General features: G+C 45.2%; 1 protein-coding gene and 1 pseudogene across 4 annotated transcripts; both read right to left on the bottom strand.

Moving 5' to 3' along the window:
- Positions 1-45,487: 45,487 nt before the first annotated feature.
- CRTC3 (CREB regulated transcription coactivator 3) lies at positions 45,488-143,723 on the bottom strand. Of its 4 annotated transcripts, none has more exons than XM_043489503.1 (15): positions 143,411-143,723; positions 133,968-134,066; positions 90,063-90,182; positions 81,027-81,088; positions 78,900-78,962; positions 76,733-76,833; positions 69,370-69,405; positions 67,463-67,548; positions 65,257-65,306; positions 59,927-60,144; positions 56,598-56,896; positions 51,266-51,466; positions 51,097-51,177; positions 49,422-49,524; positions 45,488-48,965 (listed from the first exon to the last, which is right to left on the bottom strand). In XM_043489503.1, the coding sequence occupies exons 1-15, from the start codon at positions 143,540-143,542 to the stop codon at positions 48,760-48,762; spliced, it is 1,857 nt and encodes a 618-aa protein (XP_043345438.1). In that variant the 5' UTR covers positions 143,543-143,723; the 3' UTR covers positions 45,488-48,759. The 4 variants fall into 4 exon arrangements, with proteins under 4 accessions (XP_043345438.1, XP_043345439.1, XP_043345437.1 ...); XM_043489504.1 differs by having other exon boundaries at positions 45,488-48,968; positions 69,394-69,405; XM_043489502.1 differs by having other exon boundaries at positions 45,488-48,968; positions 143,411-143,722.
- LOC122454850 lies at positions 80,312-104,332 on the bottom strand (annotated as a pseudogene).
- Positions 143,724-144,179: the final 456 nt, after the last annotated feature.

The following is a 144,179-nucleotide window of genomic DNA, read 5'->3' as shown; positions in this document are numbered from 1 at the left end:
AAGCCTTTCCCAGGGTTTCTCCAGGAAAGGGCAGGTATATCAGGGAAAGTATTGGGTTAGCCAAGAAGTTCTAAGAAACTTCCAACCCAATAGTTTAGGATCAGCTAGTTTAAAGAATTCTTTTGAACTTTAGGATTTTGGAGCTGTCCCTAAATGTCTGATATCTGGCCTTGATTTAGATCCCAGAGGAGAGCTAGACAAATTTGGCTGTTAGTTTGGCCTCGTGATTAGTAGACATTCAATAGACAAATGCAGAATCTAAGAAAACAGACCAACCCCTCTCCACCTAGGGGCGTTTTCCAAGCAGCCAGTGCTAGGGGCCATGTGTGGCCTCAGCTACACATGTTAGGCATAAAATAGCAGCTTCCATAGCTTCACTTTCTATCCTTTCATATCTTTTTATGCTTGTACATTTGGGATTGCTACCTTTTAATAGTATTAATTTCATAATTTAAAATAAAAAGTTAGAGGTTGCAGTGGTATTGTATAAGCCTTAATAAGAACAAATCCTATTATACCAAATACATTAAATTTTCAAAGTATGTAAGATAAGTATATTTACACTTCTAGCCACTTGGGAGCAAACTAAACATAACACAGTCAAGAGACCAAGTAGATGGGGAAAGATCTTAATTAAATTTAAAGTTATGCATAGTCTGTCTTTTGTTCTGTTTGCTAAGAAGATGCAAGAAGCTTTCTGAGATATCCAGTGGTAACTGCAAAGTTCTTCCCAGAATATCCAATGTTATCCATAAAGAACTTCTGCTTCTGTGTAGGATGTAGTCAGTATCAGTAGGTCTTCATTTGTGCGGCAACTTGCAAAAAAAAAGGATAAATTACAAAACTCACAATTTAAAAGACATCAGAGGGTTTCTCTGGTGACTCAGCGGTAAAGAATCCACCTGCTAGTGCAGGAGACACAGGTTTGATCCCTGGGCCGGGACGATCCCATGCCTCAGAGTAACTAAGCCTGTGAACCACAACTATCGACCCTGTGCTCTAGAGCCCAAGAGCAGAAACTATTGAGCCCACGTGTAGCAACTACTGAAGCCCACATGCCCTAGAGCCCATGCTCCACACCAAGAGAAACCACTGCAATAAGAAGTCCGTGCACTGCAACTAGCAAGTGGCCACAGCTCCTCGCAACTAGAGAAAAGCCCAAGCAGCAATGAAGCCCAGCACAGCCAAAATACATAAAATAAAATTTAAAAAAGACTTCAGAGAGCAGTAGGAGCACAGAAGGAAGATCTCATTCTAGATGAGCTGAGATTGTTGGTCATTTTTTCCCCTCAGTCACTGCCATGCTGAAGATTGGGTTTGGTTTACACTGAACTGTTGAGGCCACTCAGGCTCCTATCATAGACCAGAATCTAGATGCAAGGCTCTTTTTCCTATGGGATATTTGCTGAGCAATAGGGTAGACTAGGGGGTGATGATGGTGGGGCTGGGTTAGGACCTGGCTGGGGCCTGGGCTGGAAAGTAGCATAAGGTCTACAGTCGTTTGGTAATTGGAGGGTGGAGTCTGGGGAGAAAAGCCTGCAAAAACGCAAGATAGATCTCACAGTCAAGATAACTAAAATCAGAGGTGGACTGAATCCAACTAAAGCTGCAGCTCACCCCAACTCAGCTCAGTTCCTGATTTCATTCAGACATCCATCCCTTTAAGATATATTGTCTAACAGAGGATAAGTCAACCCTCGAGGGGGAAATGGGCTCCCCAGTTGGCCCAGTTGGTAAAGAATCTGCCTGCCAATGCAGGAGATGCAAGAGACATGGGTTTGACCCCTGGGTTGAAAAGATCTCCTGGAGTAGGAAATGGCAACCCACTCCAGTGTTCTTGCCTGGAAAACCCCATGGACAGAGGAGCCTGGTGGGCTACAGTCCATGGGGTTGCAAAGGGTCGGACACAACTGAGCACACACATACACACTAGTGGAGAATATGGTTAACTTCAGTGTCTGTGATTCTTTCATATACAACATTTGGCATATGATTAAAAAAAATTGCAAGTCATAGAAAAAGTTAGTATGGTAGACTGAGCAATGTCCTCCTAAAGATGTGTCTGTCCTAATTCTTAGAACCTGTAGGGACTCTGCTGATGGGATTCAGGATTTTGAGATGGAGAGAGTATCATGGCTTATCCAGGTGGGCCCAATAAAATCACAAGGTCAGAGTCAGTAGTAGGTGGAAGGATGGAAATGAGAGTTTGGAGTTATGTGAACAAGGGGTCACAAGCCTAAGGATGCAGGTGGCTATCAGAGTTGAGAAAGACAAGGAAAAGGATTCTTCCCTACAGTTTCCAGAAGGGACCCACTCTGCTGACACCTCGACTCTAGCCCAGTGAGACTGATTTTAGATTTCTGACCCCCAGAACTATAAGATAATAAATCACTGTTGTCTTAGACTTCTAAATTTGTAGTAATTTATTAACTAGTAGTGGGAAACTAATATAACTGGACAATGTGACTGATAATCAAGAGGGAAAATGATGCAATAGAAGTAGACCCATATCTGATCTGGATATCAAGGACTTTAAAATAACCATTTAAGGGAACATAAACTGGTGCAGCCATATTTTTACTACAGAAAATATGGAGGCTTCTCCAAAAACTAAAATACAGTTGTCATATGATCCTGCAATCACAGTCTTAGGCACATATTCAGAAAAAAACTATTAATATAATTCAAAAACATATATGTACCCCAATGTTCATTGCAGCACTATGTACAATAGCTAAGACATGGAAGCAACCAAACACACATTGACAGATGAACAGATAAAGATGTGGCATATATACACACATTGGAATACTACTCAGCCATAAAGAAGAATGAAGTGACGCGATTTGCCACAACATGGATAGACTAGGAAGTTATCATACTGAGTGAAGTAAGTTAGAAAGAAAGGAAAATACCATATGATATCACCTATGTTTAGAACCTCAAATATGACACAAGTAAACTTTTATGAAATAGAAACAGACTCACAGATATAGAGAATAGATGTGTGGTTGTCAAGGGGTAGAGGAGGGTAGGAGAGAGATGAATTGGGAGTTTGGGATTAGTAGATGCAAATTATTATTTATACAATGAATAAACAGCAAGGTCCTACTGCATAGCACAGGGAACTATATTCAATGTCCTGTGATAAACCATGATGGAAGAGAATGTGAAAAAGAATGTATATACATAAAACTGAATCACTGTGCCATATGGCAGAAATTAACACATTGTAAAGCAACTATACTTCAATAAAATAAATTTTAACAATGAAATAACCATTGAAATATGTTAAAGAAAATAGTAGGATCAATGAACAAGTGGTGACAAGCTATGAAATTTCAACAGAGAATATGTAAATATATAAAAACCAAATGAACATTCTAGGATTAATAATATCTGAAAGGAAGCATTCAGATGCGCTGGGCAACAGACCAGATGCAGCAGAGGTAAGAGATTAGTAAACTTGAAGACAGGCCAATAGAAAATATCCAAACTAAAGTACAGAAAGATAAAGGAATAGAAAGAACAATGCTAACTACAAAGTTTTTGTTTGATGTCTTCCCAGCATACAATATTTAGCCAAGAAGATTCTTCATTTCATCTTCAAATGCTTGTTGTAGCAGATACAAGGGAATTTGTTTACTTAAATTGTAAGTAAACTCACTTTGTGAATCGTATCACAGACACTCCTATTAGACTCTTGGACCTAGTTTTCTTCCACAGATTGCAAGTAATATAAAGTAAAGCTTCTAGTGGATTTTAATCTAAAAATCACGTTCATTGTCTAGCTCTGAAATCCAGTTTTCACATTTGCAAAATGAAGGTAATAGTATATATCTCACAGCTTTAGCATGAAGATTAAGTGACATAAAGCCCTTAGCATAATAATGCCTGGCATGGAGTAAATGTATACTTTTAATAGCATTTTTTCCTCAAGCAGGTACATCTGTATGTCAGAAGAAGCATCAGAGGGAGTATGAAGTAAAGGACTTTCATTAAATGAAATGAGCTTAAATGAAATCAGGGATGTGAAGCTCTCCATAAAGAGATATAATGGTGCTCTTTACTATTTTTACAAACTTTTTGTTAATTTTTCTTTTTGGCCGCGCTGGGTGTTCATTGCTGCGCTTGGGCTTTCTCTTGGTGAAGCGAGAGGGGGCTACTCTCTGTTGCAGTGCTCAGGCGTCTCTTGTTGCAGAGCTCGGGCTCTGGGGCACAGGCTCAATCGTTGTGGCATGTGGGGTTAGTTGCTCTATGGCATGTGGGATCTTCCCGGACCAGGAATTGAACCTGTGTCTCCTGCATTGGCAGGCAGATTCTTTACCACTGAGCTGTCAGGGAAGCCCAGGACTTTGTTTTCTTGAACCCACTTCACCATTGCCATTAGAAATCGATCTCTCATTTCTCTTTCTCCCTGCTTAAGGCTTAAGGGGCTTATATCTGATCTCCTTAGAGAACCCTACCTTCTCAATAGGCTTAGTTTTTTTGAACCATATTTTTGGACTATTGTTTTCTACTTTCATTACCACTTCATCTTTCCTCTGAGCCAATAAACACAGAACTGGCTTAAACTGATGAAGAGGAGGGGAAGGGACAATAACAGAAAGAAATGAAAGTGTATCAGGTAAGGGACGTTTCTGGGTACAGTGACTAAGAACCCATGTTCCCAATGCAGGGGGCTTGGGTTTGCTCCCTGGTTGAGGAACTAGATCCCACATGCCACAACTAAGTGTTCACATGTCACTGGTAAAGTTGCTTGCCACAACTAAGACCCAGTGCAGCCAAATAAATATATTTTTAAAAGTAAATCAGGTCAGGAAGGGTTCCAGTTATGATATAATCTTTGGTACCAGATTAGCCTCCCTCCCATAAACAACCATAAACTGGACAAAAAAATATGGGCAACCATTCTCATTTGCCTTGGACAACAGACAGTACCTGACACTGACCCTTAAGAGAAGGGAAACTCATTAGATGTGCCCCCAAATCATTTTTGTTCTCTGCTGGGGAACAGTTTTCAACCATAGCACAGCAAGCTGAAGTCCTAGCGGAGTAGGAATGCTTTTCCGAGTTGAAGGGACAGAGATCAGAGCTCAGGGTTGTTGAAACAGCTACAATCTACAGGTCATGGCACTCACAAAGATGTTGCTATGAGGTGTGAGAGGCAAAAATCTATGTGTGTGTTGGGGGGGGGGGGCTCCCCTGTGAATACTTGGCTCAGGTCTGGGATGCACATGTATAGGAGAAGACTACCTGAGCCTTTCCAGAGAGAGACTGCTACTAAGTTGAGGGTAAAACAGATGCTAGAAGTCAAGCAGATAACAGAATCTAGAGCCTCTAAAATGTACCAGCCATGGTGTCCATGAAATTATCTAAAATTTCTACATATGTCAAAAACAAAAACAAGGAAATGTGAACCATGGTAAAACAACAAAAAAGCGTTGATAGAAACTGACTGCAAGATGGCCCAGATGCTGAATTTAGCAAAGACTTTAAGGAAATCATTATAAATATGTTCAAAATCCTAAAACAAAATGTGTTCAAGGAATTAAAAGAAAATATGGTCATAAGGAGTGAAGTAATAGGGAATCCAGGCCAAATGTATGCAGTGTGGTAGGGGGGTCTAGGGATCTTTCAAACTGCTTTTGCCCAATCCTCATTAATTTATACACTTCTTTACTCCCAATTCCAGAGATACCTGGTTCTGTCAGTGGCTGTCTTTTCAGAATTCCATATTAACTGGGTTGGTTTTCACTTTTGCCCACTACTAGTCCAGGACCTGTCTCTTCCTGGATCTGCTAAAAGTCATCATTCCTCTTCTGCTGTCTAACTTCCAAAATTTTGTTACTGCTGTCTTCTCTGTTCTCTCATCTTTGTAGATATATTGTAGTTTAAAAAAATTACTATGATTTTAGCAGGAGTTTTAGAGGGAATGAATCTAGATGTGAATGTTTAATCTGCAGTTTCAGCCTGCAACTCCTGTATTAGTTCTTAAAAGTGTTTTAAATAATGTAGCGTTTCCTGGAAACTGTTCTCATCCAATATGTTAACAGCCTTCTGTTGGCCTCCTCCTCACTAAAAGGCCCAAATGAGATTTCTTATTCTCTTTCTTCTTGTGCTGTCAAGGGCCACAAATACTCTAAAATAAATTACAGTTATGCCTGTCCCAAGCCCATTAGTTGGACATGACAAATCAGTAAAAAAAATAAAAAAAGAGACGTTCATTTTCTTCTAGGGAAGTAGCCATCCTTAAGTGACCTGGGCTCACCACAGTCTCACAAATGCATACCTTCTTGGACATGTCTGGCTTTTGCCGACAGTAAGTATTAAATTATACTTCAAATATAAAACCTCTACTGCATCTAACTCAAGATAACCACATTAAATGATTACCTAGGTCTTAAAATCTAAATGGATTTTCTTCCCTTAAACAAGTGCTGTCAGCCCATGCATTAGGTACCCCTGATTCTATAGTAAACAATTCAGTCTTTTCTGCCATTAAAAAGCAATATTTATGTTTGTTGTACAAAGACTAATGGAGACAATTTCCCATTGCTGTTATAATCCTCTGTTTACAATTGGTAGCACCAGATGTGCCTCTCAACTGTGTTTTGTCTAGAACTACAGACAGTGATTAGGACATCTATCTCATTGGAGTCTCCTTCTGTTTTTGTCTTTGGTGTTGTTCATTGTTCAGTCATTAAGTCATGTCAGACTCTGTGACCCCAGGGACAGTACCCCACCAGCTTCCTCCGTCCTCCGCTATCTCCTGGAGTTTGCTCAAATTCATGTCCACTGAGTTGGGGTTGCTATCTAACCATCTCATTCTTTACCGCCCTCTTCTTTTGCCTTCAAACTTTCTCAGCATCAGGATCTTTTCCAATGAGTCAACTCCTCCCATCAGGCGGCCAAAGTACTGGAGCTTCAGCTTCAGCATCAGTCCTTCCAATGAATATTCTGTGTTGATATCCTTCAGTATTGACTGGTTTGATCTCCTTGCAGTCCAAGGGACTCTGAAGAGTCTTCTCCAACACTGCAGTTTGAAAGCATCAATTCTTCAGCATTCCACCTTCTTTATGAGCCAACTCTCATATCTGTCCATGACTACCTCTAAATGGGGAGAGGTCTGCTCCTCTTCAGGTACAGCACTCCTTCTGAAAACCAAAATACGATTCCTATCTACTGTCCAGGTATATTAGTATTAAATTTCACTCATCTTGGCTGGTCATATTACCCTTACACATTGTCCCAAACTAAATCCAGCAATTTCACTTTCAACTCCAACATATTCAAAACCTCGTATTTGTCTTATTGTTTTTGAAAACACACCTGTTTGTCTTTACACAACCCTTCTCCCCTCTTTTTTGTAACAGAATCTTGATTTCTTGCAGACGTCTCTATACAAAACCCTCTTCCCTTAGAAATTGCCACTATTCCCAGTTCCAGGGCAAATCTTGATTAATTGGGTACCATTCCCCTGAATGGGGATTGGTTCAATATGGATACAGTTCTGCCAGTGAGATATGGGGAGGAATCTCCTGGGGAAACTTCTGAGAAAAGTTTCTTCATTCCCCCTCACAGACCCCCACGGAGTCACTTTCTTTTGGAACTGCAGCCACCTTCTTGTGATGGTGATCTAGGCTGACGAGGGCAGAGGAGAAAGATGGAAGGACGTCTGACTGTCGACGTTTACACAGATGGATCTGTTCATCGGTTTCAGTGCTTGTTCCCCTTCAATGTTCTCCTTAAATGTGTGACATCTGCATAGGTGATGAACTGACTGCTTTCCTCAAAACACACACCCTTCATATAAATCTGCCAATATTTTTATTTGTTCCAGCTGACTTTGGGGTTGCTCATATTTGTGGCCAACTGGAAAGCAACAAAGTGAAAAAAAGTCTCCAAATATCTTTGGATTAATGACTTTCCCTGCCTTCTAACTGTCTTCTAAAGAAGTCTTAGGAGGTGCTCCAAGTCAAAATGCCATGGCTACTGCAACCATTTCCTCTCTTCTCAGGCCATGACTTTATTTTCTTCACCTTTCAACTAGGCTCCTCTGAAGCTTTAACTTTCTTGAATGTTGCTCTGCTCTGAAACCAGGCTCCAAGTTTACAGGGAAATCTGTTGAGGCCAAATGGTCTTCAACCAGCTCACCTTCATTCCCCAGATGGCCACTTGATGGCGCCCAAGAATCTTCACTTTACTGGCAAGATCGGTGGGGATGGCTCACGTGAATTAAGTGGTGGGTATGATAAAGGAAGTCTGATAAAAGTTATCAGTGTGTTCCAACATGTTTCGTGAGTGGTAGTACTGTCATGTCAGCCACTTTTAAGGATATAATGGGAGGGGACAATCCACAACGGAATCATTCTGTTTGGTTTCATCCAGATGGATAAATACTGATCACATATTCATGGGATATACAAAAATATCACCATGTGCAAAATATAATATACTCCCATCATCAAAGAGCTGTGAAAAGTTACCACACTCAGATTTGAAATACTACTATTATTTACTATAATGGAACACACACTTCAGGTCAAACTGGAAGTCTTTCAGAAACAGCAAGAATTTAACTGTCAACTCTCCCTGTAGATTCATCAAGGGGGTAAAATGACAAAATAGTATCTTAAAAACTATGTTGGCCAATATATACGCAGAAACCTGAGTCAGATGGCCTAGATCTTGCCCTTAGTTCTTGGGAGTATAAGATGAGTGGTTATCAAAGAGGCAAGATTTTCTCATCTTGATATATTAATGGGTTGGCCCATGAAACTTCCCACTGTGCTCCCAGAGGCACACACTGAAAAGAAATCATGTATTAACTGACTTTCTGCTGAAGTTGTGCAAAGCATTTTTTTGGGAAATTTTGTCAGGGCTTTTCGTTCATAACTGTCCTATCACAGCAAATGCTATTGATGCTTCACCTACATCCCCTGGGGTCCCTCTGATTCTAATTCTGATGTGTGTTTTCTCCCCTCATATATCAAGCAATTCTTCCACATCAGCTATGTGTCCTACAATTCAACTCAGTTCTGATACTACCTGCCTAAAGATAGATAGCCATACTTTAAGGCTAAATCTTACAAGACTTTCCCCCACCTCAGATGCCAATCATAATTCCAGGTTTTCACCTGGGTTTCCGACCAACCACTCAAGATCGGAGTTTTCACTGACCCCTTCTTGGATTTCATTAATTTGCTAGAGCAGCTTAGAACACAGAGAAATATTTTACTTGGTAGATTACCAGTGTTTTATAAAAGGATATAACTCAGAAACAGTCAAATAGAAGAGATGCACATGGCAAAGTGTGTGGGCAGGGTGCAGAGCTTCCATCTGAGCACCTCTCCCTGAGTTTCCACATGTTCACCAGCCCAGAAACTCTCCAAATCCTGTCCTTTGGGGGTTTTTATGGAACCTTCATTACCTAGACATGATTGATTAGATCATTGACCATTGGTGATTGAACTCAATCTCCACCCCTTTCTCCCCTCTCTGAAGGTCAGGAGGTGGAACTCAAAGTTCCAAACCTCTAATCACATGGTTTGTTCCCCTGGCAACCAGCTCATCCTTAGGTGACCCAACAGCTTCCCAAGTCACTCCATTAACACAACTTGAAAAGACACCTTTATGGTGTCTTTATCACATAGGAAGTCCCAAGGATTTTAGGAGCCCTACGCCAGGAACAGGGTCAAAGCCCAAATATATATTTATTATTATAAATCATAATATCAATTCCTTTGACCCTTTCTATTTTGTCATCCTCCAGCTTCCATGCCTTGGGTTTCTAATGGCTTACAACTGCGACTTCATTCAGAGGATCTCCCTTGGGCTGTGGGGACTACTTTGAACACTATCACACAAATGGAACAGGAATTCCCTGGGAGTTTGTGTTCTCCTCCCTACTGGGTCCATGCTACTGTTTGGTTCAGGAGTATGAAAGTACAGATCTCTTGTTTAAGAAGGATGAACTACATGAGGTATAATTTACCCTTCAGAACTGCCCCCTGGATCAGTCTGAAGTTGGAGCTTGGCCAACATCATCCTTTTCCTGGCTTCTTCCCTTTCTATACCTCTTTTCCCCATTCTTTTCCTTGTTTTCCCTGGAGCACTTCTGTTGCAGTGAAAAGGAAAAAAGAGGAATGAGTTTTTCTCTTTCCCTTTCCTGAGAACAAAGAATATAAGAGAACAGTGAGCATGCCTGAACATTCCTAGTTTTTTTTTTTTACTTTAACTGCTTCTAACTCTGCATGTCTGTAACTAAGTTTGCTTTTCTGCCCCCTAACTCTGCAGGAGCTACACTTCATACCTCTTTTCCCTTGACTCTTTGCTAAATACACCCCCTTTCTGGTGTTTATCCTTACAACACCCTTCCCTGTGTAGTTACATATCAGAAAGAAGGCGGCAGAGCCACTGAGCCACTGAGCCACTACCAGACTCAATTACTGCGTTGCTGTAATTGAGTAAGCTGATAGCCAGTTTATGATTGTTTTTGAAACAATGCAAGAGGAAGAAATCAAGATCCTGTCACCTTTGTTTCTCATCACCAATTCCTGACTGCAGCCCTTGCCTTATATAAGCCCCTAAACCCCCCATGGCTCGGGGCACATGGCTCGGGGCACATGGCTCGGGCCTACCGCGTTCCCCTCTCCGCCGGCTGAGAATAAAAGCCACCTTTCTATTTCCTCTAAACTCTTTCTCTGTATTTTTCATTCAGTTTCGGTGGGCAGAGAAAGCCGATTTTGGACGGCAGCACTTCCTTAATACATCATTTGTACCTCCCTCCTGTTTCAACATGTGCTTTTAGGAACCCAACTTAAGAAAGCAACCACCCCTGATAAACCATGTTGCCACAGAAGCTTGAGATACACATCAAAGTTTACCAGCAAAAAACTTCACTGAAACATTGCTGAAAAGAAGTCTTTGGCTTTGCAGAATGTAGTGAATTAAGAGCATATATTGTAATCCCCTAGAGCTAAACTGATAATATTATACAAAAAGGTAGAGCTAAAAAAGCAAATAGAGGAAATAAAATAAACTACTAAAAATATTTAACTAATTGAAGACAGAAGAACAAAAATCAGGTAGGACAAATATAAAACAAATGGCAAGATGGTAGATTTAAACCAAACTGTGTCAATAATTACATTAGTTGTAAAATGAATTGAATGCTTCCATTAAAAGGCAGAGATTATTAAATTGGATCCAAAGGACCCAAATCTCTGCTGTCCGAAGAGATACACTTTAAATATACAGACCCTGATAAAGCAAAAGTAAAAGGATGGAAAAATACACTATGCATATGTAATACACATAATAAGATGAAATAGAAACAAAAATAAGAACACACAAGAAGATGGGGGACATATGTATACCTATGGCTGATTCATGTTGATATATGGCAGAAACCAACATGCTATTATAAAGCAATTATCCTCCAGTTAAAAAATAAATTAACTTAAAAAAAAAAAAGCTAGTAGAGTCATGTTAATATTAGACATTTAGACTTCAAGATGAGACATACTACTGGATATAAAGAGAAATTTCACATTGATTAAAGATTCAATCCATCAAGAAGATTTAATAATCCTAAATATGTGCACTCAGTAGCTATATAACTTTGCTAACAGGGCCGTAACAAAGTACCTCAGACTGTGTGGCTTACACAACAAGTTTCTTTTCTCATTGTTCTGGAGGCTGGAAGCGTGATATCCAGGTGTTGGCTGTGTTAGTTCCCTCTGGAGCCTGTCTTCCCTGTGTCTTAACATCATCTTCCTTCTGTCCATGTCTGTGTCTAGAACACTATACCCGATAACTGCAGAGTACAGATGTTTCTTTTCAAGGACACATAGAATGTTCCTTGAGATAGACCATACGCTGGATGATAACATAAATAAATATTAAAGCACTGATATTTTATGGAATATGTTCTAAAAGAAATCTAGAAAGTCCCCAAGTATTTGGAAATTAAATAACACACTACTAATCAAAAAATCATAAGAGAAATTTTAAGATATCTTAAACTGGAAGCTAGTACAACATATCAAAATATGTGGGATATAGCTAAAGCTATGCCTAGAGGGAAATTTATAGCTTTAAATGCTTATACTACAGAAGAAGAAAAGTTTTGAGCAATAACTTTCCACTTTAAGTAGCTAGAAAAAGAACAAACTAAATCCAAAGTAACAGGAATAAACTGACATATACACACTGCTGCTACTGCTGCTAAGTCGCTTCAGTCGTGTCCGACTCTGTGTGACCCCATAGACGGCAGCCCACCAGGCTCCCCTGTCCCTGGGATTCTCCAGGCAAGAACACTGGAGTGGGTTGCCATTTCTTTCTCCAATGCATGAAAGTGAAAAGTGAAAGTGAAGTCGCTCAGTCATGTCCGACTCTTCGAGACCCCATGGACTGCAGCCTACCAGGCTCTCCGCCCATGGGATTTTCTGGGCAAGAGTACTGGAGTGGGGTGCCATTGCCTTCTAAATTAATAACTAATGAGGACCTACTATATAGCATAGGGAACTCTACTCAATTCTCTGTAATGGCCTACATGAGTAAAGAATCTAAAAATGAGTGGATATATATGTATGTATAACTGATTCGCTTCGCTGTACATCTGAAACTAACACAACATTGTAAACCAACTATACTCCAATAAAAAATTTTTTTAAGAAAAAAAGTAGCAGGAAGAAAGGAAATTTAATAAAAATGAGCAGAAGTCAGTGAAAGAGAAAGCCAATGGAAAAAAAAAGAAAAACAAAAATTGTTTCCTTGTAAAGATTAATGAAATCGATAAAATCAGCAAGACTTAGCAATAAAGAAAAATAGAGGGAAAGTAAAAGTAAGACCAGGGTAAAGGCTATATCATGGTTCCTTAACACTGTTCTCACAGGTTTTCTGTACGTTTCAAATTGTGCCAAAATAAAAATTTAAACAAAGTGGGTGAAATGTGCAAACTGATAATATTAAAAAATTCAGATTTTGGTCAAGAGAGATTGTCTTTTTCTGTGAAAATGAAGCTAGGTGGGGGGAAGGTGTGGGAAAGAATAAAAGTTATGGTTGAAGAAACGGGAGGGCTGAGTTCTTAGATGCAGCACAATGATGCCCGTAACTGTTAGGCGGTAGAGCTCTGCCATTCCAGCCCTGATGCCCGCAGAGGCTGTGCAGTGTCTTCATCACATGCAGTTTTCTCCGCATCAGGTTTATGCCAGTTTGCATTCTCTCCTTGATGTTTCTTGCACTCAACACTTAAACTCCTCTTGTATCTTTAACCTAAACATCATGGTGAAGCCAATTTTTTTTCTGCAGTGTTATGGGGAAGAGGATTAAGTTTTAGAGGGGGAGAAGACAGGCATCTAAATTTAGATGTGGATGAAAGCAAATTTCATATTGCATGTGAATCAGAAAGGAGGCAGTCACTTCTTTATTCTGAAAGCCAACAGCTGCTCAGAGACAAGCAGATTGAACCACTTCCTCCTGCTCAGAAATTCTCAGAGCGCACACACACACACACACGTTTATATACACATATGGGTAGAAGAACAAAGAAAAGGAGCACAAGGAAAAATAATTCATTGATGATGTCATTTGCAGCTTCAGTGCACAGTCCTATGTCTCCTGCAAAAAGCGTACTCATGAAAGTCCAGGCAATTCTCTCAAACCAGGAGGTGAAGGATTATGTTCAGATAAGTGCTAACCAGCCAGTTAAGACCAGTTTTTGTTTTTGTTTTTTTAAGAGAGAGAGATTATTTCTCTTTCAGATTTTTATTATGAAAAATTTCAAACATACACAGAAAAGCACAATGGTCCCCCTCACATAACCAGCACACAGAATGAGCGATCCAATTACACTGAGTTGGAAGAAATCATAAAGGAAGAAGTCTGCAGTTTGGGATACAGTTAAATTTAGCTTTACTAGGAGCTTGCTCCAACTTGATTAATCAGCTAATCAAAGCTCTTTGTTTCATTTCAGCTTCTTTATCGTGGTAAAGAAAGACTATTCATGACTCACAACTGCACCAAGTTTCTGTAGGTCTGGGTCAAATTCTCAAGCTCTATTCAAGATTGTCTTACTTGATCTCTTATTAATCACGGTTGGGAAAAAAAGGTGACATTACATTATTGTCTATTTGTCTTTCAACAAAAGTGAAGGTTACATTTTAAAACCACAATCTACTGCTTGAAATGGTGGCAGGGTGTCTGCATGGAGTTGACCATTGGGCAAATGAGACTATAAACCTGGATCTTGGGACTTCCCTGGCAGTCTAGTGTTTATAGCTTCTGAGCCTCCACTGCAGAGGGCACAGATTAGATCCCTGGTCAGGGAGCCAAATCATGCTGCCGAGTGATGCAGCCACAAACAAAACAAAAACACCCCCTGAAAACCTGGGAGAGATTTCTGAGATTGGAGATGTGGTGGGAGTGGTAGTCTATAAAACTGGGAGACTGTGTCAAGGAAAAAGTGGGTAGGGATGAGAGTAAGGCCTGTGTGGAACTCTGTGGAACATCCTCTTTCAGGTTATAGGAGAACCAGCAGGAGCCAGGCCATGAACACACAGCCTCGGGAGCTAAAAGGGAGTAAAAGGGGTTAACCATATAGGGTGCCCAGGGGGCCAAAGTCCCTCAGAATGAGGCAGGAGAAGGTCATGGCAGAGACAAAAATCTAATTTCTATCCAGCGTGTCTCACCCCTCTTCCCCCACCCGCTTCCAGTTTCTGGGTTGGGGGAGGGGATTCCCTGGTCTCTGGGGGGAATATTGTTCTTACTCCTTTCCTCCAACACTTTTTTTTTTTCTTTTAACGCTGTTTTGGATGAACCTCACGGCATGTGGGGTCTAGTTCCCTGACACAGGGACCAAACCCGCACCCCTTGCCTCGAAAGTGCAGAGTCTTAGCTGCTAAGTCCCTTTCTCCCAATCCTTTTTAAAAATTAATTGATTAATTATTTTTAAATGGGAAGATAAGTGCTTTACATGTTGTATTGGTCTCTCCCAATGCTTTTAATGTCTTCCTCCTCCTTCTGCCTGGACTAGCTAATTCCTACCCATCAGTCTGATCTCAGCCTCGAAATCTCTTTTCAGGTCTTCCTTCCAGTGAGATCAGAGCCTATCATTCAACACTGTGCACTTTTCCTCTATAAAATGCCCAGTTTGTCATGGTGTATTCTCATGACTCTGACTAATTCCCACTCCTCTAAATAGATGGGTATCTCAGTGAAGGTAGAGACCACACCTGGATCCTTCAAAGTGTAACATAAGTGCCTGCCTCAGGGCCTGACTCAAGCTGGACTCAGTCAAGACCAAATGAATGAAAGAGGGCAAGGAGGTGGGGGCACTTTCCCAGGACTCAAGGCCCAGTGTTCTTTCTGGAACATCTCAGAAGTTCCGTTCTATCATCTGTGGTTCCCCCCGGGTAATGCCAACCATCAACCATCCCCAGCCACTGTTCCTGTGGCCAGTGTCCTGAGTGGGGTTGGGTCGGCCTCCTGCACTCTGGCCTCAGCTCAGCTCTGCAGAAATCGCTGACCACACTGCTGAGAGCTGTTTCAGGGGACTGATGAGGGTGGAAGCCAGACTGGAAAGAGTGGGAGGTGAGGAAAGGGAGACAGTGGGTGTAGACAGCTTTTCCACTAGTTTGGCTTTGAAGGGGAGGAGAATTAGAGTGGTAGCTGCAAGGAGCTTTGTGGTCAAAGCATTTTTTTTTTTTTAATGGCAGTGACTTAAACCTGTTTAAATGTCAGTGGGAAGGTTCCAATCAGGAAGGAGAGGTTGAATAAATCGAAGTGAGAAAGGATCCTGAGAGGAAGAGAGAGGGCACTTCTAAGGAACACATGGATGTTAAATAATAATATTAAACCTATTACAAGCTCTTTCTGCCTCTCTGTTGGCTGAGGTCCCTGCAAGGAAGGCAGCCACTCCACTCACTGTTCCAATGTGGGATGCTAGACCACCTCAGCAGGACTGGAAGGGGAAATGTCTGAGAACTAGCTCTGAGTCACTATATTGACCGCCCACTTCCAGCTTATAAAGAGGATGGATGGAAAGCCCCAGGGAGGACCAGACCCTCCAAAGGAGATTTCTAGAGGAGAGGCTTTTACTGTGGCGAGAAGAGGGGGTGGGTGCACTTCTTGCTTTCTGAAATCAACTAAGGGGCCAACTGGAGAACTTGAAGTGTGGTCCCTAGAACCAGGGGAGGAGGTCTACATCGGGGGCTTGGCTGTCTGTCAGTGGCCTGGCTTCTATAAAGTGCTCTATATGAGAGGTAGGTGAAGGTTGGTTCTATGTGTGCACTTCCTGTGGGGCCGATGGGGGCTACAAATTCGAGACAGAGCAGCCAGAGGTTGTTCTGGGTCGAGTTCTCACCTAGAGATTTCCCTGGGGGTCCATCAATTAAGATTTTGAGCTCCAGATGCAGAGAACCCGTGTTCGATCCCTGGTCAGGGAACTAGATTCCACATGCCACAACAAAGAGTTCACATGCTACAACTAAGACCCAACACGGCCAAATAAAATATATATATATATATTTAAAAGCAAACTAACAAACAAAAAGCATTCTCACCTGGGTGACTTAATACCCCTGGGACTTTGGCAATGTCTGGAGACGTGCCTGATCAACACCTCTAGGGGGCGCTACAAGCAGGGCTCATCTAGTAGAAGGCCAGGTATGCTGCTACATATCCAAAAAAGCACAGGTCAGGGCAAGTTCAAGGGCAGAACCGTGCAGGTTTGGTGTTGGGAAGTTGAAAGAGTCCCCATATGATGGTCTAAACTTTTTCTGTGGAATTAGAAATTCATCTTCTGCTGGGAGTGAGAGGCATGGGAGGGCCATGGAGATATGAAAGAATGAAGAATGGAAATAGTCCTTGTAGGAGTGGGGAGCTAGGCGACACTTGGTCCTAGAGAATGCCTGGGTCCAGAGGCACAATCCAGACAGACCTCTGGGGGGCACATGGGCTCGGGGGTCCTGGGACAGAGCCTGTGTGCCCAGCCCCTCCATGGGACACCTGGAGGGCCCCCAGGGGCTCTCTGCTCTTCTTCTGGTGCCACAGGTCTCAGGTGTCCACTGGTCCACCTCCGAGTCCCTCACCCACCCGCATCAATGATTCAGTTCCTTTTCTTTTTTTAAGTAGAAAAATCTTGATAAATATAATTTTACTAATTTACTTATTTATTCTAATTGAAGTATAGCTGATTTACAATGTTTGTGCCAATCTCTGCTGTATAGCAAAGTGACTCAGTTACACACAAATATACATTCTTTTTCTACATCCTTTTCTGTTATGGTTTATCACATGTTACTGAATACAGTTCCCTGTGAGGACCTTGCTGTTTATCCATACTAAATGTAATGGTTCACATCTGCTAATCCCGAACCTCCTGTCTGTCCCTTTCCTCCTCCCTTCTCCCTCGGCAACCACAGGTCTGTTCTCTACATCTGTGAGTCTGTTTCTGTTTTACACGTAGGCTCATTTATGCCATATTTATACTTCCCCGGTGGCTCAGACAGTAAAGCATCTGCCTACAATGCGGGAGACCCGGGTTCAATCCCTGGGTCGGGAAGATCTCCTGGAGAAGGAAATGGCAACCCACTCTAGTACCCTTGCCTGGAAAATCCCATGGACAGAGGAGTCTGGCAGGCTACAGTTCATGGGGTCGCAAAGAGTCGGACACGACTGAACGACTTCGCTTTCACTTTTCTTTTAGATTCCACATATATGTGATATCATGTGATGATTCACTTCCTTGATCAGTGTTGATACAGTAACTGCAGGGAGCTCTCGGCCTCCATCGCTCTCATTTTGCCTCCACTGAGGGGAGACCTTCTGACTGTAGCTTGGGAACATCGCTGAGCACAGCTCTGCAGCCTGTGTGCTCAGGTTGCCGCGGGAGTCTTCAGGATATGGCGTGGGACACAAGGCCCTCGGTGCCTCTGACAGCAGGGACGTGGTGCTGTGCTGGTTAAGCAACAGACACTGACCTTGTCACAAAGGAAATCCATTGGAAGGGTAGGAGTCCCTCCCATAATACAGGGCTTCCCAGGTGGCTCAGTGGTAAAAAAAAAAAATCCCCTGCCAGTGTACAAGACACGGGTTCAATCCCTGGGTCAGGAGGATCCCCTGGAGAAGGAAATGGCAACCCACTCCAATGTTCTTGCCTGGGAAATCTCAAGGACAGAGGAGCCTGGCAGGCTACTGTCCATGGGGTCACACAAAGTCAGACATGACTTAGCTACTGAACAATGACAACCCATAATAAAGAGGAAACTTGAAGAACCTAGTCTGCAAAGGACAGGAACCAGGGACGTCTTGGGGACAGAAGCAGAACCCAGTTGAGAGTCTCATCCAGCCACTACGGGGGTGTGTCAGCCCCCAACTCTTCTCTGCGTTCAAAGGTCAGAGTCCAGGAGAGAGTGCCTCGGTGGGCTCAGCCCCTCCCATCCCAGGGAGGACAGACACAATCTCTGACTCCTGTAGGTAATCCAACTGCTGTTCCCAGAATCTGGAGAACAGGCAGGACTGAGTAAACAAGTGTTAGGGATCTTGTCGGCTCTGCCAGGAGAAGATTCTAGATGCTCATTTCCTGAAAGACCCTCCACAGTTCCCAAGAGCCCCCTCCATGATAGAGATTCCTAAACTCTGAGTCTCAGACACCCTTGCCACTTGGATGGAGACAGGATTACGTAACAGTTTCTGGGCATCGCCGGACCCCCGTCTAGAGCCCCCGATGTCCAAGTCTCACCCCCTCTCCCCAGCCTCTGTCTGGCTCAGCTGGAGGCCCCATACGCTGCCTTGCTGGAGACACACAGTTTAACCATTTCACACCCACGGACACATGTGTTACACAAGCAGGGCCCAAAGCTTCGTCTTAACCTTGTTCCTTTTTCTTTTTTTTTCCTAAAAGGGCAAAACACTATTTTAGTCACTGTTTTGCAGGGAGAAAAAGTCCTGTTTGTCCTTATGATTCATTTTGGTGGGTTTTGGATGATGTTGTATTGATTCATGACGACTCACTCAGCATCTGGTATGAATTAAATGGGACGTTCTCTCGGTGACAGTAAAATGAAAGGTCTTAAACAAGGCTGACATTAAAAAGAGGCCCGGTGGGAACACAAGAGTTTGAGCAATCTTCGGGACTCGAGGCAGTTCAATCAGAAAGCTGTATGGTCTCAGCAAGGTTTGGCAAAAACCCGACATGCGGCTTCGGGGTGGTGCTGTCTATGACGTAATGTCTGCTCCTCACTTTTACGCCAATGAGTCTTTGCATGTCAAATTGCTTCCCACAATGTATTGCTTTATTCCTGTAGCCTATGTCCCAAAAGACAGATGGGGAAATAGAGGCAGGAAGCTATCAAGTGTATTACATTGGGGGTCAGATTCTCTGGTTTGTTTTGGGATGTTTTCTGTAGAAGCCATAGGCCACAGCCACCATCCAGTGGTTCTCTTTTTTTTGACAGAATATTTCTTACAATTGATCTGAGGTGGGGTGAGTTACATGTTAGACATAGACTGATGTTCTCCATACACATTAAAGTAGAATATATTCACTGTAACTAGAATTTTTTTATAGCTGTTGTTCCATTGCTAAGTCATGTCCGACTCTTTGAGACCCCGTGGACTGTGGCACTCCAGGCTGCCTGTCCTTCACTCTCTCCTGGAGTTTGCTCAAATTCATGTCCGTTGAGTTGGTGATAACATCTAACCATCTCATCCTCTGCCGCCCCCTTCTCCTCCCGCCTTCAATCTTTCCCAGCATCAGGGTCCTTTCCAATGAGCTGGCTCTTCACATCAGGTGGCCAAAGTACTGGAGCCTCAGCTTCAGCCTCAGTCTTTCCAGTGAATACTCAGGACTTATTTTCTTTAGATTTGCATCTATTGTGTTTCATGGAGGATGATTTCGTCACCCTCAGGGGCATTTGGCAAAGTCTGGGGACATGTCTGGTAGTCACGACTGGGAGGGTGCTCCCGGCATCTGGTGTGTAGAGGCCAAGGATGCTGCTAAACACCCCACAAGGCTCAGGACCGTATGCACAGGAAAGCACTTCCCAGCTTTGTGGTTGAGAAACTGCTTTAATCCACACCCACGCTAGATCCCAAGTGACCTGATGATTTCGGGTCATTAACTGACAATGAAAAGACCACTGGTTATGGTAAAAACAGATCTTTTGAAATTCATGTAATTTCTGTGTTTAAAAAGTGTATCTATCTTGCCTAGATCTTAGTCTCTAAATAGCATTCTCCACTGAAAGGAACCAGGGCTCCCAAGAAACAGCAATTCCAGAACTGGGACAGATGAGCAGGGGAGGTGTCAGAGACCATGAGACTGGATTAAAAGGATGCAGGAGGCAACCTGAAGAGGTTCCCTGTGGTCACCTAAGGGATAATTCAACATCAAAAGGAACAATGCAAATGTGCCAAAATTCATATCTGCAATTATGCAGCTTTTAGAGATTTTCTTTATTTTAAAAATGATATTTCCATTGCGTATTAAACCTAGGTGTTCTCATTTTTTCTTTAGTATTATCAACAGTGGAGGAAAGATTTGATTAATCTTTAAAAAAAAAAAAAAACAGTGGAGGAAAGGAAGTTTATATGGTCTTGGTTAAGGTCCTATAAGCTTCCCTCATAGCTCAGTCAGTAAAGAATCTGCCTGCAGTGCAGGAGACCCGGGTTTGATTCCTGGGTTGGGAAGATCCCCCAGAGAAGGAAATGGCTACCCACTCCAGTATTCTTGCCTGGAAAATCCCATGGACAGAAGAGCCTGGTGGGCTGTAGGCCATGGGGTCACAAAGAGTCAGGCACGACTAGTGACTAACACTTCACTTCACTTCAAGGTCCTGTAGGAAAGCCGCTCCAGAAAGGTGAGGGTACAGAGTTAACACAGTCATCATCAAAGAAACCACAGCCACTGTCTGGGATGGTTTCATCTTTTGTGTGGGAAAGAGAGTTAGAAAGAGAGAATACTGTGTGAGCAAGTGATGGCAGAATGGATGGGTGCTTCAGTTGGAATCCTCCTCTTATAGCTGAAAACCCAACTCAAGTAAGTTTAAACAATACAGAGCAATTACTGACTCATAACCAAGAGATCTAGACAGTGCCCCTAAAAGCATAGACTCAAATGGGCCACAATAATAGAACTACTTTTTTTTTTGTTTGGTTTGGTTTTTTGGCCACACTGCAATGGCATATGGGATCTCAGTTTCCCGACCCAGGATTGAACCCTTGCCTCCTGCAACGGAAGTTCAGAGTCAACCGCTGGACTGCCTGTGAAGTCCTGAGATAGAACTACACTGCTGAAGCAACTACATGCACGATCATCTATTCGGCTGCACCCGGCAGGCCGGCAAGCCTTGTAATTGCCCAGCTGCGAGACCGAAGAAAGAGCCCAGGGACAGTGACAGAGACTTCAGCGATGGGTTGAACAGGGTATCTTACGCATCCGGAGCAAAGTCCTGGAGCAACACCCCACCTTGTATAGTAGAGGCGAGCGGGACAGCGGCAGTCTTCGAAACCCAGCAGGGAGAGGGGAGGTTACCAGTTATAGCGGGAACTGACATCAGGTTGGCTCATCAGTTACCAAGGAAACCAGCAGCTGGGGCTGGGGGGGCAAGCATGAGGGCAGTTACTGATTAAGCCCTATGATTAAGAGGATTGGACAGTCATGTGAATAGGGTGTAGATGAAGCAGGGACTGGTCAAGCAGAAAACAGCAAGAGAACAGCCATCTTGAGCAGTCTGTAGTTCATACATCATCTTTTTTTTTTTTTTTTTTTAAATTTACTTATTTGGCTACGTTGTATCTTAGTTGTGGTACTCAGGATCTTCGATGAGTCATGTGGGGTCTTTCGTTGTGGCGAGGGTTCAGTAGTTGCATCGTACTAGCTTAGTTGCTCTGTGGCATGTGGGATCTTAGTCCCCTGACCAGGGACTGAACCTGCATTGGAAGGCGGACTTTCAACTACTGGATCACTGGGGAAGTCCCCTTACCTCGTCTTTCTACAAACTTCTTTTCCTCCATTGTTGATAATGATAAAGAATAGTGAGAACACCTGAGTGTACGAGGCAAAGGAAACAACTTTTCATGAGAGAAACATCTAGAAACCATATGGTTCATTTTTGCTTCATGTTATGAAAGTGTCAGTCAATGGGATAATAGAAATATAAAACTGTAAATGGAAACCAAAACTGCCTTTATCACAGACAGTTTGAGAAGCACTGGTCTAGTGTGGTGATTCAAAATCCTGGCTATACCTTAGATTCACCTGGGGAGTTTTGACAACTAGTCATACGGAAGCTCATTCCTAGAGATTTTGACTTAATTGGCCCAGGGTGGGGTCTAGAAACAGGTGGTTCTAACACTGAAAGAATTGAGAACTATTGGTCTGAATTTAATGAGTATGTGTATGTTAAGTCACTTTGGTCACGTCTGACTCTTTGCAACTGTACGGACTGAAGCCTGCCAGACTCCTCTGTCCATGGGGATTCTCCAGGCAAGAATACTGGAGTGGGTTGCCATACCCTCATCCAGGAGATCTTCCTGATTTAGGGATCCAACCCAGGTTGCTTGTGTCTCCTACACTGGCAAGCAGGTTCTTTACCACTAGCACTGCCTGAGAAGCCCAGTCTGGATTTAGGCTGGCCTCAAATGAAGCTTGATCCTGTGGTCAGGAATGTCATCAAGGACCTGTGTTCTCATAGCACTAAATGCTTCTGTTAGAAAAGAAGAAAGATCCCATGTCACTGATCTCAATGTCTACTCTAAAAAACTGGAAAAAGATGAGTAAGTTAAGTCTACAGTAAAGAAACAGAAAGCAATAACAAAGATTAAAGAGGAAATCAGGAGCTTGTCTGGTGGTCCAGTGTTAAGAATTCACCTTCCAATGCAGGGAACTCGAGTTCAATCTCTGGTGGGGGAACTAAAATCCCACATTCCAGGGGGCAGCTAAGCCCAAGCGCAGCAACGAGAGAAGCTCGAATGTTACACGTAAGACCTGACACAGCCACATAAATAAGTAAATCCAAAAAAGAAGAAATCAACGGATAGAAAACAGAACAATAAAAGAAATCAATGAAAGTACACAAACATTAAGTACACACATCAAAGAATTTACACACACACACAGCCTTATATAACTATCACCCAGACACAGACCATTTCCAGCACCTACAGAAAATTTACTCTTTCTACTCTCTGTGGCATTGAAAATCAGATTGTGAGCTGTTGGTTGGGTGTTTACATGTGGTGAACCGAACTGTGTTCTCCCATAACTCATATGCTTAAGTCCTGACCTGTGATGTGTATATTTGGAAATGGAGGCCCAGGTGGCGCTAGTGGTAAAGAACCCGCCTGCCAATGCAGGAGACATAAGAGATATAGGTTTGATCCCTGGTCGGGAAGATCCCCTGGAGGAGGGCATGGCAACCCACTCCAGTATTCTTGCCTGGAGAATCCCCATGGACAGAGGAGCCTGGCGGGCTACAGTCCACAGGGTCGCAAACAGTCAGACACGACTAAAGCAACTTAGCATGCAAGCAAAATGTAATTAAGGTTAAATGAAATTGTAAGGATGGAGCCCTAATCTGATAAAACTAGTATCCTTATCAGAAGAAGCAGCAGCAGAGCTCTCTCTCTAGCCCCCTCCCGCTCACACACACAAATAAGAAGTCAGGTGAGGGACTTCCCTGGCGGTACAGTGGATGGGAGTCTGCCTGCCAGTGCAGAGGACATGGGGTTCGATCCTTGGTCTGGGAAGATTCTGCATGTCTTGGAGCCGCTAAGCCAGTGCACCGAGTAAAGACACCACAACTAGAGAAAGCCCGGGCACAGCAACTAAGACCCAGCGCAGCCAAGAAGGAAATAAATATTTTTTAAAAAGGAATCAGGTGAGTACCTGGGAGGTGGTGGCCGTCCTCTACAAGCCAAGAAAAGAGGCTTCAGGATGAAACCTACCTGTTGGCACCTGGATCTTGGACTTCTAGCTTCCAGAACTGTGAGAAAAGAAATGTCTGTTGTTTGAGGCACCCCATCTATGGTATTTTGTTATGGCAGCTCAAGCTGTGATACCGTGTGACCCATACCAAGAACTCTGAGAGGAGAAAGATGTGTTGAACAGAGAACTACCCTTGGTAGGAGCTTGGGCACTTGACCCCATAATACAAGCAGGTGACCTGTGCCCAGCCTGGGATGACGGAGAGTGCTGATTGCACTGCCGGGAGGACAGGCAGCCCCTGGGGCCTCCAAGTCCAGTCTAGTTCCAGGTTGATGTGGACCTATTGCAAGGAGACGTTGACAAATTTGGAGCTACAGTTAAATGTCAACCAACAGCCTCTTGCTCATCTGTCCCTGAGGAAATGCTCCAAGACGGCCCAACTATCCATTTTATTTTCCTGATCCAAACGTTAGCCTGGTGGGGAGAACCATCTGAGTCTTGACTGGTTAGGAAAAACTATTAATAACCCCTTAGCATGGGATGGACTTAGTGTAATTTAACAGCCTCTCAGCCAAGTTGGGCTGCCACTTCACCCTGCTATTAAGTGGTCACTCCTCTCACCTGGGTACTGGGGAACCCTTGGCCAGGAGTAGCTGGGAGGGGTCAGATCTCTAACTGTGTCATCGTCCTGTGGGCTGTCTCCTTGCAGGCTTCTGTGTCCTAAGATGGCCACTCACTAAACCTGTCACTTCTTGTGTCAGAGCTGATGTATCCGTGACAGACAGCTTCCAGTCTCTGCTCCTGCAACTCCTCTATTTTTATCTCTAAAGGAGATTTTTGTTGCTCCCACAATTTCTCTTTCTAATTGTCAGGGCAGTGCTGTGATGCACACTCCCTTCATCCACCTGCAACGTGACCCACCACACATGGCCAGCCCCTCTGGGCTGCCATGGTGGAGAGCGAGGGATACACCCCAAATTCAAGGTGCTGGGGGCCTCGAGGCTAGGGGCTGGGGAGATGGAGTCAGAGAGGGACACTCTAGGGGCCCCATCTCTCCTTATCATCTCCTTCATCATCTCCTTGTATTTTCCTTACACTGGGCGATAGGGACATGGGTTCTTGTTGTTGTTTAGTTGCTCAATCGTGTCCGACTCTTTGCAACGCCATGGACTGTAGCCCACAGATTCCTCTGTCCATGGAATTTCCCAGGCAAGGATACAGGAGTGGGTTGCCATTCCCTTTTCCAGGGGATCTTCCTGACCCAGGGATTTGACCCACGTCTCCTGCACTGGCAGGCGGACTCCCAGGCCCTTGGCTGACCATAAACCTTCTACCACCATGGAAGAAGGGAAAATGGATGCTGCGGGCCCCCCACTCCCTATCAGAACACCCCATCGTGTCTCCCTGGTCAACTCTTTACTCTCTTTGCCCACGTCAGCTTTTCCAAACTCTACCTCCAACACCACCACCTCCATCTCCCTGGTGCCACTCTGAACACACAGCCTCCCTTCCTGCTTTGAGGAGCAAAGAGAACTCAGCTAGGACTTCTTTCAACCTCCTACTCCCCCTCAACCCCAACCCAACCCTTCAACAACCTCTCTCTACCTACACCCACCTTTTTCCTTCTAAGACCAGACCCTACTCCTGAGCTCTCAACCCATTTCCTCCCCCTGGTTCTGCAACCTCAAAACCAGTAAGTACCTTTCATTGTCTTTAGCCTCTTTACTCCCTGTGTGCTTCTCATTAGCCTTTAAACAAGCTCAGATCTTTCCCATCGGTCTCCCCTTGGTCTCCTCCCACTCCTCTCGCTCCTTCCAGTCACTCGGCTCTCATATCAATACATAAGCAAGAAGGATCCCCCTTTTCTATGCTCAGCCTAATTTTTAGTTCTGTTAAAATAAGAAATGACTTGAAAACTTCTAGATACTAAGACACCTAGAGAGCCGTCCAAAGGGTTTATTCTACATTCCCTTTTCTCCCTAAACAACATCATGCAGATTTGGTTGTGACCAGTCTTCTCTTTGGTGTACTTAAAAATAATCCAGGGAGATACAGAGCGAAGTAAGTCAGAAAGAGAAAAACAAACATTGTATAATAAAGCATATAAGTGGAATCTAGAAAAATGATACAGATGAACATATTTGCAGGGCAAGAACAGAGATGCAGATGTAGAGAATGGACATGTGGACATAGGAGGGGACAGGGAGGGTGGGATGAATTGGGGGATTGGGACTGACATATATACACTACCATATATAAGATATATAGCTAGTGGGAAGTCGCTGTATATTACAGGGAGCTCAGCTCAGAGCTCTGTGATGACCTAGAGGGTTGGGGGCCATGGTCAAGAGATCCAAAAGGGAGGGGATATGCGAATACATATAGCTGATTCCCTTTGTTATATAGCAGAAACGAACACAACCTTGTAAAGCAATTACCCTCTAATGATAACAATGAAGTCTAAAAGAACAAAATAAAGGAGAGCAAAAGAAAAAAATAATCCAGGGAAAATTGGATCCCCAAGTTTTGGGGGGAGCTGCCCCAGACTGTCCAGAGCCAATCAACGTGTTTCAGAGAGAAGGGGTCACATTCCGAACAAAGCCCCGTTTCCTCATCAAGGCAGGCCCCTTTCTGTCCTGTAATTGGCACAATTTGGGAACAAGAATTTCTCTAGGAACTTTTGAAAACACTCCATATTCATTTTGGACCATTGATGTCCAGCTATGTCTTTGTGTGAAAGAGGAACACAGGTTTCGGTGAGACTTTGAATCTTAAAAAACAGTCACAATTTTCTTCTCTCTCTCTCTCTTTTTTCTAGAAAGAAAAGAAAACAATATAGCTTAATGGCGGTATGAAAGGGTTTTCAGGCCTTTGGAGGAGAATTTAACCATGGAGCTCCTGGATCATCTTCAAAGCCACGAGTCTGGAAGTGTCGAGCATTGTCTACACTCTGTGCTGTCCACACTCTGGGTTTTACTTCTTTGTCTCTTAGTCCCTCCTCCTCTGCTCTGCAGGGTCTCGGCACCCGCTGAGGGAGCTCCCCCGGGACCTCACCCCCTTCCTTGTCACTCCAGCCAGTGGAATCTATTCAGTCCTGCACTCTTCCTCGGTTCCCTCACAACATTTAATTGCACCACACTGTGGGGTTACTGGACTTTGCCAAACGTTTAGGTGGGGGGGCGGGGGGGCTATGTTAGCCTTGCACAGCCTCCCGCCATCTTGCTTTCTCACCATCCCCTTTACCTTTCATTTCACCATGGCAACCACAAAACTTACCTCCCCGTTATCTGAAGCATCTCCCCGCTCCTATAAATCTTGAGACCTATTGACACCCAGGCCTTCCCGGGAGTGGGTATGTCACCTTCTAAAACAAGCCCTTAACATGATTTATAACAGAAATTACAGAGCCAACTATTAATTTTAAAAGGTGTTTATACACCTTGCTCCAGCCCTGGCTTTTTCTCTCCTAGCTCCAGACCCATGAAGCCCATAAGCATCTTGAACTCAACATGCCCAAACGAGGGGGAAAGCGTCACCCTCCCTTCTAAGCCAGTCTCTCCTTTGTTCGGCTCTCATGACTGTCATCCCCATCCAACCAGGTGTCTGTGCTTTTCCAGACAACTTCCTCCAGCCCAGGGCTGTCTCTTGGCCAGATAAACTGCTTCTGGGCACACCCCTTCCATTCGTCCTCCCAGGGCAGCCACAGGCATTTTCCTAAAATGTGAATCTGATCCTGACACAACTCCGCATCAAATTCCCCAGCGGCTTCCACCCTCTGCTGGCATCCCAACTCACCCATCACCGCTCCCCACCCATTAGGCCTTGCTCCAGCCCACTGGGCTCTGTCGGCTTCCCTGGAGGACCGCACTCTCCCTCCATCTCTGGGCCTGAGCACTTCCTACCCAGGCTCCCTTCTCCCCTTGCTATTTTAGGCTTAGTCTTGAAGTCTCAATTTTTTTTTTTAAATTTTGTGGGATCTCAGTTCCCCGACCAGGGATCGAACCCACACCAACTGCTATGGAAGCATGGGGTCTCAACCACTTGACCTCCAGGGAAGTCCCTTGAAGTCTCTTCGATCTGTTACTCCTTCCAGAAATCTTTTCCTGATCCCTCACATGGAGTCAGGTGCCCTACCCTTGATGGACAGGGCATTAGTAGCCTCTTCTGCAGTCATGATAACGTAAACACTCTTGATTTAGTTAAAATTGGGATGAACGGTCTTAGGAAGATAAAGAAGGAAAAAGGCAAGTGTGGGGTGTGTGGGTGCAGGAGTGTACAGGCGGAAAGGTGAGTGATAAGCCAGCTTCACCTTCGTCTTCTAGAATAGGGGCGTGGAAATCAGTAGATGATGGTTCACATCGAAAAAAAATCAGTCAATAATCATAGATGCATATTAACTGAGAATTAGGGAGGTGAATACCAAAAGAACTGGCTTGAGAGTTTGAACTTTGCAGGGCTGGATGGGGGAACTGTTGCTATTCAACTAATGTTTATTGTACAACTGACCAAATAAAAATTAAATTAGGAAAACAAATAACAGATCAAACCAGAGTCTCTCTGCATGGGCTAGGAGGGCAGACCCTGGCCCCAGCCCATCCTTGGCCTGCTCACAGCATAATTTGAAATGAGACAAACCATGGTTTCAAGAAATTCCTGGGAAACAAGACAGAACTGCCAAATGCCTTGGATGAGAAACAGCCGCTTAAACAACAATTAGGCTTTCTGTGATTCAGGGTGAGAGAATTTTGCTGTATTTAGTTTCTATAGAGAAGCTAACGCAGACATCTCCTTTGGTAGTTTAATCAGCACTCAGAATCTCAAAGAAGCTAGAATCCCTCCCTCCCTCCCCTCGCCAGCCAGGCTGTATTGCCAGCAACCTAAGAACTGTCATTGCCCCCTCCACGCCCGACCTCCTGCCATTTAAGCAAAAGCATCTTTTCAAATGTTCAACATTGCTAGTTATTTGAGAAATGCAAATGAAAACTACAATGAGATAATTACTTCACACCAGTCAAAATGGCCATCTTCAAAAAAATCCACAAACAGCAAATGCTGGAGAGGGTATGGAAAGAAGGGAACCCTCCTGCACTGTTGCTGGGAACGTAAATCAGTACAGCCACTGTGGAGAGCTGTATGGAGGTTCCTTAAAAAACTAAAAATAAAGCTACTATATGACCCTGCAATCCCGCTCCTGGCCATATATTCAGTGAAAAGCATGGTCCGAAAAGACACATGCACCCTAATGATCTTGCAGCACTGTTTACAATAGCCAAGACATGGAAGCAATCTAAATGTCCATCGACAGAGGAATGGATAGAGAAGATGTGGTACATATATACAATGGAATATTACTCAGCCATAAAAAAGAATGAAATAATGTCATTTGTAGCAACATGGTTGGACCTAGAGAGTGTCATACTGAATGAAGTAAGACAGAGAAGGAGAAATGTCATATGACATCCCTTATATCTGGAATCTAAAAAGAAATGATACAAGCAGATTTATAAAACAGAGACTTACAGACTTAGAAAACAAACTTATGATTGGTGGGGGGAAGGGATAGTTAGGGACTACGGGAAGGTCATGTATACACTGCTATATTTAAAATGGATAATCAACAAAGACCTAATGTATAGAACATGGAACTCTGCTCAATGTTATATGGCAGCCTGGATGGGAGGGGGTCTGGGGGAGAATGGATACATGTATATTTATGGCTAAGTCTCTTCTCTGTTTACCTGAAATTACCACAATGTTTTTCATCAATTATATGCCAATACAAAATGTTTTTGGTGTTAAAATTTTTTTTTAAGGGGCTGTGTCTTTTCGAGATATTTTCTCCTGAAAATATGCCTTCCTGGTCCTTCATAGAGCTGTGAGGAGATCTTGATAAAGCAGGTAGGGAAAAGCCCTGTTCACAGAAGTGTCTCTGACAATGTGTGGAATTTTTCAGACACAATCTCGGCCGGTCTAAATCAAGGAAATTGTATATCTTGGTTAGGTCCTTCCTGGGCCAAGTTTTTACACAGATTTCTAGCAATGTCAATGCATGGTATATAATTAGAGTATCTTCAAATTAGAAAGAGGCTGCATGAAGATGCTAACGCAACCTACTGCATTTAGAAAACCTTTCAGCCTGAATCCTGTAGAACAGAGATCTATTGTCACTATCTTATCTCAGTCATATGTGATATTTGACTTTTTCAAGCATTAGGAATTTATATATGTATAAAATCTGCAAAAGGGAACATTACATATGGGGTCTGTCCCAGGAGTTTCCAGGAACACCTCTGTCTGCAACATAGAATTTTTTGAGCTGTGTCCCCAGGGTTTGTTTTTTTATCTGAGAACTTTCACATCCATGGCCATTCTCAAGAGTGGACCATGCCCTCCACCCACCCACCCACACACACACACACCCACACACACATACAGAACAATGGAACAGAGAGGTGGTCCACCCAGAGGAAGCATATCAGAGGCTGAGCCAATCCCCTCCCTGGCCTGGGTATCAAGAATTGGGTCACTTAGAGATGGGATCAGTTAGTACAGGCACCAAAGTCTAGGGTCATGAAAAGACTGCCATGTTTCAGCAGAGATGAGAAAGCCAGTCCACAGGCAAACAGAGAGAGAGAGAGAGAAGGGAAAACGCAGATGTACTGGGAAGCAGAGGTGAGAGATCTCGTGTTCTGAGAGAGACAGGTCAGCAGGCAGAGATCAACAGAGGCTAGGACACCGACAGCCAGCAAGAGTGATGGAAGGATAGACACGGGACACAGGAAGAGAAAAAGAGAGACAGAGGGATAGGCTGAAAGACAAAGGGACAGGGAGAGGGCACCCTGGCCCCCCACACGTCCTTGCACTTCCATCTGCCTCTTCCCTGTCCAGTAGGTAAATCACCACCTTTGCTGTCCATTGGGCATAATCTGAAGTCTGGGTGATTCAGCCACCAGACAGTGCTTGGTATTGAAGGCAGTCAGCTGCTGTTTTGTGTCTGTTCTGGAAATGTATTTTTATCCTATTTGGGGGAGGGGGCATTCAGTGTGTTTGGGGTTTTTTCCCCCCAAAGGGATGGGAATTAAAACACACTACATATGTCTCTGTTCAGACAATGGTTTTTTTTTTACCTCTGTCTTCAGTTATGAAATCAATGTTGCTATAAGAATGACATTTAAGTGACTTGGTTTTTATTTTTGTCCCCAATGTACAAAAACTCCTAACTCCTTTCTTACTGTGCATTGATGGGGTGAGGTGTCCAAGGTGATTGCTCCGGAGCTTCAAAGACCTGGGAACAGGTGATCCATGTAGGGCTCTGCCTTGTCATCTCTGTGGAGTAAAAACTCCATGACGACAGGGTTATTTTGTTTGTTTGCTTAATGTTTAACTACTTATCTATCAATCTAGTTATTTGGCTGTGCCAGGGTCTTGGTTGCATCATGTGAATTCTTAGTTTCGGCATGTAGGATCTTAGTTCCTCAACTAGGGATTGAACCTGGGTCCCTGGAATTGGAAGCACAGTCTTAGCCACTGGACCCTCAGAGAAGTCCCAACAGGTTTTGAGGCTGTTCTCTCCACCAGCTTGTAGGGTGTAGTAGGTACTCAATCAATCCTGGAAAGGACAGAGACACACAAACAAGTGCCATGGATATAACTGGGCCCCAGGAGTGGGAGGAGGAGAGAAAGCAGGGGGCCGAGGCCTGGCCTTCAGGGGTCTCCTGCATTTGCAAGTGGGCCCTGGTTTCACCTTTCCTGCCGTGTGGCTGTCTGTGACGCCACCTGGATGGGTTTGGGGAGGGTCCTGGGTTGTGCCTCCCCTCGGATGGCTGAGGCTCAGGAGGAGGTGGGCACGAGCTCGCTCCCCTCTGGTCTGGCTTGTGGCAAAAGACTAAAGGCAGCTCCGGAGTGGAGATCACAAAGCTGGGAGCCCCGGAGATTTGAGAGAGGGACCTGGGCTGCCCTTTTCTCATCACAACAAACATGCTGGTCTGGGCTCCGATGACTCCTTGGCCTTCTCCCCGCTCCATGGCCTGCTGTGTCCCTGCCTCAGCTCTGCAGTTCTATTGTGGGGACAGTGTCCGGCCGAGCCCTTCCCGTCCGTGCAGAGGGATGGTGGGGTCTGGGAAGACTATCCCTCTGGGCGCCACCCAGGGTCAAAGCACCTGCAGCGTCACACAGCTGTGTTGCCAGTGGTGGGCTGGGCTGCGACCTCCCAGCTGTCCCCCGGGTGGGCCTGACGCTGCCCCCACCAGCTGGGCCAGGTTAAGGCAGCAGGCCCAACCCTGCTCTCCCGGCGCTGATTCCATCGTTCTTTCCTTTGTTCATTGACTGTCTCCTCTTGCAAGAACCCAAGGCCAGGGAGAAGGAGCAGGTGGCCTGCAGTTTAGGGTCCTGAGAAGACCACTGTGTTGATGGTACTCTGTAAGCATCAGCGGAGTGAGAAAGGGCTCTCTATTTCCAGGTGTCCTTTAATCTCCATGTTTTGCCGACGGCCCGTGAGGCCATTTCCTTGAGTTTCTAGGTCCGAGATTTCCTTTGATTGTCTTCCTGGCTTCAGGAGTCCTGGGGAGCCCGCGTCCCCTGATGACTCTGTGGTTTTCACTCTATTGTCTCTGGCAGTGAGTGCTGCCAGGTGAAGTTCAAAACTATCTTGATTATCAACACTTTTGAAAGTCACCTGACTTTGATTCCTCTGCTTGAAATTTAGGAGAAGTCCGTATCTTCCCATCAAGTTTAGGAATTTCACCAGGATGTATCTTAGGGTCAAGTTGGCTTCTCATTTGGATAGGTACAAGATGACCCATCTTAGTTCACTATAACCATTTATTTAGCAAATATTAAGGGCCTACTATGTGTTAGGCACTGTTTTAAGTTTTGGGGAGACAGCAGTGAAGGAAATACAAAAAATTCTCTGCTCTTGTGTGTGTGTGTGTGTGAGAGAGAGACAGAGAGAGAGGCGGGGAGGGAGAGACAGGGAAAGAGGAAGAGAGAAAACAGACATGTTTTGAATGCTGATTCTGTTCCACTAATTTATTTAGACATTTCAGGGACCTTTTTTTTTTTTTTTTTTCCAACCGTGCAGGGTGGCTTGCGGGATCTTAGTTTCCTGACCAGGAATCAAACTTGCGTCCCCTACTGTGGAAATATGGAGTCCTAACCACTGGACTGCCAGGGAATTCCCTTCAGGGACTCTTCCCCCCCCACATTAAATCTTCACACTTTATCCTAAATGGCCAGCCTTTTCCTCTAGCTTTCCTTCCATCTTTCTATGCATTTCTCCTGCTTGCCACATAGGTTTCTCTCACCTACCTCATTTAATAATCCAGTCTCCTCTAATCCTATTAATCACAGGTTCCAGTGACAAGCTAATGTGACCAGGCACCCACTTGCCCTGCACTGTCCTTGTCTGCTCTGAGAATAGGTAATAGCTGTTTTCTAAAACCTTCTTTCAATTCAGTGAGCAATCCCTTTCAGAGAACAGGATTATCAGTACAATTTCACTGCTTTCTTCTTTTACTTCCGTGCTTGGGGCTTTTCTCCCTGGTATCAGATTAGTTTTATGTCTTTTATATCCAGACTTCCTTGCAATTCATGTGTAAATCCAATAAGAGCAAGTGGATTTTTTTTTTTTTTTTTGGTAATCACTAAACCTTGTAGTATATATTCATTCATATGTATTTCCTTGTAGTAATCGGAAAAGAGAGGAAGGGAGGATGATTTTAATACTGCTGGAGATTCCGCCTCTTTTTCTACTCAGACAGCACAACCCCATAATAAGCAGAGGTCGATGTGACCGGGAACTGTGGTTCTTTGCAAGAATCTAGGGTCCCGTGTCCTCTTATATGTGAGCATCTCATCATGACCCTAAAAGTCTAAAGATGTGCTTTTCATACAATAAGACCCATAAGGTAAACCAGGTACTTCACGTGCACAACCAAAGAAACAGTTATCTTCCCAATTAAAGGGGAAAACTGGCTGAACTCGATTTTTGATTGGTGGTACTAGACAGTGGAGAATTTTAAGGGTAACATAAGAGATGCTCATGAGTAACTCTAAGGCTTCCAGGTAAAAAAAAAAAAAATCCACCTGCCAACACTGGAGACGTAAGAGACTCAGGTTCCATTCCTGGGTCGTGAAGATCACTTGGAGTAGGATATCACAACCCACTCCAGTATTCTTGCCTGGAGAATTCCATGGACAGAGGAGCCTGGTGGGCTAGAGTCCATGGGGTCACAAAGAGTCGGACACGACTGAGCGACTGAGCACATTACACAGGCACGCGTGAATAACAAAGACTACATGGGATAAAGCCTTACCTGGAGATTTTAAAATCCAGCCCTCAGGCAAGATGATCCCATTGTACTAGACGTGTTAACTATAGGGTCTGGGAGGCCATAGCCCTTTCTGGATCCAAGTGGGCAAACACCTCTCCCCAAAGCCCCCAGTTTATAGGGCCTCCTGACAATCTATGGCTAGTACAAATAGGCGACATAAGCCAATTGGATTCCTCCTCTCTGAAACCTGAAATTGGAATAAGCAAAGGAGGAGGCTGTTAGCCATGGCCACTGAGGCTTGAAAGTCATACACTGCCACTTCCACAGTTCCCTACTGGTCACATAGGTCAGCCCTGTTATCTTCCCAAATATCTTCTCACTGTAGGAAGGGACTTCATGGACACAATTCACTAACTTAGTATTTGTGGGTACCTATGATGTGCTGGACACTGCTCTATGAGGATACAGAGATGAACAAGGCTCCAGCTCTTGTAACTCTTACTAGAGGGCTGCTGTAAGTAAACAAGAAATAGGTACATGAGTAAGATGGTCAGAAAATGGCAGAAAGTCCCACATTTTAGAGTGAAGTCATGAAGTCTCTTTGCAAGTAACTGTTTTCTTTTTGTGAACCAGCTCTCTCTTGGGTTCTGTTGTTGTTTGTAACATTACCTACGGAAGGAGGGTTGATGAGGAGGTTAAGTAACTAAGGGGTAGATGGTGCAAGATACACACCATCCTCACTTTGACATCCTTACACCATGGAACACACTTCCTACATTTTGAGAATTCCCCACCCAGTGAACACATACCTCCCCATAGTAGAAGCCAGGTGGCTTCCCAGCCTCACTTGAAGAAGGAGCAGAGCACGTGACTTAAGACACCACCAATCAGATGCACTCGCATGAGGCTACGTGTCATTGGTAAGCAGGCGCCAAGACAGGATGACAGAAGATCCATCTGGCTCCCAGAGGCAGCAGCAACAGGCACCCCAGTGGCAACATCCATCATCAAGTGCACCCCCAGAGCAAACAACAGTTTCAGTGCAATGGGGGCTATCCACACAGATGGCCTCCATGCCTGGTCCTCTGCTTTCCTGGAGATTCTAGGAGGTACCCAATATCCTTAAACAAATTCCTTTCCCACTGAAACCAGCTAGAGAAGGATCTACTGCCTGTAAACAAGAACTCTCGACGGTACATGAAGGGAGAAGAGTGGTGATCCCATAAACAAGATAATTTCAGGTAGAGATCAGTGCTAGCAAGACGTTAACACCCGGGGATGTGAATGAGCATCCCTTAAGGAAATGTAGCACGACGTAGCAATGACTGCAGGTGTACATACATCATACCACCAGACTGTAAAAATGCAAATTATGTATCGTCATTGAGGTAGTACCCACACATCTGTAACAGTGAACAACCACCCAAAGCAAGGTGATGTGAAAGAGAGTGACAGGCTAGGGCAGGGGCTATTTTTGATAAGGTGGTCAGGGAAACCTGTCTGAGGGGGTGACATTTGAGCTGAGAAACCTGAAAGATGAGAAGGAACCAGTCACCCAAAGATCTGGGTAAGGAGACTTCTAGGCAGAGGGAGCAGGAAACAGAAAGGATGAACTTGGGAAGTTGGGATAGATGGAAGCTTGGTGTGTTTAGCAGGTAAAGAAGGACGTGATGAGATTGGACAGTAAGTAGAGGCCAGTCCACACCAGGCTTTGTAAGGTCATGGCCAAGAATTTGCTTTTGATTCTAAGAGTGGTGGAAAGCCCTTAGAGGGTTTTATTTTATTGTGTCGAACCCATATCCCCTGCATTGGCAGGCAGATTCTCAACCACTGGACCACGAGGGAAGTCCTAAATAACTTCTTGAAAATCAGACATTTGGCATTACTTTAAAAAATACTAAATAGAAGTTCAAACAGTACAAAAATACAGAACGTGAACTCCCCTTACTCTCCCCACATTCTGATTATTTAGATTATTTTTAGATTATCTTCGGTTTTTCTCTAAAACAAAGAATTCTATCATGTGCATACTTCTTCACATACCCACATACCATTGAGCAAGTATTTCTAAAGGATCGGTCCCTAGAAGTAGATATTTTTCATGCTGATGCTTTCTTTCCATGGTCCTTCAAAAGACTGTACCAGCACATAAAGCCCACTGTGTCCAGGAGCAAGCCTTTTTCTTGCCAATGCTAGATATTATAACTTTTAAAATCTGCATTTCTCTGATCCTTAGTGAGCATAAATGTCATTTCTCAACAAGTGGCCACTTGCGTTTCTTCTGTGAATTGCCTGTTCTTGTCCTTTGACCATTTATATGTTGGAAAATAAAACTTTATCCTGTGATATGAAGAGACTCTGCATATTTTAGGTTATTATGTATGTTGCCCCTAATGGCTGTCACCTGTCCTTTATCTTTGGTATATTCATCTTGCTTAGGAAAGTTTTCCCCACTCTAGGAATATAAAAAAATTTTATCATATTTTCTTCCAGTGCCTTGATTATTATGTCTAGTGGTTGCTATCAAATTGTCCTCCAGAAAGGTGGTACCAATTTACATCCCATCGGCTGTATGTGAGAGCCCTATTTTCCCACACCCTCCCCAGCCCAGTCTTTTCAAGTCTTTGTCAAGAGTGAACAATTTATATCTGGTTGTTTTAACAGGTTTCTCTCGTTATGCGTGAGACCAAGAGTCTTTCATATGCGTCTGAGTGATTTGTATTTCCTTCTCCGTGAACTGCCTGGTGGTGTCTTCACCCTGGGTTTTCTGTTGGCTGTCAGTCTTTATCTTACTGATAAAGGGCTCATTGTTTCTGAAGGAAATGAGCCCTGCCTTAGGCCCTTGTGGTAAATAAGTCTCCCCGGTTTGTCCTTATCTCTCTGCTGTCTGCTAGCATCATGGGGGCCAGTTGCTGGGTGCACTAGGGAGCAGCGAGGCCTAACCACACCCACTGATCACCTTCTCAGCTGCCTGGATCTCCTGCTCCTTGGGCCCACCTACCCTGCACTTGACTCACCCCAAAGGCCAGCCCTTCCTTTCACAGCATCCTCTCCTGAACATTTGTGGCTAGATTTTCACCTTCAACTCAATCCCATCTCTTTGCCTTTCACTCTTCGGCATCCTTTACTCCTCATAGTTTTTTTCTTTTTGTTATTTTATTTATTTTTATTTTTTTGGCTGTGCCAAGCAACATGTGGGATCTTAGCCCCCCCCCCCCCCCAACCGGGGATCAAACCCATGCCCCTTGCATTGGAAGCACAGAGTCTTAACCACTGGACTACCAGGGAAGTCCTTCCTCACAATTTCTGATAATGAGGATATCCCTTTGTAGTTTCTAGCCCTATGATAGAGTTTTAAAATATTGCATATTTTTTTCCCACTTGGGTTGGAACATGTGTTCAAGCTGCCATATTGATTCAATCTCTTCACTATTAATTCTCACCTAATCACATAACTTTCTTCTGGCTTTCAATTTTATTTTCTCCAAGATTTCAAGTTGAGATTCATTTGGTAAAATGACTATTTTACTACAGATATTTTAACAAACCTGCATTGGTGAGCCACACTCATTCACACAAACTAGATGACCATGGAGACATTTTTGAATTGGGAAAAAAAAAAAAAAGACTTCTAGCCATCAGTAGGTGTATTAATAATATTCACAGATAGTTCAGAGGCATCTCATTGGATTCCCTGAGCCTGGACTCACCAGGCCTTCTGTGAAATCTCCAGGAGGGACTTCCCTGCTGATCCAGTGATTGAAACTCTGCACTTCCACTGCAGGGGACACAGGTTCAATCCCTAGTCAGGGAACCAAGACCCCTCATGCCTCACGGCAAGGCCAAAACAAACAAACCCCTCAAAACCCTCTGGATGCCCTCTCCTTTCCATGTGTTCTTTTCCATTTTGCTCCATCCTTTCCCTTCTCCTTCTTTACTCCTTTCAAAGTCCAATTCTCTCCTACCTCCTGCTCTCTTCCATCCCTATCTATCTCCACGCCTTTTCCAGTGTGTTCCAAAGAACATCAGCCACACAAGATGGTCCCAAAGGAAAGGACTCAGGGGTCAAAGAAGTTTGAACAATGTCAACTACCAGGTCAACCTCTTGGAAGTGCGTTGGCCCTTGAGAGCACCTGAGAATGCCCTTGGTGAAGACGTCTTTCCACCGTGTTTAGGTAGCCAATACCCCAAGCCAGTAGGAGCATTGCTCTGTGCATCTCCCCCCTACCTTTTTACAAAATGTTAATTTATTTATTTGACTGCACTGGGTCTTGGTTGAGGCATGCAGGATCTTTAGTTGCAGCATGTGGGATCTAGTTCCCTGACCAGGGATGGAACCCATGCCCCCAGCATTGAGAGTTCAGTCTTAGCCACTGGACCACCAGGGAAGCCCCACCTACCTGTGCACCCCTTTGTCAGCATTCTGCAGAACTAGGGCTTGCCAGGCTTTGCTGTGGGCAGCACTAGTTCTCAGGCCCCCTGGGTGAGGGCTGTCTGCAGCAGCTAGAGCTGTGCGCTGGTGTAACCGTGGACGCTCCCCAGAGCTGGCCCACAGAATTCTTTCTTCCGAAAGAACCTGGAGCCAGGAATGACACGTTTCACCAGCTCCCACTGCTACCCATGAATCTGAAAGAGAAGGCAGAGTCAGCAACAGGAGTCCAGATGGCAGACCAGCCCCCAGGTCTGGGGAAGACACAGTGCTATAAGATCCCCAGGCTTCTCTTTGGGGAGTTCAGCCGCACAAACTGTGAAATGAAGCAGTTCTCTGCTCCAGAGGACAGATGAGAAAGTCAGTGGGGCAGCACCCAGCCTGGGAGAACTGCTGAATGGCCAGGCTTCCCAGTGGCAGAACAACGGCCATGCGGGAGCCTGGGGAAACTTCTTTCCAAGGCGCTGCCATTAACGTGGCTCAGGGTCAGTAACTCCTTGCTTACTCACTCCTGCTTCACTCACTCTCCCTCTCAGGCTTCAAAGTCCTGGGAGGGAGCATCCGATTGGCCGAGTGATGGAGCCAACATGCCAGGGGACCCTATGTGCACAGGCCTGGCTTCTGGGAGGGGAGGGCCCAGCGGCCTCCAGTCTGCATGCCTCATCTTGCAACCAATAAAGCGGGTCCCTGGCAGTGTGCCAGGCTTGTTGGAGTGAAACCAAAGCCCTGCAGAAAGCAGTTAAGGAAGATCCGATACTTATAAGGCCAAGTTATGAGCAGGTGAAGAAGAAGCATCATCTGAGGTTAGTCCAGGCGGCAGAGTGGTAAAGAATCTGCCTGCCTGCTATACTACTCAGGGAACTCAAACCAGTGCTCTGTGACAACCTAGGGGGCTAGGATGGGGTGGGAGGTGGGAGGGAGGTTCAAGAGGGAGGGGACACATGTATACCTATGGTTCAGTCATGTTGATGTATGGCATAAACCAACACAATATTGTAAAGCAATTATCCTTCCATTAAAAATAAATTAAAAAAGAAAAAAAAAAGAATCTGCCTGTCCATGCAGGAGACACAAGAGAAGTGAGTTTGATCCCTGGGTCGGGAAAATTCCCTGGAGGAGGGCATGGCAACCCACTCCAGTATTCTTGCCTGGGAAATCTCATGGTCAGCGGAGCCTGGAGGGCTACAGTCCATGGGGTCGCAAGGAGTCAGATACACTGAAAAAGCACCAGCACAAGAGGTTAGTCCTGAAGGTCCTTTGGAATAAAGAAAAGGCCAGTGTGACCCGGAGATGTGAGTGTGGCTGCTGCTGCCCTGGTCAGACTGGTCAGGGTCACTCACACCAGCTCCTTAGAGAGGAGGGTGGAGGCTCCTCAGGAGCCCTCTGTGCATGGAGAAAACTAGTCAGTGCTCCTTTCTGAGCGCTTCATCTTCTCAACGAACCCTTTTGTTGTGTTTCTGAGGTCTAGCAATAAAAGACCCATTTAGTGAAAACAGTTAACAGTGAAAACAATATCTAACATTTAGGAAGTGTGTACCAGGGGCTGGCACAACCTTTCCATCCCTGTTTTATAAATAAGGAAACTGAACCACACAGAGGCCACTTGCTTGCCCTGACTTCAGAGCCAGGAAGAGTGGAGGCAGATTTGAACCCAGGTCTCTACAACTCCAGAGCCTGTACCCTTGGCCCCCAAGCAGTACTGTGTCTAGATAGTCTTTTTTTTTTTTTTTGGTGCCATGCCACAGAGCATTGAGAATTTTAGTTCCTGAACCAGGAATCGAACCCTGGCTCCCTGCAGTGGAACCATGGAGCCCTAACCACTGGACTGCCAGGGAAGTCCCTAGATCTTGTTGCTATGCACAAGCTAACCATACACCCCTGTTTGCCAAGCCATAATACAGATTTCACAAAGGCTTCACAGAGGCGGTGTCATTTGACCTAGGTCTTAAAGGAGAAGTTGGATTTTTCCAAGTGAATATGGGACAGGGCACTGCTGTCAAAGGGATGAAATGTGTATGTATTGTGTGTATGTGTGGGGCGGGGCGGGGGGGGGCAGTTGTTAAGGTAGTGGTGATGACCTGGAAACAGAGGCCCCCTGAACCAGAAATCTGGCATGTTCTTTCTTTAAAAAATAAGAGACTTCCCCGGTAGTTCAGTGGTTGAGACTCTGTGCTCCCAAGGTAGAGGGCATAGGTTTGATCCCTGGTCCAGGAACTTATATCCTACATGCTGCATGATGTGGCAAAAAAGAGAAAGAAGACGATACCCTCTGGGATCCCTATCCCAGTCATTTCCTCCATTTCCAAATTCTAAGAATTCAACTTGTGTGCTCAGTCGTGTCTAACTCTTTTGCAACCCCCATGGACTGTAGCCCTCCAGGCTCCTCTGTCCAAGAGATTTCCCAGACAAGTGTCAGTATTCTGCTTGCCGTTTCCTTCTCCAGGGGATCTTCCCAACCCAGGGATCGAACCTGAGTTTCCTGCATCACCTGCAGGCGGATTCATTACCGCTGAGCCAGCTGGGGACTATAAGCCACCAAATACAAGCTGAAGACTCAGTTTTCAGCCAGGAATCATACTGGAGAGTATTAGTGCTTGTCCCTACATTGAGGATTTATGTCCGTTTCACCGGGGATAATTCAGCCAATTGTAGAGCCCACCCACCCCTTTTCAGAACTGAGGTCTCCAACCTTTGCTCCCAGCAGCCAACCACCCCCTTGTCTGTGACCACTACCCAAAACCCTTCCTAAACAGATTTCTTAGGGACAAGTCAAGTCAGACAGGAGGGGAATCAAAATAAAGAACTCATGGGATTTCCCTGGCAGTCCAGGGGTTAAGACTCCAGGCTTCCACTGAAGGGGACACAGGTTCAGTACCTGGTTGGTTCTAAGTTCCCACATGCTACACGGTGTAGCTACAATAAAAAATGAAATAAAGAACTCAGGAGGGAGGGCTGGGAAACCCACTCTGAAAGGCCTGGCGGTGAGCAGGCGACCCAGGCACACACAGAATGGGGCCAAACAATGGTGGGAAGGATGGTTACAGGACAGGATGCAAGTAGCACAAACCTTGACAATGTGAAAATAAGAACTCACAACCTATGGGAGGGGGGAGGAGAGGGGAAGTGGGTGAGCTCATTTCCTCCGCCCTCCAGCGCTGTCAAGAGATGCCATCTACAGTTGAAACAGATTTAAAGGATGAATTCAGCTTCTGGGCATTTTTCTTCTCTTTTAATTATTTGCAGCTCGGCAATTTCTTTAGTTACATTCAGGTTTCTTCCTTTTCTTCTTCTTCTTTTTTTTCCTTTCTGTGAAAGACTTTCTCCAAAAGAAGCATGTATTCTGTGAACACTTCTTGGTAGAAATTTCCAGGCACCTACCTGGTCTTTTCTCTGAATACCTGCGTAAGCAGATGATTCCATCGACGTTTCTGCGGGTGCTGCCTTCCGGACCACCTGAAAATTTTCTTTTTTGTGCTCTTCAGTGTTAACCTGAAATTCTTATAATGTGCGTGTACTATTACTATAAAAGCAAAGCCTTTTATTTAAAAAAATTAAAAAACACTGCTGGAAAAGAGAAAATCCGGCCCTGCCTTTGGGCTTGTGCTCCCTCCCCGCGCTCCAGGACCCTCCGCTCGGGGCTGCGTCCCCCGGGCTCCCGGGTGGGTGAGGGGCGCGGTTCAGGCCCTGAGGGTCAGACGGGTTGGGGCCGCTTGCCGAGCTCCGCCCGCACATTTGAGCTTTGGGGGTCTGCGATGCCGCAGGTGGGGAAGCCCGGCCGTGTGCAAGGTCTGGGCTCCCTGTGTCGCCAGGTGACTCAGCGCCATCTGGGCCTCCTTCCTCACCCATAAACCCAAGAAGCCATCCTTGACCTGCTTCAGGGACGTGTGATGTGCAGGGTCTGAGCGGTCACTAGAGAAACTTATCTTCTGCCATGGTAGGATTACCTGCTAACCACACTGCCGTCTACCCGTCTAAAGGAGAAATTAGAGGAGAGGGTCAGGTGGCGCTAGGGGCTGTTTCTGGGTCCTGACAGCTACTCTTGTGTCTCAGCTCCATCTAGTGTCCACAGCGGGACACAGTCCCATATATATAACTGACTTTTCCATACTTGCAAATAGTAAAGCTCATTTGGCAAACAGGACCTAAATAGGACCAACTTAAGACCACCCTCCCCATGGTAAGATTTGGTGTTTTAAAGCAAGCACTATACAGATTCAGTACTTCTAAAGATTTGTGAATCCTTTTTTTAAAAGGACAGTGTATCCATGCAACAAATAATATAATAATTGCCATTTATTGAGTGTTTATGATGTGCAGGGCATGATTTTAAGTACTCTCATTATGAATTCATTACACAATGAACCCCTACAATGCTATAAAACTGGGGAGGGGGAGTACTTGTGTAATTTTAAGAACCCTGGGGCACAAAAACATAAAAGTAAAATCTGTCACTAATTTTTTTTTCTTTTTAAAAATCTCTTTATTTTGACCACGTCATGTGGCAAGTGAGATCTTAGTTCCCTGACCGGGGATTGAACCCGGGCACCCTGCATTGGGAGTTCAGAGTCCTAATGACTGGACCACCTGGGAAGTCTCTACTCTGCTAATTTCTGAGGGGAGGTAGAGGCTGCCTCGTGGGCCAGAGATGAGGTGGGAACCGGATGAGAAGATGGTGTCAAGCTAAAGAGAGAGAGACTTGGGGCTGAGGCGGCCCTTCCGGACTCAGGCTGGATTTGAGGGGAGGAGGAAGGCTATGTGGGAGATAAAGGCTGTGATGTGAGAGGACAGGCAGAAGTCAGCAGTTCAAAAATATTTATTGAGCACCTACTACATGCCAGGCACTGGCGATATAGAATGCAAGTAGAAGGCAAGGTCCCTGTCCTCACAGAGCAGAGAGTTGTATGGGGACGGCCAGTGTCAAGTGTAATGAAGAATGCTAGCCAGTGAACACAGAACTATGAAGGGCTGTGCGGAGGGCGCATGGGGTGGAGCGCAGGTGAGCCTGAGCTAACAGGCAGGCGGATGGGAGGCTGGATGTCGGGGGCCATTAACTTGGAGGTGATGGCCTGGGGACAGTGGTTCTGAGAAAAGAGATGGAGTGGAGGATGTGCCCTGAGAGAACAAGAGGATTTACTGGAGCCAGAGAGAGGACCTAGGGGAGGGAACGGGAGCTGCCACAGGGCTCAAATGTCAGGGAAGGGCCACGGAGGAGAGGGACTGGACTGGCCAGAGGAGTTGAGACCGGAGCTGAGCATGAGCAACTCTTCGAGAGAGAGGTTGTGGTTGGAGGAGAAGTCGGAGTTGAGGAGAGCATTATTTCACGGTTGGTCTTTAGCAAGGAGGAGACTGTGGTGCAGATGGTAAGGAATCTGCCTGCAATGCAGGAGACCCAGGTTCAAGCCCTGGGTCGGGAAGATCCCCTGGAGAAGGGAATGGCAGCTCCAGTATTCTTGCCTGGAGAAACCCATGGACGGAGGACCCTGGTGGACTACACTCTGTGGTGTTGAAAAGAGGCAGACACGACTGAGGAACTAAACACATAGTCTTCAGGCTGAGGGTAAAAAGCTGCTGGAGAGGGTGAGGAGAAGGCCTGGGGAGGACCAGGAATCCTTGGAGGAAGCACAGATAAATCACATGTGAAAAATGAGAACTAGGTAAGGCAGAGGGGAGGGAGGAACAGATGGGTACAGATTTAGGACAAGTTTTCCAGGAGAAAGGATGGCGTGGGGGCAGCTGGAATGCTGAGGGAGCTGCCCTCTGAAGGAAACCTGGAGTTTCCGGCTGTGAGAAGGGCCCTGATGGGAGGAGAGGTCTGGGGGCAGAAGAGGGAGGGGGCTTAGGGGCAGTGTGTGGCTACTGAGAAACGCCAGGCTCAGAGCAGGAGGAGGGCTGGTGAGGGTGTCCTGAAGGCCTCTGAGTCGGTGGGCTCGGCCGGGGAATGAAGAGGGGACAGGCGGACTGCGAGGAGGGACAAGGGACAGAAGTCCCGGTGGAGTCAGATAACAGGGTGCGTGGGGACCTGAGTAGAAACGGTGGCTCAGCAAGTCGGGGTCAGAGGTGGGATTTCTGAGTAAGATTTCAGAAGAGTCATCTTTATGACGAGCCTTGGGTGCGGCTGAGGAAGTGGGTCTCCGGGGGCAGCTGAGGCTGTTTGCTGTTGGAGAGGTCCACGCTCTGAACCCTGCTGGGACAGGGGGAGAGGGGCTGGGGGTAGAAAGCAGAACCCAAGTCCTTGGTGAAACGGGTTGTTGTTCAGTCACTCAGTTGTGTCCGACTTTTCGCAACCCCATGGACTGCAGCACACCAGCCTTCCCTGTCCTTCACCATCTCCCGGAGTCTGCTCAAACTCGTGTCCATTGAGTCGGTGATGCCATCCAACCATCTCATCCTCTGTCACCCCTTTTTCCCCCTCCCCTCAATCTTTCCCAATATCAGGGTCTTTTCCAATGAGTCAGCTCTTCATATCAGATGGTCAAAGTATTGGAGCTTCAGCTTCAGCATCCATCCTTCCAATGAATATTCAGGGTTGATTTCCTTTAGGACTGAAAGAGCTAAAGACCAGTACCTGCAGCAGAGTGACTGGGCAGGGGAGGCATATCAGTGGCTTGAACCTCAGAAGAGGGAGCAGAATGCTGAGCCCCTACAACGATGCCTCTATCCTGGGTACACACGTGCCCCTACTTCCTTCTGGACTTCTCTCAGGACTGGGCACCACGGCATGTATTAGGAGAAGCGGGCCAGTGCAGGCTCTGCTCAGCCATGGACCAGAAATCTCTGACTGCAGGCTGCGCTGAGAAGGACTCGCCACCCGTTTATCTCACCGGAGCCCAAGGAAGACACTGGACGCACATACAACCTTATTGTGCTGCTTTTAATTACGAAAGATGTAAAACGATGCATTATAAAACTTGGAAGCTACTTTATACAAATTTCCAATCTTTAAATATTGTTTGACGAGGGGCATGTGGACTAGGATACTGGTGGGAAGTCTGATTAGTTTTGCTGTGATGTTTCCATCACAAAGCCGTGGAAGAAACACGCTTGGGACCAGACCGTCCGTGCATGAATCAGAAGAGACGACAAGGGTCAGAGTAGAAAGTGTCTTCAACTATGCAGATGGACTGGGGTATACATTTCAGCTCAGGTAATATACAGTAGACTTAGGAGAAATGAGACAGGACAGTGGAGAATTCATGTTGATCTAGACATAACCAAGGTTCTCCTGACACCTTATGTCCTAAAAACCACAACCATACAGAAGGGGGAAGAAAAAACAGAAACACAGATAGGTTTTTAGTCTTATGCTGTTTAACTGCTAGTAAATGAGAGTAGTACAACCATGGATTTCTTGTGAAAAACTAAATATTGAAAAATAGTTTACTCTGAAGTCTGCAGCCATTTCAGATGCTGAGGACCAAAGGCAGCAGTGAGGAGGTCAGGGCGACCCCTGTCCATGGGTGTCCTTGACATGGGTAAGCAAGGCAGGTTGTATAATGTCCAAAACCTTTTCACAGGAAGAGAGGGGATGGACAAACTGGATTCAGTGCTAAACCTTACTGTCATCGTTACCCTCCCCCCAAACAAGTCACTTTTCCCAGGAGCCTCCATTTCCACAAGTCCTTGGTGAATGCCCAGGGGAGCATACTTGGTCCTGCAGGTCTCGGGGTCTCTGGCTGTATGGCTGGGCTGCTGTGCAGACAGAGTTAGGACCCTGACACCAGTGATCACCACGGGTAAGGCACTGTGTAGAGAGCAGACTATCCTGGAATCTCCATCAAAAAAAAAAAAAACACCTCTCATGACATCAGCACTCCCCCTTGTCTGAAAGGCTAGTTCAGATCTCAGGGGGTTTCTGACACATGAGAGGCAGGCAGCATCTGGCTCTTTCAGCATGTTGGGGTGCTGTGTACAATGAAAGGCCATTTTCTTTCACAAAAAGTCGCTGAGATCTGGAAGTCTAACTGGGAATAAGGCTTCGAAGGGGAAGCCCACGGCCCCTTCCTGAGCCAGAGCTCAGGCAGGGAAGGCTCTGGTCTTTCTAATTCAAGAGGGGGGTGTTCAGAGCGAATGTGATGCAGGAAGACCAAGACCTGGGCTCCACACTGGAGACACAGCGGTACACCGTTGGGGTTACTTAAAAGATTGGAGGGAAGGCAGCCCCCTGGAGACAGAAGGAAACAGAAGGTCTGGGGAGGTCAACAGCCCAGGACCCTGTGACAGACCCCTTCCTGCCACCAGGGACACATGTCAGGTTCAGACCCACACGGTGCCGCTTTGCTTCTTTAGGTGGGAGCAATCTGGACCCTTTAGCAACATGCCCGGTGTCTCCTGGAAAGAAGCTGTCTGTCTGGTTCTAGCATCTTTATCACTCCTTCAGTGTGTCTGTCCACCCTATGCTGTCTTCCCAGGCCCGTGTGAGGCCCCTTTGCCCAGACTCCTCCCTGATGGTTTTTAAGCCCACCCATCGGGGTTTCTGGTCAGGGGCTGGCATAGACTGAATCAGAGGTGCTGGTGGAAATACAGTAATACCATTTTGTGCTAAAGTACTGATGCCTAATGATGGTTCCGTAAATTAGGCCTTCGTTTTACTATACATTATTTCTTCAGCTTCAGAGGGTGAATCTCTTAATGCAATCAAGAGCAAAACACGGGTCTGAGAGAGAAGATGTTTGTGATGGCTGGGACCCCCGAGGTCCCAGTATGGGGGAGGCCCCAGCTTGCTGAGCCACCATAGGTGCACTCACAAGACATTGTCCACCCACGTGCATAGACTTGAGGAGGACAAGGTATGTGGCCTAACCGTGGACTTGGGTCACCTAGTGTTAAAAGCATCTTAAAGTGTGTGCTTCACTTAACCACAGGCATAAGTGTTAGAAAAGCTGAAGCTCTGAGAAGCTTTGGTGAGGAAGAGGGTCAGTGAAAGATTAGACTGCCTCCCAGCGAGGCAGGTTCATTCATTCGTGCTTCATCTGCTCATTCACGCGTGTGTGCATTCGACGCCCAGGTCAGCAGCACCTGCTCAGCGCCAGGCACTTGTTGGGTGCTAGGGGTTTGGTGATGGGTAAGGCACAGTCTCTGCCCTCAAGGAGCTTACGGTCTAGTGGGGTGACAGGAACACCCCCTTTCCACAGAGAACCAGCTTCCCTCTGCTGCTGCACAGTTGCTGGGGAGGGGTGGTGGTGCTGGTCCAGACCCCTGGCCACTCCTCCTGGCCAGTCTGTTGACAGGGAGGTCTAGATGGTTTGGAGCTTGTCTAGAGGACATCGTGTGCCTGTAAGATACCTACACACAGCCCCCCTCTCTCTGTCTTCTGCAGCCACTGAGTAGAAGCCCTGTTCTCTTCAGGCTCATCCATTACCAGGGGATTTTGATTTTTTTTTTTTCTTCAGTGACAGAATAAAATAAAATAGTCTTCCTTTTCCTCTCATCCAAAGGAAAAGCGGTACTGCAGCAGCAGAGAAGAGATTACAAACCGGGAGAAAACCAATTAGAATTCAGTTTGCTCAACTCATGTCTGTTCTTGGACATGTGGCGGAAATCCTTCTTTGTGTTTGAATGGAGGTCTCTCAGGGAGCCCTGGCCCTCTGCACTGCCCTGGACATCCCATGGCTGCCTGGGGTGCTAAGTCGAGGCAGTGGGACCATGGCAGGCATCGTGGGGCTTGGTACCGTTGCTGGAGGTGAGTCGGCTCCTGGAGGCCCACAGCCCCAGACCGCCCCCCACTTCGGGTCCTTTCTTCAGTGTTGACTGAGATCAGTGGTTCTGAGCATTATACACGGCTACTGAGGCCTCTCGGTACACATTTTCTTTTACTCATTGACCAACTAGAGGGTCAGTAAAAGATGTCACAGGTGTGGTGACGACCGAGTCATCAGAAGCGCCAAAGCAGCAGGCTTGCAGCGACAGGGCCTGTGCTGTGGGCCTGAGGGACGGCGCCCAGCTCTGTGGTTGAGAGAAGGCCACGGCGACTGAGATGGGACCTCATCTGTGAGCTGGGAGCTGAGGAATTGGGTTCCTTCCAGGTCAGAAGCCTGAGTTAACTAACACCCAGGGGTGGAGCTGGTTCCATTCCGTTCTGTTTTAGCTGTTTCGGAAATAAGTCCTCCTGTCCCATTCTGATCACCTCACAGTCGGTCAGCTCGAAATGTCTCTTCTACAGAGGGGTCGAGCAGGCCCATGCTGGAATCGCTTAACATGTTGAGTCCGTCCAGGCTCAGAGGTTCGATCTGGAGCTCTTCCTCCAGTGGGAACGGAGTGTCCACGCTTAGGTTGACCTCGGGCATGCCTGCCAGCGCACTGCTGAGGTCTTTGAACAGGCTGGTGCTCGAGTCTTCTAGAAAGAGCAGCGAGAGAGGAGAACAGTGCGGATTAGAAGGCGTGGGGGCCAGGTCACTCAGGACACGACTGGTGATGACCCCCTGCCATCTCGCCAACCAGGACAGTCATCACCCATGTCCCAACCACTCCCAGGCCCACAGTCCTGCTCTGGAATCTGTGTTCTTTGCAGTCAGTTCCACAAGTCCCAGTTCTGCAGGTTTCCTCCCTTTGAACAGTGGTCAGTCACTGGAAACTAAGCAGGTTGGAAGAAGGCTTGGATCACTAGGCCCTTCCCCACTGCCTCACAGTCTCTGGGGCTGGACTCCCAATTCTTGACAAGGTAAAGCTGAGCTGCAGGGCTTTCATGTTTTGGCTTTATATAATGTTATGTTGTTTAAACTGTCTTACAGCGGTATCTGGAGAAACATAGTGACGTGAAAGAAGCAGCTGGGAGGTGGCCCGCACTCACCTGTCAGGACGGTGTTTGGGAAATTCCCGCAGTTGGAATACAGGTTTGGTCTCAAATGAAAGGAGTCCTGTGGTTCTTGGGGACTTTGTTGCACCAGGGGCACCTGGAGGTACCAGAGGTCACTGTGTGAGGGATGGTCTCTGCCTCCCTGGGGAGGACTGTGCTGTGTGCCCCCCAAGCAAAACCAGCCATGGGAGCTGTCATACCCCTTCTCCGCTGTGACAGCCCACACAGAACATTCTGCTTGGGTAGCGGGGGGACTGCAGTGGAGGAGGGGCCTGAGGGCCACACTGTGGGTGATGTGTCCCTGTTCGCACACTGCCTGGCGCTCTACGCCATCCTGGATAATGCCACTGGCTGTGGTTCCTGCAGGCCCACCAGTCACAGCCACCTCCCTCCTCAGAACACTGAGGCTTCTGGAAACTACCATGGGTGGGAACCCTTCAAAGGCTCTGTCTATAACCAAGGAAGTGATGGGCTCTTTTCCTCTTTGCTTTCAAAAGAAATGAGACAGTAGACACCGCTCCTTCTCTCACTCAGAGGGAGGAATGCAAGCAAGCCTCTCTCTGCAAAAAGCCTTGATGAGGATGGGTCAGAACTGGAGCCTATTTTAGGTGCCATTCCTGAAATCAATTTTTAAACCATTAAAAAATCTTTCAAAAGTAGGAGTTTCCATCACTTTTCAGAAAGACACTGACTCACCTAGACTCACATGGCTTCTCTAGAAAATCAGGCGGCAGAGACTATTGGTTCTCACCACTCCCCATGGCCTACACGGAAAACATCTGTCTTTATTTATTTTACTGTTTTTGTTAGGTTCTGGAAAGTGCTCTTCCTTCTCTCCGTAATATATCCTGGAGCCCAAACCATAATTATCGAATACTATAAAATCTTAAAGGAAATCAACCCTGAATATTCACTGGAAGGACTGATGCTGAAGCCGAAACTCCAACACTTTGGCCACCTCATGCGAAGAGCCAACTCATTGGAAAATACCCTGATGCTGGGAGAGACTGAGGCAGAAGGAGAAGGGGGTGACAGAGGATGAGATGGTTGAATGGCATCACCTACTCGATGGACATGAGTTTGAGTAAACTCCGGGAGATAGTAAAGAATAGGGAAGGCTAGCATGCTGCAGTCCATGGGGTTGCAAAGAGTCAGACACAACTTAGCAACTGAACAACATAAAATCTAGGGATATAAAAGATTGTCTGTATTATTAGGGAGAAACTAAAAAGCAAAAGAAAATGGCTGCATGAAAGAACCTTCAGGAAGGATCCCTGCCTGGCCAGGATGGGCTCCCAGGAGGCCACACACAGCAACTCGGGCCAAGGCAAAGCCCTTGCCTGCTCCTTATCTTCTCATCATGATAGACCCATGGATTGCTCGGTTCCTTCCAGCATGAGCATGTCTACAATTCTATGGCTAGAATGTCATCACAAGTCTTCCACCACGTGTTCCAAAAGGTCCTCCACTGATGCCTGACAATGAACTAAGGCAGCCGGCACCAGCATCTAGGGCTCGGGGCGATGCTAGGCTCCCCAGCTGCTGAGCGCACCTGAGGTCAGAGACGTACGGTACCAGCCGAGCCTGCTGGGTGTGGGTCTCCCCTCTGGAGCAGCCTGCAGGTGACAGTTCCTGCTCTGGGACGAGGCAGGCCCGGGCACTCACTCACCTGCTGAGTAAGGGCTGGACCTGGCCTCATGGACTGCTGGTCAAAGCTTACATCTGGGAAGAAGCTGGTCAAAGATGAGCCCTTCAGGGAAGAAGGAAGGAACCATTTAGCTTGGAACACAGGGTGGCATGAGCATCCCCTCTTGCCTGGGGCTCCGGGTGGGACTCACCTGCGCTGTGAGGAGCGGGAAGTCCGACTGGGGCAGCGATGAGGCCACCTGGGGCTGCTGGGCAGGCGGCTCCTGGGCATGGGGCTGCTGCAGCAGAGGCTGGGGCAGGTCGTGGGCTGCAGGGTAAGGGGGTGGGGGGGACACTTGGGCTTGAGCTTCTGTGGGCAGGAAGGAGAGTGGGCTTCGATCCGAGGACACCATCTGAAAAACAAAGCCACTAAGTACTCAGCTTCTGAGTTGCTAGTGGTCAGTCCTTCATGGATGCTGTTGTTGTTTAGTTGTTGTGTCAGGCTCTTTGTGACCCCATGGACTGTAGCCCACCAGGCTTCTCTGTCCATGGGATTTCCCAGGCAAGAATACTGGAGTGGGTTGCCATCTCCTTCTCCGGGGGATATTCCTGAGCCAGGGATTGAACCCGAGTCTCCTGCTTGGCAGGAAGATTCTTCAACTGCTGAACTACCAGGGAAGCCCCCCTTTACAATTAGGAAATGTCAAAGTGAGGAAAAACCTTGATATTCTCCTCTCCCTGGCAGTCTACACTGTGCTCTGAGAAACCTACTTCTGTTCCTGCAAAGTATACTTCAAATGTCACTTCCCCACAAAACATTTTCCATTCAGCGACAATTTCTATTGTCTTCAAAAACAAACAAAGCAAAATGCAGCCAAGTTAACCAGTTTTGTCTCAGTCTTCTCAATGAGGATCATGTTTGCTTGGTTTTTTTTAACAGCCATAACTTCTGGTTAAAAATAGAAGACTGAAAAACAGCACTTAGCTCTGCTGTCTACCCAAACCCCACTGAAACCCTAAAACAATGTTAAACAACAACAAACATTAATAAACAAAATGAAAACCATCGTAAATAATGCTAAAATGAAGATAAACAACACGAGGATGAAGATAATGAGAAGGAAAAAAATGGGAATGAAGTTTGGAAAATGAAAAGCAGATGGACACGCAGTAGCTGGCTGAGCAGACCTGAGGGAACCAAATGCAGGGCTGGCAGCGGGGAGGAGGTCTGGTTCCATCGCAGAGTCCCCGAGGGGTGGGGGTGGGGGGGAACGGGGAGGGGGCAGCAGCGGGAGAAGACGAAGCTAAATCTGGAAAGGCTGGCAGGCAGCAGTGGGTTCCAGAGCCCATGCCTGGCGGGAGGCTGAGGGCTGCATTCTGAAGGGAGTATGGCCCCGGGGTCTCTGGACTGGGTGCATCAGACCCTAGAAGGTGAGGCGCTGCTGAGAATGCAGGGCTTCTGAGAAAGCAAAAAAAAAAAAAAAAGCTCACTGTGGCCCCTTGAGCCTCCACCTCTCCTTCCAGTTCAGTTCCCACAATGCTGGGCCTGGGCACAGGCCAGGCGCAAGATCGGGAGAGCATCCTTTGGGGATCTGACCAGCCTGGGAGACAATCCAACTTACGATACCAGAGGGCCCCCCAGGAAAGGGTTGAGCTGGATCTGTCTACAGTGAAGACTGTACTCAACAAGCCCACCCACATACACAGAGCTTCCAATCAGTTTGTGTGCATGTGTCTGTGTCCTGTTGCTAAATATGAGCAGGATGCCAAGGATCACCAGATCATGAGGGAAGTGTCTGGATGTAAGTCAGAGACCCAAGCAGACAAACTGAGAAAAGAAACCTGGGGAAATTTATGTAGGAAGAAGTTGTCATGAAAAAGAGAATTATCAATACACTATTTAGGGTGATTAAAAAATCCTTATCTTTTAGAAATACATACTTATTTATAATATGCACCTCTATACACATTTTTAAAGAGAGGGGATATGGATAAAACAAGATTATAAAAATGTCGAGGACTTCCCTGGTGGTCCAGTGGCTAAGACACTCCCAATGCGGAGCGCCCAGGTTCCTACAACTAAGACCTGGTACAACTAAAGAGAGCTACTTCTTTAAAAAAAAAAATGTTGATGACTGTTGAGGCTGGCTGATGGGTATAGGAAGATTCATTATATTATGTTCGCTGCTTCTATGCAATTTGGAAAATATCTATTCAAAGAAAATAAAAAGAAACTGGAACAAAAATTATCACTAAAAACCTCAGAGACATCAAAGATGATATGCATCCATAGAATAAATATGATGCTATGAAACAAGGAACATTCAGAGAACGAGAGCAAAAAATGTCTTGGCAGTTTAAAAGGATGAGAGCAGAAATGAAAACCTCAACAGAAGGGTGGAAGATAATGTTAAGAAACTCTTCCAGAAAGCAGAGGAAAAAGACGGAGAGAGAAAACAAAGAGAAAAAAATAAGGATGCTAGAGGGAAAGTACAGGATGTCCAACATTCATACATTCAAGAGAGAACAGAGAAAACTGAAGGGAAGAAACTGTCAAAGAAATAATTCAGGAAAATTTCTCAGAAATGAAGGAGGTGAGTTTCCAGGTCGAAGAAACCAACCAGATAGTCAGACTCATATCAGGTCACATTATTTTGAAGTTTTAGAACACTAAGGGGGGAAAAAAGAAGATCCTGCAAACCTCACAAGGAACAAAGGGAGATTTAATTCAAAGTATTAAGAATCAGAGGGGGTATCCTGGTGGCTCAGATGGTAAAGAATCTGCCTGCCAATTCAGAGACATAAGAGAGGTGGGTTCAATCCTTGGATTAGAAAGATCCCCTGGAGGAGGGCGTGGCAACCCACTCCAGTATTCTTGCCTGGAGAATCCCATGGACAGAGGATCCTGGCGGGCTATACAGTCCATGGGGTCATAAAGGGTTGGACATAGCTAACACTTTCAGTTCACTTCACTTCAGGAATCAGAATGGCACTGGATTTCTCAGTAGCAACTCTAGAAACTAAAAGGTGACAGATTAATACCTTCAAAACTTCAAGAGAAAATTATTTCAAATTTGAATTCTACACTTAGCCAATTATTAGTTAAGTGGTGGCTAGAATGAGGACACACAGAAGTCATGCCACGTCACATGTACTCTTTCTTGGAAAGCTACTGGAGGGCTTGTTACTAATGTATCAAAAGGAGATCTACCCAATGCTGAGAGCTTGAGATTGAATACAAATACAGAGAAATACATACAGAGAAAACCACAGTGAGAAAAACACAAGACATTTATTAACTCCCAGGAGAAAAAGCTCCTCATTTTGTTATTTCGTAGTGAGCTATATGGTTCAACTCTGATTACACTGCTACAACACTAAAGACTGAGTACTGTTCTATTCAAAACTAAATGTAATAAACCACACGGTGAAGATGAGGAGAATGAGTAGGAAAAACATGTGGGAAGGGGGGAGGGAAGGACCTGGGAGGGTTGAAAGAGAACTAAACCCTAGTCTTCCACAGGAGGATGTCGTTAGACAACACCTAACACTAAAAACCTAGAACAAAACCAGCATGAAATAACACTGTTATACAAAGAGCAGCTAAGATGGCCGAAAGTAGCCACCTCCAGGCAGTGAGAAATATGGCTGGTGGGGTGGGGAAGACAACTGTTATTTCATAACAGGCCCTTTAGAGCTATCTGACCTTTGAAATTATGTGCACAAATAACACTGATTTTTAAAAAAAAAAATTTTTTTTTAATATTTAGCAGATAAAAATGAAAATATCTGAAAAAGAGTGCTGTTTATCTCTATGGTCTCCATAAAATGTAGCTGCTGCTGCTGCTAAGTCGCTTCAGTTGTGTCCGACTCTGTGCTATCCCATAGATGGCAGCCCACCAGGTTCCCCCATCCAGGACCCCATTTTGCCAGGCAAGAGAACCCCGATTCTCCAGGCAAGAACACTGGAGTGGGTTGCCATTTTCTTCTCCAATGCATGAAAGTGAAAAGTGAAAGTGAAGTCGCTCAGTCGTGTCCGACTCTCAGTGACCCAATGGACTGCAGCCTACCAGGCTCCTCCATCCATGGGATTTTCCAGGCAAGAGTACTGGAGTGGGGTGCCATTGCCTTCTCCGAAAATGTACCTAGACAGTATTATTTTTTATATCCTGTAAAATAATCTGCTGGTGGTGGTTTAGTTGCTAAGTCGTGTCCGACTCTGCCACCCCATGGACTAGAGCCCTCCAGGCTCCTCTGTGCATGGGATTCTCTAGGCAAGAACACTGGAGTGAGTTGCTATCCTTCTCCAGGGAATATTCCTGACCCAAGGATTGAACTGTTGTCTCCTCATTGCAGGCGGTCTTCTGCACTGCAGGCAGATTCTTTACCACTGAACCACCAGAGAAGCCCCTATACAATAATCTTGCAAAATAAATTAAAGGCAATCCAATAACATGAAAGAACCATTAAAAAACAATTATGAAATACTCTCTTACCCTCTCCCGAAAGGGATTACTCATATAATAAAGATCCCATAGCTAATAATTGGTAAAGAGTGACTCATAACTGGATCTGCTAACCTCTGTTGTGTTCTGTCAACTTCTTCTTGCTAAGTCATTACTCACTTACAGTGAAGTGGTGAGTAAATGATGTTATAATGTATCTAGGGAGTGACCAACAGGTTAAAAACATGTTCACTGATGACTGTGAAAAACCACCCTGAAAACTTAGAATAGAAACAAAGTCAACAAGTCAGAAAGATGACATTTCCCACCCTAAATTTCTGTAGCAGGCTTGTGACTTCAAAGTGTGCCTCTTTCTAAACAGACTCATCCGGGTCATTTTATAGAGATATGATCCTACTGTACCTAAGCATTTAATCAACAAGAGAAGGACTGTTCTTAAATCAGTCAGTGTAATTAGGGACGAGGTCTAATTCAATATGGAAGCTTCAGGAAGGTATTTCAATGTCTTCCTCGGCTTTCTCTGTGACTTACAGTGCTCAGAGATCAATTATTGATTTTCCACACCAAATTTAAAACCCCAACCTGGCTTCCCTTCTATTTCAGACATAACTGGGTTTCACCCTCCACACCTGACCCCTTTCCTCCAAGTCCAACTTCATGAAAGTACCACCAACTGTTCAGTGTCTGCTTAAGAGTAAGCAACACAATGGGCTTCCCTGGTGGCTCAGAGGTAAAGAATCTACCTGCCAGTGCAGGAGACATGGGTTTGATCCGTAGGTCGGGAAGATCCCCTGGAGTAGGAAATGGCAACCCACTGCAGTGTTCTTGCCTGGAGAACCCCATGGACAGACGAGCCCGGCGGGCTACAGTCCATGGTATCACAAAAGAGCTGGACACGACTGAGTGACTAAACAACGACAAGGCAACACAACAACTCTGCTCTTAGGAATGATTTGATTTCACACAGAAGTGAGAACTGACTGCATCCGAGACCTCATGGACCACGCTTAGAGTGAGGACGTAGGTTCAGTTCCCATCTGCTTCAGTCTGTTTCACTGTTAGTTTGCTTGCTTTTTACCTGTGAGGCAGGATACGGGTTCAAGGGGCTGGTTGAAGAGAGCTGTCGGCTGAAACCTTGATGTGCTTCAGGGCCAGGAGACAGTGTGAGGGGGCTGACAGGTGGCTGCCTGCGCCGGGAGGGGCCGCTCAGGCTGGTGGTGGAAAGGGATGGGTTGCTGAGCGAGAAGTGGCGGAGTGAGGGGTGGAGGGCAGAGGCGCTGGGAGCGGAGGCCTCTGGGTGGCTGTTGAAGGAGGAGGAGAGAACTGTCTTGCTGAGCGTGGCCTGGATGGAGGGGTTGCTCCGAGAACTCTGGAGACCTGGAAGACAGCACGTTCACAACTTATGCCTCATAGTTACCAACCACATCTTCTGTTTCCCAAACAGCAGAGAAAAAACTCAACTTCCTATTTGTATTTGATGATGATTTTGTGTGAGAAGAAGCTCCGGGCAACTCTCCTGCTGGAAAAGGTACCAAGGTTGTACAGCAGAAACGAACAGAATGTTGTAATGCACTTATCGTCAGATTAAAAAAAAAAAAAAAAAAGGAACCTATGAACCAGGAAGTGGACTCTCCACAGACACATTAATCTTGGATTTCCAAACTTCTAGAACTGTAAGAAATAAATGTTTGTTGTTTAAGCCAAAGGGAAAAAAAGTGGTATCAAGGGCAAGGAGAAGATGCACTCAGACTAAGAGGCACAAAGCCATTCTGATGAGAATGGTTTCGACAAGGAACAGTGCGGGAACTCTGCTCAGTGTTACGTGACGGCCTTGATGGGAGGGGGGTTTGGGGGAGAGTGGATACATGTGTATGTGTGGCTGAGTATCTTTGCTGTTCAGCTGAAACCATCACACAACATTGTTAATTGGCTCTACCCCAAAACAAAATAAAAAGCTTTTTAAAAACGGATGAGAATAGATTTTTCTTGAGAATGAGATTATGTAAACAACCACTGGGAGAGTAAGAACTGGTAGGCAGGCAGCAGCAGAGGCGAATGTTCAGTTCCTCTGCTCCCGTCCAAGGAACAGATCCCAGGGCCGGACAACCCACTGTGTTCAGGGCCCCCAGTGCCTGGTCCCTGACAACCAGCCAGAACCCTCGGTTGCCTTCACTGGGTGTCATGGTTCTCGATGTGGGGGGCGGGCTGCCTCAGGCGGGCTCTTTAAACACCCTGAGCCCAGGGCTTCCTTTCTCTTTGTTTTTCTGGCTCCTGAGAAGTTGTTCATTACTGTCTCCTCCAGTGTGGGGAAAAGGATGCGCTTGTTGGTGCTTTGTTTTAAGGGGAGAGGAGTGAATTTTAGCAAGAGCAAGAGAGTTTGGGAAAGGCATTTCCATAACACATGCTGCAAGGACACAAGCTCCAGGAGGCCAGGGAGCCTGTCCTCTGCCCTGCTGGCTCTCTGGCACCTGGCCCAGGGCATGGAAGGGTGCCTTCATTCCATGAATGAATGCTGGCCCTGCAGTGCATCTCCGTGGACGACCCCTGTGTTTCAGAGCCCAGCCCACCTTCTTGTGCCCACTGCTGGGGTGAGCAGAACTCTGCGTTGTTTCACATTGACAAAAAGTTAAGTGTTAGATGAAAATTATGGAAATGCAGAAATGAAAAAGAATTTTTAGCCAGTAAGTGATTCTGAGGACTTCCCTGGTGGCTCAGATGGTAAAGAATCTGCCTACAATGTAGAACCCAGGTTCAATACCTGGGTTGGGAAGGTCCCCTGGAGGAGAGCATGGCAACTCGCTCCAGTATTCTTGCCTGGAGAATTCCATGGACAGAGGAGCCTGATGGGCTACAGTCCATAGGGTAGCAAAGAGTAGGACATGATTGAGCACTAACACACATACACACACCCACACAATTGATTTTGAAAAGGTAGGAAACATGTCTCTGACAAAACTCTAAGTAGTTATCCCCCTACCTAACTCACCATGGAAAGGTCAGAGATGTGGCTGGCTCAAATAAGAATGAAAAATAGAGCCAAAGATATGAATTTAGACTTTTTTTTTTTTTAAACTCAGTCATTCAGAAAGAAAGCACACACATCTTTAAAAATATATGTGCAATCTTTCATACCATGCGCTTTTAAGGAGTGTGTAGAAACACTAAAAACTTAAGCACTGGTTGTGACATATCCTCGATAATACAATGCTTGTTTGAGGAAAATAACAGCCAGCAATTAAACACAGGATTTTCAGCTGAAGCAGCGTCCAAGGCTGTGCTGGAGAATGCCAGCTTCCACAAGACCCAAGGGGGCTAAGTGCCAATGCTGCTGGACTCACGTGACCTCTGATGACCTTATTCAGAGATGTCACCAAGGTCACATAAGTAAAGCAGCAGGATAACTCAAAGACCCTAGAGACCCCAAAGACTCCCAGAGACCCCAGGGACTCAAACTCCTATGGTAACAGCCAAGTCACCTTATGAGTAGCTTTTTAGTACAGTTAAAGCACCTTTAAGCACTTCTGAAAATTTGATCCAGTAGTTTTGAACTGTGGCAGATTTATACTTAATATACATATCTATTAAGGATAGATATTTTCCTTATACCCATAATTTTCTAAAATTCAAAATATTCTCTTTTGCAATCCATTGGGAAGTTGGAAGAGTTTAGAGAGATATCTGCAATTATTAAATATCATCATATGTTGATAAGGGACCACAAACATTGTTCAGCTAACACAGAATAGAATGGACACTTATTTCTTGACTCTCAAATCTTATTCTCCAAGTCCCTGAGGCATGTGGGCTGGAGAAGACAGTGAAGAATGACGTTTTGGACTTTCCTGGCGGTCCAGTGGTTAAGACTCCACGCTCCTAATGCAGGGGGCTAAGATCCCATATGCTGTGAGGTGTGGTCAACTCTGCTCCCCCATCCCCCGAAAAAAAAGAACAACAACAAAAAAGAATAAGGTTTCACTGAGCTGCCCCAGAGCTCATCAAACTCAGCAGAAAGAGAACCACCTAAGTGAAATGTCAGCAGAATTGAGAGGTACACAAGCTAGTGGGTTGTATGCATGCGCGCTCAGTCACTCTTTTGTGACTCTTTGTGACTCCATGGACTGTAGACCACCAGGATCCTCTATCCATGGTACTTTCCAGGCAAGAATACTGGAGTGGGTTGCCATTCCCTACTCCAGGGGATTTTCCCAACCCAGGGATTTAACTCTCTTCTCTTGCATCTCCTTATTGGCAGGTGGATTCTTTACCACCAGGGCCACCTGGGAAGCCCAGTGGGTTATTATCTCTAACTCAGACACAGTCACTCTCACTCTACGATTTATTAACATCATCTGGCCCGGGACCACCAGGGGACACAGGCGTGGTCCCAGTAGAGCAGGGACCACTTACCAGAAGAGCCTCTGATGCCGAGGTGAGTCATGGCAGCGGGAAGGTTGCCCACGCTGTTCCCCACACTCATACTTCCAAAGAGGTGGTCACCGGTGTCCAGGGAGGCTGGCAGTGGCGCTGAGTAGTGCAGGTTGGTTAGATCTGGCAACGACCCCCCAGTGTTCAGGGTTCCCAGGAAGGGGGAGAGGCCCATGTTTTGACCGTTGTGTGGGAAAGTGCTGAAAGAAAGAAAGGTTAAGTATTACTCTCTAAAATGCATTTGGCTGTGGGGGAATAGGATGTGTATGATACCTTTCCGTGTTTGATAAAAGCCATGGGTACCAAAGATCCAAGTCCTCGTGGAGGCTGTCTCTTCCTTGTTTTCAGAGTGTGATCTGCTTACCTGTAATGCCGGACTAAGGATGTCATCTATGCCTGTGTTACAGGAATCTTTTCTAAGACAAGATTAGTTGCATGTGTGCGCTTTTACTGTTTTCCTTTGTCAGCATTTTTTTTTTTTTTTTTTTTTGGAGTGCAACTGTTTTATAATGTTGCATTACTCTCTACTGTAAAAGGACGTCCAGGAGGGAGGGGATACACATATAGCTGATTTACTTCACTGTACAGAGGTTAGATTATTGATGCAAAAGTACTTTGAAAATTGTCAAGCACTGTATAAGATATGAGACGCTGCTCTGCATTTATTCAATTCTTTTGGTTACATTTCTAAATTATCTTTCGTCCCCCCCACCAAAAAAAGGATCTCCTGTATCAACCAAATACCTTCCAAAGTATACTTTTTCCATTAACAGTTTCCATAAACTTTCAAGTGACCGTTCCTTTGTCAGGATCGGCGGCGCAGCTGCCCTGAGCCCAGGCACTAGGCTGAGTGCTGGTGGGAGGGTGACGAATGAGCAGAGCGTGTGCCGCTTGAGCAGGAGTACAGACGGGGGCCCCACAGGCCAACTGTTTAAATTTTTTTAAGTTATAAATCAAATCAATAAATCTTTAAAAAAGAATTATCTTCTATGTTTCTGTCTTGACAGATTGTACCTTTGTAATAGCCTGGAAGGCCAGATTCAAGTTTAGAATTCTCCCATTCCTCGGAGCTCTGTGCTAGAACATGCAGAGAGGCAGCCCCAGCCCACAGTCCACCCCCTACCATGCCCGTGTCTTCCCCAGCCCGGGGACCCAGCTCTGGCTGCTCCCTGCATCCCCTTAGCCCCTTGGACTCCTTACTCTACAAGAGTGGAGCCCCTAAAGTGTGGGCCCGGGGAGGGGCCACTGAGCCCAAGGCTGGGGGGCACTGCTCTTAAGAGTTCACAGACAGGCTGGAGACAGACAGGTAAGGCAAGCGATTGCAGTATGGCAGGAAGCTCGCTGGTCCGGGACTGATACAAGTGTCACTGGGAACGCAGAAGCAGGAGTCGTGGCTGTGGGGATGGCTGGGGAGGGAGAGCCTGTGCTCATGGAACGGCAGGCAGCGCAGCATGGCCAGGGCGCTGGGCAGAGTGCGGAAGCGGGGGCAGGAGATGAGCAGCAGGGGCAGGCAAGGGAGGAAATGAGGGCGTGATGACAGGCTGTTCTGGAGTGTGGATCAGTGATGGCAGGAGACAGGGAGCCCAGGTGTGAGATGGAGAATCACAGTTTAGAGAGGCCCTGGTGGTTGTGGTGTTGAGGGTTCCCTACAGGGGTAGAGAGGGAGGTGGAGAGACCGGTTAGAAGCGACTGTGCGGTCCATGTCTGATGTAGGAAAAGAACGGAGCGGGTGAAGAGGAGGAGAGTGGCTGCAGGAGGGGCCCTCAGCCAGGATGGGGGGAAGGTGGTGAATGCCACTGAGGACCCTTGACTCAGCACAGCACACACAGCGAAGCACGTTCCGGGTGCAGGCCACTGGCATTAGGGCCTCAGGAGACTTGGACAAAGCAGGGGAAGCAGCCATAAACAAAATAACTTGCAGTATAAAATCCAATTCAGTCGTGCAGTGACGGAGCCCGACGGTACAAGGCCTGGAGGGAATGACCAACGGGTTGGGGGAGGGGAGATTCCTGGAGGACGTCAGAGCTGAGTTGGAAGGCTCAAGAATTCAGATGCTCCAAAGGGGAAGATTGTTTCAGGCGGAGTTCCCAGCACGGGTGAAGCAAAGAGGCATGTGACTACACTGCGGGCACCAGGAACTTGGCCGCCACAGGAAGGTCGAGTTTAGGAGCGGGGGATGTGATGGGAGACGGGCTTGGCGGAGGAGGCGGAAAGTACATGAGGCTTAAGCTGATGACAAGAAGCCAGGGGAAGGTGGAGAGCGCGGGAAAGACACACTCATCCTTGGGCCAGACTTGGGGGAGGGTGTAAGAAGCGGGGCCTGGAGGCAAAGAGGCGAGTTATGCTGCCGCTGAGCAGTCACCAAGACGTAATGAGAGCGTGGAGGCGGGCAGATAGGGAGAAATTCTGGAGGTGTTTAAGGAAGTGCTCAAGGGTGACTCCTGATTTTCTGGCATGGGGATGGGTGGAACCACCCCCATCAGGACAGGGAACACGGAAGCACATGAGCAGACTGGGGACAGGGTAGGTGGTGTGGGTAAGAGAAGGACTTCTGCTTTAGATGCCGAGCTTTGGTAACATGGGAGGACATGTCAAGGGAGGTCTCTCGAGGAAAGTTCTGTCAGAATAGTGTGGGAGGAAGCCAGGCCACCATGGACCGAGGAGCAGACAAGCAGGAAGGGAGCCTCGAGGGGAAAGCCTTTCAGAAAGTGTGGCTGAGAAGTCTGGAAGTGAGAAGGAAGGACTAGAAGGGAATGCAAGGTCAGATAGTACTTTTTGGTGCAGAATCCTTAAGTGTGACTAATGCAGAGAGAAGACCTAGTAGAGAGGGAAAGGTAGAAAACACAGAAGTGGGAAGGATAAGCAGGAGAGAGGCTTCCAGAAGGGCCAAGGACATGGGTAAAGCTATGAACAGACAGAATGTTCTGACAGCCGGGCCCCAGGGACTAGAAACAAGGGAGGATGGTGCATGGGGCTGAGAAGCATGGGGTGAGGGGCGGGAGGGACGCTAGGCGTTCATTCCCGCGGCTTCTCTTTTCTTGGTGAAGTAGGACTGGGATCACTGTGGAGGCTTGAAGAGAGAAGGGGAAGTAGGAAAGGGGTCCTTCAGGGGTGAGGAAGAAGGATGACTTGGACTGTAGAAAAGCTGAATGGGATGCCTTGTCTTCCAGACAGCTGGTTGCAGTGTTAGGGCCAAGGACTAGGAAATAAACTTGCGAATGCAGAGCCGCTCGCTATGAGGGCAACGGGCTCTCTGACTGCAAGAAGGAAGGTCCCCGGGTGCTCAGAGGGAGGGAGGAAGCACGAAGGCAGAGACGGCACCTGGTAGCACAGAGCAGAGATGGAGAAGGTAACTGTGACAAACACAACCCAGGTTGTCACTGACATTCAAAGTACCTTCCCTCTGGTTGAGAGGAACACACCTTGTAACTTTCCAAATACAGCTGCTAGTCACCTCCTGGATCTGCTATAAGGCAGATGACATACTCCCTGGTTCAGAACCCTCCAACGAGTCCAACCGGACTCTGGGTCGGGCTGCACCTGCCTCTACGCTCTGCAGGCATGCTCCTGCTGTTCCCTCTGCCCTTCCCTGCACTGCATCCCGGACTCTGGTTACAGCTCATGGTACCAGAGAGGCTCCTGCAGACACCTGTGGTTGCCGTTCTCCCGACTTGGCTTTCTTTTTCCTCACTGCGTTTACCAACACATGACATGTATTTATTGGCTTGATTGTTTTCGCCTACTTCACTCCACAGGAGCCTCAGCTCGTTGGGAGCAGGGGCCTGTTCTGTTTCGTTCACTGCTCTGCTCCAGTGCCTAGGAGTAGGGGGTCAATAAACACCAGATGAACAGGAGTCACGGGACAGAATCCTACGTCTAGTGTAAGAGCAGGAAAGCAAGTTTTGTCACCTAAGGAACCCTGGTTTCAAAGCTCTCGGGGGCAGGGATGAAGAGTTGAAAGTACGCAGCCCCTTCTGTAATTTAGGCCTGCAGGGCCTCCATCACCCATCTGCCTGAGGATTGAGCCAAAATGAATTCTTGAGAAGAATCTTCAGCCCTAGCTGTGGGGACGACCTACACTCCAGGTGTAGCGTCCTAAAAGGCATTTTGACTTTCTCAAGAGGTCAACCCTGATCTCAGCTCAGTGGGCTGTTCATTGCATGGGTTTGTACTTAACTAGCTGAAAAGAAGGCCTGCGCTCCCATTGCTCAGGAGGGCGGGCCCTGAACTCAGCGCTGTTAGACAACAGCGAAGGCTTTACAGGGAAGATGAGAAAGAAGGACGGCCTGAGGTACTATAGCTTGAGTTCCTCTGTAGACCGTCAGACCATCTAGAAAGTGCACCTGTGCTCAGCTAGATCATGCAAGAGGCCAGCTTTCAAACCACACGGTTTTGGCTTTGGAAAGAGCTGCTGTTTCTGAGCAGGTTTTTGTTCCAAGCCTGGGGGGCAGCCTTGAGGGTCACTGGGCCCCCCTCCCTGCCCCCCGTGCTCTCAGGACACCACTGTGCATCCCCAGGGCTCAGTCCTTCTCTGCGAAGACCCTGAGAGAGGGCCTCCCCATGTCTGCGTCACTCAGTGATGGCGCCCCTGGCTCCCTCACTGCGTCTTCACGGGTCTGTCAGTGTGTGGGCTTCATCATCTCTGTTGTCTCCACGTTCTTCCTCAGGCCCATCTCCTCAGGAATGTTTTCATCTGTTAGTACTACACATATTTTTTTTTTGAAAGCTGTCTCTCACATTTTTCAGGGAGTGAAGCTGTATACTTCTAAATACTGTTAATTAGCTGTTCCACAGAAACTCCTTTTAATATCGCAAGTTTTCCTATTTACTCATCTTCCATTAGTTTAAAAAAATGTGGTAAAAATAAAATGTACATAACACAGAATCTATCCCTTTGAGGTTCATGATTCTGTGACATTCGGCATATTTGTACAAACTCTCTTAGGTAACTTCTGGTCACCAAGTTGCCAGGGGTCCACAGATTCCAAAGGCGTGAGGCTGGTGGGCTCCCTCAACACCTGCAGGCCTCGGCTTCCTCCAGTGGGGTTGTGTGTTTACCCAGAGTCAGTGATGTAATTCTCAAACATATTTATGGCAGTTTTACTTTTGCAGTTATGTAATATAATTACTTTGAACAAATGAAATATGAGCGTACCGAAAGAGAGCTGTTGTTTTTGTGAAAATTCAGTTGACTTTCAACTTATATGTAATGAGTAAAATTTCTCAGTGTTCTCTGATGAAGCAGCGAGACGTCCCTTTCAGTAAAACCTTCAGGACGGCCCTGAAACAAGAACTGAAAGAACGTCTCTTACCTGCCACCTCCCACATCACAGGATCGAGGGCGCCCAGACAGGGACTGGATCTGGGGAGAGACATAGGAAGCCGGGCTTACTCACTGTAAAGCCAAATTCAAGTTTTTAGAAACTGTCATTGCAGGTATCTCGGGGCTCCAGTCAGTGCAAGTGGAGAGCCAGCTTATACAACAGCATCCTCACAAAGCAGCAGGTTAGGTTCTGACTAGACTTTTCCAGGCATAAGGGAGGCAGGATACTAATAAATTTTCTTAATTTGATGCTTCTAGATGATTCTCTTCTAAATGAATTATTTTCTTATAAAAGGCCAATATGCTTCCCATAGAGCTTTTAAATAAATATTCATTTTCTAATGAGTCTGAGAGGAACAGGAGAAAAGAGAGACATAAACTAGAGTGAAGAAAGAGGAAATTAACATCTGAAGAAAAGAAATATTTCAACTAAAATCTAAGTTGGGGGGATTTTTTTTTCCCCTTGTTTTTTAAATTTTACTTTATTTATTTGGCAGTGCTGGGTCTTAGTTACTGCTCAAAGGCTCTTCAATCCTAGCTGTGGCATGGGGAACCTTTTAGTTGCAGCATGCGAATGGTTAGTTGCGGCACGTGGGACCTAGTTCCCTGACCAGGGATGGAAGTCGGAGGTCCCCTGCATTGGGAGCAGGGAGTCTCAGCCACTGGATCACCAGGGATGTCCCTAGAAGGTATTTTCATTTTGTTTATTGTCCCATCCCTGCACCTCAATGTCTGGCAACAGATGCTCCATATATACTGGGTTGGCCAAAATGTTTGTTTGGGGTTTTTTTCCTAAGATGTTACAGGAAACCAAACAAACTTTTTGGTCAACCTAATATATGCTTTAAAAAAAAAAAAGAATGAACCTATTGACTCATTCTCCCAGAACTGATTTATGGAGAACTGCAAATCTGTAACAGCTAAGGGAGATGAGGGGAGTTCCCTGGCAGTCCAATACTTAGGACTCAGTGCTTTCATTGCCTTGGCCCTGAGTTCAATCCCTGGTCAGGGAACTAAGATCCTGCAAGCCATGCGGCGCAGCAAAAAAACAAAGAACTAGTAGAGATGAACACCTCTTTCTATAGAGAGTACCTCTTCCCTGGTGCTCAGAGAAGACTGGCTGCCACTGACCCCTCTGTGGGGAAGACACAGCTGTCCTCTGACAAAGGCCTCCAAAACCACTGGCGCCTCCCATGGAGAAGGACAGTGGGCTTCTCCTGTGCCTAAGTATGTGAATTTTTACATCTCTTTCCCCCCAAAAGACTGAATATCAAAACATCTTGCTTCTATAAAAGACCTTTCAAGCTCACCCTAATGCTAACGATGACTCTGGTAGAGCAGGGAGAAGAAACTGGCCCACAGGAAGCCTGAGCAGGTGGCAGTGGTCAAGCACGAGACAGCACGAACAACCGCGGCGCTGAAGCACTAGGGAGTGCCCTGCACCTCACTCAGCTCTTACGGACTTGCAGTTCTCCATCAGTCATTTCTGGGAGAAGAGTTGAGTCAATAGGTTCATTCTTTTATTGTTATTATTTTTTTAGCATATATATATTAGGTTGGCCAAAAAGTTCATTTGGTTTCCTTTGGCTCAGGGCTGGGCGGATGCGTTGTTTTCTTTCAGAGGCGGCAGATCCTCTATGGAAGAAAGCCTGACTTGGGTACCATGGGACCCCCCTCTCTTCATAGCAGGTGGGTTAACAGAGAGGGAGCCACGGTGGAGACAGGGACAAGTACTCAAAGGCTCTTAGAAACTGTTAAACGGAGGACTTCTTTCCAACTTCTGGATGACTCAAGTCAAATGGTTTTCACTAAAGAAAGGAGTTATCTGGTGAACCAGCCATTATGGACAGAAGCTAGTGACTCACAGCTGGTGATGGCTACAAAACAGAAAAATCTGCCTCTAACTTGTAACTGGGTTTTAGCACTTCCTATAATATGAAAGAGATAGGAGGGACCAACCAGTCTTTCTGAAAGAGGGAATTCACATGAGAACTAGGAAGTTAAGAGATGGTTGTGCTAACCCATCAATACAATTATGCTTGTTTTTATTTGAACCATCATTCCCTAGTATATTCTTCTATCTCTGTCACTAGACTTCCTCTCTGCTTTTTTTTCTCCCCAAATCCTCTGCGGGATTTGACGCTGACCTCTGAAGGGCAAACATTCAGTGACAAGGAGCACAGCTGTCCACCCACCTCCTTGGTCTCCCACAGCTGCTTCGGGAGTGGCTTGGGGACGTTCAGCAGGTTCTCTTCCCTCAGCGGGCCGGGAAAAGACACCACTAAAGGGGGGCAGAAGCACAGTCACCGCGTTAGAAGGCCCCCCCACCAGCACCCCCCATCCCTGGCCCAACAAACGACCTCTGTGGAAACGGTTGAGTTAACACATATTGACTGTCTACTACAGATGGTGTTTTGAGTGTTACAGTAGGGGATGCATGGGTGAGTGACACGTGAATTCAGCCCCTGAGGACTTCATACCCTGCACATGGGAAAAGGTGGCATGTGGATACCCATGTCTGGAAGGAGGATCAGGGGGAGGCCCAAAAGGTCAAAGGGCTCAGTGCTGCTCTGGGTGGACCAGGAAGAGCCCAGCCTCTTAGGCTCAGCACTGAGGCCAGTCCTTCAGGGACACAGGAAACGGCCATCCCCAGAGAGAGAGACAGCAACATGAACGAAGGTCGAGAGAGAGTGGAGGTAATGGATAACCACCGAGTATGTAAAGGAGAAGGGTGGGAAGGTAGAGGTCAGGTCAGGGAGGGCCTTGCAAACCTGGCAAGGAGAGGATGGAAGAAAAGGGATGAGGAGGGACCCACAAAAATTCAGGAGAGAGGGAATGAGGAAGGTAACAAAGAGAGAAGAGGAATATTCCATGGAAGACAAGGTGGCAGTGAAGATGCCTGGTCCTGGGCTGGATGTGGGGCAGAAAGAGGAGTCGAGAACCCAGAAGGATGAGGAAATCTCCTTCTCCAGGGGATCTTCCTGCCCCAGGGATCTAACCCAGGTCTCCTGCATTTCAGGTAGATTCTTTACCATCTGAGTCACCAGGGAAGCCCCTGAAAGATAACATCAGATGACAGGAAAAGTTGCAAGGGCTGCGAGAGATGACTTAAGGTTACTTCTCATGAGAGTCTGGTCACAAGAATATGGCTGGAGTGGACTCCAGCACTGTAAAACTGTAATGGGGATTGTTTCCTTGGAGAAGTTCATTGCTTTTTGTCACTTCGTATCCAAGACTGGTTGTAATTCTTCAAAGAACTCACTGGGGGAATGCAAACAACCTTGCAGCCATCTCTTTATTTTGGTCCTAGTGGACTAGATATTTATTGCTGTTTCAACCTTTCATGATTTTACTCCTGGCCTGAAATGGCCTTCCCAGAAAGGAGTAAATAAGATGATGAAAGAGAATTGCACCTCTGGCACAGGAAACTCCTCATTTATCACAGTCCCCATGAGTCCTGACCCCTGCAGTGTATAAACCTAATTTAGTTGTTCACTTTCAGATTATGAAAATTAAATTTCAGATTATGAAATTTTAGGGAAAAGAAAACAGTGCCTGGTACTGAATGAATAAATGAGCTGTGTCAGGCTTTCATCTGTCAATGGCTTCCAGAGTCATTTAGTAGATCCCCAACATTAATCAGCTTCATGAAACTCATTATCTTCTGTAAGGTTTGCAATTTTATTTTGCAATCACTTTGCATTTTCCTCACATTATTTATATCTGTCAATTACTGGCTCACAAAACTTTCTAAACAGGCTGAGAAAGACAGCTGAGGAAGGAAGGATATTGGGACAACCAGTGGCTTAAGTGTCTAATCACTATTCTCAAGCGATCACAACTTTTGCTCCGCTGTACAGCCTTGTGACTGTGGGACCATGGGGACCCAGATGACAAGGAGCCTTTGTAATCTAACCACACATTTCCCTTCTCATGGCCTTGATCAGGGCTGGCCTTAATTTTATAGAGCATCTCAGCTGTTGTCAGCATTTTTGGGAAGTCCAGAAAACTTGAGTACTAACTAGATCAGGTGTTAAGAGGAGGTTATGTGTACTACAGTCAGCATCCCACTCAGCACAGGGGGGTGAAATCAGTTCATTACCTTCCCCATGCACGTCATGCTCACCATCACAGAAACCTAGTGGGAAAGAAACAAACACTGTTAGGCTGTGCTTCCACCTTTATTTATTCATGAATTATTATTTATTCATGAATTAGTAAGTCTTTCTGAATCAAATAGAATTTTGAAAATTCCAAGGCAGTTTTGGTATAGTGATGTTCACTCAGAGGGCATCAGCATTTATACTAAACTTAAAATAGATAAAGCTAACTTAAGTCTAAAGTTGGTGTCTATTTACTTTTCTTTAAAATTATCTCCATCTTTAAGATCTTTTATTGCCTCTGTCCTGAAAGAAGAACAGTTTACAAAGTCTGAGAACCTCTAACCAAATCACAAAGAAAAGAAAGAAGTAATATAGAGAGTGAAGTAAAACGGCACAAAGTGTTAGTCGCCCAGTTGGGTCTGATTCTCTGTGACCCCATCGACTGTAGCCTGCCAGGATCCTCTGTCCGTGGCATTTCCCAGGCAAGAACACTGGAGTGGGTTGCCATTTCCTCCTCCAGGGGAGCTTCCCAATCCAGGGATTGAACCCACGTCTCCTGCAGCTCCTGCATTGGCAGGTGGGTTCTTTACCACTGAGCCAGCTGGGAAGCCTATACACATACGTGTATCCCCTCTGTTTTGGAGAGATTGTTCTTGCAGCGGAATGTGAGGTAGATTGAAAGGAGAAAGTCTGAAGGCAGGAAGACTAAGTGAAAAACCTCCTTAACAGTCCAGGCAAGAAGGAAATAAGTGGGGTATTTGTTGGTAGCGAGGACAGAAAAGAGGTGGCAGATTTGAGATACACAGCAGGCGTGGAATGAACAGGACTTGGCTACTCAATGGGTGTGAAGGGTGTGGGAATGAGAGTAATTAAAGACAATTAACTCCTGGTTCAGAGATTCGGTAACTAGAAGGATGATGGTGGCAATAACCGATGTGTTAGCACCAAGTTAATATATAACCAAAATATGTGAGAAATGGAATGTTTCCTGCCATATCAGTAAACAAAGGCTGTCACAGTCACCAGCTATTGCAGCCTCCAGGGAACTCAGGAAGGAAAAAATACCTGCCGTTTACCAGCCATCAGACTACAGCCACTCCCCATGGTGAGCCCTGAGGAAATTTGGGATGTGAAAACACAGGATACTGGCCCCAGATAGCTGAGATGCATATGAAAGGAAGGATTTCAGTGAGTCCAGACTCTTGCATCTTCCTATACACAGAAAAGCACTACGTTCCTTAACCTGAGTTATCTGGTTTTCTTTAATTAACCACAATCTTTTGATGTTCAGACAACCTGCCCTTTGTTGCAAAACTCCTATATATCCTGGCTCCTCCTCAGAGCAGTCTCTCAAAGCTATCTGAAATGCCATCTCCCGGCTGCAGTCCTCATTTTGCCCAAATAAAACTTAACTCGCAGCTCTCACGTTGTACAAATTTTTTCCAACATATCCAAGCCTGGATTTTTACTACTGGATAAAAAATATCAGATGATACAACTATAAATAAAGGGATAAAAATAAAAGGGAACGAGTTGTGAGTGGGTATCCAGAAGCAGAGGAAACACGGATCAGCCCTGCAGGGGACAAACAGCCACAACCAAGGCTCATGTGTGCTCCAAGAAACCTGCGGACTAGGAGCCACCGAGGGCTGACTCCTAAACATTACTGAGATCGCCTTCCCTCTCCCCACCCTCACGCCTGACGAATCTAAAACACCTCCCAGCACAGCCTGGATCTGCTGAACAGAGGTGGAGGCAGGGGGCAGAGTACTTAACCAGAGTGTGTCTCTCAGGAAACCTCCCCATTCTGGGCCCTCTGTCACCTGCGTGACACTTTTGCTCCCTCTTTAGATCTCAGATGCCTCTGCCATCTCCCTCTTCCTCCCATCTATGCAACCAAGGCTCACCTCTCGTTTGTTTAGTCACTCAGTTGTGTCTGACTCTTTGTGACTCCATGGAATATATAGCCCGCCAGGCTCCTCTGTCCATGGGATATCCCAGGCAAGACTATACTGGAGTGGGGTGCCATTTCCTTCTCCAACAGGCTCATTTCTTTCAGGGTTATTTGCATTTTAAGCCTTCATGGTGCTGGTCAAAGGTATAGTATTACCTGTGGTAAGATCACTGGGGTCCAAGGCAGATCTCCTTCCTTGGGAAGGAGCTCAGGGCTGTGTTTCTTAAAGCTGGTGAGACTCAGCCTCTACAGCTCTGGGTGCTAAGAAGACAAGCATCATGCCTTGCTCTGCCCTTAGCCCTAGACTGCTACTGGAAAGTGCAAGGACCACCCTGGCCCCTTCCTCCACTTACTAGTGATGAGCAGAGAGGGGTTAGGCACAGTCCTAGACTACAGTGCAATGGGCAAGTGTCACAGAGTGCCATCAGGCTTACCCATTTGGGGGGTATGTGTGTGCGCGCGCGCGTGTGTGTGTGTGCGCGCGTGTGCATGCATGTGAGTGTCGAATGATAATTAAATTGCACATGCTGCCAGGGAAATGATCAACATTTTTCTTGATAAATTCTGGATAGTTAAACAAAAAGAGAGAAATTATAAAAATCTTGCTTGGTTGCATAAAAGTTTATTTCTCTCATTTCAATCAACTCCTCACCATGGATGCCTGTCATGCAAATTGAATAACCATTATGAGAATTACTAACCATGTATCAGCCTAATGACTGTGTCTTCTTGGGACACAAACTTTTGCTCATGAATGTATCACAGCTTTCTGCTCATGTAGTTAAGCTGTCAGCAGATGCTCCCTTATGATCTGCTCAGAACCAAAAAAAATAGTGGGAACGTTAATTGAGGCTACATCACTCTGCTCAGGAAAGATTCCCAGGGAAAAGGCAGTTATTGCTTTCTGCTTGTGGAGTCTAATTCCCAGCTTCAATTATAATTTTTCCCATCACTTTTTAAATCTTTACTTTATTTGGTCGCTCCTATAATAAGAAATACCTTTTTGCAAAGCTAGTCGATATTTTTAAAAGTCTGAAAGGAAAGCAAATGAGAAACTTTCATGAATGACAGGGGGAGAGGGGAAAAGGCAAGAAACTATTTAAAATAGCTCCCACCAACAGATAGAATTCTCCAGAAATAATTCCTATCCTTGGAGACTTGAATAATATTTTAAACACACTGGCTTTCCCATGTAAACACAGCCATATTTGGATGTGTTTCTGACTTCTGCTATACTTCCAAGGCAACTGAAGCAGGGACACGGTTCAGACATCCAGGCTGGAGGTCGGCCTGCCTTCCACAGTTGTCAGATACCACAGTACAAACACGACGGGCTCGAGCTGCTGATGTGAAAAGTAGGGACCCTGGGACTCTACTCCAGGATTTCCTTCTTTCTTCTGCTTTCCGCTAGGATCAACACTGACACTCTGTTGCTTTTCTTATTTGTCCTCACTCAGGCCTTCTGACACTTCTCACCTCTTCCCTTGCAGGCAACATCACTCAGGGTAAATACTTCACTTGATTAATCACTTGCTTTAGCTATTTTTCTTCCTCTCTGCATGCAGGCCTCAAAGTCTTGTTACTTAGGATTTCCTTGTTCTCTCTAGGCCTTTAGCCCTTTCTATAGAAGCACAGACTTTAAACAGAGGGCAACACGATTGCAGGAATGGCAGAGGCAGAAAGGCAGCTCTTTCTGTGTGTGTGTGTGTGTGTGTGTGTGTGTGTGTGTGTTTCATGTATTTTTATTAGTTGGAGGCTAATTACTTTACAATATTGTAGTGGTTTTTGCCATACATTGACATGAGTCAGCCATGGATTTACATGTGTTCCCTATCCTGTACCCCCCTCCCACCTTCCTCCCCATCCCTCCCCTCTGGGTCTTCCCAGTGCACCAGCCCTGAGCACTTGTCTCATGCATCCAACCTGGACTGGCGATCTGTTTCACACTTGATAATATACATGTTTCGATGCTGTTCTCTCAGATCATCCCACCCTCGCCTTCTCCCATAGAGTCCAAACATCTGTTCTATACACCTGTGTCTCTTTTTCTGTCTTGCATATAGAGTTATTGTTATCTTCCTAAATTCCATATATGTGCGTTAGTATACTGTATTGGTGTTTATCTTTCTGGCTTACTTCACTCTGTATAATGGGGTCCAGTTTCATCCATCTCATTAGAACTGATTCAACTGTATTCTTTTTAATGGCTGAGTAATATTCCATTGTGTATATGTACCACAGCTTTCTTATCCATTCATCTGCTGATGGGCATCTAGGTTGCTTCCATGTCCTGGCTATTATAAACAGTGCTGCGATGAACACTGGGGTGCATGTGTCTCTTTCAGGTCTGGTTTCCTCAGTGTGTATGCCCAGGAGTGGGATTGCTGGGTCATATGGCAGTTCTAATTCCAGTTTTTTAAGGAATCTTCACACTGTTCTCCATAGTGGCTGTATTAGTTTGCATTCCCACCAACAGTGTAAGAGGGTTCCCTTTTCTCCACACCCTCTCCAGTATTTATTGCTTGTAGACTTTTTTTTTTTTCTTTCTTTCTTTTCTCTTTTTTTCCACCCGGAGGCCAAGTGGGCCCCGGCCGGCTGGTCGACGCGCCGCTCCCTCTACCCGGAGCCCAAGTGGGCCCCGGCTGCTTGTAGACTTTTGGATAGCAGCCATCCTGACTGGCGTGTAATGGTACCTCATTGTGGTTTTGATTTGCATTTCTCTGATAATGAGTGATGTTGAGCATGTTTTCATGTGTTTGTTAGCCATCTTTATGTCTTCTTTGGAGAAATGTCTGTTTAGTTCTTTGGCCCATTTTTTGATTGGGTCATTTATTTTTCCACAGGAATTGAGCTGCAGGAGTTGCTTATATATTTTTGAGATTAATAGAAAGGCAGCTCTTTCTTGGGAATTCCAGATTGAAGTCTATCAGTCTGGTTCCCTCCCAATCCAGGGAGACTAAGACCTTGCTGCACCTTTTTTAGGCTTATATATTCACCTCCCCCACCTTTTTTTGACCATGCCATGTGGCAGACATGTAGCCTGCCAGGCTCCTCTGTCCATGGGATATCCCAGGCAAGAATACTGGACTGGGTCACCACTTCCTCCTCCAGGGGATGTTTCTGACCCAGGGATCAAGCCCACGCCTCCTGTATCTCTGCATCACAGATGAATTCTTTACTGCTGAGCCACTGGGCAAGCCCTAAGCACACATTTTGCTTTTTTTGCCCATGCCATGCAGTGGGCATGTGGGATCTTAGTTCTCCGACCAGGGATTGAACCTATACCCCCTGCATTGGAAGTGTGGAGTCTTAACCACTGGACCACCAGGGACGTCCATAGGCTTATATATTCCTACGCGCTACTTATAACTACCTACGTGGAAGCTAAACTACTCCGACTTCCCACAGATCCTGTTCCTCTAAATGGTGAGTGGTGGAACCACATCCAGTTTCAACACAACTGCCAGCTTCACCCTCAGAGCCCCACGTGTGCACACAGAGCTCGACGGCCCCATCCTGTCCTCAAACAGCTCATACTTGACAAACTGCTTGGGTAAATGGAGCATCTCTGAACTGCATCAACGGAACAAATACAGCATTATCACAACACATACCAGGATGATTAAACCCCATCCCTACTGTATGCAAGGAAATAAGACCCAGGATGGATTCCTCAGAAGGAAGAGGGACTACTCAGGCTTTAAACTATCTAAAAAGTAAAGGAAACTAGAAAGGCTAGTACTATCTTAGCCAAAGATGTATTTATTCCCCTGTTTCCAGACCAAACACACAGCCCTGTGTGTGGACAACGGTCAGTGGGCACACGGAGTGGCTATTTCAGGACCACTGTTCCTGCTAGACTATAAACCCCAGAAAGGCAGGCTTGGACGGCATCTTACTGAACCAACCGTGATTCAGGTGCAGCTTAGAGTCAGCGACTAGAGTGTGCTCTGTACGCATAAGCCACCAAGTAATCCCTCCTCACTCCCCATCACTGAGGGCTCCTCCGTGCCTGACTCTGTGTGGAAGGTAAGACCAATAACACACTGACCGTAGGAAATCTACTGGGAGCAGCCCCGCACACAGTTGCTTCACGTGGGGTTCTTGTAAGAGCTTCCCCTGCAAGACCCTTTGTGGGGGTTGCTCTGTTGCCCTCAAGAATAAAAACCTCTATGATCCAGAGTTGCTATGCACCAAATTTTGATGCCTTTTAAATACGTTGATGCCTGTAGCGCTAGAAATGCTTTCCTATTTAAAATAAAAATTAAATTTTTTTTAAAAAGAGCAGTCTACTTGGAGCAGAAGAGGAGACACACACCCACGGGAAAGGCAGTCAGTGGCACGATAGCCATCTACAGAGAGGCGCTCCGGGATTTTGGAAGGACATGGCGGGTTCTGGGCTGGCAAGGGGAGGAAGGGTAAGGATGGCTCTGCAGACATGAGGACAAAGCTGAGGGTGCTGGCCAGGTGAGTCAGGAGTGAGTTAAGAGAGGAAGAGATGGGAACAGGATGAAGCAGTTCTGGAACCCAAAGTAGTTCACAGACTTGGTGGGGGTGTCGGGGGAAGGGTTGGTGAGTAAGGAGAAGAGGGAGCGAGGTGGGCACAGGCCACCTGATCCTAGGGTCCGTATCGTTCCAAACTGGGAGATTTGGATTCTCTCCTAGAGGTGGGGGAGTGGCACTGTGACTGGATTCTGATCAGATTTGGGCTGTTCTGGAAGCAGATGGCATGACTCTTTCCCCACTCCTGGTCACCCTGGGGAGGTGGGACAAGGACCTGCAGCAAAGTGGGCAACAGGTGAGCTCCCACTCCTCCGGCCCCGGGGCTGGCCCTGCCTGCAGCCTGACCTCAGGGCTCCAGCCGTGGGGGCCGCCCTGGGCCAGGGCTGCAGGCCACTGGGGGAGTCAGCGTCCCTCTGGGGTTTGGTCTGAACAGACATGGCCCCCAGAGAGAAGCCACTTCCTCTATCAGGAGGAAAGGCGGCATCCACCTCCCTGTCCCTTCTGCTGTTATCTCTCAGCGTGTCCAGATCCTGGGTGGAAAAAGGGCTTTCAGAGAACCCGACATAAGCCTGGACTGGAAAGACAGGAGACTACAAATGATGAGATCAATTAGAAAGTTGCCATGAGTCCCTGTAAAACTGATGAGGACCTTAAAATGGGAGAGTGTGGAGGATAGAAAGTCTGAGGGCCGAGAGACGCCAAGGAGAACCTGCAGAGGAAGAGGCGGGAGGGAAGGTCCACGTTCACCTCATCATGAGCGCACACACACCTCCCCAGCCAGGAGTTGTTCCCTGTGGAAGACGAGCCAGGGAAAGGCACACGGTTTAAGCTTTTCTCTCCCCCGGCTCCCCAAGGACAGAACAAGACGGCACAGAAGTGGTTGGCATCCAGCCTATGTGTCTTACCCACGTATGAGGCAGGCCAGGCCGACTGGCCCCCTCCTCCATAGGGGTCCTGGGGCTTGGTACTCAGAGCACTGGTGTGAAGAGCAGAGTCAGAATTGGTCCTAAGGGGGAGGGGGGAGAGAGAGAGTCTGGCTGAAAAATCCATTTTTTCCTTAGTGAAAATGCAATATTCTTTCCTGAAAATTACCAACGGGAGAGAAAGCAAGAATAACCGATTTACAATCATCCATAAAATGAGGGGTTTGGACGTACCTGCAGTCCCTTACAACATCAGCCCCTGAGGATGACCCACACCCAGAAAACAGCAATTTGTACTTGTGAGATCTCACACTTTGAAGCTAGTGGCGTAACGATATGGTTTAACAAGGAAGACACTAGATTCATGGCTTTCTTTAAGAAACGTTCCATCTTTCCTCACAACTCAGAAGATGGCTGTGGCCAATATATTCTCTGCAGCTGAGCTAGATCCTCTCCATCTGTGAATAATTCCTCCTCCAGGAAGGATCATCAAAGCAGTGGCTTTCCAGCCCTTCCAGGGAGAATGCAAGGTCAGGACGACTTTCAGAATAACTCTAACATGTTCTCTGCCCTTTCACTCTCGCCCTCATGAGCACAGTAGTTTTCCAGAGCCTTGTGACATGCAATGTCAATGCAGACTGAACGCACAAGCAGAGGATCAAGCTATCGTCAAGAGATACATAAAAGGGACAACGCCTCTCTTCTCAGTGATTTAGTTTGTTTCAGAAAATATAACTGTGCTTAAAAAATATGATTTATGTTGACATGAGTTTATTACTGCTATTTCTAAGTGTATTAATAAGTGTCTTCTATAAATCTCTCAATTTAATTTCCAATATCAATAGCTAAATACAAACAAATGTACCCACATGAACAAACACTGTTTGAGGGTCTCAATGGTTTTTAAGACTGTGACAGAATCGTAAGACAAAAATTGGTGGAACTGTTGAACTATAGCAAATTTCTGAAATTCTCCCAGACAGTTGCAGTTTACATGCAGCTTTGACTCCAAGAGATATTATTTACTTGTCCCATCAAGGGTCAAACTGCCAAAAAAGAACTTGTGGGAGGCTTCGAATTAGCCTAAAATGCTTCTCTGTGGGCTGTTTCAGGTGATGGCCTTCTGCAGCCACTGAGCTCCGTGGCTGGACTGTGTGCCACGGCTGGGTTGGGTTTACACAAGGGACAGGCAGCTCAGAACCAGGAGGAAGCAGCAGCAAGAGCAAGGACTCTGGGACCGGGGAGCCTTGGGTTCAGATTCAAAGAGACTCAAGAGAATATCAATCAAATGCAGAGACACAACTGGAGAAATGTGAATACAGACTGGGTATTAGATAATATTAGGAATTATTGTTAATTTCGTTAAGTGGAATAATGGCATTGCACTTTTTTTTTTTTAAGGTTCCTATCAGCCTTATACTGTTAGAGATACTTGCAGGTGAAATACTCTATCTGGCTGGTGGTGGGATGAGGGTGGGAAGGGCAGGGGGTAAGGGTAGACATAGAAGCTAAAAGATGGGCACACGGAATTCTTGTAACGCTTTTCCCTTTTGTGTATGTTAAAATTTTGCACTAAATTTTTTTTTTTATCCCAGTTCCATCACATCACAAGGTCACAAGCTAAGTGACCTTGGACAAGTCATTTGTAACTTCTTAGAACAGAAAGTCATACTCATTCTTGTAGAATGTGATCAGGATTAAACAAAATGACCTAAACACTGGGGTCAGGCTTGAAGTGATGGTTTAATACAGTTATTGAATGCTAATGCTTCTTTGTGTTTCTTATGTATCTTATTTAATCCTTGCAACCATCCCTTGATGTAGGTATTGCTATCTTCCTTTTTCCAGCTAAGTAAACTGAGACACAGAGAAGCTATGCAACTTGCTCAAGGACACAGAGTGGGAGGCAAACTGTCATTCACTCAGACTTCATGTTCTCACAGCTACATTGTCCTGAGCAGAGGTTCACTACATGGTGGGAGATTCAGGCTGCTTTTTTTTTTAACACTTAGTACAAACACAACACTTAGTATAAACAACAGAATATAAGAGTACTCTGGCAAACAGATGATAGATTAAAAAGCAGCAGGACCATCAGGATGATTTGCCTTCTTTAAAGTTTATTTCTACTAGAAAACAAACTATGTACCTGTTGAGTGCAGATGTCAGCCTGAACCCAGGGTGCTTCTCTTCCTTCCAAGGAGGCTGCTGCCTTTAAAAACCAGAATAACATAAAAAGAAAAGAAGTTCAGTCCACAAGGAGCAAGGGAAACCTCAGGCCTGGGTTTGAGAACCGGCCCTTCTACTCACGCAGCTGCACAGCTATCTCTCCGGGTCCTGTGATTTCTGACTTCTATGATAAAAACTATCAGAAATTGGTGTGAATAGGGCAAGCAAATGAGCCAGCTGGGCATGGAAGGAGGCTTTTGGTCTTTTTCTTTTAAAGGGCCAACAAGCACTTTTGAATGCCTTTCGAAATATTTCAGATCCATGACCAACTCCTCTCTGGGGATGTGAGGTCTTATTCCAGATGTGTGAAAAACTACCCCTCATCACATACCCCGAGTGTGTGCATAGGGGATGCCTGGCAAATCCTGATACAGAAATGCTGCACTCCTCTACAGAGGTCCATAAAGAGGAACATAACTGCTACAGTAATCCAGTGTATGAAAATATTAATCTAACTAATCCTCATGCTCTAGAAAGCATAAAACACTTTTCTCTTAAATACAATTTTTTTACAATCTCAAATTGGACATATCTTTTTATGATTTAATTAAAGAATCTGCTTGCAGTGAGGGAGACCCAGGATCGATCCCTGGGTCAGGAAGATCCCCTGGAGAAGGGAATGGCTACCCACTCCAGTATCCTTGCCTGGAGAATTCCCAAGGACAGAGGAGCCTGGTGGGCTACAGTCCATGGGGTTGCAGAGAGTTGGACACGACGGAGTGCCTAATGCTTTAATGATTTAAAATAAGATACTGTGTTTATTCTACAATCATGGATCCCAGGATTCTTTGGGATTGCTGAAAACCTACCTGAGGCAGGGGCCTGCTGTTATCCCTCTTCATACCTGCCTTTCCCAGGTCCTGACTACATTATCCACAGTAAGTGCTGTCAGTATTTGCCCCAAGAATAGATGGAGAATGGACTTCAATCCAGGAAGCTAAAATTTTCAACATGTCCATTTCAAATGCCTCTTAAATCTGACCAGGTGATCTGAAAATGATATCATGCATCCACTGGATGTAACAATCTTTTCAGTTAACTCTATATTCTGTCACCTTCAGTACTATTCCAAAAATACTCAATTTTTTGGTATATATTCTCTACACATAAAAATACTCAAAGAGACCCTAAATCGAATCCACTATGCAAATAACAGTTTTAGGAGCTTACTATCGCCTCTGTTTCTTTCAGTAGCTTACCATGACACCTTTATATATTTAAATATAATAACACCAAATCAGACTATCATGTTGGTCAATGTATTCTGAATGTGTTTCTATTTGGTCTTTAAAATGAAGATCCAGATTGATTTAAATAACTTTTTTTTTTTTCATAGTGAAAACTTTTATATTTGGAATTAGCCAGCTGGACTCAGTTTAGATGATCCCACTTTTGTTGGCAACATCCAAAGCATCATAGTCAGGAGCCAGTCGAACATACGCCTTCTTCTCTCCATCAGGCCTGATCAGAGTATTGACCTTAGCCACGTCAATGTCATAGAGCTTCTTCACAGCCTGTTTAATTTGGTGCTTGTTGGCCTTGACATCCACAATGAATACCAGTGTGTTGTTGTCTTCTATTTTCTTCATGGCTGACTCGGTGGTGAGGGGGAATTTGATGATGGCATAGTGGTCGTTTGTTTCTCCTAGGGGCGCTGTTCCGAGGATATTTGGGCTGCCTCCTGAGCCGCAATGTTTTGGGCCGCCGGAAGGTGGGTGACGTCCGGATCTTCTTTTTCTTGTGGCTGTGGACACCTTTCAACACTGCTTTCTTGGCTTTCAAAGCCTTTGCTTTGGCTTCAGCTTTAGGAGGGGCAGGGGCTTCCTTCTTCGCCTTCGGCACGATCTTCATGAAAAGGGTTTCTGATTTAAATAACTTTTAATTTTAGACTTTCACATGTGGAGAGACTTAAGTTTTATAAGAGAAAACAAGAGTCTGTGCTTTAGATTAGAAATTTCTAAAATGACATCTGAGGTGGGTAAAATAAAGTGAGACTGTCTAAGCACAGCGCATGCCCACCATATCTTTGAAAACATGACTTGCTTACCTGGGCCAACTCTCATCCAGGGGCTGTGAGGAGTAATTTGCTCCAAGCGCACTACCATCGAAGTAGAAATTTCAATCAAGGAAAACTCATATGAAGGGGAAGCTGAGGCAGAACTAAGAGGCTGGAGTCCTGCGGAGTTCAACTGCTGCGTTTTCCGTTTTTATCTTTATCTCTATACCCGACAGCTCTTCCTCCTACTTTGGCTTATCAACTTCCTCTGGAAAAGTCCATTCCTCTATCTCTTAACCAGCACCATCTTTGCATGATTCATATGGGGTGTTATCTTTTTTTCTTTTTTGTGTGCCCAACCTCTTTTACTGTCAAGAACTGCCTGCACCCCTACCCGAAACCTGGTTTGGCTGTCACTCTGTATAGGCCTCCCTGTCCCACAGAATGTACCCACTTCCAGGATTTCCATTCAAGGTCACTTAACCCCCTGTAACTAGTTCAGGGATGGGCTCATGATACAAACACGGGAAGAAAGGACTGCCCCCAGCTGAGGTGGTGAGCTCGGGGACCATGTGGGCCTGTGTTTCTCTCCCTGGAGGTGAAGGTAGAGGTGGCAGCCCCCAGATACTGAGTTTCAGTGCTGTTGTACGGACCCCTGGATCCAGCCCCCTGGGCTTCTAGTAACATAAGCCAATAAATTTCCTTTTTCTTCAAGTTGAGGGTTCCTGTTTCTTACAACCCAAAGAGAGCTACATTAGGTTTGCAGAGAAATGTGAACTTCCTTAGGTGGTCAGGGGGCCCCGTTTTATGGATTCTGTATTCTTCACTGGGTCTAGCCTGCCTTAGAACACATTCCAGATGAAATGGAAACAGGGAAAAACAGATGGGATGCTACACTATATGTGCTGAGTACAATAGAGCCATTTGGTTAATTTAATTAATTATACTCATAGAATACCTTCTCAAAACATTCTAAGTCATATTATTCTCCTGTGATCTTCAGTGATTCTGTGTAAAAGAAGCCACCGTCTAAGGTTCAGGAGGAAACAGGGGCCTTGATGGAAAAGGAACTATCATGCAGGCAGAACATGGCATTAGTAAAATATGGACACTGATGAACTCTTAACGAAATGTTTCCTCTGCCAGAACCACTATGATCACAAGTTTCACTTCCTGTGTACTAGTGTGGTCATGTCTACTTACCTTCTTTCTTAATCTGAATCTTAGTCAATGCAATAAAACAGAGGTGCTTTCAGAAGAGAGACCAGACGCTTCTTCAACATTAACTACCAGGCTATGCAGGAGACATAAGAGGCGTGGGTTGGATCCCTGAGTCTGGAAGATCCCCAGGAGGAGGGCATGGCAACCCACTCCAGTATTCTTGCCTGGAGCAAGAGGAGCCCGATGGGCTACAGTCCACTGGGTTGCAAAGAGGTGGACACAACTGAAGTGACCTAGTACACAGCATGCATGCAAAGTACAGGTTGGAATGGACGACAGTAGGAGACAGAAGAGGAAAAGGTGAAGAAACCAGAATGCCTCTGAGAGGAAAAACGGCAGTATCTTAACTGGCAGAACCACGAGGGAGAAGGCACTGGGCCTTTCTCTTTTCAGCAGATTTTAATGAACCTCTGTCCAGAAATGCTTAATTCTGAAGCAGAAATTTACCACTTCTCTCAGGACACTGCCACTTTTAAAGTCATTAAGTCCACTTATCTAGAACCTGTAAACAAATTAGAACACAGTGGTGTAATAGTAGTACAATGATCAAACATAGATCATTTCAATGTTGAGGAGTCGGTCAGCATGTTAGCCTTTCTGATGTATATCAACCACGTGGAAACATGGTGAGTTTCTGAAATTTTAATATGACGGGGCTGAGGCATCAAAAGTTAAAAGATGTGACCTCTGAGCTCTCCCAATTCTCACCATTCACATCTCACTTAATGGATATTCAAAAACCCAACACCTATTGGCATCAAGAGATGCCCTCATGTTAGTAATCACTCATGGCAGTTGTTGCTGTTGTTTAGTCACTAAGTCGTATCCAGCGCTGTGACCCCATGAACTGTGGCCCGCCAGGCTCCTCTGTCCATGGGATTTTCCAGGCAACAATGCTAGAGTGGGATGCCATTTCCTTCTCCAGGGGATCTTCCTGGACCAGGGATTGGTACATGTCTGCTGCATTGGCAGGCAGATTCTTTACCACTAAGCCACCAGGGAAGCCTACTCATGTCAGTGTGTGTGTGTGTGTGTGTGAGTGAGTCACTCAGTCATGTTTGACTCTGTGACTCCATGGATTGTAGCCCACCAGGCTCTCCTGTGCGTGGGATTCTCCAGGCAAGAATACCGGAGTGGGTTGTCATCTCCTTCTCCAGGGGGTCTTCCCAAGCTAGGGCTCGAACCCAGGCCTCCTGCATTGCAGGCGGGCACTATACTGTCTGCTTTGCTGCCATGTCATGTAGCTTACAGCTAAATTCAACAGAAGCTTAGAAAATGTTTATTTGCTCTTCTGAAGATCTGAGAAAACTTTGTTCAGGTGGCTTTAATCACTCCACAGTACTAATATGCCATGAAGAACATCCTAAACAGACAGAAAAAATACCCTTATTTGTAAACTAGAATTTACCATTCAATTCAATGAACATTTATGTTCTGCCTGCGAGTTGCCAGGAAACAAACAGAAGAGCAGCCTAGGTGACAGGGAAAACAAGCCAGATCAGCCCCTCCTCCATTACCACCTTGAAAGAAAGTAAGAGTAACAGTCGCTCAGTTGTGTCCACTCTCTGTGACCCCATGGACTGTGGCCTGCCAGGCTCTTCTGTCCATGAGATTCTCCAGGCAAGAATACTGGAGTAGGTTGCCATTTTCTTCTCCAGGGGATCTTTCTGACCAGGGGTTGAACCTGGGTCTCCTGCATTGCAGACAGATTCTTTACCATCTAAACCACCAGGGAAGCCTCCATCACCTTAGTTAAACCTAAGTCAGAAAACAATCCCACGTTATAATGGATCTTTTGATTTATCCCCAGTGCACTCCTTTTCAGCTCCTTTTCTGGCTCTTCCTCTTCTGCCTTCAACCCTAATGTTCCCAGAGTCTCTATGGCCTCACAGTCTCTCAGCCCACATCTGCTTGCATTGCTCCCAAAAGCACATAGTGGGGAGAACAGCCTCGGTATCGTGGGTACCATGTAGAGTGGGAGTAGGGTTGGAAGCTGGAGAGAGACTCTGGGTGCAGCCACTTTGGGAAGAGCACCCGAAGAAACTGAGAGGCAGCCCCCCTCCTCTGCCCTGTCCCATCCATGCCTTTGGCTCCATCACCCACAGTCCAGTAACTCGTGAATTCATACTTCCAGCTCCCCACAGTTCTCATGAACTCCAAGCCTGCACTTCCCACTGCCTTACTCAGCTTCTCCACCCAAAGCATCTCAAGCTCTACCTCCAGGCCCACTTGTCATGCTGCCTCTCATCACCTCATCGTGTTCCAGTCCATCACACGTAATGGGGGCGCCCTCCACCCAGGTGCTCAGGTGGAGGTGTCAGTCACCCTGGGCTGTTTCTCTCCCCAAGTCCCTGCGGCACTGCGGAGGAAAATCCTTCCTCCCCGTTCCCGGCCCAGTCCACCAACAAGGGGACTCCTGCTCCTTCTCAGATCGGATAACGTTAGAGGGGAAGGCCTTAGTCACCAAGAACATTCTGCCCTTCTGTTGACGAGACAGGACACCTGTGACCCATTTCCCTGCACGTTGGGTGGGGTCAGTGAGCCTCAGAAACCCCACACAAGACCCACCCTGTCTCCTCCCTGGGCTCCCTAGTCATGGCTGCATGGCCCGGTTCTTCTTTTGGCTTCCTGTTCCCATGCGGGAAGGGCGCCTGTGGCAGGGCTCAGGAGCAGCCTGGGGCGCCAGGCTCTCTCTTCCCCTCTGGAACCCCATTTTCTACTGGGGCTGTGGGGCCGGCCCATGGTGGTCCACGGAGCTGGCAGGGTTCCTGGACTCCAGATCTGCTTAGTAGAACCCACACTCACTGAGACAGGTGTCAGGGCTAGATTTAATATATAAGACCAGTCACCATTTGGTTCCTTCCTAGTTTCTTAACCATGTCTTCACCATCACTCAACTTCCTCTTGTCCTTTTGCTTCCAATGACGTCCTGCTAGAATACATCTTCACGTCACACATGAATGGAGGTACGGGAATGAGATCTTTTTTGGTTCTTGTGTGTACAAAGATGTCTTCCTGTTTCCCTCAGCACATGAGTGACAAATGAGAAATGGGTAGAATTCTGAAGTCTGACTCTTCCCCCTTAAAACTCTAAAAAGCTTGCATTCCCTTTGAGATGGAAATCTTTAATGGGTGTTAGGTAAAAACTGGGTTTAGTGATCAAGTAAGATATGGAAACTCTGGGTTAACGTTTCTTAACTGCCAGGCTTCTCACAGCCCTAATATGAAACTGTGAAGCTTCCAGAAGAGGCAGAATCCAACATTTCTCAAATACAACAGGCGGTGCCCTTCGAAGAAACAGTTTTGTCCTATAAACCAGTGTCCTAACATTTTCATCTCCTTGTATGAACAGAACCAAAGCAAGGCCTGCTCCAAAGAGGAAAGCCACTCCTAACTTTAGTGGATCTCAAGGCGTCTCATCATGACCATTCATTCTAGTTTTCCAGACACAACACACGCTCCAACCTTGCTGGAGATATAAATCAGAAAATTTCTAGACATTCCTTTTTTTCTCTTCCTAAAAACACATCTCTTTGAGAGGAAGGCACTTCTATGAGTCTTTAGTGTGTCCTCCTTCTCTTCTATGTGTGATCCTCAGGTCTGAGATCATATGACATTTGCTGTAAATTTATGTTAATAGTTTGGAAACTCAACAGGATGGTGTCTGGGGTGCATGTTTGCTCCCTTGAGGAGTGAGAAGGGCTGCTGAGGACACGAGCAGCTGCAGGAAGGCGGGAGGGGCTCTCCTCTGAGTTCCCAAGCCCAGACCCCCAGTCGGGGACCAGTCAGCGCCTCGCCTCTGCCCTGAGTGTGGCCTGGACCGGAGCTCAGCTGCGCAGAGCCCTGGTCTCTGCCTGTGGTGGCCCCATGCCCACAGCAGAGCTCAGAGCCCACTGCGCCGGCCTTCTCTGTGACCATAGCCGCCCACCGCAGGAGGAATGCCCTGGTGCCGGAGCTCTGCTGCTTGTGTCTGCCCACACTGTTAACAGTGTTCATTGTATTTGCAATCACTGTATCACGGGACCGACTCCTTCCTAAGCCAGGGTACCCGCAAATCTAAAATAACACCCAAGCCAGGAAACAGCTGGAATAAGAAAATTCTGGGTACACATCTTCTCTTTGTTCTAACAAAGATTCAAACCAGCATTAATCCTTTCAAATGATAAAACTTCATTCAGGAGGTAACAGAATGGTGAGAAAGGCAACCATTTTAAGCAAATTATCACAAAATCAAATGAATACAGGCCATGAAAGGAAAGATGGCACTGCAGCCCTCTTCCACATCTTTTCTACATATAGTAATATCTTCAACACAAAATCATTCTACTTTTACATTTTTCTAGGAGCTCAATACTTTGGCCACCTGATGTGAAGATCCGACTTACTGGAAAAGACCCTGATGCTGGGAAGGATGGAGGGCAGGAGGAGAAGGGGGAGACACAGGATGAGAAGGTTGGATGGCATCATTGACTCAATGGACATGAGTTTGAGCAAACTCCAGGAGGAAGTGAAGGACAGGGAAGCCTGGCAGGCTGTAGTTCAAGGGTCACAAAGAGTCAGACATGACTTAGGGACTGAACACAGGTGCTCAAGATCCCTTGATTTCTCAAAGGAACCTCGCTCTTTATTCATGGGCAGGCCTACACTAAAAAACTCTTTTGAGTCAGCAGATGTCCAGTCCTGGGACCCCCATTAGGTGCTTAAGAGAGACATCTCATGGTCTGTGAATCAGACGTGTACTGTCTGATGAAAAACTCTAACTCATCTGTATATTTATTTGGTTCCTGCTTCTCCTCCCCTTAGGAGGTGATCTGCTTTGCAACTGCTCTCATGAGTTGACCCGGATACACGGTCAAGTTATATATAGCCTACGACTTACTACCTGAAAGGAGACAGAGTCGCCTGCACACACGGTGAAGTCTCCCTCTCTGGCACTTTGCACAAGCTATTCCCCCTGCCTGAAACATTCCTTCCATGGGTGTCTTCCTCTCTGTCTATCACTTACAACCACCTGAAATTATTTTGCTTTGATAATTTTTTTTTAACCTGTTTGCCGTCTGACATCGCCCACTCAGGAAGGCAGGGACACCGCTGTCTCTCTCACTGCTGAGTCCCCAATGCTTAGAACAGTACCTGTGCAGAGAAGGGGTTCTGTGAAAATACCTGTTCAACAAATAAAAACACTGTCCTCTCACATGTGACCTATGCTTCAAGCCTCAGGTTTTCCTCCAGGACGCCTTCGCCATCCCCGCAGGACTGGTTTGGGGTGTGCGCCTCTGAGTTTGCACTGCCTCCGGGCGGTGGCGCCTGCAGTCCACGCCGAGCCTCTCCCGCTAGACGGTGAGCGACCAGAGGGCAGAAGTACGTGACTGTTTGCCGTTACATCCACAGGGTGTAAATGGTGCCTGACACTAACTGTTTTTAACTGACTGAACATTTTTCTTTGTTGCTTTTCCTCAATCTCCTCCTCTTCTAGATATTCTTCTAGTTTAAAAAGCTATGAGAGCTTCCCTGGTGGCCTAGTGGTTAAGAATCTATCTTGTAAAAGCAGGGGACACTGGTTCGATCCCTGGTCTGGGAAGATCCCGCATGCTGCGGGGCAGCTAAGCCCGTGTACCACAACTACTGGATCCTGTGTGCCTAGAGCCCATGCTTTGCAACAAGAAAAGCCGCCGCAAGGAGAAGGCTGCATACTGCAACCAGAGAGGAGCACCCACGTGCTGCAACTTAGGCAAGCCCTCATAACAACCAAGACCCAGCACAGCCAGAACAAAAAGCTATGAGACAGCTGTATTTGAAATGAATAACCAACAAGGACCTTGTGTACAACACAGGGAACTCCGTTCAGTGTGATGTGGCAGCCCGGATGGAAGGCGGAGTTTGGGGTAGAATGGATACATGTATACGTATGGCTGAGTCCCTGCACCATCCACCTGAAGCTATCACAGCATTGTTTGCTAACTGGTGATACCTCAGTACAAAATAAAAAGTTAAAAAAAAAAACAATAGCTGTGAGGAGGACTTCCCTGGTAGTCCAGGTTAAGATTGCATACTTCCACTGCAGGGGGTGCAGGTTCAATCCCTGGTGGGGGGATTTAAGATCTTGCAAGCAGCAAGGTGCAGCCAAAATAAAATAAAAAAATTTTTAATTAAAAAGCTGTGAGTATATGCATATATTTAGACCATACTTGCTGTAAAAAAGATCTGAGGTAGCCATAAATATATCTGTATGTATTAAAATATTTAGAGAGAACATCTATGAGAGAAAGAGGGAACTGAGAAATTAGAGAAAGATATAATGTTAATCACATGAAGCAAAGAAATACACTAAGTCTTTTACTAGAAAATTCCAAGCAATTTAGACAACAGCTCGATGGACAACCACCTACACGCGTGTGAATTTGCTGAAGAACCGCCTCCATTCTCATTTCCCTTTTGCATTTCTATGTAAAAGTTATGATACATTCCAGAGAGGAATTTGAGGGGTGTGTTGGTGGTTAAATGGTAGAATTCCCACCTCCCAGAAAGGAAAGGGAAAAAAATCAGTTATCATTTTTACCTGCATTGATAATGTCACATGATATCAGAAGTCAAGGTATCTTGGTGGACTCGGGGGAGAAGTAAACCTCCATTTGGGTCCTTCTCCTCGCCTCAGATTGATAAAAAACTGCGAGAAGCCTGAGGGCTAGACACGCAGTGGGAGTTCCTCTGTGTCCCCACACCTCCTCCACCGGGGTCTCTCTTAAGTGTGGTCCTGGGGGCGACTGAGCACTGGAGCAAGAGGGGGGCCCAGGCTGGGGGTCGGTCAGCTTGACTTGAGGCTGAATCTGGGCCCCTCCAGCCTCAGCTATGGAATTTGGGGCAACTCACTTTGACACTCAAGTTTCCTCACTGGGAAATGGGCGTTAAAAAAGCAAACTGCCCAGTAAATTTTGAGCTCATCTAAACGACTTATGAATTGCCTAGCACAGTGCCTGGCACGAGTAGGTGCTCGGTAAACACGAGAGCCCTCCCCCCACTTCCTGCTTTCTAGGCTGCTGAAGCCAACCCTACCGTCACTGCCAGGAACCCAGCTCTGCAGCAAGACTCACCCCGCCTCTCCTGCCTCTCCCCGGCCCTTCGGGTGAGAAGAATGAGGGCAGAGTGCAGACTCTCCTGGAATACTTACCTGTCTCCTCTCCCGCAAATCCCAGCTCAGGCCTGTTTCCCAAAGCCCTGGGCACACTGCTGGACCCCCGAGACCACGCCCTGCTCTGGTCTGATAAATAAAATTGTCCGATGAGTTCACAGCCTCCTTTTCTGTCTTCCTACTTCACAGCATAGGATTTGGTGTGAATAAATATCACTATGGAAGATTCTCCTAAATACCATCTTCGTATTTTAGTTGTCATTGATAGAGTCTGAAACTCCCTAAATAGAAAATTATATAAAAATTTCTTCCATAAGTTCTAGCAGCAGGTCAGTGTGTGAACAGAAATAAACATAAATCACCTATCTGTATGTCTGTTTTAGTGTGACCGACTAAATCTAACCTGGTTTAAAGTCAGGGTTAATTCTGATTTTGTCAATGTCTGAAGAAAATGCTGAGAAGGCCTTGCAATGGGGCTGAATGACAGGCTGTTTACGTACAGTTACTTCATTAGACGGAAATTTATTGACACTTTCATAAAGTAACACCTACCGGGATCCTTCCAATTTTTAGTCGCAGAGATGTTTCTAGTTTCTAACTCACTTAGGTTTATTGCCTCCATTCATCAGATGAAATGAAGATTTGGAGACCAAAGGGAAATTACTGGGAAAATAAATCCTGAAAAGTTTTCAAACATTTCAAAACTTATTCTCTCCTCAGACAATGAAAAAGGATATCTGTCGTCCCGGCTTGTCCCCGGATCGTCGGTGAAGAGGGTGGAAGCGAGTCCGGGACGCCCTCTCCACCAGCCCGTGGTGGCGGGTCCCCCGCACGCTGTCAGCTGGGTGGAACGCTGGCTGCAGAGAGAATGAAGAAGAGCTGGTTGGCCTGTGACCGTGACATTGCCACTTGCCATCAAGAACAACTCTTAGCAACAACAGATGACAAGACTGACTTTATAATTTTACTGGTGTCTGTGACTCTGCCTTGAGTCAAGGTGAATCAAATGCAGCATGGAGCTGTGTCTGCATAATTATAGAATAATTTAAAATAGTCTTGGGACTCCTTAGTGGTCCAGTGGTTAAGACTGAGTTCCCAATGCAGGGAGCTGGGGTTCAATCCCTGCTCAGGGAACTAGATCCCACATGCCACAGCTAAGACCCAGCACAGTCAAATAAAAAAATAAATTAAATATTTTTTAAAAAATGAGTCTTTAGTGTGTGAAGATAGAATTTGAAAGAATGACTTATTAAACATTGTCACAATTTGGAGACTATGGATTTATACACAGAATCCCAGTAACAAGGAGGTACACATGAAATGGAAAAGAGGTATGCTTAAGACAGAAACGAAGTGGGTACCTACTGCATCCAGCATGCAGAAACACAGACACAGCATCCAGAGATAAAATGGGGTACCTGTGGACTGGGGACTATTGGCTTTACACACTGTCCTTTTAAAGTTCTGATTGACTCAACAATGTTTAAAAACTTTTGGGGATTCTAGTGAAAAATCTGAACGTTTTAGCCACACTGATCCCAACTTCCCACATGGCAATGGGACTGCAATTGAAAGTAGCTGTTTTCTGCAAGCGGGACACCAGACCACTTTGATGACTTCTTATGTTAAACATCTGAGTTTGTGACCCCGAGTCAAGGAGAAAAAAAAGAGTAGTACCTGAATACTAGTGGGAAACACGCAACTCGTCATACCCCAAACGGCATAAATGAAAATATAAACAGATTCAAGATAAAGTCATGGTCAATAAATCCAAAGTCCTTTGTTAAGGCAGGCTTGGAGTACATTCTTTACATTTTTGAGTCTGGCATCCTAAAAGGCAAAGCTTTTTGATTGGCAAAAACCAAATCCTAGACTGCACCATTATATCATACATAATGGAGCAATGTATATACAATATTACGCCAGAGATGTTTGTGAAATACATGAAAACAGATTTTCTTTCATGTAAATTGAATCATATGTCAAAGAGCTAGCTTACTATGAAAAGAACCCTATGATGGAGTATGTCTTTCAAGGGGAGTTCCTTTTAGTTAAGAACTAGCTGCTCATTTTGCTGTGTTAAACATACAGATTTTCATCTCTTGGATTTGGGAATGACTCCTATTTCTCCCAAGAGGGCTGATGAAATGTCAGGGCTGGTTTAGTTGAACAGTTCTTTTACAATCCAAATCTGTCAACACCTAAAATAAAAAGATCTTCCTGAGGAACACCTGTGGTACTGGAAGGACAATATCCATTGCAATAGGCAAGATGGATGTTGAGCTCAGATAAGAGAGTGCGCTAATGTAGGAACGATAAACTGAAACACCTTTGCTCATCAAGAGGCTGAATACCCACCATGCACTTTATCAGAACCTGTTCACACAACAGACATAATTTTAAGAGATGGATGACTTTGTTCCAGGACTAAAGAAAACAGAGGTCTCTCTGGTGATAAAAAAAAAAAAAAAAATCACACGAATGTGAAATGTACTTGAAAACAACATTTTCATCTAGGAGTCTTAGAGCGCAGCTACTGCCAGACTGGACTACTGGAGGCCTGTGAATAGAGGGGGCATGGAGGGTCTTTAGAAAGGGGTCCAGGGGGATTTCCCTGACAGTCCAGTGGTTAAGACTTTGCACTTCCACTGCAGGGGGATCCCTGCACTTTGATCCCTGGTCAGGGAACCAAGATCCTGCACGTCAAGTGGCACGGCCAGAACATTAAATTTAAAAGAAGACAACGACGATCCAAAACACAGAAAGCTCTTGGAATGTCTTCCAGGTTTCCTATTACATACATATTTTCTATTTACACTTGCCTCTTTTGACTTAACTCCTATTGGCCCAGATCCTGTATTATTACTTGGATTCAGTGTGTGTTTGGGGGGATAATCTCTGCCTACATTTGATAATTTCTTCTCTTCCTCCCCATGGCACAAGTTGAAGTCTCTGCCTGGGCCAGCACAGGTCTCCCTGCAGGCCCCCAGGCACTAGAAAACAGATGGGAATGTACCCTGGTGGCAGCAGTGTTCCTGCTGGCAGCTGAGAGAACTGAACTCAGGGGTGCCAGCATCAACAGCCTGACAGTGAAGTTGAGCACTAGGAGGCTCAACAGGAACCCAAACAGCCAAGGGGTGGCCAGAAATTCTGTTTTACATCGTGACTGAATTGTCAGGGGCTACGCATGGAGAGGAATGACCGAGTGGTAACCTGAGGCAGGGAAAGGTAACTTCTGGGCTTACGTCCCCAAACCTGAGAGAGGGTAGACGGGTGGAGTGCAGCCTGAACACCAAGGTCCCACAAACCTTAACAGTAGAGGGCAATGAAGCCGGGGTGAGAGGGTCAGGGTAGTTCCTGAGTTGGCAAGCAGAAAGCTGTAGGAGATCCTTACTTAGTTGCTGTGGTTGGACTTTGGCCGTGCGTGCCTGCTCAGTGCTCAGTTGTGTCCGACTCTTTTGCGACCCTATGGACTACGGCCCGCCATGGGACCCTCTGTCCATGGGATTTCGCAGCAAGGATACTGGAATGGGTTGCCATTCCCTTCTCCAGGGGATCTTTCAGACCCAGGGATCAAACCAACGTCACCTGCATTGCAGGCGGATTCTTTACCTGCTGAGCCATCGGGGAAGCCCTTGGGCTTTGTGAGGAGGAAACAAATTCAAAGGGGTTCAAGGTACTACTGGGAATTGAGTGTCCACGTGCAGAGAGTCCTGGTCTCAGATTCTCCCCACTCTGTAGGACTGCATGCTCCTGACTGTCTCTGAAAATATCTCTACGTTGACGGCAAACTGGTTCAGGTTTGCAGGCATTAGTGGGGCTGATGGGCTGGGGGTGACATGGCTAATGCTGATGCCAGAACTCTTTCTGGGATGAAATAGGACATGTGGATTTGCCAAAAGCAGCAGCACTGTGGACTTGCAGGCCAATGTTAGACAGCACCGCACTCTCAGGGTTCTTCCCACAAGGACAGAAACCTCAGGCAGGCACCACTTGCTGCCACACAACTCACATCACCTCAGCCTGGGGTGAACGGCTGAGCCTGGCAATCTTTTCCTAGGTGGGGAAGATTACTTCCTCTAGTTAGGCACTGCTGATCTATCAACGTGACCTATATTTGCATTGATTCTTTCAGCAGATGCACAACATTGCCAATGTATCATTAAGTTTGTGGTTAATTAGAAAGCCCAGATCTTTCTCACGTGACTGAGAAAACACAAGCAGATTCCTATGAAGCCCATGTTTAGTCATGAAGTGAGCTGAAGTCTGAGAACTGGAGAGTTGCTTATTGCCAACTCAAGGAGATGATCATTATTAAAGGTATATATGTTATAGTATATTATGTGTATGTCAATGACCAAGACATTTTTCCTTACAACAAAACCAATTCTAGCTTACAGCTATATTTCTGTTAAGTGTTCTTAAAAGCAGAAGAAATGTAATTCGCAAATTCTCTTGAGTGAAATACAGATTTCTAAATGCTAGTAGGATGACCAAGTACCTTCTTGCATTGTCAGAAGTTCTACTGAGTTATTTTTTTAATAGATTTAAAACATTTTAGGAGGACTTCCCCAGTAGTCCAGTGGCTATGGCTCCACACTGTCAATATAGGGGGCCTGGGTCTGATCCCTGGTCAAGGAACTAGATCCCATATGTCGCAACTAAGACCCAGTGCAGACAAATAAATATTTTTTAAAAACCGTTAAGAAAAAAAAAAAAAAACCGTTAAGAACATTTTAGAAGACTGAGATTAAGCAGACAAATGGTTCCTTTGAAAAGTCCTGATCCAGAATACCATAACCTCAGTATCCTTACAAGGGGATGCCCGATCAGTGTTCTCAAACAGGAAGACGTCTGCATAACAATAGTTTCATTTGTAGATGTTATGACTACAGAGCAAGACAAAAAATAATAAAATTCCTATGAGAGCAAGAAAAGTTTTTCTGGAATACCACTGTCAATACTGGAAATACATACCGACAGGATGCAATACCGTTGTTGTTTTACAGTATAAGGACCACGTGTGAGCTTGAAGCAGGGGTGATTTATGTGACCATCTCACCCCTCTCACCAGTGAACCAGGAAGCAAAGAGAGGCTCTCAGGAACAAAACAGAGCCCCCTGGGACAGCACTCTGGAGGGAGCCCCTCAGGTTCTCCACTGCCCCTTACCTGAGCCTCATGAGCCAGCCACCTGGCTTCTCAGCGCAGAGCAGGTGAAGACAAGGTGGGGATGAGCACCGCAAGGGCACAGGGGCTGCTGGCTTACCCGAGCGATGGGCAAAGGACCGCTGACACCATGGCGTCCAGCTCCCTGCTCTCCTTCTACAGCTGGGCAACTGGGATCCAAGGAGACGAAGTGATTTTTCTCAGTCATATAGCCCAGCAATCTGAACTTGGGGTTCTGAGACTCCTTCGGGGTCTCGTCACCTTGCCATTTTGCCTCCTTTGCTCAGTTGCCCACATATCAGTGGATTATAAGTGGATTTTTGCTGATATATACAGAAAACAATATGTATTTTCTAGAAACGTCCCAAATAAACTTTTATTACATTCTCATAAATCTATTGAACACCCAAGATCTAACTGCAGAATAAGCCTAGCTGAGATATCTGGCTACCTTATAGTGTAAACAGCATGCCTACATCTTTACACTGGATCCAACAGTTTCATTTGGGGTAGGGGTCTGACTTAATATTTTATAAAACATTAACTATGAGTTCCAAGACTATGTATTGACCATCCTATGCTCCCTTCTATAGAATTAAAGTGCTGCCTCAATCATTCCAAATTCCTCTATGTATCTGAGCTCCCCCCTGTTTCATCTGTCCTAGGAGACTTACAGGTGGGACAGGAGACTGGATGTACTACTGGATACGGAGTGTTACTGCTGGCCCTGAGGTCACACTCGCTCATTTGCTCAGCAGGCCCTCTAGCCTTTCCACAATGCTGGGCAGCTCGTCTTTACTTCTTGGTAAGTGCACAAAAGACCGGCCCCTGGTACTGAATAACTTTCTCTGGGGGGAAGAGTGGAGACTTCACAAGGGTAGGGAGTAAGGCAGGTTCCTTGAGTTTGCAAGGCCTCTTATTTTACATGCAGGTTAAGTTAATGGAAGATATTATAGGTTCCCTCTTTTTAAAAGGGTCAGTCTAACCAAGGGACAACTGTTGTCTCTTGGGAACCCAGCTGGAGCTTATTCCAGCCACAGCCAGTGTCTCCTTTGGTTCTCATGAGGGAGGGAGGGAGGGAGGAAGACCAGCCCACAGCAAAGAAGCAGCTTTAAATCCACTGCCTCGGGGCTAAATGGAGTTTACTTCTAGCTTAAAAAATGAGCAGAATAAAAAGGATTTCATAGCTTGCTTAGAGACTCTATTATATCACCATTAAAAAAAAAAAGAAAAACCTTAAAGAAAAATTCCAAATACTTTACAAATCTCCAGGATCAAAGCTGACCACAGTTCCCCAACCTCTTCCTCTGCCCTCGGCAGTGTCAGAATTGGGCAGGAGCTGGTGCTCAGCCATGCCAGAGGGAGAGATTTTGATTCACAAAACTGTAAGGCTCCTAGGTTTGGGCAATAAGGTCGGGCTTTTCTCCCAGAGGTTGGCCAGGGCGACACTGTCTTCAGGCTGGCCTTAGTCCAGTCTTACAGGGTACTCTGACTCTCAGAGCCCCTGAATCACCTGAGTGAGTAGTTTTTATTTTATTAGATGTTAACTAGGCTTATTGTGGTAACCATTTTGCAATATGTACAAGTAGTGAATCATTACGCTGTATACCTTAAACTAATACAACGTTACATGCCAATTACACCTCAGTAAAACTGGAAAACACTAAGAAAACTGGTGATGAGCATAAAAGGGTTCATTATTCTACTCTACTTTGGGGTATACCTTAAATTTTCAAAAAAAAGCTTAATTTTTCAAAATTAAAATTTCTTTAATTTTTAAAAATTAAATTTTGACACTATAATAAATTAAGGGTACTTTTATTAGCTTTAGCCCAATAACTTCTATGTGCTCTAAGTCGCTTCAGTCGTGTCTGACTCTTTGGAACCCCATGGACTGTATAGTCTGCCAGGTTCCTCTGTCCATGGGGATTCTCCAGGCAAGAATATTGCAGTGGGTTGTCATGCCCTTCTCCAGGGACCTTCTATAACTTCTACAGACATGCAAAAAAAGGGATGAAAGCTCAGTGTTTTACCACATGGCCTACCAAAATTAGTACTAAAGTACTTTTTCTCACATGACTTTAAAGGACAAAATAAGTGTATAATAAAGGAACTAGAAAGGTATCCTAAAAGAAAATGTTTCTAGAGGGAATAAAATAATCTGAAATATTTAGTTAGAACAGCACGTGGCAATTCTAAATAAAGCATGTTGAGTTAAAAAAAAATGTACATCCTGTTTTTGATTTAAAAGAGCCTTGGGTACTTTTCCTCATCTGACCGCTTGCTCATGAAGAGGCACATACAGTGTCCTGCTCCTCCTGGTCTCAACGCCCTTATAGGCCATCAATCCCACTAAGAAGCACCCTGGCCGTGGGCATCCAGTCCCTGCTGAGAGGAGACCCGACCGCCCTGAGAGGGGACCCAACGACCTTCCTGGGCAGGCCACTCCCTTTTCATACAGCCCTGCTTCTGCTACATCTTCCCTTAGGCTGAGCTGCAAACTATCCTTGGGGTAATCTGCCCATTGAGAGGTTTCTAAAAACTCACCATTATAAGGTCACTCTTCTCCATGAGGAACCAAACTACCAAAAGTGGAGGGACTGAGCTGGGGGACCAGGTTCTTTTAATTTGAGCTAAACCTGCAAATACATCAGGTTTGCTCATTTGGAGACTCTGGGTTAAGTTGGTTTGGCGTTCCTTTCCTCATTCATACAAACACTGGCAGGTCTCACAAGGAGGAAACCATTTCATCTCACCTACAAGGGCCCCGCTCTGCCTACAGACAGGAGAGAGATAATTGACCACTCAGATGTGAGCTGATGAGGGCTGCCGTCCTGAGTGGGGCCCCTCCTTTGGTGGGGGACCATGTACTGACAGTTTCTTGGTTCCCAAGAGTAGGGGCGAGTCTCCCCCTCACGAGTGAGGAAGGTGGGCTTTTCCCTAGCTCTGTGACTGGTGAGGTCAGCATAGTCAGCCCTGTCTATGCCTGGTCAGGAGACCTCACTTCCAGGAAGAGGGAGGAAGGGGAGGGAAGTCCCACTAGGATCCCAGTGTATGGGTGCCTACTCAGTTGTGTCCGACTCTTTTGTGACCCCGTGGAGTGTTGCCCGACAGGCTCCTCTGTCCATAGGATTCTCCAGCAAGCATACTGGAGTGGGTTGCCATGCCTTCCTCCAGGGGATCTACTCAACCCAGGGATTGAAACTGCAGATTCTTTACAATAATGGAGAGACTGAAAAGTCACAGGATTAACTGTCAGGGGATGTGCCTCAGCTGGGAAGCAGACAACCAGGGCCAAGTTGGATTATGACAGCCCCCTTTCTCCTTTCTCTTTCCTATAAACCAGCTTTGCAGCTGTGCTATTGTGATTTTTCACCAGGAAAATGTACTTGGTCTTCCTTCTCATTTCTGGCACACAGCTCCTAGACCTTTGGAATTTCCTAAGGGCTGACAGCGGCACACTGTCTTTTGCTGTTAATCAGGTGACTTTTGGAGCATACCTAAGGGTAGGTGCTGGCTGTCAAGAGAACCCACTCTGTGATCAAGCGGTTGAAACTTTCAGTGTCCCCACCGCCACCACCAGAAAGGGGAAAGGGACTGGAAATTGAATCAATCGCTAACAGCCAATGATGCCATCAGTCAGTCTCCTGCAATGAAGTCTCCATAGAAACCCAAGAGGATGGGGTTTGGAGAACTCCCGGCTGGTGAACACTGGAGATTTGGAGAGTGGTGTGCTCTGAAGAGGGCCCGGGGGCTCTGCTCCCTCTCCCACCTTCCTCACTCTACGCCTCTCTTATGTCTGGATGTTCATCTGTATCCTTTAGCATATTATTTTATAATAAACCGGTAAGTATAAGTAAATGTTTTCCTGAGTTCTATGAGATGCTCTATCAAATTAATTGAATCCAAAGGAGGGGGAGGTCATGGAAACCTCCGATTTGCAGCCAAGTTGGCCAGAAGTTGTAGGTAACTCCGAGACTGAGACTTGCACTGGTGTCTAAAGTATAGAGGGCAGCAGTCTCACAGGACTGAATCCTTTATCTCTGGGAAGGTGTGGTGTCATAACCGGGTTGAATGGTAGGAGATGAGCCTGTGGATGCCAGGAACCCTCTGCTGTCCATGGTAGAATTGGGTGCAGAACTCTTAATAGCCCACTCAGTCAAATTGTGATTGCATGGCCAGGACACGCCAGTCCAGGGCACAGTCCTTTCCCTTGAACCATAATCTAGGACTGTCCAATGCCCCAGGACTGCCAGTCTCCAGCGGGGAAGAGCAGAGAAAAAGCAAACACCCACAGCTCACAGACATAAAGCTTGCTTCTTGGAGGTTCTCAGACATGGCAGGACAGACAGATCACGCTTAAAGCCATAAACAACTAAGAAAGCTCAGGCTCTGGCAGAACCATTACTTTTTAGAACAACCAACCAGTTTAGAGCATATTATTTGGATAAATAATACATTTAAATTCTTAAAAGTTTGACAGTGAAGAGACAACCTCCAACTCTTGCTCACCAGTCTCCATCTCCCACTTCCCAGTGGGTAGCCAGATTTATTAGTTTCTGTAACTCTGTCCAAATACTGATTATATATGTACAGTAAATATAAATATATATTATTTCTACTACATTTTCTTACACAAATGGTAGCATACTAATACACTATTCTATATCATGCTTGTTAACTTAATTGTCAATTAAATTTCTAAACCTGATTCCAATTTTTTAGAAGTTCTTTCTCTAAATTCTCAAGATACAAAAATAACCAAACTGGGACTTTCCTGGTGGTCCAGTGGTTTAGAATCCACCTACCAATGCAAGAGACATGGGTTCAATCCCTGGTCTGGGAAGATCCCACATGCCCTTGTAAGCCCGTGTGCTACAACTACTAAGCCAGTGCTCTAGAGTCCAAGCTCCACAACAAGAGAAGTCACTACAATGAGAAGCCCGTCACCACAACTAGAGAGCAGCCCCTGCTCCCTACAACTCGAAAAAACCCACATGCAGCAACAAAGAAAGACCCAGTGTGCCATAAATAAATAGTTTTTTAAAAAGCCAACCAAAAAAATCAGAAAACTCAACAACAACAACAACAACAAACCATGAGAGAACATATACCAACACTGCAACTGGATTACTCTCTTCTGGACAGTTCATGCTGGCCGGTTTCTCTAAGTCCTTCTATCTGTCTTAGGATTACTGGTCCTCCAAGCCTAGGGTCACTGCCCTCTTCTCCTCACCTGCCTGCCTCTTGCCTGCACTTCACCACAGCCAAGCCTCTCCCATGGGGGGTTGTGGGGCTTGAAACAGAACTTGTTACTCTAGTCTCCTCTCATCCCTGTCTCTTCCCTTCTCCACAGCCAAGCTTTTGACAGAGTTGCCTCGACCACCACCACCACCTCAACTCCGACTCCCCCACCTCAGCCCCTGACCCCCCTACCTCAGCCCCCAACCCCCCCGCCAACACTGAACCTTCTCTCCCCAAGATAACCACAGACTTTCCTTACTAAATCCAGCTGGACTTTTTTAGCTCTTAAGTTACTTGACCTCTTAGAGGCATCTGAGATGACTGACAGTTCGCTCTTTTGAAGACGTTCTTCCCTGGTATCTACGACTTTATGCTCCCCTGTTTTCCTCCTCCTGCTTCTTTCCAGTCTTCAATGCTGACTCCTCTGATGCTGGGAAAGACTAAGGGCAGGAGGAGAAGAGGGCGACAGAGGATGAGATGGTTGGATGGCATCACCGACTCAATGGACAGGAGTTTGAAAAAATTCAGGGAAATAGTGAAGGATAGGGAAACCTAACAAGCTGCAGTCCATGGGTTCGCCAAGAGTCAGACACAACTTAGCGACCAAACAAGATGCCAACTCCTGAACTCCCTGATCATCCTGTAAGTGCTGGCCTTCCTCAGGGCTCTGTCATATAATCCTGTATCTCCAACACAGACTTCTCACCAAAGCTTCAGACTTGAAGTCTGACAGTCCACTGGACAACTCTTCTAGGACCACCTGGCTGGTACTTCAAACTCAGCATGTGCGGAGGCAAATCTGTCCTTTTCTTCCCATACCGGCTCTATCTTGTGTGTTTCAAATGTCTGGGGACGGCACTTCCTTAGGGCTGAGCCCTGGAAGTCTGGGGTCCTCTTTGAAGACTTCCTCCCAGCCTCTCCTCATCCCAGGCATCACCAAGTCTGGTCACTCTGACCTTGCAGACACTTCCCAAACCTACTCCTCACTTTCTCATCCAACCACTCCCCAGAGTCACTGCAACAGCTTGTCATTGGTCTTTTTGTCTCTGATCTTGTTTCCTCCAACCTAGTTTCCATAATGCGGTAAGAGTAATTTTTCTAAGACACAATCTGATCACATCATTCAGCTACATAAAACCCATTAACAACAGGATTTTTTAAAATAGGTACTAATGAGTCAATTTTAAAGTTCACCTGGAAAAATACCCATGTAAGGACAGCCTGGAAAAATCCCTGAAAAGAAGCATGAGCATGAATTAACCCAACTAGAATTTTACAATGTAATATAAAGCTATGGTAATCAGTTAAAGTGATTCTGGTGTATGAATAGACACACAAATCAATAAAAGAGAACAGAAAGTCTCAAAATATCATCAGACACATGTGGGAATTTAGTATCTGATAAAAGTGGTATTTTAAATCAGTGAAGAAAAGATGATTATTCAATAAATAGTGTTGGGACAACTGGCTAGGAAACTGAAAAAATTAAGTCAGATCCACACTGCACACCATACATTAGCATAAGCTCCTAATGGATCAAAGATTTTTACAGCTAAAGAGGAAGGAACAAAGTACTACAAGAAACAAAGAGAAAAAGACTTTTTACAAAACCCTAGAAGTCACTGAAAAACACTAAATTTTGATACATAAAAAATGTAAATGTCTGCATGGTAAAAAAAAAAAAAATACCACCACACAAAAAGTCAAAAGACAAATGGCAGACTGGGAAAATGTCTCCTTTCTTTTTTAATATATAAAGAGCTCCTTAAAAAGCAATAAGAAAAAGATCAACCACCCTAAAGAATTAAGGGCAAAGGATATAAACAGTTTGTTCACAGTAAAGACAATACATAATCTGTAAACACAGAGGGAAATGTAGTGCACTCATAATAAGAGAAATGTGACTTAAAGGTACCCAGAGACATGATTTTTCACCTATAAGACTGACAAAGATCAGTTTGATAAAACACTGAGTTGGGGAGGATGTGGGCAAACAGGCACTTTCATATGTGGCAGGTAGGGATGTAAACTGGTGCAGTTTCTATGAAGGGTGAACTGATACTACCCATCAAAGTTATAAATGTGTATACTCCTTGTCCCAGCAATTCCACTCCTAGAAAATTTTTCTTGCAGCTGTATTTGCAGGTGTGCAAAATTATATGTGTATAAGGTTATTTGTTGCAACTTAGTCTGTATATTTTCAAAAAGTCTGTAAATAACTTAAATGTTCATCCATAGAGAATTAGTTGAAGACATTTTGGTAAATCCATACAATAGAATACTGTGCACTCAAACAAAACAAAACAAGAGTAAGGATGCTCCTGGTGAGGCGTGATGGAAAGATCTCCAATATATTAGTGAAAAATGCAAGGTACAGAAATGTGTATGGTTAGCTACCTTGGGGTGAAGTGGATTCAATACTAAATAAAATACCTCTGGAAGAATATCAAGTTACAGAAATGTGTATGGTTATTGCCCGTCAGGAGTGAACTGGGTGACTAGGACAGAGATGGAAGGGGTATTTTCATTGCATACTCTTTTGATTATCTTTAATTTTAAACTACATGAATATTAAATACAGGGTTGGCCAAAAAGTTCATTTGGGTTTTCCTACTACGTCACATGAAAAAACCCAAGTGAACTTTTTGGCCAACCCAATACATATATATTAAAAAACAAACAATTAAAATAAAAAACAAAGAGTATATTATAAATTTAGCTACAGCAACTACACTGATATGTAAATGGACAGAGGAAATGGGCAGCCACATCAATGTAACAAAACAGAAAGAATCATATAAAAAATAAATTATTCAAGAACTGAGACAATAGGTTGGACACAGAAGGAAAAGGCTGTCTCAAGGCTCAAGTCAAAATAAATCCCAAAGTAACAACAGTATTAGAATATGGTATGGGTTTTAAAAAATTGGGTGAATGCTTAAGAAATCTTGACATGATAAAGGTCATTCTAAACATACAAATTATAATATAGAAGCGACAAAAATCAATACATTTGTCTCATAAAAATTAGAGCAGAAAACTACCAAACAAATAAAAATTACTAAATGAAGAAACTATTCGGAATATATATGGCAGATTGTGGTGCACAGACTCTGTGGTGTCTCTTGATGATCACCACAGCCTGGTTCCTGCCTTTGTGAAATCCCCTGCCCTGAAATGTGGGCAGAACCTGTGACTTTTGTTTAACTACCGAGATATGGCAATGGAGTGACTGTTTTGATATTTGAAAGACTCTGTCTTGCAAGCAGAGGTGCCGGAGAGACTCTTCACTGGCCTGGAAGAAGTAGGCTGCTGTGAAGTTACTGGCCAAACTGGAGAAGCCCAGGTGGCAAGGAAGTGTGGGCAGCCTGTAGGAGCCAAGGGGAGTCCCTGGCAAGAAACTTGTGCCTCAGCCCGGCAACCACAAGAAAATAAACTGCCTACAGCCCATGGGAGCTGGGAAGCGCCTTATCGGTTCAGCCTCTAATCAGCCCACAGCCTCCACCACTGTCTGGACTGCAGACTGGTGAGACCCTGAAGCAGAGAAACCAGGTAAGCTGTAACCAGACATCTGACCCACAGACACTGTTAGATAATAAAATTCCTGTCATTTTAAGCCATTAAGCTTGTGGTAATTTGTTACACAGCAATAGAAATCTAATACACAAAAAGTAAATTTCCTTAATATGTAATAAGTAAGTCTCAAAAACCAATAAAAAGATAGAGTACTCAAAAGAAAAACAGGCAAAAGACTTAAAAACAAAGCATGCAGAACAGGAAATACAAATGGTCAAAGAAGCATAAAGCGATGTTCAACTTGCCTTTCGTGTTATGTCCTTAACAGTTTAGCACAGTGCCAGACAACTAGAGGCTGCTCGATATTTATATGTTGAAGGAATGAATAAATTTCACTCATAATTAAAGGAATGCCAGTTGAAACAACAAGATGTATTTTTACCCATTAGATAGGCAAAGAGTAAAAAAATGGATATTATCTAAATACTTTCCTCCAAAGATAATATACAAGTGGCCAATAAGCACATGAAAAGATGCTCAACATCACTTTTCATTAGAGAAATGCAAATCAACTACAATGAGATATCCTCTCACACATATTAGAATGGCTACTATCAAAACCACAGAAAATAACAAGTGTTGGAGAAGATATGCAGAAATAAGAACTCTGCACTGCTGGTGGGAATGTAACAGGGTATAGAAAGTATGGAAAACAGTATGGCTATTCCCTCAAATATAAAGCAGAATTACCACAGGATCCAGAAATCTCACTTTTAAGAGCGTATCAGAAAGAATTGAAAGTAGGATTTCGAAGTGATATTTGCATACCCATGATTATAGCAGCATTATTCACAACAGCCAAGATGTAGAAGCAACCCAAAGGTCCTTCCCTGGATGAATGGGTAAACAGAACATGGTATATACATGCAACGGAAAACTATTCAGCCTGTAAAAAGAAGGAAATCTTGGCACATGATACAACATGGATGAATGTGGAAGACATTATGCTAAATAAAATAAACCAATTACAAAAGAACAAACACTGAGATTTCACTAATATAAGGTACACAGAGTGGTCAAAATCATAAAGAGAAAGTAGAATGGAGGTTATCAGGGGCAGAGGGAGGGGCAAACAGGGAGTTGTTGTTTAATGGAAATAGAGTTTCTATTTCACAAGATGAAAAAGTTTTGGCAACTGATTGCACAACAGTGCATACTTGACATTACTGAACTGTATGGCTAAAAATGGTAAAGGTGGTGAAGTATATGCTATTTTTTTTAAATTTTTTAACCACAATTTTTTAAAGCATGTATAGCCTATGGTGCAGACAATACAAAGAAACAGACATTCAGATAATGCTGGTGGGAGCAGAAAGTGTAACTGCCTCTACAGGGACTAAATCAGTAATATCTTCCTTAATTGTAAATGTATACATCCTCTTACCCAGCTATTGTACATGGGTATACAGGTATATCAGAGAAGGCAATGGCAACCCACTCCAGTACTCTTGCCTGGAAAATCCCATGGACAGAGAAGCCTGGTAGGCTGCAGTCCATGGGGCGGGAAGAGTTGGACACGACTGAGCGACTTCACTTTCACTTTTCACTTTCATGCACTGGAGAAGGAAATGGCAACCCACTCCAGTGTTCTTTTTTTTTTTTTTCCAGTGTTCTTGACTGGAGAATCCCAGGGATGGGGGAGCCTGGTGGGCTGCCGTCTATGGGGTCACACAGAGTTGGACAGGACTGAAGTGACTTAGCAGCAGCATATAGGTATATGTTGGGTATATATTTCACATGTATAGGAACACAACCTATAGGTATCACCCTTACATAAATACCCAAAGATACACATAACAAGACTGTCCACTGCAGTTTGCTTTGCAATAGTGAAAAACTTATTTTCTTGTGCTCCAAAATCACTTCAGATGGTGACTGCAGCCATCAAGTTAAAAGATGCTTGTTCTTTGGAAGAAAAGCTATGACAAACTTAGACAACATATTAAAAAGCAGAGACATTACTTTGCCAACAAAAGTCTGTACAGTCAAAGCTATGGTTTTTCCAATAGTCATGTACAGATGTGAGAGTTGGATCATAAAGAAGGCTGGGTGTCAAAGAATTGATGCTTTTGAATTGTGGTGCTTGAGAAGTCTCTTGAGAGTCCCTGGAACAGGAAGGATTTCACACCAGTCAATCCTAAAGTAAATCAACCCTGAATATTCACTGGAAGGACTGATGTTGAAGCTAAAGCTCCAATATTTTGGCCACCCGACGTGAAAAGCCAACTCATTGGGAAAGACCCTGATGTTGGGAAAGACTGAGGGCAGGAGGAGAAGGGGGTGATAGAGGATGAGATGGTTGGATGGCTTCATCAACACAATGGACATGAATTTGAGCAAACTCCAGGAGATAGTGAAGGACAGGGAAGCCTGGTGTGCTGCAGTTCATGAGGTCACAAAGAATCGAACATGACTTAGCGACTAAACAACAACAACACAGTCTTAAGTGCTAGACCTCAATAAGAGACTGGTTAAGTATTATAACTATAAGTATTATATATAAAGGACTTCCCTGGTGGCTCAGACGGTAAAGCGTCTGCCCACAACGCAGGAGACCCTGGGGTTCAATCCCTGGCAACCCACTCCAGTATTCTTGCCTGGAAAATCCCATGGACAGAGAAGCCTGGTAGGCCCCATTCCCTGGGGTTGCAAAGAGTTGGATGCGACTGAGCGACTTCACTTTCACTTTCAAATATTATAAATGATGAGACAGCTATGTAATAGTACACAATGTTGCCGTTGAAAAGAATACGTATCTTTATGTTCTGATATAGAAAGATGTCCAAGATGTTCAAGTTTTGTTTTTAAAGGGGTAGTTTTTTAGTATGGCATGGTTCCATTTGTAAGAGAAAGTATATATACATACAATATAAACTTGCATATACACAGAAAGCTCCTGGAAGGGTGCAAAAGAAACCTTTGGCAATAAGTACTTCCAGGGATTAGACTGGAGAGTGTGTCAAGAAAAGAAAGGGAGGGACTTCCCTGGTGGTCCAGAGTGCAGGTTAAGGCTCTGCACTCCTAATGCAGGGGACCTGGGTTTGATCCCTGGTCAGGGAACTGGATCCCGCATGCATGCTGCAAAGGGGCACCTAAGGAGTCTGCATGCCACAACTAACTAACTAACTAAAATAAATACATTTATTTAAAAGAAAAGGAGAGAAAGGGAGCTTACTTTTCATTTTCTATACTTCCATATTGAGTCTTTGTAACAAACATGTATTACATTAATCTGGGAGAATACATAACTGAGTGAGCAGGCAAGCAAATAAAGAAGTATTTCCCCAACAGCTTTACATTGCCCTTAGGACAAATTTCAAATCCCTTAAAAAGAAAGAACAATCCTCTGTGATCTTGTTCCTGTTCCACCCTCCAGTCTCAGCTCTTACCACCCCCATCTCACGCTCGATCTATGTTCCAGTCTCACCAAACCTCCAGTTCCTCAAACAGGACACGCTTTCTCTTGCCTCCAAGCTTTGCCAAATGCTGTTTCTTTTGCTTGGAACACTCCCCACGCCAACCTTCAGTCCTATAGTCCTAGCGCCCTCAGGTCCCGGCTCAGACATCTCTTCCCCCAGGAAAATCTTCCCTGGTGCAAAATCTTCCCTGGTCTGGGGTAGGCACCGCTCAGATGAGTCCCAACCACTTTCTGAACCCCTCCACCCTGGGTTTATCGCATCGTGTCACAATGACTTGTATTATAAGATCATTTGCCTTTCCCACTGGACTGAAGTTCCTCCAGGTAGTGACTGTGCCTGTCTGGGTCACTGTCTGGCCCTGGGCACAAGCACAATATCTGGCACACAGACAGTGTGCTCAACACACTTCTGCCAAGCTGCACTTTCGTTACAAAGACACTCTGACCACATTATAGGTAGACTGGACTTCTTTGGTGGTTCAGATGGTAAAGGATCTGCCGGCAATGCAGGAGACCAGGGTTTAATCTCTGGGTCAGGAAGATCCCCTGGAGAAGGGAATGGCTCATGGACAAAGAGCCTGGTGGGCTACAGTCCATGGGGTCGCAAAGAGTCAGACACGACTGAGTGACGTAACACTTTCATAGACAAATTTGGGATACAGAAGGAGGGGTGGTGGGATTATAATCCTACCACACAAAAACAAGCACTGTTTTCACTCAATGTTTTTGTTCCCTGTATGTGTTTTTCCCTAGCTGTATTCCCAAGCTGGACATTTTGACAAGATCCCTCTGACACAGGCATTTTGTTCGGGGAACATTTTGCTGAACCCTGTCAAAACATGAGACTTTTATCAGCCAAAGTAAAGACTGCTGTTTTTATAATCAAGTCATGTGTGCAAGAGACCACAGACATCCCAGGCTCTTTCTCATCACGAACCTACCTCTCATTACTGGGGATTTTGTATCCCACTAATTCCTGGATTGTTTGAAGTCTTACGAGGATGAATTACTATTAAAATTTTTGTAAAGAGCAATGGTTAATTTACAACCTACTTGGTTAACTTCTAAAACTGATCACTCTTTCTCCCAAATAATCACTAGGAAGAAGAGTTAAAGCATCAGTACGATGGATGTGTGGCTGAAGAAACTGTTAGGAATTTCACTGAGGAGGTCCCTAACAGTGGTGAGGTCAAGAGTGAGAAACCACACAGATGCCCACATCCGCCTCTCCCCACCCCAGGTCTACATAGAGAAGTTCAAGAATTTGAGAAGAAACCCACATAAGACACAAGTGACTTCTCAGAGCATCTCTGAGTCCCTGCTTCACCCCTCACTACCCTTCATCCTTTACCCTCGACCTGAGATTAGAGGCTGGCAACGGACGGTAAGACTCAGGCATGACTTAGGTTCTATGTTTCGTTCATTACTTGACTTTTTTCCCCCCATATTAAAAAAAAAAAAAAAAAAAAACTAGTGTCACAGTGGGAGTGTCAAAAAGTCCCGGGGGACAAACCAGCTGTGTCCAGCAGCTGTGTGGAAATTTCACATTCTCCTCTAACCATTGGGGCCTACAATGCTGTACCTCCTTTTAAACTGCTTCCTCAATATAGGATTAACAATACATTTTTCCATCTAGCTGCCGAGTCTTTACACTTGTCATTTTTAACTGTACTGAGTAGATGTACCATCTTTTACTCAAGTCAGTGATTCACTATGATAAATAATACTGCAGCATTATCACACCTGAAATTTTCTTTTCCTACCTTGGATTACTTTCTTAGGCTGGAGCCCCAAAAGTAGATTTCATCACAGAAAATGAGTATCTTAACACTTCATACACATTCTTGAACAGCTCTCAAAAAGAGGTATACTGATTTACACTATCTGTAATAACATAGACAAGAACAAATCTTATTAGCCCCTCACCAACACTGAGTATGAACTCAAATTTTTTCCTTATTTGATGAGCAAAAAGGCTAAATGATTAACCTTTATCGGCATTGACAACATTCCAGGCACATATGCTTCCTACACATCATCTTGTTTAACTTTACAACAAACTTGTGAGATGTTACTAACATCTCCATCTTACAGATGAGGAAACTGAGGCTTAGAAAGCTTATGTTCTTGAGCAAAAAGTTTAGCAAGGGTGGAGGCAGGCTTTGAACCCATGCTGTCTAAAGTCTTGAGTCCATCTACCACTCACTCCTGCTCATGGCATCTCACTGTCGTTTTACTCTACGTATCATTGCTTCTACAGAGCAACACACACACTCCCAAAGGTCTCTTTGCTGTGAATTTCATATTTCCTGATTTTTCTATCTGTGGCAAACACAAACAAGTCCAAAGGCTCAGAGGTAGCTGAAAAGTCAGAGTTTCAGAGCCAAGGTTTTGACAATGGACAAGACAGCAGCCTGCAGTAAAAGTCAATCAGAATCTAGAGAAGAACGTCTACAGAAACTGCAGGGACTAGACCTGGGGCCTCTGCCATCTGCCTCTCTTTGACGGCTGGCTGGAATAGTGAGACTTCAAGGGCCAGATGTCAGGCCAAAAGAATCAAAGAGGCAGGGTGTTGAGCTTCTGACCCTCCCAACAGCCTCAGAAGTCCCTGAAGAACTATCGCAGAACTCCATCCTGGTGTGTGAAGGCAGAGGGCAGCTAGTAACAGCCCTAAAGATGTCACCGGGTGAACAGATGAAGAAATCAGGAAATGGTTTCTTTTTTCTTCAAGAAATACTCTGGTTGAATTTCCTCAACAGGTTTCAACTTCTGCATTTGGAGAAAATGGTTCTGTTTTAGTCATCTGACAAAAGAACAAACAAAAAAAAAACCTGCCAGAAGGACTGCTAGGCATTACAAGCACAATCTCCATAATCGAAGAGCCAGGACTTGAGATCTGGTGCTACCACATATGGCTGTGAGATCTGGGGAGGCTGCTTAATACTGCTTAGTCTCCACTGTCCCCTGTTTAAATTGAGACAGTAACTGGGGCTACTGGGAAGAGTAAACAGTATATGCAGAGTATTGAGCAATAGTGCCCCATGTCTGGCACAAATTCACTACGTTTTCACCATGCAAGGCAGTGGTGCAAGTGCTAACACTAAACTGAGGGACTTCCCGGGTGATCCAGTGGTTAAAACTTCACCTTCCAAGGCAGTGGGTGTGGATTCAATCCCTCCTCAGAGAGCTAAGATCCCACATGCTTCCTGTCCAGAAAACCAAAACATAAGACAGAAGCAATATTGTAACAAATTCAATAAAGACTTAAAAAATGGTCCATATAAAAAAAAATCTTAAAAAACAAAAACTAATGGTATTAATCCTATTTGGAAGGAAGGAAGGGAGCGAGGGAAGGAGGGAAGAAGGGAGGAAGGGGTAAATTTCCTTTTCCACTGCATTCAGAAACAAAAGGCAAACGTGCTGGTCAAATGGTACAGGGTGGCTGGAAAACTCTATAGACATAGGAAGTAGAATTTGATCCTGGGATCAGCTACTTACAGATGAGAAACACTAAGCTAATCATATACTTTCTCCTGCTTTCAATTTTCTCACCCATAACTGTAAGCGTGTTGCAACAAAAGACTTACAGGGTCTGTTCTGGTTCTAAAAGCTCTGCGTTGTCTCAGCCAGGGCCAGCAGTCAATACAGAAAGACCTCTGTTCCAAGCAAGAGTTTATCGGCAGAAGCTCAGTCAAGGCTGTGCTTTGCTTCCCATAAATGTTTCCCTTTCAGTGTCCTTCTCTTGGTTTCATTTTGAGTTATACTTTAATTTATAAGCTGCTTCAAACCTTTTGAGTGATGGTCCTAAATTAGTTAATTCTAAATTAGCCCTGTAAATTACTTAAGAGACCAACAGGCACAGACTGGTAGAAGGCATGTGTTGAGCAATTTCGTGAATGACAAGATGGTGGGTGAGAGATACTGAGAAGAGATAAGCGTGCCTCTGATTTCACAGCGAGTCCCTGAGCTCTTCAGGTCCCAGGCACCCAGCAGGACGGGCAGGCATGGCGCCTGGACAGAGTCACAACCTGTGGGGCCATGTCTGCTTGAGTTGACCACTGCCCACCCCCCACCATCCTCACTGGCTCCTTGACCTTTTGGACCCGGCTTGCATTTGGTCTTGCTCCTGCCTTTGTTATCTGAGCCCCATCTTCAGTGTGAGAGACCTGGATTCTATCCTTGGGTCAGGAAGATCCCTTGGAGAAGGAAATGGCAACCCATTCTTGCCTAGAGAATCCCATGGACAGAGGAGCCTGGCAGGCTATAGCCCGTGGGGTCGCAAAGAGTTGGACACAACTGGGTGACTTAACACTAGCCACCCAGTTCTAGCTTTTCCTGACCAAGTTCCAATAGGAAGATCTCATTTCATGGGTGACTTAAGCCTAACCCCAGGACAGGGTTCCTAGAGAGTCAAAGAAAGTACTGAAAGTAGGATTCAACCAGCAAAAAGACTTTCCAGGGGGCAGGCAAGTGAACAGACAGAATCTCAGAGAAGGAACCCAAGTACAAATCACCCTGAACTGGGCAACTGATGGCCCCAGGGGATGAGAAAAAGGCATCTACCTACTCAAACTGACAAAAAGAAAATAAAAACACTTTCCTAACTGAAAATGAATTGATTTTGTGTGTCCATACTTGTTTGATCTGCAAAATAAAAGTGAAAGCTTGGGCAAGAGAAACACGGATTTGAAGCCAGACTCCAGCACTCAACACTCGGGTGACCCCGGGCGCTTTACTATTTAAGCCCCAGTGAGACGGCGATAATGCTTATCTCAGAGGCTGATGCAAGGATTAAATCAGACGGGGCACACAAGGCGCAGGCAGGTGCTCAGTCACCGTTCGCACTCCTCCGCTTGCCACTGTTAAACTTCCGCCTAATTAATGTCTGTGGGGAAATGTTTTCTCTTGCACTCAAGCAAACTAACATAAAAGGAGACGGTTTCCAAGGCGACGGCCTCTGCCGAGGTTACAGGAGAAAATTAGGGGAGAACTTTCTGAAGTCACGTCCCCAAGAGGGTGGGGGTAAAGATGGAGGAGGGCTAAGATGTTAGTTAGTGAGCTGTTGCCAAGGCAGCCAACTTCTGTACCCGGGGAGTTCCTTGAAGCACCGACTCTTGCTTTGGAATTGGGAAAACTGCTTTGGTACCTGGTATCAAGGTCAGTGTAGAATCTTCTGCAGATGCTATCCTGACTCTTGGAAAACATCGAAAGTAGTCATACAACTGAAGATTCATTTTTAAAGTCTAAATTATAAAACCTGGCAGTTTCATAACACAGGGACCAATTCTGACTCCTGACTATTGTGAAATTTTTCAGGGAATCAGAACAAAACTTTGGCTGTTTCTACTGCCAAGGAGTGTGAGAACTGAAAAGTTTAGTTGGAGGCAATCACTGCTTTGAAGGTAGGGTTCTTTCTCCCTCTCTTCATGATTCAGTAGTCATAAGCTGGGTTCAAGGAGGAAAGCATTCGTATCAATACGACATGAACTTAACATGAAATTGAAATGCAAGGAAATCCAGAGGCCTGGGCTCTGTCCTGGGCTGTCCACCACCCAGGCCCGTCTTCTCTCTCTGGGTATTTATTCCCTCTACCTTTCCTGGAAGCTGCGCTGGGTCAGGGGATCAACACAAAGCCTTGCTGACCCCATGAGAGGCTGACGAAGACTTTCCGCAAAAGTATTTTCAGCTAGTCACTGAAGACTGAGTAGGAAGTAACTAGCCTGTCTGGAATTTAAGCAGCTTTATGTAAACAGCCAAAGCTTAACTCTCTAGCCCTAGAAAGAGTACTTGCAATGAAAGACAGAAAAAGGATACCAACAATTTACTGAAATCAAATTGGAAGGCTGCTACACCTAGCTTCTAGAATTTCACTCAGCAGGAGAGTATGTACCGGGAACTTCACAGCATTTCTCAAGCAATAGCTATGTGTTATTGCTATTGTTCAGTTGATAAGCTGTATCCAACTCTTTGTGACCCCATGGACTGCAGCACGCCAGGCCTCCCCGTCCTTCACCATCTCCCAGATTTTGCTCAAACTCATGTTCATTGAGTCAGTGATGCCATTCAACCATCTCATCCTCTGTTGCCCGTTTCTCCTCCTGCCCTCAACTTTCCCAGCATCAGGGTCTTTTCCAATGAGTCAACTCTTTGCATCAGGTGGCCAAAGTATTGGAGCTTCAGTTTCAGCATCAGTCCTTCCAATGAATATTCAGGACTGATTTCCTTTAGGATTGACTGGTTTGATCTCCTTGCAGTCCAAGGGACTCTCAAGTCTTCTCCAGCACCACAGTTCGAAAGCATCAATTCTTTATCACTCAGCCTTCTTTATGGGCCAACTCTCACATTCATACGTGACTTGGAAAAACTGTTTCTTTGACTACACAGACCTCTGTGGGCAAAGTGATGTCTCTGCTTTTTAATATGCTGCCTAGGTTTGTCATAGATTTTCTTACAAGGAGCAAGCATCCTTGTAGCTACGTGTTGGGCATTGTTCTAAAGACATATGCAGTAATTTAATCCTCACCACAATGTTGTATTAGGTACTCTTAGTAGCCACACCTCAGACAAATGAGCTAAGGCACAGAGAGTTTAGGGAGCTTGTCTAAAGTCCCAGTGCTAGCTGGTAGGGAAGCTGGATATCAGACCCCCAGTCTGCCTCCAAGGACTGCATACCTGACCACATGCTAAGATACCAAAGCAGAGCATGAACAGTATGTTTATTTTGATGCACTGGCTGGCAGGCTGTAGAGTCTCATGGGAGAAATTTGCTGAAGATGATGCTTCTTTCAAAACAAGGACTTTTATGTTATTAAAGTTTTCTGAGACACCCATTTTGTTTAACCCCCAAGAGGCTTACAAGACAATCCCTGTGTGAGATGTCTCCACAAACTAAATCTGGACCGGAGGGTGAAACCAGGAGGATTGGTGACTCATTCCCAGGACATTTACTTTCCAGGGGCACGGACCTACAGCTTGGGCTCAGGCAGGGGCACTTGGATGCTGCTGTCTGTCCACACTGCTGCACCTACCCTGACCTCCAAGCACCCACAGAGCTAGTGACCTGGTAATACATCACATGATTTCTGAAGAGCCTCCCAGGCTGGGAGTAAGAACTATGCATCTAGTAGCTGCCTTTGGAGCTCACCTCACAGGGCAACTCTGAAGTCCTCGTTCTCTACTCTGTCCATGCTGCAGAGCTGCCAGAAAAAGGAGACGATGATGCAGGCCTGATCTCTTGGAGCTACGCCCACGAATTCCAAGCCTCTAGAAATTTCTGGTTATGCGGCCAAAGTCTGGGAGATGTTCGGGTCTACTTGACTCTGAGAAAACACGTTCTTTTTCAAGAATCTGCTACAATCAAAGCTGACAGCCGCCACTGGTGACGTAAGCTCCAAGTCAGAGACACAGCACTGCCCTGACTGAGTGACCATCCTGTGAGGTCCTAACACTCAAGAAGTACTGCTGAATGAGTAAGTCTGTATCCTCCTGGGCCTGAGGGGCCACTAATGCTGATTGCTAACTACAGGTATATGATGCTTTTACTGTGCCTCGCAGATACTGCGTTTTGTTGTGCTTTTTATAAACTGAAGGTTTGCGTTAACGCTGTATCGAGCAAGTCTATTGGCACCATTTTTCCAACAGCATTTGCTTACTTCGTGTGTTTGTGTCACATCTGGTAATTCTTGCAATTTCAAACGTTCTCATTATCATTGTATTTGTTGCAGTGATATGTGATTGGTGATCTTTGATGTCATTATTTTGGGGCACCCTGGACCTGGGTCCAGATAAGACAGTAAATTCAAGCAGTAAATGTGCACATTCTAACTTCTCCACCGACCAGCCATCCTCCATCCCTCTTCCTCTCCTCAGCCTCCCCATTCCCTGAGACACAACAGTACTGAAATTAGGCCAATTAATACCCCACAGTGGCCTCTAAGTGTTCACAGTGAAGGGAGGGGCTGCACGTCTCTCCCTTTAAATCAAAAGCTAAAAATGATTGAGCTGAAGTGAGGAGGGCATGTCGAAAGCCAGAAAAGGCAGAAAGCTAGGCTTCTTGCACCAGTTAACCAAGCTGTGAAGGCAAAAGAGAAGTTCTTGAAGGAAAGTAAAGGTGCTACTCCTGTGCACACAGTCTTACTGCTGATATGGAGACAGTTTCAGTGGTCTAGACAGATGGTCACACTAGCCACAAGATTCCCTTAAAGCCAGAGTCTAGTCCACAGCAAGGCCTGACTCTCTTCAATTCTGTGAAGGCTGAGAGAGGTTAGGAGGCTGCAGAAGAAACTTCTGAAGCCAGCAGAGGTCATTTATGAGGTTTAAGGAAAGAAGCCACCTCCATGGCATAAAAGTACAAGGTGAAGCAACAAGTGCAGATGTAGAAGCTGCAGCAAGTTATCCAGAAGACCTGGAGCAGACAATTCATGAAGGTGGCGGCACTACACAACAGATCTTCAGTGGATCAGGGTCCCCCACCTCTAGGACCTATGCCTGATGACTGAGATGGAGCTGATATAATCACAATAGAAATAAAGTGCACAATAAAAGCAATGCACTTGAATCATCCTGAAACCATCCTCCCCCGCAACCTTGGTCCATGGAAAAACTGTCTCCCACAAAACCCGTCCCCGGTGCCAAAAACGCTGGGGACCACTGGTGTAGATGAACAGCCTGCTATTGGGAGAAGAAGCCATCAAGGACTTTGACAGCTAGAGAGGAGAAGTCAGTGCCTGACTGCAAAGCTTCAAAGTGGTCAGACTGACTCTCCTATAGGGACTAACACTGCTGGTGACTGGAAGTTGAAGCTCATGCTCATTTACCATTCTGGAAATCCTAGGGTCCTTAAGAATTACACTAAATTTACCCTGCCTGTGGTCTATAAACAGAACAACAAAGCCTAGATGATAGCACATCTGTTGGCAACATGTTCGCTGAATATTTTAAGCCCATGCTTGAGACCTACTGCTCAGGGAAAAAAGAAAAAAAACAGATTCTATTCAAAATATTACTGCTTGATGACAAGGTACACGGTTACCCAAGAACTCTGATGGAGATGTGCAAGGAGATTAATGTTGTGTTAGCAGGTATGAACCATCCATTCTGCAGCCCATAGATCAAGGAGTAATTTCAAGTCTTATTACTTAAGAGATACACTTCAGGACTTCCCTGGTGGTCCACTGGTTAAGACTTGGTGCTTCCACTGCAGGGGGCATTGGTTTGATCCTTAGGGAACTAAGATCCCTCATGCCATGCACGGTGTGGCCAAAAGGAAAAAAAAAAATACACTTCATTAGGCTCTAGCTGCCATAGACAGTGGTTCCTCTAATGAGTCTGTACAAAAGTCAACTGAAAACCTTCTGGAAAAGATTCAGTAGGCCATTAAGAACATGCATGGCTCACAGGACGAGGTCAAAATAGCAACATTAAAAGAAGTGGGTTCCAACCCTCATGCATGACTTTGAGAGATTCAAGACTCCAGGGGAGGAAGGCACTGCAGATGTGGTGGAAACAGCAAGAGAACCAGAATTAGAAATGGAGCCTGAAGATGTGACTGAATTGCTGCAACCTTATGATAAAACTTAAACATATGTTGCTTCTTATGGATAAGCAAGGAAAGTAATTTCTTGAGATGGAATCTACTCCTGGAAAAGATGCTGTGAAGACTGTTGAAATGACAACAAAGTATTTAGAATATTACTTAAGTTTAGTTGATAAAACAGCAGCAGAGTTTGAGAGAATGGACTCCAATTTTGAAAGTTCTACCGTGGGTAAAATGTCATGAAACAGAATTGACTACTGCAGAGAAACTGTTTGTAGAAGGAACAGTCAATCAATGCAGCAGACTTTAGTTGTCTTATTTTAAGCCCCTTCAACCTACAGTGACCACCACCCTGATCAGCAGCCGTCAACACAGAGGTAAGACCCTCCACCAGTAAAAAAAGATTACCACTTGCTAAAGAATTTTTTTTAGCAATACAGTATTTTTAATGAAGGGATGTAGGTTGTTTTTTTTAGACATAATGCAATTATACCTAGTATAAACACAACTTGCATATGCACTGGAAAACAAAAAAAATTCCTGCAACTTGCTTTATTGTGGTATTTCCTTTATTGCAGCGGTCTGGAACTGAACTTGCAGTATCTCTGAGGTCTGCCTATACATGAATAAAAGAAGATTCCAAAAACATTACCAAAAGACAAATGACAGTGGGAGGAAAATTATTTGTAACACATAGGACAACGTGTATATCTAATATTCAAAGAACTCTTGCAAATTGATAAGGAAAAAAGAAAGGAAAAGAAAGCAACGTAAAGGTTATAAACAGGAAATTCCCAGAGGAAATCTGAATGGCCAATAAATTTATGAAAAAATGTCAACCTTACCAGTCATCAGGAAAAAATACACGAAAATCACATACCCATGATCTCATGCAGTTCTCCTACCTGAGAGGTAGAATCATTGTCCATATTTTGTATCTGAGAAAACTGAAGCTCAAAAGAGATTTTAACTCAACCAATACCTGACAGAGCTGGACTTGAATGCAGGTTTGTTTAGTAAAAAGAAACATTCATTCTAACATACTGTCCTAACCAATGTTTTGTGTGTGGCCAGATCCTCTTGGTCAAGTCACTTAACCTCTCTCATTAGACTTAGTTTTCTCATCGGCAAAATGGGATTCACAAAAGTACCATCACGCAGGTAATCATGAGAATTAAATGAGATAATGTTCATATAAAATGCTTGGAACAGTGCTGATAATGGCAAACATTCAGCTACCTGATTCATTCGTTCAACTACCTGATTCATTCGTTCAACAGATAATTTAATGAACTCATATACTGACTAGGCACTGTTCCAGACTTTGGAGATATAGCAGTGAACCAAAGTGCCCTTGACTTCATGGATCTTACATTCCAATAGAGGAAACAGAAAAAAAAATAAGATGAATAAACAGAAATACATAGCATGTGGGATAGTGATTAGAAGAAAAATAATGAAACAAGAGAGTAGGGTGGGGTTATGATTTTAAGGAGGGAAGGCCTCACCGAGGAGAGATATCTAAATAAAGAGCTAAGGCCAGGGGGAAGGAAGCCATTCAGGTATCGGGGAGGGCAAGGGCACACTTTCCTGGTGGTCAGTGGTTAAGAATTCACCTTCCATTTGAGTCAGTTCTAATGAGGTGGATGAGCCTAGAGCCTACTATACAGAGTGAAGTAAGTCAGAAAGAGAAAGACAAATATATAGCATATACACGGAATCTAGAAAGACGGTACTGATGAATCTATTTGCAGGGCAGCAATGGAGACGCAGCCACAAGAACAGACTTGTGGACATAGCTGGGGAAGGAAAGCGGGGAACGAACTGAAAGAGTAACAGTGAAACGCAGACATTGCCATATGTAAAATAGATAGCCAGTAGGAATTTCTGTATCATGTAGGGAGCTCAAACTCTGTGCTCCGTGACAATCAAAAGAGGGGTGGGTTTGGGGGGAAGGTTCAAGAGGGAGGGAATGTATGTGCACTTATGGCTGATTGTTGTTGTTGTATGGCAAAAACCAACCCAATATTGTAAAGTGATTATCCTTCAATATTGAAGATAAATAAATTTTTTAAAAGTCTGCCTTCCAACGCAGGGGATGCAAGTTCGATCCCTGGTAGGAGAACTAAGATCACGTGCCTCAGAGCAACTAATCCCACACACTGCAACTAGAGGAGCCCAAGTGCTACAACAAAGACCCAGCGCAGCCAAAAACAAAAGATATCTGGGGGAAGAGCATTCCTGGCAGTGAGGTCCTAGGGAGCGTTTGGGGAACAGAGGAAAAAGCCAGAGTGGAGAGAGTGGTGAGAAGGGTGCTGGACAGACGTGTAGCAGGTGTGAGCAGAGAGGGGAAGGGCCTTACGGGGCAGGGACTGTGCTTCGAACTTTGGTTTTACGCTGTGAGATGGAAACCCACGGGAGGATTCTGAAAACAGAAGTGATAGAATCTGGCTCATTTTTTCACAGGATCACTCGAATGGCAGAGCTGAGAGCAGCTGAAAGGTGATAAGGCAGAAGCCAGGATACCGGTCGGGACGTTCTTTGTAAGAATCCAGGGCAGGAATGATACACGTGCACATCAGAGGAGGCAGAGGTGGGATATATGTTTCATGTAGGACCAAGAATTTGCTGAAGGCTCAGACGTGGGATGAGAGAGAACGGGAGGAGTTCAGGATGAGCCCAAGGTTTTGGCCTGAGTAACTGGGACGGCAGAGTTGCCACTTGCTGAGATAAGAGTCCAGAACAGAGGCTTCCTGACTGCAGGCCCTTTGGAACAATGAGAAATCTAGGGCATGGGGATCCAGTGAGAGGGGTGGCTGATATCAGCCAAGCGCCACGGTCACTGTATCGGGGCAGGACTTCAGTCCCTGGGAGGGAGGCCCAGGGATACGAAACAGGTTACCATGGGATCCTGGCAATCGGAAGCAGACAGGAGTCCAGTTATCAGAGCTGAGGCAGGAGGCCAACAATGCTGACTTGCAGCCAAATTACAGGGTGAGAGGCAGCCCCAGTCCATCTGCTTCTCTCTCGGCCTCAGGGATGGCAAGAAGGCTGGCTGATCAGGGGTCACGTGACCTCCAGAGCCTGCGGAAGGAGCCCACACCAGGAGCGAGAAACCAGACAAACCAGACTCCGTATCTGTGCTCAGCTGCATCCTCAGGGTGATGCTGGCCCATCACAGACTGATTCCAGGCCTTTAACACACTGGGCAGGGCCACGGGGCCAGGTCACCATGTGAAAGGTCTGGGCGCGCAGAAACATGAGTCTCTCCTCTGTCTGAGACCTTGTGGCGGGGAGGGAGGAAAAGGCAACTCCTGGGATGGGAAGAGCTGGGGGTGACACTTTGCCAAGGAACCGGGAAATAAAAGCAAGAAACATGCTGGGGGCAAGATAGGAAGTAACTGCCACCCCCTCGTCACCAAGAGGACAGAAAGCAACTTCAAGGGGAACAGTTCAGACAAAGGGAGCAGGGGGAAGCTGCTCTAGATGGTGATGCTGGGGCCTGGCAGGTGGGTGGTTCCACTCAGAGGTATTAGGTTAAGCAGCGCTTAACCTGTGATTGGTCTAAGCAGTGTCTCTTTTACTAAGAGTGCGCTCTGACTACTTCCTAGACACTGATTAAATTGTTTTCCACACACTGTCACTCCTAGCAAGAGTATACTAGCTAGAGTATAAGACATTCCCACCAAAATACAAAGAACTTTTAGAATTAATGCAAGGGGGATCATGTCTGTTGAGCTGTTGTAGCTCACTGACTGATGATTTCACTAATGTATTTATTTTCTTATTTTGACATAAAGATATATATAACCATTTCACGACTTATTATAAAGAGAATAATTTCTTCACTAGGCACTAAAAATGAAATCCTATTTGTTTTCTACAACGGACAGATTAATAAACACTGTTAAACAATCGGAAAGTAAATCTTCATTTTTCTAATGTGGAAATAATTGTACAAACTCGTTTTTTTCTTGAGTCACATTTCTCTGATGGTCATAGATTTTCTTTGCATACTTGTATACTATAAATTAATGGCTTTTTCAGTTTCCACAGAAGTTCTCTACACTTAAAAAAATTAATTTTTAAAGCAACATACCAGAGGCGCTGCAGAAAGAACCATGAAGCCCCAGTGAAACATGTGCTAAGCAGCCTTGGTCACTCCCTAGGCAAGGGGCTCAACTCATGGCCCCTCAAGGTCCATGTGATTAAGTTTTGTGCTTCAGTAAATATGCAGACTTCTTATGTCATGAACTTTGGAGTCATTCCTTTTTTTTTTTTTTTAAGTTTTTTTTTTTTTAATTGAAATATAGCTGATTTACAATGCTGCATTAGTTTCTGGTGTACAGCATTGATTCAGATAGATATATATATTTAAAACTATATATATATGTATCTATATAGCTTTATTTCCCCACTCTCGAGTCATTCTTGAACAGTCAATACTTGGAATATAAGATCTGCAAAGACTAAGGACCTAAGGTAATGAACATTCTGCCTAAGGCAATAAATATTCAAATCAGAGTCAAAATTTTTGTTAGGTTAAATATCTTTGATATTTACAAAACAGCAACAAAGCCACATGTATTAATAACCTTACAACTATTTCTACTCCTTGAATACTCTTCCTATGGGAATCTATGTTTCAGAAACACAGATGCCTCACACACAAAGATGTTTATTACTGTATGATATACAATAAAGAAAACTCAGAATCAATCAAAATATCCAAAATACACTGAAAGTGGTTATAAATTATGTCATTTATGATGAAATATTATTTAGCTATTAAAATTATAAAGTATCTTAATAAATTACGGAAATAATGATTACATAATGGTTGAAATTTTCTTAAAAGGTTATAAATACGGAGAATGATACCCCCTATAAAAGAGGCATGAAAAATAACTAAAATAAAACATTCAAAAGATGACTTCTAGTTGATGAAATACAGATAACTTTTTCCGTTCCTTTTTCATTTTTTACATATTTTCTATATTTTATACAATTAGTATATATCACTTTTCAAGGAACAATGAAGAATTAGGGAACAAGCTATTAAAAAAAACACAATGTGTTACTTTTCTTGAATATAAAAGTTTAAAATGGAAGCTGAAAAAGAAAAAGAAACTAGAGTCGATGCTTTTCTGCTACAGTTCTTGTGTACACAACCTGTCTCTCAAACTTGATTATAAGCTTCCTAAGTGGACAGTTATCTTTATAAGCTCAATAATCATTGACTCTTAACATGCACTCAGTCAATATTTATTAATGGGTAAAGTCAGAGCAAGTCATAGTAGCCGTTTAATGTATATGGAAAGCGATTTTCAGAATCCAAACAAGTATTTCCTCAGCATCTACATATGTTTGGCTGGAGAAGAAACTGGCTACCCACTCCAGTATTCTTGCTGGGATAATCCCACGGACAGAGGAGCCTGGCGGGCTACAGTCCATAGGGTCACAAAGAGTCAGATACTGCTGAGCAACTGAGCACACAGACGTGTGTTTGGACAGAATAACCATGGTGACCCATTCCAGTATTCTTGCTGGAATGATACCATGGAGAGAAGGAGTCCAGTGGGCTACAGTCCATGGGGGTCACAGAGTCAGACATGACAGAGCAACTGAGCACACCCACACACGTCTGGACAGGATGAAAACGGCTGGATCTGGGGAGGACGGCGCTTTGGTCTGACGAGCAGCAGGAACAGGGATTTGCCCTGTGGAGGAGCATGAATGTGGAAGACTGTGGACAGGACTCTCTGTGGCAGAAAGGCCAGCATCCCTAGACCCGCGGCTCTCGCACCTGCTTTTTGCCTCACACAAAACTCTCACCAAATGCAGGACCCATAGTCCAGCAGGTGTACCCCGGGTGTCCCCACCCTCCAAGCACCTGCCCATTTCTCACTGTGGAAGTGAACAGCAATGCTACATAGGGATACCCTGACTTAGTTCCAATTACCTTTTAAAAATAACTCTCAAGCTTCTGCTGCTGCTGCTAAGTCACTTCAGTCGTGTCAGTTCTCAAGCACTGGCAGCTTATTAATAAGAACAAAGTACTTGGGACACAACTCACCACAGAGCCCAGCACTCTGTGGTGACACCTTGGCTTTGACCTGCCACAGTAAAATAACATGGCAACAAGCCCCACATGCACGACCCTGAGGTCGTCTTTACCAGGACCCTGGGAAGGACACTCGTAACACCCCTATCTTGCAAATGCAGACACGGAGGCTTTTGGACTTAAACAGTGGCAGAGCTGGAACTCAAGCCAGGCAGATGCCAAAGCCCTAGAGATAGTAGCACCCACAAAGGTGGCCACAGACGAGGTGGTAGAAGTAATTACAGTGGTAGGAACAGCGGGGTGGGAGTCGGGGGTAGGAACAAAGCCAATAACAAGAGGAAAGACCTCCAAAGGCTCACCTTGTGCCAGGCACTGCTCTGCCAGTGTCCTATATATTAATTCATCTATTCCTCATGACAAAACTCTGACATGGGCCCTGCCACCATCCTCACTTTACAGATGATGAAGCTGAGGCTGAGATGTTAGTGACCTGTCCCACGACACGGGGCTGGAAAGCGGCAGAGGCAGGATTTGAACTCAGAGTCTGACCTTTTGGCCATCATGCTAGGCAGCCTATGTCTGGCACTAAAGCTTTTATTCTAAAACAAAATGCTTCTGAACTGTGGTGCTGGAGAAGACTCTTGAGAGTCCCCTGGACTGCAAGGAGATCAAACCAGTCAATCCTATAGGAAATCAACCCTGAATATTCATTGCAAAGACTGATGCTAAAGCTGAAGCTACAATACTTTGGCCACCTGATGTGAAGGGCTGACTCACTGGAAAAGACCCTGATGCTGGGAAATATTGACGGCAGGAGGAGAGGGGGATGACATAGGATGAGATGGTTGGTGGCATCATTGACTCAATGGACATGGATCTGAGCAAACTCTAGGAGATAGTAAGGACAGGGAAGCCTGGTGCGCTGCAGTTCATGGGGTTGCAAAGAGTCAGACACAACTTAGCATCTTGAAAACAGTAACAACAAAATGTCCGGCACTTTAGTCCTCACAGAATTTCTTTTCAAGCAGACCCCTGATTTTATCTAACAGGTGGACTTCTCAGGAGAAGTTCCCATCTCTTCCAGTATTTTCTGGCATAAAAAAATTTAAATTAATGGAATACAGCTCAGTCTTGGAAGCACTGTCTGGAGTATCCATGCTCTTCCTTACCCTCCATTACATGAGCAGCTGGGAGCACGTGAACGGCAGAATGAATGTGGCCGTATTCCAGGTTTCTCGCTCAAGTTCTCATGGAGGCAGATGTTCCCGATTCAGGGTGTGGGGCCAGTGTTTCCTTGCCCCTAGCATAATATCAAAGACCTCTATTCTGAGTGACTAGAGCTTCATGAGTTGCCTACTTTTCTCCTTCATTCTGTAAGTTTTCTACTCAACATGTATGGTTAGACAAAAAGGGGGGAAAGCACTACTCGACTCTGTATTAAAAATATGACAACCATATTCTTGGTCACAGTTCCTATTTTGGGACAGAGGCACATTCCAAAGCTATTAAGTAAGCCCCTAGCTTTCTGGGCTTCTCACTATTTCCTTGGGCAGAAGAGAAGAACTTCTCATTGAAATCAAAAGCAAAGGCAAACCAGGCGCAAATCAAGCACAGAGATAGACAGTGGGGAAAAAATTACAGCTGCAAAGTGCATGTAGTTTGGCGGGGTACAGACTCCTAAACAAAGTTTAGTGACAAATTCAGAAAACTATCGTTTGCTGGAAAAGAAACTAAGACATAAGACAGATACTAGCAGTCAGTGAAAATCTTTCTTGGAAATAACGCATGATAAAATAATCTATAAATGTGGTCTTCTAAATCTCACGCAGAAGACCAAGGCCACTGCCCTCTCTATTATTAACTAATAGTATTTGGATAAAAGGGTATTGTTTCAGGGCTGGCAGAGAGCATGCTGTGCCCAAGTGCAGTGCTGGCTAAGGTTTATGACCTTGGGAACAAAATTCCCTCTCACTTTTAAGTTCTGAGAGATGACTGCCACAGAAGCCACAAACTATGACGAACGAGCATACATAAACAGAATTTAGTTAGCGGCTTGGGAAGGAATCAGTTATCTTTACACCCTAGTTCCCTTAACTCAGACCAGCTCCCAAATCCTTCGGGCCATGCTTCCATGCCTCCCACGATCTCAGATTACCTTATGGATAATTATGATTATATTTTATATACAAAAAAAAAGGGGGAGTGCTTAGAGAGGCTGAGGGAAAGCCAAGGATCACAGATCAAAAAAGCAGTGGAGCCAGAGCTTGGACACCCAAGCCATACTCTTCGGCACACCACAGCCCACCTCTGCCCAGGACCTAGAGGAGGCAGAGGCTCAGGGCAGGTTCACCTTGCAAGCTGCTGCCATGACTCCAGGAGATGGGAGAGTGAGGTGGGAGAGGTTCAGCAGATACCGTCAGCTCTGGGAGGGAGCTGAAGGTAGAGATAGACGGAATTTCTGAAGACCATCTGAAGGCACGAGAGAGGCTGTTCTGAGGTCTCTGTGGAGACTCTCATCCGTGACTCAAGCCCTAACTATTTTGGGATCGTCTCCGAGAGTCCATGATCATGGAACTAAGGCATGGCAGCCCTCCCTCAGTGAGGGGCGGTGGCCACATGCAGGCTGCCCAGACCTCAGGGCCAAAGCTGAGGGGGTTCAACCATCACCAACTGGGCCACAGTCTTCTGCAGAGAGGCTGACTCACCCATTTCCACTCTTTCTAAGCTTCATACAGAAATATGTTTCTGCCACCACAGTGGGTGCAAGAAATTTATGAATGTATTCATTGATTATCTATCGATTAGTGAGAAGAGAAAAAGAAGAGTAGTTAATCCTCTCTTAGAGGAAAGAAGGAGCAGGAGAACACAAAGGCCTCGCAGGTCCGTTTGTTCGTTCAGACGCCCACCAGCATGTGTGTGTATGTGTGTGCACGTGTGCGCGCATTCCATAATTTAAGGATAAGCCCTTCTGCACAGCCTTTCAGATTAACCACCACCATTTATTGTGTGGAATTCTGCCAACTGGACATGTGTGATTTTTTCAGGCACCCTCTTTCAAAATGCATGTGCCTCAGAGTAGTGAAGTGGAAGTTAACATTTTTTATTTTTTTAAATTGAAATACAGTTGATTTACAATGTTAAGTTTCTGGTGGGCAGTAAAATGATTCAGTTATACATATGTGCATTTTTTTCATATTCTTCTCCTTTATGGTTTATGAGGGGATACCAAATAAAAGTTCCCTGTGCTATACAGTAGGACTTTGTTGTTTACCTATTTTATATATAGTAGGTTGTATCTGTTAATCCCACACTCCTAATTTATCTTTCCCCCACTCCCTCTCCCCATTGGTAACCATAAGTTTGTTTTCTAAGTCTGGGAGTCTATTTCTGTTTTGTAAATAAGTTCATTTGTAACATATTTTAGATTCCACGTATAAGTGATATCATATGGTATTTTTCTTTCTCTGTCTTACTTACTTCTACTTAGTATAATAATATCTAGGTCCATTCAAAAATTTTATATAAGTTTAATCAGTATATATATATATGTATATATATATATATACATTTATTTATTTGGCCACATGACTGGCTTGCAGGATCTTAGTTCCCCAACCAGGAATGGAATTGGGCCCTCGGCAGTGAAAGCATGGGGTCCTAACCACTGAGAATTCCCCCAGAACACTTTTCTTATAATCCATACAAGCACTTTAGCCAAGACACTGATCCGACTGGCTGATGAAGGAAAGGAGGGAGGACAGGTCATCTGAAAGCACTGGGTGTTTAGGGGCACTTGCAGCCTTAACCTAGGGAGTGCCAACCGCAGGAGCGGCCACCCCCATGTGCGCCTACTGAGACTTGAAGGATGGCTCGTGTGACTGAGAAAGTGAATCTTCCGTTGTGTTTTATTTTATTTCACCTTAATTAAAGATTTAATTATGGCTAGTGACTACCATGGGCTTCCCTGGTAGCTCAGCTGGTAAAGAATCTGCCTGCAGTGCAGGAAACCCCAGTTCAATTCCTGGGTCAGAAAGATCCCTGGAGAAGGGATAGGCTACCCACACCAGTATTCTTAGGCTTCCCTGGTGGCTCAGATGGGAAAGAATCTGCCTGCAATGCAGGAGACGTGGGTTCAATCCCTGGGTTGGGAAGATCCCCTGGAGGAGGACATGGCAACCCACTTCAGTATTCTTGCCTGGAGAATCCCCGTGGACAGAGGAGCCTGGTGGGCTACAGTTCGTGGGGTCACAAAGAGTCAGACACAACCGAGCGACAGCACAGCACAGCACCGCAGTGACTACCATATTGGACAGCACAGGTCTCGGCAGGGTGGGGAGAATGGGAAGAGCACAGGGGGAAAAAAAAAGAAGTTGAAAGTGATAAATATAAACTTCCTGTCTCAGAACTGTAATTTGTTGCTATGTTATTTTATCACACACAACTCAAAGAATGCTTTGACAACTACCAAAGACATATACCAACTCCAATCGGTTTTTATGAAAATGAAATAATCTATGTAGTGAGCTTAATGCAGTGTCTGGCACACAGCCCACACTCAACAAATGTTGGCTATTATTAGTAGCATTTTAAGGTTCATGTTGCTACTTAAGTCTTCCATTTGTTTGAATTCAACCAATAAATCTTCTGTCAATCATTTCTGAAAAGAATCTTATAAAAATTTTAAAGGAAATGCAGCAATGGAAAGCCATTAAAATCGAACCAGGATTTGTAATTTCGGCTTCTCCTACATACTTGCTATGGGAACTCTGGGCCTCACTATACCCCTGTGTATTGGGAGTAGGTCTCAGAAAAATCAGGTTCCGCATCTGGCCAAGTCTTGCTGCCTGCAACAGGGTTTTCTCCCATCAGACTGTTTCCTAAATTAGTTAGATCTTATAAACTCTCAGTTACAAACAAGATGACCCAACTTTTTTTAAATGAAGTCAGAAATGTCAAAAGTGTGATTAGTTTTTAGTGACATAGTTTGAAAGAACTAGATGAGTTATGTGAAGGTTAGGAACAGACAGAGGTGCACCCAGAGAATGCTATACAAATAGATGCCCTCTGTCTCTCTCTGTAGCTGCCTGACAATCAGGCTGCACAGTCAACAGGATCCCTGGCTGTCATACGGGCTGAAACACGCCAGAGACCAGCTGGCCCTCTCCTGACCCTCAGAGAGAGGATAACACTCAGTTCCTCTCTCTGCCTTCCATGTACACAAGCCAGGCCATGCCCAGAAACAGGAGGGCTGTGACCCTAGCCACTCCTGACTGACGACCTGCCTCTTGCTAAGGACCAGCAGAACGTAGCCTGAAAAGCTTGCTTTGGTTTACTCATCAGGTAAGCTGGTGTTCTCCGAACAAGGGCCCAGTGGGTTAGATGAAGAGGATACTTCCAGATCCTCCATTAGAATAGAAAATTAGTCTTTAACCAATATTAACACAGTACTATGCTTACCAACTCATGTATTAAAGATCAAGTAGGAAAAAAAAATAAAGATCAAGTAGAACAGTAGAAGTGAAAACATTCTGTAAACTCCAAAAGGATCTATAAACAAAAAGGAAGTGGAATGTGTTTAAATAATACTTGAATCAAGAGACTCTGCTTCTGTACCATGTTCATGGATTAGAAGACTCAGTATTAAAACATCAGTTTTAGATTCACCATCATTATAGATTCAATGAAATCCCTTTTAAAATCCCAGCAGGCCTTTCTGTAGAAGTCAATAAGCTGAGTCTAAAATTCTATGCATAAGCAAAGGAACTAAAATAAGCGAAAAAAAAAAATTTGAAAAAGACCAAAGCTAAAGGACTCCTGTTAATCTGATTTCAAGTCTTCCTATAAAGGTACAGCCATCAAAGCAGTGTGATATTAGCAAAATGATAGGCATAGAGACCAGTGGAACAGAAGAAAAGTCCAAAAATAGACCCACACATATATGGTCAATTGATTTTCAACAAAGGTGCCAAAGTGGGACTTCCCTGGTGGTCCAGTGGCTCAGAATCTATACTCCGAATGCAGGGCCCCAAGTTTGATCCCTGGTCAGGGAACTAGATCCCACATGCCACAAATAAGAGTTCACATGACCCAACTAAAGATTCTGATGTAGCAAGGAAGACTGAAGATCTCGAGTGCCGCAACTAAGATCCAGTACAGTCAAATAAATAAGTAAATAAAAATATTAAAAGGTGCCAAGGCAATTCAGTAGAGAAAAGAAAGTCTTCTCAACAAATGATGCTCAACAATTCAACATCCATATGTAAAAAGAGCCCTCCAACCCACTCTGCATCACATTAAAAAAATTAACTTGAAATTACCGAAGTATAAAACCTAAAACTACAAAACTTCTGAAGAACACATTGGAAAAAAAATCTTTCTGAAAAAAAAACAAAACAAAACAAAAAAATCTTTCTGACCTTGAATTACACAAAGAAGTCTTAGATAAAAGATAAAACAAATCATAAAAGAACAAATTTTGATAAATTGGACCTCATCAAAATGTAAAATTTTTGCTCTTCAAAACTTTAAGAAAATTAAAAGATAACCCACAGATCAGGACAAACTATTTGTTAAATACATATGTATTGAAGAAAAGGTATCCAAAATAAATAAAGAACTATAACTACTTAATAATAATAAGAAGAAGAATAACTCCTTTTTAAAACTGGGCGAAAGATTTAAACAGACACTTCTTCAAAGAAGAGATAAGAATGGCAATAAGCGTACAAAAAGATGCTCAATATCATAAGTCATTGCATACTGTGCAAGCTAAGTCACTTCAGTCGTGTCCGACTCTTGGAGATCCCATGGACCATAGCCTGCCAGGCTTCTCTGTGTATGGGATTTCCCAGGCAAGAATACTGGAGTAGGTTGCCATGCCCTCCTAAATCATTAGAAAAATGCAAATTAAAACCACAATGAGATACCACTACACATGCACTAGAATGACCAACTTTTTAAAACTGATACACTACTACATCACACCCACTAGGATGACTACTATCCAAAAAAAAAAAAAAATTCAAACAAAACCAGCAAACAGAAACAACAATGTGGAGAAATTGGAACCTTTGTACACTGTTGGCAGAAATGCAAAATGGTATGGCCACTGTGGAAAACAGTATGGGGGTTCCTCAAAACCCCATAAAATGGAATTACCATATGATTCAGCAATCCCACTTCTGGGTATGTATCAGAAAGAATTCAAAGCAGGATCTCACAGAGGTGTTTGCATACCCATGTTCATAGTAGCATTATTCAGAATAGCCAAGATATGGAAGCAACCCAAGTGTCCATCAGTAGATGAATGGATAAACAAAATGTGGCATATATATACAATGAAGTATTATTCAGCCTTGAACAGGAAGGAAATCCTGTCACATGCTGCAATATGAATGAGCCTCAAGGGCATTATGCTAAATGAGCCAGTCACAAAAAGACAAGTATTATATGACTTCGCTTATATAATGTACCTAGAGTGGTCAGAGTCATAGAGACAGAAGTAGAACAGTGGCTGCCAGAGGCTGGAGAATGAGGGAATAGAGTTGCTGTTTAATGGGTTTGGAGTTTCAGTTTTATAAGATGAAAATGTGCAGGAGATTGGCTGCGCAACAACATGTGTATGTTCAACACTATTCAACTGCACACTTAAAAATGGTGACGATGATTAACTTTATGTTGTGCTTTCTTAATCATAATTTTAAAATCTTAAAATTATAAATTATATATACATTATAAATTAAAAATTATAAATCTTAATCATAATTTTTTAAAAAATAAACTGAAATACCAAGGGCTGGAGAGAGTGCAGAGTCTCTGGAACTTTGCTGGCGGGAATGTGAAATGGTATAGCCACTTTGTACAGTAGTTTGGCAGTCTTTCACAAAGGTAAATATACACTTACGTTTGATCCAAAAGTTCCGCTACTAGGTGTTTATACAAAAACTGAATGTGAATATCTTCACTCACAACTGCCCCAAGGTGGAAACCATCCAAGTGCTCACCAAGTGATGAATGGATAAACAAATTATAGTCCCTCCCTCCAGTGGAATACTACTCAGTAACAGAAAGAACCAACTACTGATAACTGGGCTTCCCTGCTGGCTTGGTGGTAAAGAATCCACCTGCCAATGCAGGGTACTTGGGTTCGATCCCTGAGTTGGGATCATTCCCTGGAGAAGGAAATGGCAATCCACCCCAGTATTCTTACCTGGGAAATCCCATGGACAGAACAGCCTGGTGGGCTACAGCCCGTGGGGTCACAAAAGACACATGGACACAACTCAGTGACTAAACAACAACTGATAACTGCAATGTAGTGGGTTGAATCATGTTCCTCCAAGAAGATTTGTTCAAGTCATAACCCCAAGTACGTATGAATGTGACTTTATTTGGGAAGAGAACTTTTGCAGATGTAAACATGTTAGGATGAGGTTATACTGGATTAGGGTGGTGTCTTTAAGAGAAGGAAGAGGGTATTCGAACACAGGCAAACAGGAAAGCTCATGTGGAATGGAGGCCAAGAGTGGACTGACGGCACTCAAGCCAAGGGATACCAAGGACTGGCGGCAGCCAAGAGAAGCTAGGAAGAGACGAGGAGATAGATTCTTCCCTGGAGTCCCCAGAGAGTATGGCCTTATGGACTTGATTTCAGACTTTCAGCCTCAGAACTGTGACAGAATCAGTTTCTGTTGTTTAAAACGTAAGCCACCCAGTTGGTGGTATTTTGTTATGGCAGCTCTAAGAAACACATACATGCTACAATAGGGGTGAGTGAGTCTCAAGTGCAATTTCTATCTGAACAAATTCTACTTCTGATTCCATTTGGAGTCTCAAATGCCATTTCTATCTGAACAAATTCTACTCTGGAAGAGGCAAAACTGCAGATCAGTGGTTCCAGAGGCAGGAGGTGGGGATGGAAATAGATTACAAAGGGATGTTAAGGGAACTTTTGCAGGATGATGAAACTGTTCTTAACCTGGATTGTGGTGGTAATTATACAACGTAAAACTGAATCATAGAGCGGTCAGGGCTTCCCTGGTGACTCAGTGGTCAAGAATCCGCCTGCCAATGCGGGAGACATGGGTTCAATCCCTGATCTGAGAAGATCCCATGTGCCTCAGAGCAACTAAGCCCATGTGCCACAACTACTGAGCCCGTGCTCTACAGCCAGAGAGCTGGAGAGCTGAAACTACTGAGCCCACACATAGCATCAGCCCATGAGCTCTAGACACCATACGCCACAAGAGAAGCCACTGCAATGAGAAGCCCACGCACTGCAGCTAGAGATTAGGACCCTCCTTGCTACTTGTACTGTATATAAATTAAACTCTAAAACTGTCTGCTTAAAAAAATAATTTATGCTTCTGGGATTCCCTTTTTTTCTCAGTTTGACAAGACTCTTGGGAAGAGGCTCCTATCAGCCTAATCAGGGAAAATGTGAGGACCAAAATACCAATAATAGTTAGAGATTACAACCCATCAGATAATATAAGAAATCACTAAGCCATATAAATATGTAGAAATAAATAAATGTATAAATTGGAAGTTTGTTGAGAATCCAGATAAATTACCTCCTCACAAAATACGTATTAATTACAAAGAAGAGTAACTTTAGAGTGGAAAAGACTGACAAACACCACCTGAATTAAGTGATAAAAGTGAACATCACGCAAATGAAAAATCACCGACTTCACTGGATACAAAATTAAAATCAATTTTGGCTATTCCTGCCAAAGATGCATAATCTAAATATAATCTTGAAGAAACATCAGACAAACCCCAATCGAGGAATATTCTGCAAAAGAACTGGCTTGTGACCTCCAGAAGTGGCAAGGTTACACAAGTTGAAAATGATTTTTTTAACGTCAAAAATAAAAGACGGAAAAATTGTCCAGAAGGGGACTAAAGACAATGTATGTGCTCTGAACTCGATCCTTTTGCTGTCATGACAGTAACCGGGCAACTAGGGGAAACCTGAATGGGGTCTCAGGATCAAATAATAATGTGTCCTCAGCCATACCACCCTGAATGTGCCCAGGCTTGTCAAATGGTAGTAACACATCACTGTTAATTTCCTGATTTCATGGCTCTATTCAGCTCATGTAGAACAATAGCCTTGCTGGTGGGAAATACACACAGTCAAGTATTTGGGGCTGACAGCGCATGAGATCAGCAACTTATTCTCAAGGGGGACAATATAGCTACTTTTACTGTACTCCCAACTTTTCTGTAAGCTTGCAATTGCTTCAAAGTTTAGAAATTACTCAGAGAAAGAATCCTGGGGAGCCCAAGGCCTGTCACTTTATCCCATCCAATATACCAGGGGAGGGACACCTCAGTTTGTTCTGTATCCTTCCAAGGCTGATAGGAAAGTACCACAAAATTGGGATCTCAAACCCAGTACCCCTTGGCGATGTCTTATTCTCTGAAGCACGAACTCCAGCATACAGTAGAGATCTACTTTATTTGGATACCGAATGACCCAATAGGCCGAGATGTAAGATAGTTTGACTGCTAAAAGTGGATTTCTTACGCAGGCAGTATTACAGTGAGATTCCAAAGTCATTATACTAAAGACAAGATTCCAGTGTACTAACGCACAAACCGGTTCACAGAGTACTTTTTCTACCCACCTTACACTTAAGAGTTTCTATCAGCACTCTCAAATGGAAGTCTCCATTTAAATAATATTACTTCTGCTTTATGGGACATCATCAAACAAGTGAACCAGATTTCACCACAGAGAAAGAAGATGGTACTTTTAAAATGGAGAGGCATCCAAATGAATACAGTTATACTTCATTTTAAAGTTTATATTTCAGATTTAACACTTAATCTTAAATTGTGTTAACGAAAATGTCAGGCTCCTAATTTTTCAGAGACTAGAATACCTAAATCTAATTCAGATTTCAACAACAATATCATATACCATTGTCTAAATCACTGATTCCACATTGGTTTGAATAAGGCTTTTTTCAATAACATGAATGATTAAAGCACTCTATGACACTACTCCTCTAAACAAAATATTGACCACTTATCTGTGCCATAGATTTGTCCTGTCCAATAGCGTGGAAGCCAGTTACATGAAGGTGGTAACACATAACTAGTACAAACTAAGATGTGCTTTAAGTGCAAAATACACATTTCAAAGATTTCATTTAAAAAAGAAGATGATGAAATATCTCATTAATTTTTTAATATTGATTATATGTTGAAATAATATTATTCTGGATAGACTGGGTCAAATAATTATTGAAATTATTTAAGCAATATTAAAATTAATTACACTGATTTCTTTCTCTTTAACATGGTTTAAATGAAGGAATGTTTAAATGATGTATGTAGCTCACAGTGTATTTCCACTGGACAGTGCTACATTAGACCATATGTGAAATGAATAACAATGGATTTCCCAGAACACTACTGAACTTTATCCTTTGATATCTTATCTTTTCAAGGAAAATTTTTGCCTCTTTTACACTCCACTCAGTTCAAAGAAAGTATAGTAAGTATTGGGAAATCCCTGGTGGCCCAGTAGTTAGGACTCTGCTTTCACTGCTGAGGGCCTGGGTTCAATCCCTGGCCAGGGAGCTGAGATCTCACGAGGAGTGAAGGAAGGAAGCATCTCGGGTACCTGGAACTCTGGGGCACTGCTCCGCAGCTGGCTCACGTTGGGCAAGGATCCTCCGTGGTACTGTGTAAGGCGGAGCTGCTGAAGCTTCTGAAACTGAACCTGGGGACAGAGAGATTTCAAAGCTGTTGAGACATGACAGCAAAGACCTGAAAGAAGCATCAAAGTACAGTGTTGTATGCAGCAACATGGTTCAAGAGTGAAAGTCTTGGTTTCCATTTCTTCTCTACTTAAAACCTTCCAGTTTCCGGGGTTTTCTGGGTTTTGATTCATCTATTTGGGGGAAAGAATTTATCCGTGTTCTAAATGTCCCAGGCATGACTCAAGGACCTTCTTGCACACTCTTTGAGTGCATGTGGTGGCGGGGGGAGGGGGGCACGTGCAGGCACAATCTTTAACAGCAATAAAAGAAATTTCTTAAAAAAAAAAAAAGAAAGTAAGCCACTGCCCATGATTCCAACATACTCTCTTCCCTTCTCCATGCTCTGTTCCCGTCTCCATTTACTTTTAGGTGTAACAACTGCACTGGGACTTCCCTGGTGGTCCAGTGGTTAAGGATCCTCCTTCCAGTGCAGGGGACGCGGGCTCCATCCCTGGTTGGGAAGCTAAGATCCCACATACTGCAGGGCAACTGAGCCCACACTATAACTAGAAAAAGCCTGCATGCCCCAACAAAGACCCAGCACAGCCAAAATTAGGAAAAAAAACAACTGCACAGTGGTGATCACAACATAGGCACAAGTCTGCATCCTTACATCACAACTCTTTTTCTATGATATATAAGCATTTTAAATGGCTACACAACATTTCTTCTTCAGCATTACTAACTTAGGATACATTTCAAAGAATGATTACTAAGTCTTGGGTTTGGGCTTTTAGATGGCTCTCTATACACACTGCCAGAATGTTTCCCCAGAGGGTATACCAACGTATATGTGAGAAAACTGTTTGGCCAAAAACTCACTAACACAGGATATTATCCTTAATTAGAGGAAAGAAGGAGGCCAATTCAACAGGTATAACATGGTGTCCCACTGTTTTAATATGCTTTTCTTCTGTAAGTTCTTTCTTGCTTCATTTTTCAAAAGGCAGTAAACTGGTTACAGTCCTTGTAAATCCCAGAGTGGTCCAATTTGATCTTTGAGAGTTCTGTTTCTAAAACAATAAATTACCTCTGTGGTTATATAACCCTTGGCACTTGTAATTCATGTAGGGAAGAAGGGAGTAGCTGGGAACCCTGAGGCAGAGTTTTTACCCTTTCGTTACTCTCTCTGTCTTTGCCTAATAATCGTAAAAACTACCAGATATGAGCCCCTAAGATGAGCCAGATGCTGTCCTCAGACACTTTGCCCACTTTATCCCTCACCCTCTCAACAACCACCAAGGGAGACCACGTGATCCTGCTTTTACAGCCCTGGAAACCTAGACTTAGGGACAGTCAGAGACCTGCCCAAGGTCACACAGTTGGAGGAGCCTGAGCTATGGCAAACTCAAAACCCACGTTCTTATTTCTGCCATGTTCCTCTACTTTGATCCATTTCTTCCTCACACTATTCACAAGCTCAGGGAAAAGTGACCAAAAGCTTGGCTGAGCCTATGGCGTGCTCTGGTTTTTTGTTTTTACATTTATTATGAAAACTTCCAAATACATACAAAATAGAGATGAGTATAATGAAACCCCATCTCTTCATCTTCAAGTTCCAACAACAATCAACTTACACCCAACCTTGATTCATCTTTATCTCCTTCATCACCCATTACACTCCACTGAAAGCCAAATAGCCTAGCATTCCATATTTCAATAGGTATCTCCAAAGATAAGGGCTTGTATCTGTCTGGAGGTTATAAAGGCATATCATATAAAACCCTTTGGCAGCCTTAGCTTCCTTATACCAACAGTACTTGATTTCTCAAAAACACGGCACGGGGAAACGGTAATAATCTATTAATTAAAACCTAGATCTGAGAGTCAAATACAAGAGGGAGGCCATGGTGAGCTTTTCCCATCTATCAGCTAAGTTATCAGTATAAAGTCTCAGTTTTTGATTTTAACATTCTCAACCGGAAACATTCGACTCTCTGTCCTTGAGATTCTCTAGACAAAATTCTCAGCTTGATCTAAAGCTTTTGATTCCTTCTTCTGTCAACCCATCCACTTACTCACTTACATCAAAATGGTAAACTGTGTGTTGGGTACAGTGCCAGGCACCAGCTTACTAAGATGAACATGTGCCAAAGTCTCTACCTTCAGGGAGTCCTCACAAAGGCTTCAACTCTTACCCGAAAGCCTTGACATTTCAACCAAGCTGAGTTCTGGATCTAGCTAGAGATCTGTCTTCAGCTGAACTGGAGGCCATTCCCACATCTCCTGTATCTGCTGGCTCTTCCAAAATGTCCATTTCTAGAGTTTTCAGAGATGGTTGCACCACAGTAAAAAAGAGCGCTGGATTTGGAATAGGAAGGCCTGACTTTGTAACCTGGTATTCCCACGTGGTTGCACAATCACTTTGCTGCCTACTTCACAAAGATGATGGAAGGATTAAGTCAGAGAACAGATGTGACAGTGGTGTGTAAAGTGTAAAAGTCTGGGACAACTGCTCAAAACATCATTAGTGTTGATATCTTTAGCAACCTCCTAAACTACCAAGTAATTCTGATGCCCTCCTCTTTTGAAATCGAGAACCAGCGAGCTAGAAAGAACCTTAGAGATGGTCTCCAATACCATCATGCTTATTGATAAGGAAAATGAGGATCAAAGAATGAGTAGCCTGAGAGAGGGGTCATGGACCATCAGGCTATAGGCCACGGTTAGCCTAGAGAGTTCTGTTTGACCCACATGGTACTGACCCACTTGGTTTTAAATTTTAAAACATTGCAAGAAGGCAAGAAAATCTGGATTTCCATCTTCTCTTGATTGAAAGATCTGACAGACACTGAACCCATATTCTTGCATGGCAACAAGGCATGGAGTTTAGACAGGGCTTGGGTTCTCCAGTTTCCCCAAGTCCTCACTGTACCCTGTTATCCTCCACTATGGCCTGAGATCAGTGACAATTTAATCACCCCATTCCTGATCCCTCCATTCATTCTTTACCTCACCTGGTACCTTGAGTTAGCAACTTTCAGCCTATAGGCATACACTTTTTTCAATTTTTTAAAAAGTCTAAAAAATTTTTATTTGATATTGGACTGTAGTTGATTTACAATGTTGTGTTTGATTCAGATGCACAGCAAAGTGATTGATTTATAAATATATATATATATATATATATATACATATATATATATATATATTCTTTTTCAAATTCTCTTCCCATTTAGGATATTACAGAATATTGAACAGAGTTCCCTGTGCTGTACAGTAGAGGTTGGTTATCTTTTTTTTTTCTTTTTTCAGTTACATACTTTAGTGGAATTTCCTACAATGTCTAAAAGAAATGAGATTGAAGTCTCAACGATTCCTTTTTGAAAAAGGCTTGTCAAGAGTCAACACAATCCCCCCCAAAAATCCCAGCAGGCCTCTTCACAGAAACTGACAAGACAATTCTAAAATTTATGGATGAGTGAATGACCTAGAGTAGCCAAAGCAATTTTTAAGAACAGTAAAGATAGAAGACTTAAGTTACCTCATTTTGAGACTGATTATAAAGCTATCATAATCCAGACAGTGTGCTACTGTTCAAAAGAAAGATGTACAGATCAACAAAAACAGGAGAGAGTCCAAAAACAGACCACACATATATGGCCAATTGACTTTTGACCAAAGTGTCACAGCAGTTCAGTGGAGAACTGTTTTCAGCAAATGCTGCTGGTACAACTGGATATCTTAGTGGGGGAGAAAAGCAGTTGAGCATACAGACATTCAGTGTGACAACCAGAATCAAACCCTAGAACTGCCTCTTACTGGCCATGCAACCTTCCGCAAAATGAAGAACACTGTAGACCCACAGTCCATAGGGTTACTGTGAGAACTATATGAGACAATGAACGGAGAGTGATCAGCGCAATTCCTGGCAAAGCGATAACACTCCACAGTCAAACAACATCTAATCTTTATCCTCTCCTCTCTCTGTTCCTCTCTCAGAGGCCTCACTGTACCATATCTATTGCTTTTTTAGTACAAAAGTGATGTGCATGCATGCCCAGTCATGCCTGACTTTCTGCAACCCCAAGGACAGCAGCCCACCAGGCTCCTCTGACCATGGAATTTTCCAGGCAAGAATACTAAAGCGGGTTGCCACTTCCTACTCCAGGGAATCTTCCCGACCCAGGGACTAAGCCCACATCACTTGCATCTCCTGCACTGGCAGGCAGACTCTTTACCATGCACCACTTGGCAAGTCCATGAAAGTGATAGTTCCTCACAAATATTCAAGCAAAATTAACATTCCAGGTTGATGTGGCATTTATCCTGTGGCTTCTCAATACTACCAGTTGTCCTTCAAAGCCGGACTTCTTAAACAGGTTCCCAATCCTTTCTCTGCTTCCTTCATTCAAGCCCTCAATGCCTCGCAAGCTCCCTTCCACCCAGCATGCTGTGGATGTGGTGGCTCTCACCAAGGTCACCAACAACCTCCAAACAACTAGACCAGAGGCTGGGTCTTTATCGCATCAGACTAGCCAGCAGCACCGGGCTCGGCTGGTGCACCTTTCCGTCTCTGAACCATAATCCTCCTGGTTTTTTCCTACCTCTCTGTCTACTCGTCAGTCATCTTTGCTGGCTCATCCTCCTCTGCTGTTGTTCAGTCGTGTCCGACTTTGTGACCCCATGGACTGCAGCACATCAGGCTTTCCCGTCTTTCACCATCTCCCAGAGTTTACTCACACTCATGTCCATTGAGTCAATGATGCCATCCAACCATCTCATCCTCTGTCGCCCATTCTCCTCCCTTCCTCCTTTACCTCTCCTTTAAATTGTGCAGCTCCTTGGACATCTCCTAGGCCCTTTGCATGTTTCACTCTGCAGCAGAGGTTACAAACTCAAGAGCATAGGGGTGCCAAGTATGGAAGGTGAATAAGCGAAGCAGGCTAGAATCACTTGTGAGGAAACCACAGGGAGTGAGGAGGTCTGTGGCAGAATGAAGGACATGTCTGTGCCTTGTCTAAGGTGGGCAGCTGCCATTCAGCGGTCATGCAGAAATGGATGGTAAGTGTTGTTAGATAATCTCATTTTTCAAAAGAAGCCAGAGCCCAGATTTTAATGTAAAAATCTCAATATTCACTGTTGGCCCTAAGTTAAAAGAAAAAAAAAAACATTTGGGGCTTCCCGCCAAAGAAATTTAAATAAATACATCACACAGCTAAATTAGAACTCAGGCCACCAATCTGTAAGATCTGTTCTAGAAATTCTTCCTAGGCAGCAGAATCTACTCCTGCTGCTACCCACCAAAGAGACCCCGCCCCCCAGCTAAGACTTCCTTCTTGAGCTCCAGAAGCTCATGGACAACTGTCTGCTGAACCATCTCTACTTAAGTGCCTCATGGCACCTCAAACTCAGCATCTCCTGACACCAAGTCTGCTCTGGACTTGCTCCTCCCAGCACTCCCTCTCTTAACAGAAGTGAAGTGAAAGTGTTAGTCGCTCAGTCGGTCCGACTCTTCGCGAACTCAAAGACTGTAGCCTGCCAGACTCCTCAGTCCATGGAATTCTCCAGGCAAGGATACCGGAGTGGGTAGATATTCCCTTCTCCAGGGGAATCTTCCTGACCCAGGGATCAAACCCAGGTCTCCAGCATTGCAGGCGAACTCTTTACCATCTTAGGCACCAGGGAAGCCCCTCTCAACAGAGGACACCCTGAAATGGCTCAGTTCTGAAAGCTAGGGACTCATTCTCGAGTCCTCCCTCTCCCTCAGCTCCCTCATCCACTCACCATTCTGGTTCTTTCTACCTCCTAAGTATCAATCTGTTCACCTCTCTACATCCTTTTCACTGCCACCATCACACCTCCTAGACTCTAAACCATTTCCCTGTGACCTCGTCCATCCTCTGATCTATCCTACACGACTGTCCTACATTCGGGAGTTAGAGTCATTCTTTTAAAATGTAAATCTCTCCTGGTTCAACCCCTTCAATGCCTTTCCATTGTCCTTGGGATCAAGTCCCAAATCCCTGTGAATGCCTCATCTCAAATTACCTTCTTCATTCCCTTGCTGCACTTCTGTCCCCTGTGCCTAAAACATTCTGCCTCCTTCAACACGCAAGTATATACCCTCATACACCTTCCCCACTCCCATTAATTCTTTATGACACTGAAAGAGGTGAAGACTCTCTACCATAGCTCCCAGCTGTTCCCCTTTTGTAATAGTCATCAAAATGTGCCCTTACTTGTCAAATGACTGTCTTGCCCATTAATCTTTGTCCTCCATAGCATCCCTACAATCTATTAGGAGACACTACCGTACTACTGTCTGCAGAAAGAAATGGAAACCCACTCCAGTATTCTTGCCTGGAGAATTCCATGGACAGAGGAGCCTGGCGAGCTACAGTCCATGGGGTCGCAGAGAGTTGGACATGACTGAGTGACTTCACACACATGTACTGTACTACTATATCCCCAGGGTCCATCCTACCCTACACCCCCTCCCCCCTCCACACACACTAGAGACCCAAAAGGTGTTTGCTAAACAAATTAATAAGATCTTTGAAGTGAGGCACCACATCTTCACCTCCCCCTACCTCACCCCCACCCCCACCTTTCACTCCACCTCAACATCTCCCCACTGGGCACTCAAGCACTGACAAATGAATGAATGAACAAAGGAACAGCCTCTTTCCAGGCCTATCTGCCTCCACTTTCTTCCTTTTCTTTATCATCATCACTGAACTGATCCTCCTAGCATTCTCTTCTCAAAAATTATCCACTGCTTCCTGATAAGGCTGAACCCCTAAAACTAGAGTGGAAAATTCTCTAATCTATCTAATAGATTAGATAATCTAATCTATCCCACCAACTAAACAAATAGGATTTAGCTCCAACTCTGAAGGATCCAACTCTGATTAAAAGGAGAAAGGCTTGAAGCCCAGCACAGACTCAGGAAGGAAAGAGGACCTAGGTTGATTAGCAACGTCTGTTCCATCCATAAGCATGACTGCCATGGGCTGGTAATGGAAAATCAGGATATCTGCCATCAAGTTATCCATAATCTATTGAACAAGATAGATTCTCTTCCATCTGAGATCTTCGGACCCTCGGAGTTTTGGACATATGCTCAGGGAAGCAAAGAGTTCTCTACGAAAAGAACTTCAGCTTTGTGATTTCATTATGAAAGTTATTCCTAAAAATGTAAATAAGCAAAAATTACTAGGCAAATTGAGAGTTTTCATTTGCCTATGTGTTTATGAACACAGCGGAGCCAAGTAGCATTCATTACTTTACTTGCAATTGGTAGACAGTAGAAAAGAACAGAGGCAGAATTAACATGTAAATAATGGCCTGTACAAGGTGAAGGACAAAATGACATCATAATTTTATAGTAATTAGAACAGAGAAAAGTGGTAGCTGAATTGAATTATCATATAGGGCACAGTTAGTCAGGCTTGCTAAACTCCAGATAATCTGAACTATAGGGTTTAATATGAGATTCACACTGAGAGCCTCAATTCAGTTCAGCAAAACAGCATTTATCACGTTAATTCCATTTGAACTCACTGCATTTGTAACTTTGAATTTATTGGTACCTATGTTTTAGCTAATGGTTATATCACAGTTAAAGCAAAGAATCTTACATACAAGTTTACATTTGAACATATGTAAGTAACATAATCAGACTCATTTCAGTGAACACAGGACTTGTGAAAATTAACTGCCTTTGAAAGAGTCTGTACATTACTCACGGCCTCGTTTGTCTGAGACACTTTAAATCGGACTCATGAATTGGGTGAGAAAGCAGATCAACTCTAGATACACATACAGAATGCATGTATCTGTACACATAAAATTTATGTATTTAAACAACACAGGCCCCAGCATTAATTCTCAACCTTCACCCTGTCATGTTTCTCAGTGTGATGAGCTTGACATGCTCATCCCCAGACACAACCAAGGTCACAAATGGACACCAGGCAGGTCATAAATGAGTGAAGCCAGCCAGGGCACAAGGGAAAAAAAAATTCTTGAAATCCTCAGTCTTTTTTATCTGCATATATTTCTTCTCATGATGATAGAAAAGTAAGCATAAGAAATATTTGTTTCTCCTTAACTTCGCTTAAAAAAAAAACCCAAACCATCAAAAATATGATAAGTGGCAAGTGACACCTAGGCTCAGCAGTGGGGGATCAGAAGGGGGCATCATGACAGGGTGTGGTGTGAACTGTGGCCAACCAGAGAAGGCGTGGGCAGCCACCACCCAGCTCCAGCCAGCGGCTGTCACATGGGAATCAGGAGTGTTATCAGGTCTCCCAATTTTAAATGTAAAGAAATGTCGGTTTTACACTTAAAATCTCTCAACTTTGATTTCTACGAAAACCCTCCCAATTCTGGCAACAGATACCCAAACACTGCTGGCCAGAAACGGACGCGTCTGCAGCTCGGCGAGCCAGGGACCACCAGTCTGCGACTCGGCTCTCCTCCGGGTTGCCCCCCACCCCGCCCCCGCGCCCGCATACCCTCCCCCATCCTCCTGATGGTCCTCCAAGGTCAGCACTCAGGCTCCTCAAGGCCTGCCCCCGCTCACGCTGACCCTCCCTCCCCGCGGCCCTGCGCGGGCACTCCTGTCGGTTCTCCATCCTCCACTGTCTCCCTCGACAGTTACCTAACCTCGACGGGTGTTGGTCGCGCGACCCGCGCCTTACTCGGTCCCCCTGGGCCCTCCTCGGGTCACCCGCAACGCTGTGCACCTTTCCAGTTCGCAAGATACACCGGAGCCGAACTCCGTAAACCGCACGGATACAGCACCTCCACTGAGAGAGAGGAGCGAAGCCCCACACTCGATAAGGAGTCACCGCTTGATACCCAGACGGACCCCAAAGCAGGCCGGGGCCGGCCCCGGATGCACGGGTGCGCGGAGCTCTCCCGAGGGAGCGGGTGGGAGCCCCGGGCCCGCCCCGCCGGGCAGTCCCGAGGGCTCGCGGGCGGTGGATGTTCGGAGCAGCGAGAAGCCGCACCTCCCGCCTCCAAGCTGTTTGTGATTTCCTCCCGGGGCTCCCGGTCACCCTCCCCCTTAGGCCTCCCTCACCCGGCGGCCCGCCTTCCCGGGCTCGGCCCCTGCCCATCTCCCCGCACAGCCGGCCCCCGCGACCCTCCCACCTCCGCGGCGACCGCAGACGGTCAGCGGGTGTCGGAAGGCGGGCCCGCGCCGAGGCCGCGCGGAGGGCGCCGGCCCCGCTCCCGGACTCCTCCCGGCCCGCTCCCGGGCCCCCCGCCCGGCCCCGCCGGCGCCTCGGCCCCGCGACCTCTCCCCGCGTCGCCGCCGCCGTGGCCGCCACGCCCGCGCGACCCGGGCCCTCACCCGCGACAGGGTGAGGTCGGTCATGAGCTGCTCGAAGGCCCGCGTCTCCTCGGCCTGCCGCTGCGTGTGCAGCGCGATCTTCTCACTGAACTTCCGCGGGTTGGCGCTGCCGGAGCCCGGCGAGGCGGCCATGGCGCGGGCCCGGCGCCGGCAGGAGGCGGGAGACGGCGGGCGCGGGCCCTGCCTCGGCCCACCCGTCCGTCCGCAGGCCAGCCCCGGCCGCCGCCCGAAGCCCGTCCTCCGGCGCGACCCGGCAGAGGAGCCGCCGCGGCCCCACCGCCAGCGAGCGGCCGGGAGCGCGCCGAGGTCCGCCCCCGCGCGCCCGGCCCCGCCCTCGGCGCGGCCCGCCCGCCGCCCGGCCCCGACCCTGCCCCGCGCCCGCCGCCGGAGGGCTTTCCCCGGCGTCCCGCGCCCGGCTCGCGACCCGCCGCGCGGACCCCGCGAGGAAACCCCCGGCTCGCGCGGCAGAGCGGGCCCGACGTGAGGGAGCAGCTAGGGTACCATTTTACTGAAGCGCTCCCTGATAGGGCTCGCCTGGCCTTCGGATTGACGTTAAGAGTTTTTCAAAGAGTTTGAACACCTTGCTTGCCCTCCCCAGTCACGCTGACTTCCTTCAGGGGGGCGAAAACGGACGAACTACGCTTGAGCAATCCTCTCCCTCGGTTCCCACCCTATGGGGCCTAACAGCTGCCCGACGTCCTCCGCCTCCCAGCCCGCTTCCTCCCTCGATCTGTGTCGCTGACGGTCCGCTCGGGCCCACCCAAGAAAA

Source organism: Cervus canadensis, chromosome 17 (genome assembly GCF_019320065.1).
Source record: "Cervus canadensis isolate Bull #8, Minnesota chromosome 17, ASM1932006v1, whole genome shotgun sequence".
NCBI lineage: Eukaryota > Metazoa > Chordata > Mammalia > Artiodactyla > Cervidae > Cervus > Cervus canadensis.
The sequence above is the reverse complement of the archived record's forward strand: the minus strand, read 5'-3'. Positions and strand labels throughout refer to the sequence as shown.

Bases quoted from the DNA above. Each gene is read 5' to 3' on its own strand.
- CRTC3 (XM_043489502.1), bottom strand. From the start codon at position 143,542: ATGGCCGCCTCGCCGGGCTCCGGCAGCGCCAACCCGCGGAAGTTCAGT. The intron at 56,897-59,926 runs GTAAGTGGTCCC...GCTGTCTTCCAG, and splicing joins CGGCATCAGAGGCTCTTCTG to GTCTCCAGAGTTCTCGGAGC. The intron at 51,178-51,265 runs GTGAGTCCCACC...TCTTCCCTGAAG, and splicing joins TCCCGCTCCTCACAGCGCAG to GGCTCATCTTTGACCAGCTT.